The 144179-nt window shown below is 35.4% G+C and overlaps 1 protein-coding gene across 7 annotated transcripts; it reads right to left on the reverse strand.

Annotated features, from left to right (window-relative positions):
- Window positions 1–17764: 17764 nt before the first annotated feature.
- On the reverse strand, window positions 17765–86284 carry TMEM161B (transmembrane protein 161B). 7 transcript variants are annotated; one of them, XM_068533711.1, is made up of 12 exons: window positions 86153–86284; window positions 65587–65690; window positions 54228–54311; window positions 52012–52109; window positions 48391–48547; window positions 29182–29333; window positions 28658–28718; window positions 28014–28154; window positions 25166–25279; window positions 21141–21315; window positions 20041–20137; window positions 17765–18863 (listed from the first exon to the last, which is right to left on the reverse strand). In XM_068533711.1, exons 1-12 carry the CDS (start codon window positions 86153–86155, stop codon window positions 18586–18588), a joined length of 1464 nt encoding a protein of 487 aa, XP_068389812.1. In that variant the 5' UTR covers window positions 86156–86284; the 3' UTR covers window positions 17765–18585. The 7 variants fall into 7 exon arrangements, with proteins under 7 accessions (XP_068389812.1, XP_068389838.1, XP_068389829.1 ...); XM_068533737.1 differs by lacking the exon at window positions 52012–52109 and adding an exon at window positions 57046–57111 and having other exon boundaries at window positions 29182–29292; XM_068533728.1 differs by lacking the exon at window positions 52012–52109 and adding an exon at window positions 57046–57111 and having other exon boundaries at window positions 29182–29295.
- Between the last annotated feature and the right edge of the window lie 57895 nt (window positions 86285–144179).

The following is a 144179-nucleotide window of genomic DNA, read 5'->3' on the forward strand; positions in this document are numbered from 1 at the left end:
CAAATTCATAAGGTCAAAACACAAGCAAGTTTTTATTCTTTTGAGTCCCAGTATGCAATGGACTAAATATGTCCTTCCCCAATTTTATGTAGAAATCCTAACCCCCAATGTGATAGGAGGTGGGGCTTTCGGGAGGTGGTGATTCGGTCCTGAGAGTGGAACCCTCATGAATGGGATTAGTGCCCTTATAAAAAAGATCCCAGAGAGCTCTCTTGTCCCTTCCCCCCGCCCCCCCCCCCCCAGTGTGTGCTAGTACACAACTCGAAGATAGCTGTTTGCAACACAATATGGGCATTCTGATCTCAGACTACCAGCCTCCAGAACCATGAGAAAGAAATTTCTGTTGTTTATATATGGCCACCCAGTCTACGGCATTCTGTTATAGCAGCCCAAACAAAGACACAGTGGGAAAGAAACAGATCTCTAGCTGAAGGGTCTGGCTTCTTCCCACTGCAGGTTGGCTGGTGTTCACACCAGTGGTAAGAAAGGGGGATGAACTTGTTCCACAGCCTATGGAGCCTGAGAGAACATGACCCTTCCTTATCTAATCAGGGAAAGAGTACTGCCTTCAGCATATCAGCAGGTATGACAGGCTTGGGCCACCAAGGAAAGAGGGCCCTCAAATCTTCTCTATTTACAAGCCTGCTGAGTGTAGCTCTGGCTCTTAATTAGAAGTTGATTTGCCCAAACCCAAGTAATCTACCACTGCTAAGAAAATATATAGCTAACAAGCCAGTAACACACATTATATAGACGGTATTGGGGCCTTAATTTAAACTAATAACCCAGTTGCTTCAGACAGCTTTGTATTTGTGACTTGACATATTTCAATTAATTTAAGAGACATTTCAACAACAGAAGAAAACCTCTTTTCAAAGCAGCATTTGGATTTGGGCCTCCGAACCCCCCAAAAAATCAACAGCGGACATTTACCAACCCAAAAGTATGGAATTTTTGATCAAAAAATAACATTGATTTGGCAAGGCTAACACACTTGAGTAGAACAGACTGATGTAGTAAAACTGTTCCATGTAAGTGAGTTTTCATGTGAATTAGTGTGAACCTAAGAATGTAGTGGGAAACAGCTATTATACAAGTTGCAAAGAGCTCCAGGGGTTCTCAACTACAGGAAGGGTGCCTTCCTAGGAGGCAGCTAGAAATGTATAGGAGTTCTTTGTTTTTGCTCTTCAGTTATCCCAAGTTTTTTTTTAGCAGGGGACCTTCAGTGGCAATAGTGAGTGGGGAGTCAGGGATACCAAATATCTTGCAGTGTGTGGACAGTCCTACAATAAATCATTTCCTGCCAAAAATACTGAGCTAAACAAATGCAAAAACTTAGGATAAAAGAAATCAAGCATGGACTCTTTTATATTCTTCTTCCAATGAAGCAGAACTCTCCCTATCACATACCCAGAGAAATGCAGATTAGTCTCGAAAAAGATAAAACGCATCAAGAGATTGGAGAAATTTGAGACAAAAGTTAATAACATCTTAAGTTAGTTTTTATTCAGACATTTAAAAAGTAATCTTTGATCCCTTCCTCTTCTCGAATGCAAGGCATTAGGTGGGCTGAGCAAGATAGACATCCATGCTGGAAGAGGGGGTTCTGCCATTGTCAGTATATATCAAAAATAAATGAAAATAAATATAATTGCATTTGTGTATATGTATGTTTTCGTGTCTGTGTGTGCACACTCATACTCCTATATTCCACAGCTCTATCCATTGTCCAATGAGAGGGCTTGGGGACGATGACAATCCAAAAGCAATAAACACAACTAAATGCTCATCTCATGGTTTCTAAATACCATTCTCCACTAAAAGAAACCAGGATTTCTTAGAGAAATGATTGATACCAGAGTAGGGAAAGTATGAGTCTGGTATATCTTGCTGTGCCAGAGTGTAAGGGAGCTCAAAGAATGATGGGGACGTGTCAAAGGTCAGAGAAGCCAGCTTGAAGAAACTTTCACTGGCAACATCTGGGACAATGAGTATCAAAATACGTAACAGATAATGAGTGGCCCACTTAATAAACATGAGTCCATATGATTTAAATAATTAATGAATTATAAGTTTGGTGAGGACCAGGATATTTACAATGTTTCAAGGTACCTCTCCACAAAATACTTATTAATTACAAAAGGATAAAAACATCTTTACAGTGGCAGACACCACCTTAAGGGATTACAGTGAAGATCATCAGGAACTGTGTGTCAGCTGACTCTACTTTTCTAATAATCCTGCCAAAGTTGAATAACCTGAATTTACTCATAAGGAAACATTAGACAAATCCAAACGGAAGGTCCTTATATAACCTAACTGGCGAATAATCTTCAAAATGGTTAAGGCCATGAAAGCTAAGAAAAGATTAAGGAGCTATTTCAGACTAAAGAGCATGACAACTAAACTCAGTGGATGATTCTGCACTGGGTTACATACAGGACATCATTGGGACAAGGGGCAAAACTGACTGTGGTCTAAAGTTTAGATGGAAGTCACATATCAATATCAAATTCCTGATTTTGATGGTTGCATTGTTATTATATAGGAGAATGTCTTTGGCAAAGAAACACACTAAAGTATTAGTGAGTGAAGGGGCATTTTGTGAGCAATTTACTATGAAATAGTTCAGCAAATTAAAAAAAAACAAAACAAAACATGCCCTTTGTTCTGTACTTAAAACTGTGATGTAAATTTAAGAGTCTCAAAATAACTAACAGTAATAATAACCTTTTTTTTTTTAAAGGGTTTGTTATAAATCAGGCTATTTGCTAAGTCCTAGGAATAAAGGAGCAGGAAAAAAACCCTCAGTTCCCGCCACTTAATGCTTATAGTCTGGCAGGGAAAGCAAGAGTTGAACAAGTAATTGTAAGTGCAAGAGAGGAAGCTGTTCAACTGTAGAGACTGAAGGAAGGTCCCCGCTAAGAAGGTGATCTTCATGCTAAGAATATAATGATGTACAGGATTAGCTGGGTGATGGATGAATGTGTACCGTGGGGCATGGAAATTTTGGACTGTGGCAATAGGTATCACTGGTATGATATAGCTGTGTAAAAATCACCAGATGTGCAGTGAAACTGATTATTTACAATGTTCACCATCAATACCAAAGGACTTTAAAGTGTGGATACCAATAATTTAAGCTCTTCAATAAATGATTAAAATGAATTTGAGATATGATTATTGTTTAACAATAATGTAACAATAATGTGTAAAGGGTAGATTAAATTTTAAAAGAAAAATATGCTATCACATCTTGATTTTAAATACCTCCTGCCCTCAAAGGAATTCAACATATTTTTACTTATTAGTCAAATTTTAAGCATTATTGTTAGGGAGTGGTTTATCTATACTATTTTACACTTGGGGAAACTGAGGCAAATGACTTTCTCAAATTCATATCATTTATCAGTTGTAGGGCCAGGACTATGTCCTTAATTTTTAAACTCCCACTCTAATGCTGTTTTAAATTACTTGCATTGAAAATATATCAGCCATGTTATCATGGCATGAAAAAGAAGAAAATATTTTATACTCTTTTCATCATAGAACCAAATATATTTACAAACTAAGAAGAGTGCTGAGTACTCAGTACAAATATAGAATTACTTTAATCAATGTCAATTTGATTATTTTCTCCACTATAAGCCTCACTCTCTTCTGTCCCAGATCTTTTCTTTTTGATGACTATTCTAGAGAATTTCAGACTTTTCCCTTTGCAACTCATTCTCAAACAGAAATGAGCTCCTTCTTCAATGATTCTTAACCTATTTTTAGCCACAGATCTCTTTGAGAGTTTGACAAAAGTTATTCTCCTGAAAATGTTCACATACAGAAACATTTGCATGAAATTTTAAGGAGTTTGCTGAGCACTCTCCCTTCTCAAGGTCATTCATGTACCTCAGATCATGTGTCAGTCACTGATTATTTCAACTTTATTTTCGTGACAACCCTGCATGGAAGGTATTGTTATCCTCATAATACAGAAGAGGAAACTGGGCCATATGAAGTGGTATAGCTGGGACTGGAATCAATGTGTCTTTCCTTCCCTAGGTCCTTTCACCTACATATTCTTACCACAAAATAGGCCTCAAAACTCACCCAACTAAACCTAAAGTCTTACATTCAGCCTTCATCCATCCAATGAGCTTCCTCCGCATGCCAAATCTTTTAACTATTTTGCCAGTCATCTGAGAAAAATCAAGTCTAGGAAAGCTGCCAAACCTCTCAAGAGGTTTACAGAATTATTATTTTAATAGTTATCCTCATGCTACGTGGTCTCTGGAGGCTGCTTCCTAAAAACCAGTCTAACTTCTAGGGTCCCAGGAAGCTAGTTTTAAAAGCTGCCCAGTGAGGAATGGTTCCTTTGTCCACAGCTTCCGTTTATAACTACCACACTGATGATAACTAGGGATGTGGCTTGGCTTGGCTTTCTAAGTACTCATCCTCCTTCTTCTGACCTGTTAATCTCCTTGGTGACAAAGTGCCCTCATCTCTAGAACCATTCCTGCACCTTTCATCCTCTCTCAGTATTAAACAAAGAAGGAACTACATGGCAGTCAGGCAGCATTTTGGAATAACTGGCTACACATAACTGAAACTCAAGTAGGTGAAAACACTACTTCAACCAGGCAGTTACTTTTTAAAGATTTGTATGTCTAAATGTGAAATTAAAATGTTACCTTCTTGTACTTCTGTGCTTTAACAGGCAGAGAGACAAATTATTGTTGTTTGATTGATTGACTACTAGAGCAGAAGAGTGAATGAGCTGAAGTCCCATAGATGAATTTAACATAGGTAGATTCATGTTTTGTGGATCCTGAAGCATAAACAATTTGGGGGACTCTCTCTAAGAAAAATACATAATTATGTATAAAAAATTAGGTTAAAAAGTGAAGTTACTGGGAATGAAAAATCACATCAAATCACAATTATTACAACCTTGAAAATAACACAAATGTCAAAAAATCCAGAAAAATAACATAATATTTTTATTAGGTGACATACCTCTGGCCCATCTCATGACATGATGCTGGATGAGTCAGCATAGTGGGAGTTAGGCATATTCTAGAAGTCAGCCCTATACTTCGATGGCCAGCAATAATTATACATGGAAGTGACAGAAAGCCACATAAACATACCCCACTAAACCTGAAGGACACATATCTGTAATTCAGCTCCCCCTTAAATGGATGTCCCAGACACTCCAACACCATCCAACCTCAGGAACAGTGTAACAAGGGGAAGTCTGAGTTTGAGCCAGCCATCTTAAACAACTGCACATTTGGCAGAGAATGTTAACATTGGAAGAAATCCAGGAAAACAAACTGCTACAACTTTCATTTTGTCTATTAGAAAATAATTGTCTTCATCTCAGACCATCACATGACCTTTGCCTTGGCAATGAATGTAGAAAGACACTCTGCTGTTAGATTGCCCCTCTCTCCTCTGCAGGAGAGGACTCATCCCTTTCCCCACGGTCCCTAATCTGAATCCCACCTCTAGGCTCCATTATCTTTGTCTCTGGACAAATGTATGCCCTATACATTTAGTGTTTTCTGCTTTTTCATTAGCAACTACAAAGATAAAGAGATTTATTGACTTTTTTCATGGAAATAGAACAAAAAATCCTAAAATTTATATGGAACCACAAAAGACTCCTTTTCTTTCCTTTTTTTTCTTTTTGGCTACATGGCACAGCATGCGGGGGAATCTTACTTCCCCGACCTGGGATGGAACCTGCGACCCCTGCAGTGGAAGCATGGAGTCTTAACCACTGGACCACTAGGGAAGTCCCTGAGAGACCCCTTTTCTGAGAAGAAAAAAGAACAAAGCTGGAGGTATCATACTCCCTGATTTCAAATTATATTACAAAGTTGTATTATTCAAAACAGCATGGTACTGGCAGAAAGATGGACACACAGATCAATGGAACAAAATCGAGAGCCTAGAAATAAACCCACACACATACAGTCAATTAATTTAGGACAAAGGAGCAAAGAAGATACAATGGAGAAAGGACAGTCTCTTCAATAAATGGTAATGGAAAAACTGGACAGCCACATAAAAAAGAATGAAACTACACCACTACCTTACACCACACACTAAAATTAACTCAAAATGGTCTAAGACCTGAAACCATAAAAATACTAGAATAAAACACAGGCAGTATGCTCTTCGATATCGGTCTCAGCAATACCTATTTGGATATCGGTCTTTGATATCGGTCTCAGCAATATCTACTTGGATATGTCTCCTCAGGCAAGGGAAACAAAAGCAAAAATAAACATATGGGACTACATCAAATTAAAAAGGTTCGGCACAGCAAAGGAAACCATGAACAAAGTGAAAAACAACCTACTGAATGAGAAGATACTTGCAAATCATGTATCTGATAAGAGCTTAATATCCAAAATATATAAAGAACTGATATAACTCAACAACAACAAAAAACAAACAACCCGATTAAAAAATGGCCAGAGGATCTGAAGAGACATTTTTCCAGAGAAGACATACAGATGGCCAAACACATACATGAAAAGATGTTCAACATCATCAGAGAAATGAAAATCAAAACTACAATGAGATATCACCTCACACCTGTTAGAATGACTATTATCAAAACGGCAAGAAATAACAAGTGTTGGAGAGGATGTGGAGAAGAGGAAACCAACATACACTGTTGGTGGGAATGTAAACTGGTGCAGCTACTATGGAAAACAGTATGGAGATTCCTCAAGAAATTAAGAATATAACTACCGCATGATCCAGCTATTCCACCTCTGGGTTTTTAACCAAATAATACGAAAACACTAATTTGAAAGATATATACACCCCTATGTTCATCACAGTGTTATTTACAACAGCCAAGATATGGACAAGCCTAAGTGCCCATTGATGGGTGAATAAAGAAGATGTGGTATATAAATATGGGGTACTACTTAGCCATAAGAAAAGATGAAATCTTGCCATTTGTGACATGGCTGAAACTTGAGGGTATTGTGCTAAGTAAAACAAGTCAGACAGAGTAAGACAAACATTGTATTAATTCACTCATATGTGGACTAATAATAAAAAATAAACAAACCAAATAAAACGAAAACAAACACAGATACAGAGAACAGAGTAGTGATTACCAGCAGGGAAAGGGTGTCAGGGGAGAGTGAAATGTTTAAAGGGGGTCCACTGTATGGTGACAGATGGAAACTAAACTTTCAGTGATGAGCATGCTGTAGTATATACAGAAGTTGAAATAAAATGTTGTACAAATGAAACTTACATAATGTTATAAACCAATGTTACCTCAATTTAAAAATAAATAAAAACAAAATAAAATAAATAAAATTGATCGGGCTTCCCTGGTGGCGCAGTGGCTAAGAATCTGCCTGCCAATGCAGGGAACACGGGTTCAAACCCTGGTCTGGGAAGATCCCACATGCCGCGGGGCAACTAGGCCCGTGAACCACAACTACTGAGCCTGTGCGTCTGGAGCCTGTGCTCTGCAACGGGAGAGGCCGCGACAGTGAGAGGCCCACGCACTGCAATGAAGTGGTCCCCGCTCGCAGCAACTGGAGAAAGCCCTCGCACAGAAACGAAGACCCAACACAGCCAAAAATAAATTAAAAAAAAAAAAAAAAGCCTCATTGTTTAAATAAATAAATAAATAAAATTGATACATTAGGGGAAAAAAGGAGTTTTAGGAGAGGGATTCTGAGATGGACCATCTCTTTTTTCCCCTTCATTTATAAGCATTTTTGCTCAAAGCAAATTGATAATTCAGATTCCCAGACTTCTAAAATAGTGGTTTAAATAGTATTTCATATTGTTATCCCCATCTGTGATTCTAGAATATATCTTTTCCTTTCAATATCATGCCAACTGCTAAGTTTGAGGTTTCTGCCTTGATTGTTCTTAACATTAAGAGTACTGATGATTCTTAACATCTTGATTTTCTTCACATTTAGCAATTCAGCCACACAAACTCCAACTTTCAAAGCAGCTTTTGTCCTTCATGTTTTCCCTAAAAATCACTTACATTAATCCTTAACAAAACACTTACCATCCTATATGGCAATCATGTCTCTCAACTAGATTAGGAGCCACTTCAAGGCAACGAATGTCTTGTTCACATTTACCTGCACATCACACATTGCAGTGGCAAACAGTAACCACTAAATGTTTGCTGGGTAAACTAATGCACATCTGACTGAAGGATACACATCACTAAAACATACACTTAGTTTATAGAGGTATGACTATTAATGAGAACACCTGAAACCTTGCCTTGCTTTTTTAATTTGCTATTGCCACACAAGGCAATAGCAGTTGTAGTAGTTGATGGAGGTTTCAATTATTTTCAGATAACCTCAAAAGATTAGTCAGTGGAACTTCCAACTCTTGTAATCTAAGAAGAAAAAAACCCCAGCTCATTCCACCCTAAAACCCAGACTAAAAACCCATGATTAACATTTTTGCGGTTTCATTATGGAGAGTTGTCTACCACTCACCTTCTGAATCCATTGTCCCGAGATGCCATACTCTCTAGGGCCTTCATTTCCTACCTCACTGATAAGGAGTTGATAAAAGCTCTTTTCTTGGATTCTGAACTTTGGACGATCCTGGCATTTCCTTTCACCGCCGGATGCCAGATGAGGTTGCAGGAACTCTTTGCGTTTATTTGGTTCTTCTGCTTTTATTTCCTTTGCTCAAGAGCACCAGAAAGTATCAGAAACCTATGTAGACTCTTAAAAATATGTAGGAGTAGATGTAAGAGAAACACCATAAAGCAATAGTATTTTGGCTGGCTCTACTCAGGAGGAGGAGCAAACTTCTGTAAGAGTTTTCAGGAACTGAATTGGTAAAGTCCATGGCTCTCAGACTCTTATTTCAGGGACTAATAAACTTTTTATTGTGGTAGTATAATAGTAGACCAAATCTACTATCAGCATCATTTCAAAGCAAAAGATATTTTAACGTCTCAAACTCTAGAAACAATCTTAAAATAAATAATAGTCCTTTAAATTGTATCATCTTAGCTTCATGAAAAACATATTACATCGTCTATTACATTCAGAAACCCAACTATGAGCTCTGTGCATTACTGGAGTCTAATATTTACATATTTTAAAACATTTAAATTTTAGAGCAATTTTAGATTTACAGAAACATTTCAAAGATAGTACAGAGAGCTCTACATACCCTATAACGAGTTGCTCCTATTATTAACATCTTACATTAGTATGGTACATTTCTCACAATTAATGAACCAATACCATACATTGTTATTACCTAAAGTCTAGACTTTGTTCAGATTTTCTTAGTTTTTACCTAACGTCCTTTTTCTTTTCCAGGATACCAAGTACGACACCACATTTCATTTATTCGTTATGTCTCTTTAGTCTTCTCTTGGATCTAACAGTTTCTCAAAATTTCCCTGGTTTTGATATTCTTGAAAGTTCTGAGACATAATGGTTAGGTATTTTGTAGAATAATCCTCATTTGGGATGTTCTTCTCATGATTAGACTAATGTTAGGGATTTTAGGGAGGAATACCAAGAGGTATACATGCCATTCTCATCACATTAAGGATACATACTATTAACTTATTGTTGATGCTAACCTTGATCACTAGGCTAAGGTGATGTTTATCTGGTTTCTCCACTGAAAAGTTAGCTTTTTTCCCCTTTCCATACAGTAGTCTTTGTAAGGAAATCACTATGCATGTATTACTACTCATTACTCTGCTGAGTAGTATTGCATTGTACAAATATACCAATGTGTTTATCTATTCTACTATTGATGGATACCTGGGCTGTTTCTAGTTGGGGCTATTATGATTAAAGCTGCTATGAATTTTCTTATCAAGTCTTTTTGTGAATGTGTTTTTATTTCTCTTGGGTAAACACTTAAGTGCAGAATTGCTGGGTTGCTGGGTAGCTGTTGTTTTTAGTTTTATAAAACACTGCCAGAACTTTTTATAAAGTGGTTGTATCATTTCCAATGTGGCTACACCACAAAGTATCAATATGAAAGTTCCAGTTGCTTCATATTCTTGTCACCATTTAGTGGTGTCAGAGTTTTAAATTTTAATCATTTCAGTGGATACACTCTGGTATCTCGTGGTTTTAATTAGCATTTCCCTAATGACAAGTGATGTTGAGTGACACATCTTTTAAAATAATATATGAATGGAAGGCTGTCTCTGAACAGACTCTTGGTGGGGTAGAAAAAGTCCCCAGGAAAAAAACTAAAACTTAGAAGCTGGGGCCTTTCACTTCCAGCCAAGGTGAAGTTAATAGAGAGCAGATGTACTTCTTAATTTTACAGAACTAAAAAACTGAACAAAATACATGAAACAACAGTTTTCAGATACTGAACAGGGAGCACAGGACAGTGATTCCTGAGGGAAAAAAAAATTACGAGGTGAATTCTGCTCCAGCTTACTGACTGAAGCATTCAAGCCACAGCTCTGGGGGGAAAAAAACAAAAAACAAAACCCTAAACTGAGCCCAGTTGTCTCCCTGAGTTGTGAGAAGCCGGTGAGGCAACTAGAAATCATAGAAGAGTATCAGAAAGGAGAGCTGCGAAGAGAGTGAGCTCTAGAGATCGGCAGAGTTCCTTTACATCTTCAGCTGAGTTCTGATCAATAGATGCATTTGAGGAAATCACACAATGTTGGGGGAAGAATCACCAGAAAGGAACAGGCGCAAAAATCCTTAGGACTTCAAAGAGGGGTAGGGATAGCTCCTGTTCCCACCAGCCAAAGTGAGAAAACTTTGTAACACATGGGGCATTGGTAGAATACTCAGAAGAGTATTTCCTCAGTAATGGGTAAAAATTAGCACTAAATTAAAAGCTGCTCTCATTTTATTTTTTTTTTATTTTTTTTTCAAAGGAAAGTGGCTTTTAATTTAGCACCAAAGATTTATTAGATTGAAATTTTCCAAGGTATACCAGGCACATATACAACTGTAGAAAACACACCTGCTTCAGTATCTATGCCTAAAAAGATGAGCTTGAATCCTCACTCTGCCACTATTTGGTAGATATATTCTCTCTGAGCCTCAATTTCACTGCCTATAAAATGGTAAACATACAGTCTGTTTTTTTAGGATTATTCTAAGGATGGCCTGGGTTAGCCAACAAAAAATGTTTAGCATAGCACAAAGTTAATAACAGATGCTCAGTAAATGATGACTGCTTTTTTTTTTTTTTTTCTCACACACACACACTGTATCTGCTCTCATTTTAAAAGCAAGCCTCAAAGAGTCAAAACTGTCTCCTAGGTTTCCAAGTAACTTAGCCACATTCCAGAACAAAGCTCAGAAATATTTAAAGAAATACAAAAATATCCAGTACCCAACAAGGCAAATTTCAGTGTCTGGCTTCTAGTCCAAGATTTTCAGGAATGCAAACAAGCAAGAAAATACGAACCACAATAAGAAGAAAAATCAATCAATAGGTACAAGTTCCAAAGTGACACAGAAGATAACATTAGTAGACACAGACACTGAATTAACTGTTATAAATATATTCTATATGTTCAAGAAAGTACAGTATAAACACGTTAAGGAGAGACATGGAGAAAATAAAAATGACCCAAATTGAACCTCTAGAGATAAAAAATACACTGGATGAGTTAAATACCAGATTAGACACTGGGGAAAAAAAAAAAAAAAGTAGTGAACTTCAAGACGTAGCAATAAAAACTATCCAAAATGAAACAGGGGGGGAAAAAAACTAGAAAAAAATGAACAGGGTATCAGTGAGTTGTGGGACAAATTCAACTTTTTTTTAATAATAGACAAAAAAATTTTTATTGTTCTGCAAGCCAGTTAAGTAAGTACAAACACCATACTTCCAAATTCTCAAGTAAAGTGACAAGACCAGAGAGTGGTCTTCCATTAAAATGCTAAAACTGAAATCTATTACTTCTGCCAAGAACTTTAATATTCTCAAGCAGAATCAATACTTTTTTAAAAAGGCAAAGAAAACTATTATCAAATTTACTGCAAATGTCTGATCATATAATTGAAAAGCCTTTTGTGGCTGACCCAGGTAGTACTATTAATATTTTATGTAACCATCCTAACTTTTAAAGATCTAACACTCTTTTCTTTCAACACCTTCTTCTGCAGAAAGCACTATCAAAAAAATTACTGTAAAATCCAACAATGCATTGCAACTGTGTTTCTACTTCTTTCCTCAGGATGGAAAAATTGGTCAGTCTTTAACTTGACCTGAGATAAAAACCTAGTGATCTAAGAACCTCAATGAACTCAGTGCAATAAATATAAGAAACTGTAATAAGGACTATCATATTAAAATTGCTAGAGATTAAGCACTTGTCCATGTGCTTTTTCGTTAACTGTTAAGTATCTATATTTCTTGCCCATTCTTTGTTTTGTTTTTTTTAGCCATTCTTCATTTATCTTGAACATTAGTCCACTGTCTCACATTTTGCAAATATTTTATCAAACTATGACATGTCTATTTTCTTAACAGGTTTTTTGATGAGCAAAAACTTTTAATTTCTTTGAAATTTTATTCGGGCTGGCCAAAAAGTTTGTTTCGGTTTTTCCATTAACATCTTACAGAAAAGCCGAACAAACTTTTTGGCCAGCCACAATAGCATTAAAATAAACTTTCTGGTTAAAATTGTTTGTGTCCCAAGAAACTTCTGCCTACCCCTAAAATTATCAAACTATTCTCTTATGACTTCCTCTAAAAACTTTATGGTTTTAGCTTTTACAATGAAAAATATGGTCCCTCTTGAATTAATTTTTGTGTGTAGTATGAGATAGGGATTGAGGTTCATTTTTTTAAATGTGGATACCCAATTACTCTAGTGCCAATAGTTGAAATGACTGTTTTCCCCATTGTTGCAATGTTGTTCAAGATTTTACTATTAAATTTAAAAAATTGTTATTAAAATTTTTTTAATAAAATTTTGTTTTTTTTCTATAATTCAATTCTTTCTATGATGTAGATATTCAGTTTCAACAGACTATTAAGTTGACAGACTATCAACTTTAGACATCAGCCACTTATCCAAAACAGGTACACAAACCATCTACTATAGTGATGGAAATTTAAATACGTGGAAAAAAATTACATTTCATGCTCTAAGGAATTGTTAAAAATAGAAAACACAGAATGAGCTTACACATATAGGGTATAAACAAAACACAATTACAATAATTCCTATATCTTATCATTGCTACTTATTCAAAGTAGCCCTACTAACATAGTTTCATTTGTTTAGTCTTTTGGAATTTCCTATTCATAAGTACAAATTGTTTCACTGTAGAATTACAGGAAGAAAATACATTCCAAACAAACTAAATAGATTTTAAAGCTAATTTTTGTATAGAGCACTATTTTAGAAATATATATCTCCCTCATATTTAATACTTCAGCAATGGGTACTTAATATATTCAAACTGTGCTATATATATATTTAAATTTTTGATAAGATGTTATTAATCCAAATTCGTCCTCAGCTATGTTACCCTTTGCGTAATTACATTTGTGTAACAGATTATCTGACAGATAAAGAACTATGGGTAAAATCTGTCTGCCATATACACATCATATTGTCTGCCAAATGGACATATCTTCAACTCTTTTGCAACCCTTTGAGTCTTTAAAAGTTCTACTGAAATAAAATGTAAAAATGTCCAAGTTAAGTTAAAAAGCACTCGACAGAAAAACTATAAAAAGTAGACTCCAGAGATTATACTTATTGCATATTTTAGTTCATTAGTAAACAAGCAGCATTTAATTCAATGGCTATAATCCTTCCTATACAATGCACCAACTGAAAAGGGGAATGTACAATATTGTCCATTTCTTTTCTTTTTTTTTTTTTTTTTAAGAAATTCACGTTCTTTTTATTTATTTATTTATTTATTTATGACTGTGTTGAGTCTTCGTTTCTGTGCGAGGGCTCTCTCCAGTTGCGGCAAGTGGGGACCACTCCTCATCGCGGTGCGCGGGCCTCTCACCATCGCGGCCTCTCTTGTTGCGGAGCACAGGCTCCAGACGCGCAGGCTCAGTAATTGTGGCTCACGGGCCCAGTTGCTCCGTGGCATGTGGGATCTTCCCAGACCAGGGCTCGAACCCGTGTCCCCTGCATTGGCAGGCAGATTCTCAACCACTGCGCCACCAGGGAAGCCCCAATTGTCCATTTCTTAAAACATTTCTTTAGTGACCTCACACTTAGCAAAGTCCAAGTAATCAGGGTGTTTTGCTGACCAATGAACCACAGTGATATAAGAAGAAACCCTATGATGGTACTCATTTCCTTCAAAGCATTATTCAGAAATCATCTTCTCAGTGAGGCTTTCCCTCAATGCTCCATTTAAAATTTTATCCCTACCCTCCAACTTCATTTCCCCCTTCCCTGATGCCCGCCCCACCTCCTGCTTATTAGATCTTATCACTATCTAACCTACCCCACATGCGATTCATACTTATCGTTGTTTAGTGCCTGCACTCGCCCACTAGACTCTAAGCTCCTGGAGGGCAGGGATTTTGATACGTTGTTTACTGCTGTATGTAGGGCAGTTTCTGGAATATTATAGGCACTCAATACATACTTATTAAACAAATAATTGAGTACAAACCAAAATACTCCCGGAGAAAATGTTCTTTGTAAAGTCATTCTCAACTAACGATAAATAAATGTCCTCTAACTAACATGATCTGTAATCATTCCTGAAGCCAAAAATAGCTATTCATTTTTCTGATGCTAACATAAACAGAAATAAATATCAGATTTGGAAATGTATAGCCGTACATTTAATGTAAACTATTTATTTTATTTTACATATGATAAACCTGAGGTCAACAGTGATGGTAATTCAGTTTTAATTAGTATCGGTTAACGCCTAATAAGTGCAAAAAACAGCTAATTGCAGGAAGAAATGGGATGAGAAGAAATGCTTCCTGATTCTTAGATCAACATTCTTGCCAGAAAATTGTGCTGCTACTTCACTTATAAAATGGGTAGCCTTTTGCCAAATGGGAGAAAGGACGGGAGTAGCTACGTACGGGGAGTTATAAGGAAAAAGAAAAAAGAAACAAACAAACAAACAAACAAAAAAACAACAATAGGATAGAAAAATACAAACTCTCTGAATCATTAAAGATAGGCCCTTCCAATGTAATCTTCTGTAGCTAAAAAGGAGTTCAATGGTAACAAAAGAAGATCATATGAACAGGCTATATCTGGTTTTCTTTTTTCTTAGGTATGAAATTAGTAAAGTGTTTACCATTTTAAAGAAGGGAAAGGTTACTAACACAACATTGTAAATCAACTATACTCCAATGAAAATTTAAAAAAAGAAGGGAAATGTTGACATTAGCTCTTTGATCATCCTTAATGCCCATGTCAGAGTTTTCAGGGCGTATAACCAGCTCAGCTATAAACTCAGGGTATAGACGTAACGGGACAAATGGGAATTAAAAGATGAGATCGTATGACTATTTGAGACACTGAGTTCAAGCTCTAGGATCATAATCTGATTCTTTAAGCCACCAAAAGCTCTGTGAAGACAAAGGATGATCCACATTCAAAAATCACTTAGTTTTATTTTGCTGAATAGAGCCATATACCACGACAGACCATTTTCAATTATGCGATGGCTCAGAAAGTGTGTATGAATTCAGAGAATGTTGAGACCCCATGCTTTACAATAGTGAGAAGTTAATCTTTCATTTGAAAGAATAAATCTATCCAGTGAAGTTCCAATTACAGATTTCATAATGAATTCTACTTATTGCTTCCTGGACCTATCAATTCCATTAATAGATGAATATCTCTTCTGAATCAAAACTCAAGAAGAAATGTCTCTATTTTACCAATGATATTTATATTAGAAACAGTAAGACAATGAGCCCACACTGCATGAATGCACTGGTCATTTATGCATAACAACTGAAATTCTGGGGAAAATACCAAAGATAATCAAAATGCATACGATATTAAGATAAAATTGTATGCTTTTCATTTCAGACAAATCAATGGGAGTAGGAAAGAGAATAAGTTCTAATCTTCATAGTGCAATGGGCGGTGGCGGGAGGGGGGACTGGAACAAACAAGTTGTCAAGCAACATTCTACAGATCATAGTAAAAGCAAGATTTTACGGGTTCCTAGTTGACTTGGCAAAAATATAAAATAAAAATAACTGACTTCTGAAGCATTTATACTGACTAAAGTCCAATATAAAAAATAAAAGAATGCTACTGGCCTAATTTGGGGTATTAAAAAATATTATTTGCAATCATTTTGCAACATATACATGTATCAAAAATCATTATGTTGTACACCTAAAACTAATACAACATTATATATCAATTATATCTCAATTTAAAAAATATTACTTGGTTTACATAAAGTACAAACCCTTTTGCACTTAACATAATTCTTGGTACAAAGACAACATGCTTAAATAAACCAGTTAGTAGTTGCAACTATCGTTCTCTCAAAATTTGCTTTAAAAGGCTAAAAAAACCTAAACCAACTCATCACTTCAGTTAACAAGCAGTTTGTGTAAGTTCATAATATACTTAGGGAGAATTCAAGTTTAAAAAGAGTCAATCAATAGTATTTAAAAAATACGTTATTCCATCCAATAATGAATTCTATTCCTTTCCCTCCATATTACTCCACTATACAATCCTTGAAAATCAAAATAATAACTTTAATTATAACTTTCACAGTATAGCTTTTTAATAAGAATGGTTATAAATACCAGGTGAGATTTTTTTCAAGTCCAACATGTAAGAACTTTCATAAACAAAATAAATGTCATACTTCACTGTAATCTTGTTATAACATACTTATTTTAGTGATGTTGATATCTCAAGATATATTTGGAATGCTGCTTTTGGAAATACACATGAACTAACATTAGACTATATTCACAATTAATTTCAACCAAACAGTTTTATCCAACTTAAGCATTTACTTTATCACTCAGTCTTATTTAAAATATCATCTATTTTCAAAATATTTAACCTACACCAAAAGACAGGAACTTGCTGTCCTGAGATTATTCAAATGAATATGAACCACAAGCCTTCAAAGTACTTCCAAAAGAAGAGTTTCAAAATTGCTTTCAATAGTGACAACAGCACTGAAACATAATACATAGCCTCTCAAGACAGTTATATGAAAGAATATTTACCATTAAATTCTATTCATTTGGGAAAAAAACCAACAAAACAAAACTGTTTATCTCTTATATTCATTCCCTATGGAAAAAAGCATCCCAAAAAATTTACTTTTTTTCCCCATTTCATTTGAATTTTTCATTCGAATTACTTCAATTTCTGCCTTATAAAGTAAAAACACTACTAATAAGAAATAAAATACAAACACTACAAATTTAAAACAAGTCCTATTTAACATAGGTTTAAATAATACTGGTAAATCTGTCAAAAGGTTCTAATTATTTTTAAATGACAGAAAAAGAATTTTAATTTGGCAGCAACCACCTAAGTATTTATAAAATCAGAAGTACTCTCACACATAGGCAATACAAATAAATCGCTTGCTCAGATGAATTTTCAAAATGTATTTTAATCTCGTTCCAGAAAGAAAGAAAATTTCTAGATACAAATACATCTCATTCAATCACATTTTAAAATACATTCAGCAACTTAAAATATTATAAGAACCCAATATTTTCATCTTTTATAATCTCAATATATTATATATTTAATATATAATATATATGTACAATACATACAGGTAGTCAGCAGGATTACAAAGTAATTTTTTAAAAGTTTGATGAATATTGATAAATATCTTTAGACTATTAAAAAGAACTATATTTAGGATCATAGAATAAAATAAAATATGGGCAGTCCAAACCTAATAGCAAGACTGCAAATGTTCATGTAGCCAATTATTGTAAAAGATCCCTCAAGTTGGCTAGAATGCATTTTAAAACAATATTCTTGCTACTCTCAAGCAGCAGTACTTGTAGATATTAAGCATGTACAACTCCATTAAATTTAAAATTACTATGCAGCTTTCTTTACTGTAATATACAGTAGCTATTCCTTTCTGTTGGGTTTTGCTGTTGTTGCTGTTTGAAGAGTGACTCGCATATTACCAACAGAAGTGACTTTAGCTCCTTTCCGTCCCCTAAAGCACGGCTCAGTTTGAAGATTGTTCTATAGGCAGCCATTATGAATATTAACAGTACCTTAATACCATTAAGAGCAACCAATCAATAACTGGAGTCATCTGAGAAGTTTCAAAGACTGATGGAGGTTTCTGTAAACCAAGGTCATCAGAAGTATTACACTTGTAGATAGCTCTCTCACATCCATTAATACAAGGAGTTAAAATTCCAATGCCACAGTATAGCAGTTAACAATCTATTCTATAAATTTAAATATTAATACCATTAATCCACCCTGAGAATACAGAGGAAGTATTTAAAACAAGATATTCTGATATGGTTTTCCTTCCTTTGTATTTGCTTTCTTCTGGTTTTTGTCAGACCTTCAAGGGTACGAGTATCTGAATTCAGAGTGTGACTTCGATATTCTTTTTTGTTAACTGAGATTCACGCCACAGTGAGATACTGGTGATAGAAAAGCCCAAAAAGGCTTGTAGAAAAGAGACAAGCAGCAATCCACCAGGTCAGAAAAGACAGAAGTCCTCGAAAAAGCAGAGGAGTGAAAATGTTTTTTAAGCTGCTCAGTGCCACTGTTATTTGTGTAACAGTTACCTTCATCTTCCCATCAGCAGATGGTAATTCAGAGTAAACAGAATTGGAGGGTGGACTATTATCCACTGGCAAGATAGAGACAGATTCTGGATAAATCCCCCAGGAATGATTACCTAGAAAATTCAAGACACAAATAAAACATGAAGAGTAATTCCAAAGCTCCTTATTTAGAAAAAATAAATAAATTCTTTAACTTATATTTGAAATTAAGAACAAAAAGTTTAGTGGCACAACAAATTATTCAATGTTGAAAATAAAGTAAAATAATAATCTTTCTACACACCTGGGGAAAATTCACTTAACTTGACCAGACTATAATCTAACCTTATCAGTAGAGGTGCATATAAAAGCTAAAATCTAATTTACTTTTAATTAACTGCACTAAAACCTGGTAAAATAACAAAAACATTTTTTTTTCTTGTATAATCCATGAATCAACTACCCCTAATGGAGTGACAGGGACAGACTCTATAACTTCTTAGAATCTTTTCTACCTCTAGAATATCAGAATAAATTCTTTCTCAGAAACTCTCTCTGATGTCAATGTGAGAGATTATTAATAGCTTCCAGAAATATTTTTATCATATACTTTCCTATTTTGGATAGAATATGAGTCACATAATTTACAACTGAGCTACTCTTTTATGTTCCATAGATTCCTGAAGGACATTTACATCTATCACAGCTCTAAAGCATCTATAAGCCCACCCAATAATGCTTTTAGTTCCTTTGGCTTCTAAAACCCCAACACTGGCAGACTGCCTGACCTAAGCAAAGAAATGATCAATACAACAAAAGATTCTTGAGTAACACCACAGATGGGCTGGATTGCTTAGTGAACAGACTTACAGGAGAACTTTGTTCTGCCACTGAGAAATCTTTACTCTATCAATGTAAGTTATCTGAAGCAGAACTCACCAAAGGGTTCTGTAATTCATAAGTTTACAAGTACCTTGTAATAATTTAAATGTTATGCACTAACAAAATCTTAAATCACTCTCTTACAACACAAAATATTAAGACGAAAAGTGTTCACTCTAGTTACTCAGAATTAACCTTTAGCAAACAATTCTTTTAACATTATAAAACGATATGGGCCTGAATTTTCAAAATCAAGATGATAAATCAATGAATCAACTTCCACGGCTTAAAGTTTCGTATGTTTCCTCTTAAAACTTTTAAAGAGAAAAACAATTTTAAGAGGATTATTCTTTGTAGGTAACAAAAAGCATTATTAACTATAGGTAGAAAGTAAAGCAACATGTTTCCCAGTTGTCAGGGTATGCCTACCTAGAGTTTTCAAAAGCAGGGTTGTGTGAAGCAGCATGACCAGAGGAGCCACATACTGCAGTGCAATGACACAAAGGTAATAAAAGACTCGAGCGACCTGCAACCAACAACATTCTTAAGTTTCTAACACGGTTGACATGTTATGAATGAATTAAACTTTCATATAATTGTCAAACTGAATTGCTTAAGAGATGAATAATCCTTTCATGGGAAGACAGCTAAATGGTAACAAATTTGTACTTCATTATAAATGCCACCAGACTGACTTCAGAAAGGCTCAGTTCGAAGGTTCTTTAAAATGTGAAAATATTAAAATAAATTCCTTAAAAATAGTTCTTAAGTGATTAATACAAATTGGAGAAACAAAACCACTAAAATTCAAATGGCCTATATTCACTTACTATTTCACATATAAAACAAAATGCTAAAATCTCTAAAGACAGACACCTAAAATATCAAACTAAATAACAGTAACAGTCATATATGAGCATAAATAAAAACATCAATCCCCATTTATATTCGACTGAGGTAAAATTACAAAGTATGAAAATACATGAAAGGTAAAACATAAAAAAAGTTGTTTGAATCTCGATAGACACTTCTTACAATGAAATTTCGAGAGTAAAAAACAGAGGACCCAACACCACATTTCTTCAAAAAGACTCGATCAGGTTATAGGTCCAGTCCATTATAATGGTGGATGGATTCCTAGCACCTTCCTTCTCTGGAATCTCCATTAAGTTAAATTTTATGTTTCATGTTCAAGTACTTGGAATAATGTTAAAAGGAATACATTGAGTCACTAAAACTAATATTTCCTACTCTTTAACTCACAAAGGCTATATAATATATTGTGATGTCTTTCAAATCAATTAGGGGAGTCCCATTTAGCAAAAGTAGATATACCACAGCTTTGCGACCCAAACTGTATGATACTTAATGTACTTAAGGCAAGAAGGGGAATTGAGACCCTTTCTTCACCTAGCACCAAAATCAAATCAAAGTCTCTGACATGTCAGTTTAAGATTATCCCATCTATTTATAGTCATTTACAACTCAGTATTTGCTATTTTCCATTTTGACTGCAGTATAAAACTTACCATTTTCTGAAGCTCAACCGTGCTTATTCGCCCTGCTTCTTTCTTCATCTGATCCACACATTTCTGGGCTAAGTTTAAGTAAGCTTGCAGGTGACTACGCATCATGGCCAACCGCAAAGCACACAGCAGGATTATTAACCAGAGTCGCAGAGTATCGAATGTAGCTTCTGTCATTCTACAGATCAAAAAGTTGATATGGTGCTCTCAAAGACCAAAATATGCTAGCATGCTAGTTATATGTGTTAATGTTCATCATTTAAGATATAGGGAAATCTAGACTTAGCTACAGATGGAGATATAAAAAGTATCCCACTCCACCGCAGACTTACCTACATGATACTTTAACTTGCTTAACAGATAAATGTATCATGAGATAAAACAGTATGAGATAAATCTAGAAGAAAAAAGTAGAGCAACACTTGGGATTCTTTTCTCTATCTACCCTCCTCCATGGGGGGAAAAACGGCTATAAAACGAAAAGGGAAGTTGGGTGCTCTTAAACTGGAGACTATGAGAAAGAAGGAAGGAAACCAGAGGAGCTTGCCTGTGGAACTATCAAGTTATCAACCCATCTATTTCTGGCCACAGTTTTGTTTGATTATGTAAATACCTGAGTAGGATCTTTCACTCTGCTGAATTCCTGATTGGGATCAAGAATTCTGATATATTGACAAAATCAGATGTTCCCTAAAGGACTTTAGAAAGAAGAGGTAAATTCTGATGTCCTTTTGGGGTCCACGGTTTCTGCTTTGATAAAAGATAACACTGTAATTTGAAAATAATGCCTACACCATGCCTGACTCTATTCAAAGCTCTAGCACACATCAGGTGCTTAATATGTGACTGTTGAAATGTGTGGAGTGATCTGCCAGACAGGATCTGGAACTTATAGGGGTCTCCCCCAAAATCTTAAGACCATGAGGGTAGAATGGATGGCTATAAAGAAGGCCGAGTGGGAAAAGATAAAAAACCTTACAACACTTTGCTCCAAAACAGGCTCCATTATCACCCCTTCCTTCTGTCCAGTGTAAGCACCTAGGAAAGGGACTAAAACTACAATATAGAAGTTGCCTGTGGAAATAAAGTTGAAGAAGAGTACAGGAAACAGAAAAGGCAGAGAAGATGTGAAAGTGTACAGTTTGGTCTGAACTATTTATGAAGTGGAGGGAAAATAGGGATGGAACAAAGGCTTTATTATGTATATTCTCTTTTGGTTTCCTTTTTACAAGGTCGTGAGTGAACATGGACATAAAACTCCAATAGAAACGTACTGTTGGTTAGGAAGCATAAAGGCATAACTTTTTATCAATACGTTCACACTGTAATGAACAATGAGATTAAGGTATCAGTCATGTGAGACTGACAGTACACAAAAATCAAGACCATCCACAGCCTTGAACCTTTCCAGGGGCTTACAGACAATACTGTGCTCCCTGGTGTGGTACAACCAGGAGGCTTGACTGGTAGTATTCTGAAGACAGCTATTACGCATGCTTTGAGGGAGACAGGTAATAGAAATGAAGTGAATGGTATAAGGCAGTGAATCAAAAAAGATCTGCTCTGTTTATGAGGAGTTCAGGATTTAGATAACAGTCCCTAATTAAATAGTACTGCTAACTCAGATTATTTAACCAACTTCGTAAGGATTTGGTAAGTTGATATGATGGGGTATCTCAAGAAGGAGTCTGAGCTGGGACAAAATATATAGGTAAAGAACAGGCAGAAGAAACTTCTCCAAATTCCTGAAGCCATTCTAGGGTTCACCGCATATGTTCTCTTCTGGTTTTCTTCTCACAAGGTTACACACATATGGGCTCTGCTTGCTCACATTTTATTTTTTTGATGCCCAAGCAGAACACATGGGTGGATGAGTTTAAATACATTTCCAGGTTGAAACTGCATTCTATCCATTTTTGCTTCTGACTACAAATAAAGGCCTTTGACAAACCATTTAATCTACGTGACAGACGAAGAACCTGGGTTGATGGGCAGCCATTTTTTCTCAATCTACAACATGGACTTCGGAGTTTAAACAAAAATTAAAAATCACCTGTCTAATCACTTAATGTAATGATCTGACAAATAAAAAAAGAATAAAATGGAGCAGAGATATGACTGTAATTCTGTTTTGTTTATGAAGGTCAGGAAAGGGAATGGGACAAAGGAAATAAAGCTATAGGAAGAGGACTCTAGGTCTTCATGTGCAACAAAATTTTTCCTATAATTTAATATACCAAGGAGAAAATTCCTTCTTCCTACTTCCTTTAAGAATAGTATTTGGGACTTCCCTGGCAGTCCAGTGGTTAAGACTCTGCCCTTCCAATGCATGGGGCGCAGGTTCGATCCCTGGTCAGGGAACTAAAATCCCACATGCGGCACAGCCCACAAAAAAAAAAAAAAAAAAAAGAATAGTATTCACTACTAATCTGTACATAGTTTTGTAGGCTACAAGTGGGGAAATGAATGTTGCTATAACTACTAAATGCTTTACATACACCAGATCTGGCTGAATAACCTTAGCCAAATTATTTAACCTCTGAATCTGTTATTTCATCTATAAAATGGAATGAGAACAGCAATCATAAATAGAGAATTACTATAAGAATGAATGAGATAAAATATGTAAAATATCAATACCCAGCATAATAACTGGTGTATGTCACAAATGCTAGTTTCCTTGTTTTCTTAGTTAAACTAAGGCAAATATAAAATCAGAAAACATAATTACAGAAGTATAAAATCCAACTTCCATGATCAAACTTCAAGGAAGGACTAGGAATGCTTTCAGCATCAAAGCTGTGGGTTAAAAGTTTATCTGAGATTTGGTCTGGAACCCTACGATCCTTAGGATTACTTTTAAATACTCAGTGAACCTGTCAAGTTAAAATTACCATTAAAGCTTACTTGTGTGGGGGAAAAAATGTTATGACTTCAATGTATACTTTCTTAGTTCAATAAGATTAGGTGTTAAAAAAAAAAAAATCATGGTCATCACCGATTCTACACTTCAAGACAAATGTGTACCAGGATCTAAAAGAAATACATAATAAAAAATGCATACTGTGGAATCAATGACTAGTCAAGATTTTCTATTTTAATTTTGATGAGGCAAAGCAGTGAAAGGAACATTTATTAAGCACTTACTTCCAGCCGGTTGCATTACATGTGTTCTTTTAATTCCAATGATAACCTTGTGAGGTGGATACTATTATCTTCGCTTTCCAGATGGGGAAACAGAGGTTCAGTGAAGTTAAATAATCTCCCTCAAGTGACAGTTTTAGTGAGGATCAGAACTGGGGTTTGAACCAGCTCTGCCTGAATCTTTTTATTACTCTAACATAGTTCCATAAGGCTGAGTTAACATATCAAGTACAGTTATTAATGTCTTTTAATAAATTGTTTCTATGTTACCTTCTTCTGTTAAAATACAGTTGTCTAATTGGGGAAATACGACCTAATATTAGATAACAACGTTAAGGCTTTATTTTTAATTTTGAAAGCTATGATGATAATATTGTCATGTAGAAAAATATCCTTATTTTTTAGAGATGCATACTAAAGTTCTTAGGGGTAAAAATGTTGTCTCTAATTTACTTGAAAAACTACTTCATCAAAAAACAAAACAAAAAACAGTGAAGCAAATATGGAAAATGTTAACAACTCTTAAGGGGCTAAATATATGAATTTCCATTTATACTACTCATTTTTTCCTCCATAATTTTCACAATTAAGAAAAAAATAAGAGAAATGTAGTGTCTTTAAAAAAGCAGAAAAACTTACAACTGTACAAGATAATATTAGTGCAGAGTAATAATCATCCAAAACCATTAATGGAGATCACAAAAAGGTAAAATGATGACCTATAGTTTCTATTTTATAATACATTTTTAAACATTTCTATTAATGTTTTAAAAATACAGTGTCCTAATGTTATCATTAAAAAACGTGAACACAGTAAATAACATTTTAGAAAAGTTTTGATTATATAATGAAATAAAAATTAGCCCCCAAATACCCATACTTACAAAGGGACACTTTCTTTACCCAATGGTGGGTTCATAATGTAGTCTTTGGTGATTGGTTTTACCCAGAGCAGAACCATAAATAAAGGAGCCAAGAAGTTGATATGAAGTAATGTTCTGAAAGTATGTAAGAAATAAACATAAAAATCCAGGAGCAAAATACACTAATAAACTACAGAACTTTGGGACTTCAAAAATGAAGGTAGGAACTTATTTTCAGTATTCTATACTAAGGTATTATTGTCACCATTATTTTATATTTATCATTGCTACTTAACACTGATTTGAGCCCTTGCAAAAATACCTCATTATTTTAATTGTTCAGATGAGAACATTTAGATTGAGGAAAGTTAAATGACTTGCTTGTGGCAATATTACAGGTTAGGAGATCTAGCACTAAAATCTAAATCTGTTCACTCCTATTCTAGTGTTCTTTAACAATCTCCTACTGTATCCCTGATTTAATACACTGGTACTTAAATGATTCTCTAACGTTGCACAATCAATGAATCCAATGGATTTTCAGTATAGGAGTCATCATTTGATACTTTTCAGCCCAGCTAAAACAAAGTGCCTTCTCATTATTTCCAAGTAAGAGACAGTGATTAGCAAGGTCCATAATACTAGTAGGCATATGGCAGACGGAAGCTACTGCAGCAACTTACTTATAAATGAGGAAACTTTCAATATGTAATGAACATGTATAATGTTTTAATTACATTGTTAAAATCATAAATGACTCACATTTTTATTTCTTCTTGAAGCATTAAGAACATACCTGAAATTAATTTCCCTATCCTATAAAAACCAAGGAAATTTACATTACTCCTACAAGGCGAAATACCCAATACAGCAAAAGGTTTCAGGTGTGAGACGTAATGTCATTGTTAATTGTTGTCCCAAGTTTGTATCCTACAGAGATAGATGACTGGTAAAGACTGTCCTTATTTCAGAAAGACAAAATTCTTCAGACTATTTTATTACCATGTACTGCTTTTATTACCAACCATGCTGGGGGAGCTAAACTGGAGGTTTTAAAATACACACACACACACACACACACACACACACACACGCACACACTTTAAAATACCACTACAGTGCAAGTGATAGTGACTTATGTGAGCAAATGGCCAGATCAGGAAACCATGAACACCTGACAGGGAGAGGTGGAACTCTGGATCTAAGCTCTGGCTCTAAAACAAGTCCTACTGCCTGGCCATGGGGGTAAGGAGAATGCTGCTTTGTGCCAGTCATGCTGCTCTCACAACAAAACTAGCTTCCCACACCCTGTATCCGGGCAGAGTGCTACAACACAATGTGTGTGTGTGTGGCGCGGGGGTGGGGGGGGGCGTGGGGTTGGGGAGTTTGCAATACACTGAAAATAAAACTCCAAATTCCCAAAGGGAAAAATCTTAAGAAGCCACATTTTACTGAGAAGGAAACTAAAATGTGCCCCCATCCCCAACCCCAAACCACCACTAAATGCTTTCAATGTTTTTATAAAGTGATTCTTTCATCCCACAGCCTGGGTAAACCATCGGGTGCAGGGGAAGAAAGCAGCAGTATTAGGTATGCAGTGTTGCTAGGGAACACTCTAGTATCAAGGAGCAGCCCACAGCGGTTTCAGTAGCTGGTGAAGGGCTCCCCTCCACCCACTCTTTCAGCTTATTTAAATCATAACACTGGGGTTAGTGGACTGAAGTGTGTGTGTAGAGAGGAGGGGGAGGATCAGGTTTTGTTTTAAAAGAAGCCATTAGAGAGACGGATGGTGGGAGAAAGGCAGGATGTAGCCAACAGCATGCTGAGTAAAAGGAGCGGAAAAAAGAGGGATGAAGGAGAGTGTACTGGGAGGTGAGAATGAGTAAATACACACACAAAGCATATACAGAAAAATGGAGGTAAGGAAAAACACAAAAACACTTTCAAAATTAAAATAATGGAAAATGACATAGGTAAGAGATAAGAATGTAAAAAGACTAGAGAATCAGCATCATTAAATATAGGCTTTTAAAGAGCAGAAATGTTAGGAATTATGATTACTCAGAGAAACTTAATGACTATAAATACATATATCAAAATGGAATATTCTCAACTTAGGCTTCTACTGCAAAACAAAAAGAGGACTTGGAAATTTGGATCTGGATATGAAATGAAGATAAAAATCTGTTACTCTGCCAAGGTGTCCACACCACCAACAACAAAAAATCTGTGACAACCACAAATAATATAGTAAATGGGCTCTGAACAATACGCAGAGATTCGAATACGATTTCTCCATTTGAAAACTAAAATAGTAATCTATGATATTTAACACTGTACAGTATTAGCAATCCCAAACTAAAATAATCTTGCAAACAGATCAATAATATAAGGAAAACAAACATTTCTTATGTATACAGATTTACTTTCAAAACATTTTTAAATAAAATACTTTAAATAAAAAATATTAAATTATTTAAATAAAATTATGTATATGAAATTTAAATATGTATTTTTGACTTAAAAATTCTGATTTAAAGAAATTTCCATAGATCCTTAGATCAGTGGCAGAGATTACAATATCATAAACATTCATCTCTGAGTTCAAAATAACTAACATAAATATTGATATTTCCATTTTAACAGATAAAAGAGAAATTTAATAATTTAGTGGGTTTTTTTTACATAGGACTTAAAATTTAGAAGTGAATGAAAGAAGCTTGCTTATAGTAGAAAGAGGAAGAAGTGTGACATCAAATGATTATTAATTTTAAATACAATAATTTATGATTTCATTACAATAATATACCTTCATTAAGATGGAAAACATATATTTATCTGCATGTGCTTATGTACATTTTCCGCTTACTGTGTAATTTTTTCTGTTGCCAAATTCAGGGCATCCAGATGCATTTGAGCCAGCCGTAATCCAGGAAATGTCAAAAAAGCCCCAATGAGTGAACAGAAAATAGCCAGGAAAAATTTGAAAGTAAGTTTTGAAACAGGACCCCTAAAAATAAAATTTTTTAAAAAGCTGATAAACTTTAGAAGTTAACTTTCTAGAAATTTCCATTCTTCTAATCAATTACTTTACAAACCACAATAATAACAGTAATACAAACAAAATAAACTCCTACAAAAAGACTGCTCTTATTCAATCATCCATAAAGGATTTTGGTGAAGTATAAAGTAAATCAGACATCTCTTAAGCCACAGTTTTAACAATCTAACCTACATGTTCAACATAGAAAATAACATGTGATTCATAAATTTCGTTTAGTCTCTAGTAGAAGAGGAATTAAGTTAAATAAGAGCAAATTCAAATGAGAATTCTATAAAAGATACTTTATACAAATGTAAAAAACATGAGTAAGAATATTGTTAAAAAAGAGACAGTTCTACTTAAAAAAGAACTTTCACTGATTAAAAACAAAGAACCACTTATAGTAAATGCTATTTTACCAAATATGGAAAAAATTAAATCCGAATAATAATTAATTTTAAAAAACTTACTGAGATTCTAAACCTTGCTTTTCGAGAAACTGCATCGCACTGTCTGAAAAATTTGTAAACCCTGTAGGGGGAAAAAATTTACTCTTATCATAGGGGTAAAATACAGAATCTTTGGAAATAAAATGCTAGAAAACAGAACACCTTAAATTTTGAAGTGATGAGCATAGCTCTTTCATGTGCTAATTAGTATGTCATAATGCAATAAAATTTAGTTATTAGGAGAAATAGTCTTTGAAAACATCCCTTTGATATTTGTACATTCCATGAGTATGCATAAAATTTGCATTAAAATTTGCATCTTTATCTATGTGAGTCAACTTTAGCATTGGTGAAACTTATTTAACTTTAAGGAAAAAATGGGGAGGGAAGAGCATTTTTGGAAAAAGGTAGCAAAAACTTAGCTAAAAAAAAAACCAAAAAAAAGAAGATCTTAAGAATAATAAAGGTTAATTATTTAGAACATTACAGAACACATGCCTCAAACCTAATTTTAAAAACTTAACAGATACGAAATTATTAATTACCTGTTTCGAGTCCAAATTCCAGATAGTTTTCTGTTACAATCAAGACTGCCATTGCTTTCACAAAGAAAAAAAATCCAAAGGTAACACAGACTGATCTTTCACCACCATCTTCTACTTTAAAATAGTGTGTAGTTAATGAAAATAGAACTTTGCTGCAGAAGGAAAAGTTCAGGAAAAACCACAAATAACTTTGTGGAAGTTAAACACAACCATCTTTACAGGGCCTGAACTCCCAATAAAATTTGACTACAACATTCATTTTGATGCTACAACATGCTTATCTACAAATGCCGTTTGGAAGTAAGTGAAAAACTTATGAAAATCTGAACAGTCTTCCAGAAAATAGGACATAAAAACAAAGCAAATCTAAGTGAAGTTTATAACATTTTTAAATTAATAAAAAGTGTACATACACATACTAAGCTGTAATTAGGGAAAGAATGTATTTCTACTTTATCTAACTCAAATTTACTAGGAGGTTATTACAATAATTTTATGAGATAGGTTCTCAGTGACACTATTATGAAATAGTTCTCAGAAAAGCCAAGGCACCAGTTATCTTAGAGAACTACCTTTTATTGGGCATGTTTGTCAAGTAGTTTATATTTAGAGTTAAACACACATCATAGGAATCATCTGTAAATCATCCACTAATTCAAAATTTGAGAATTACTAATAGCCAATGTGTAAGCTGTGGCACAAAAACTAAATCAGCATCTGGGATCACCATTTCACAGTATGACAAAACAAAATACTTTAAACAAGTTCCTGTTGAGTACTCAAAAACAACCAAAGGCTCAACATGCTCACCTATTTTTAAATATTTAAATTTTATATGAAAATACTAAAGAGACTATTTTATCTGGGCCCTCCCCCCCCCTTAGTAATTAATCAAATCAAGAGCAAATCAGTGGATGATCCATAGCTAGAATCCAGATTTCCATCCAGATTTCCATTATACCAAATTGTTCTCCTTGAAAGCATAAACCCACCAAACAAAATAAGGTGCTTGGCCAAAAAAATCTAGAGAAGCAACTTTTACATAAATTATATGTCAAGCATAGGAAATAACAGCAGCTGTCATTTAGTACTTGCCAAGTGCTAAATAAGCATTACCAATTAACTCATTTCATCCTTACATTAGCCAACTATTATCATTACTTTTCCAGATTTTAAAAAACTATGGCACAGATAGGTTAAATAGCTTCCCCAAGATCACACAGCTAGATCAGAGGCAGTTGGGATTTAAATCTAGGCAGTCTGGATCCAGAGTATGTTCAGCTAACAACTTAGTATACTGCCTCTAAGATACTGTATACAGCACCTAAGCTATGTGGTAGTTAGCAGCAACACATGAAATCATTTTAAAAATAGAGCTGCCTTGACAGAAGTAAATAGTTCATTCAAACATCCTCACAATCAGAAGTATTCTTATTAAGGAATGGATGGGCAAGGATAAGGACGCTCGTCCTTGCTCTTTAAAAGGAAGATGTCCTTTGTTGCCTATTTAAAATATGCTAATATAGTTATTACCCAGTCTCTATTAAGATCCTACCTAGGATACTGGATATAAATGTGGAGTCCCAGCTGCTCTAAAGCTTACGGGCACCTACCCTAAGTAAGCCAACAAGAAGGTAATAAAGACAGATGACTTTCTTGCATCTTTCAAATGCAACTTGAAATAAATCTCTACTAGAATGTAAACTCCATTATCAAGGATTCTTGTCTCTTGCGCACTGCTTAGTTAGAGCACCAAAAGAAGTGCCTGGCACATAGTAGGTACTCAAACAATCAGTGAACAAATTTTGCCATAGAAATAATGTTTTACATGGTAGTTTAGGTAAGCTGAAACTATTAATTCTATGCTTTAACGGTAAACAGACCTTTTGAAGAATGAGATAAAAACAATTCTTTCTCTGGGATAATATACTCAAAGTAAAAAAAATAATATAGAAAAAGTTTTAATCTAAGATCTGCTTTTATCAGTGGTAATAACAAAAATACAAATTATTTACCACTCAGGGTTATAAATTTGAAGGATGTTCTAAGTTTTATAAAGGCTTAGGCTTTGTTTTCTTAAGGCTTATTTAGAAGATAGTTCCCTCTTTTAAATGTAAAAACAAAACAAAACAAAAAAATGAAGTATAAGAATAGCTCACTTTTATCCACCTATTCCTGGGGCAAACGAGGCCCTCCGAAGTGTGTGATGGGAAGTGTCTTTATTAACCTCCTTTAGTCAAGCACCTCATTTTTCCGTGAGTATCATCCCCCTTCCTGACTTCCACTGTTCTCACCTCAGTTAATCCCACTCTAGCTAATCTCCCTTTCACACAAACCTCTCTGCTCTTTCTCAAATTCCATGATTCAAGATAAATACTTGCTAAAATTTATTTTCCTAATTACTTACTAGCAATAGAATTATTTTCTTTGGAAAAAAAATGTGGCCTTGTGTGCTAATTATAGATCAAATGAACTTTCATGGGCTAATCTGAAAGGAAATGCCATTTATCGCATTATTTCTCTAAAAAGAAGATTATTTTATTTCCAAGCATTTCAAAATACAATCTACATGCAAGGTGGAGGTACAATCTAAAAATTGCTGTACCAGGAATTTATTTCAACTTTTTAATATATTTCTTTACAGACTATTATAATATTACTTATAATTCTACATTCTATATAAATTAAGTATCTGATTTCCTTTTAAGACAAACAAAACCAGATCATGAAAAGCTAGATAATACCCTATTAACTTTTTGACTACAAAGACCTCTGCATGTTTTCATATTTGCTATAACAAATACATGCTTTAGGATCCATATAACCAGAAATACTATAGAATTTAGGCATACACCTTCTGAAGACATTTACCAGGTATGCTGCTTTCATTCTAAATGTCTTCTTAAATCAACTATACTCCAATGAAAATTTTTTAAAAATTAATACCTTTGTTATTATGTTTAGAGAGAACTATCTTTTTAAAGAGATTTGGAAATTAAAAATCCATATAGTTGGGGCTTCCCTGGTGACGCAGTGGTTAAGAATCCGCCTGCCAATGCAGGGGACACGGGTTCGAGCCCTGGCCCGGGAAGATCCCACATGCCACGGAGCAACTAAGCCCGTGCGCCACAACTACTGAGCCTGTGCTCTAGAGCCTGCAAGCCACAACCACTGAAGCCCGTGAGCTCTAGGGCCGGTGCTCCACAAGAGAAGCCACCGCAATGAGAAGCCTGCGCACCACAACAAAGAGTAGCCCCCGCTTGCTACAACCAGAGAAAGCCCGCGCACAGCAACAAAGACCCAACACAGCCAAAAATAAAAAAATTTTTTTTAAATCCATATAGTTAAAAAAATAAAAATGTCTTCTTATATTCACCATAACTCAGGTTACATATATATATACGTATACATATTTTATATATATATATATATATAAAATAGTCAAGTATTTGAACAAATTACTTCTTTTTTAAATTTTTTTATTGGAGTATAGTTGATTTACAATGTTGTGTGACTTTCTGTTGTACAGCAAAGTGAGTCAGTTATACATATACACATATCCACTCTTTTTTAGATTCTATTCCCATATAGGTCATTACAGAGTACTGAATAGAGTTCCCTGTGCTATACAGTAGGTTCTTATTAACAAATTACTGCTCTAATGTAAAAATTAAAACTAATAAACATGGAAATGCCACTGGTTTACATTATTTCCTCCATCAAATATTCAGCACCCTGACACAAGGTTATCTTGCTCAATTTAACTCTGCAGTACTCTGGTTACAGAGTACTGCAATACACAGATACCTGAAACTCTACTGAAGTAAAAGAGCTAATCCACATAATAATAGATGTCAGGTTTTCTATGATATTGAACATCAGGGGAAAAGGGAAGCTAAATTATTTTACAACAAGGGAAATAAATCCTCAAGTCTTATATATCTGTAAAACCAACAATCTTTGCAAATTATAGTAAGAATTTAAAGAGTGATATTTACACTCTAGTTCTTACTTTGTAATGAAGAATTTTGTGGTATTTCCATGTCTTATTCCTTCGAAATTCTTTCTAAAATCACCTAACATTATTGTTCAAGTTTCCCCTAAACATAGTTGTCAATCCTCTTCCTATTTTGGCTAACAACTACTAAATCATTTATAAGCAATAAGACTATACTACATCACTGCAGAAGTTGGCATGATTTTGTTATATTAAGCTTAAGTAGGGCTGTCAAATTGATAGGATGTCAATTTCAATTAAAATGATTGATGGGGGTTTAACAAAGCACATTTAGTTTCCATGTCATTTTAAGATGTGATGTGAATTTTTTAAACTTTTCTATAACTTAATCATTGCATATATCCTACCACTATTTTCTCCTCCTTTTCTGTAAGAATATCATTCATTTCAGACTTTTTGCATTTATACTCTCACATCAAAGACACTGGTAGTCTACAGTTGCTTAAAGTAAAAAGACTTTACAGGGAAAAAAAATTAGGAAGACTATGTATCCAGGTCAGAACTCTGACAGTAATCACCAGTCTCCAGCTAGGGGAGATAAAGGCAGGACCTGCCCCACCATCAGGGCACACCCATCCCATTAACCTAGGTGAAGATATATTGTTTGTAATGAAAGATGCCTCTGAGAGGAGTCAGCTGTGTGTGCAGGCAGAAAAAAAAAAAAGGTTACAAAGCATAACTCTAAACCATCTTGCATAAACTAAGCTCTTGGAAGAGTTTTCTAATTAACCAAAGTAATAAACACATTGTAGTTTTTCTTTATTAATTGAACTACTAAAAAAATCATTCGTAATGTAAATTTAAACTACAAAGTTAAGACTTCCCTGGTTAATCTTCTGAACTTCTCCTTATAGGAGAGAACAGCACTATAAGAGTCTATAATACAATTATTTTTAAAATTATGTAATTTTAAAAGCATAACCTAATCATATTTATGATTAATAAGTGATATTAATCACTTCAATAAGAGTTAAGCCAGATTAAGTGTAAACAATACAAAAGCAAGTAACAAAGAAAAAATCTGATTTTTAATTAAAGGGGACTACTGGAGCTTTTCCCCATGCAAATAGTAGCTTTTCTTACAATGAAGTAGAGTACCAAGTTTTCTAAGACAGCAAGTTAAGAACAATTTTACAAGTCTTAAAAGAAACTTCATCTAACTTTCAACATTCAAGATGCAGTATTATGAAACACAAAACACTGTTTAAGAGTGGTGATGAGATTCTAGAATACAGATGCTCAAACTTTTCTCTCCAGGATATTCTGAATCCCATGCTCCTTACTCATCTATCTCTTCTCTGAAACTTAAAAATAAAAGAAACAAAGCTAGTGGTTCATTTTACTACTATCAAACACTACAGGTCCATCTCTTTCTTGGCATTCTAACGAAGAGCTTACATATTAGGAGATAACAAGGAAAAAGGAAAAAGATTTAAAAACAAAACATAAAAACTCCAAAACCACAAATGAAATGCTTTTGAGATTTAGCTATGATCTCTCTCATTGCCTGAGGGCCCCAAGCCCAGGTTGGAAAAACATTGCTTCATTTTTACTGAAAATGGATACTAGAGTCTATAAAGGTACAATTTCCAACTCCTTCACTTACACTACAAAGCAAAATAACATCTTTAGCCAGAAGTGATATCAAATGACCAAAATGAAATTTCTCAAAGATTATACCTACTGCCAAATTTTGTTACCACAGATTTATTAAATAAATTACGAAATATGTCAACACTAAAGGGAAAAAAAAAACAAAATTAGATGCAACCAAATCCAGGTTAGAATGCCTACATCTTGAATTCATACTGAAGAGTAGATAAAGCTTAAAACCAACTGCTTATTGAGCTCCATGTTGGAACAAAACCTTCCCATAACCCACAGTGTAAACACACAAACAATATTCTGATATGTACACTATGATCTAGCTACGCCCATATGTTCAAGCTTTCATTCAATAGTCCCCAAACCTCCACTTAAATCAGAACAGTGTATTTACCGTTGCCTAAATGTAACAGTTATACCGTCTTGGATCATAACTTATTACCTGAACTACCCTCTTCCCTTCCCTCTACCTAATCAAAGGCTCAGCTCAAGCTCCACATCCTTCATGAAGCTTACAATTTACCTCTTCCGCCCAGACCATTCCCTTCCTCTTTTGAACTCATAGCACTTACTACTATAACTCATTTGCCAAGTATACAAGCTACCTTGAGCTGTAGTGTGGCACAGATATAAGAAAGCAGAAAGGGTGATAAAATGAGATGATCAATCCAGGAGGCACAATATCCGACTAACAAAAGTGAGAGGGAGAAAGAGAACAGGGGATGGGAGGATTACAGAAGGGAAAAAACTATCAGAGACATAGTACAAGATAATTTCCAAACTTGAAGTTTCCAAATTAAAAGAGCCTACCAAAAGCCCAGCACAAAGCATGAAAAAAGATTCTCAACAAGGCACATGATCATAAACCTTCAAAAACCAGACAAATAAAGAGAAGACTGTGAAAACCTTCTGAAAAGAAAAATAAAGCAAAACAAGTCATATGCAAAAGATTAAACATCATGACATTGTACTTCTTAACAGCAACTTTCGACACTGAGGACAATGGAGCAATGTCTGCAAAATTATGAAGAAAAATACTGACAACCCAGAATTCACTATTCAACCAAAATATCAATTAAATAAATGAGAGCAGAGAATTAAGACACTTTCAAAACTGCAAAGTCTAAAACTCGTTACCTCACATGCGTAAAATGCTCCACCAAAACATTTGAACAAACCAAGAAAGAGAAAAACACTGATTCCTGGAAATGGGAAATTAAACTTGGGAGAAAGGCAAAGGGAATTCCTAGGATGACAACAAAAATAAGTCCCAGGATGATAGTTGTGTAGCAAGCCAAAAGGTCAACCAGTCCAGATAAAAGCCAGAGAACAGAGGTCTCTGGGAAGGGTATCTCTATGGGGGTGGGGGTGGGATGGAAGAGGAACTAATACAAATTATAAGTGACGTTGTGAAATAACTATTTTGAAAAGCTAGTGGAATTAATAATAAACACAAAGAAAAATAAGTAAATTTAAAAAAATGATTAATTAATGAAAAAACTGCAAAAGAAGATATAATATCTTATAATGCTCACATATGAACAATATTTATATAGGTGTAATAATCAGAAGGCTTCCCTGGTGGTGCAGTGGTTAAGAATCCGCCTGGCAATGCAGGGGACACGGGTTCGAGCCCTGGCCCGGGAAGATCCCACATGGCGCGGAGCAACTAAGCCCGTGCGCCACAACTACTGAGCCTGTGCTCTAGAGCCCGCAAACCACAACTACTGAAGCCCGAGCGCCTAGAGCCCATGCTCCGCAATAAGAGAAGCCACCGCAATGAGAAGCCCGCGCACCACAATGAAGAGTAGCCCCGTTTGCCGCAACTAGAGAAAGCTCACGCGCAGCAACACACACCCAATGCAGCCAAAATAAATAAAATAAATAAATTTTTAAAAATCACTGAACTGATTTCAACAAAAATTGTAAAGTAACTATATTAAGAGCATAAAAAAGAGAAAACAGAGGATGACAGTTTAAGAAAAGTCCTCAACTATTACAAGTGATGAATTAAGTGTCAGTAGTATAAGCATTATACTTAGAAATATGAAAAAAATTTTAAAGCCAGAATAAACAGCTAAAACAGGACCAGAAGAAGTGGCAAGAATGTAAGGGACTCTTGGTTTTTAATACAACACTTTTAGTACTTTTTGTCTATATAAACAATGTATATATAGTATTTAATAAAAGTTAACATTTTGGAAAATTCAATCTAGATTTTAATAAAATCTTGATCTACAATGTACCCCCACTCTGGAAAAAAGTACATTATGTCCTAGAGTTTAACAGAACCTAAACTACACACAAATTCACAGTGTAAAACACATATGCACTGAGATTATTTCCATGTCCTATGAATTAAAATAGTAAAATGTTAATGATGATTAACATTAACCAACTGTTAGAAAAGCTTCCCATGCTTGTTAAACACTATGATCATAAAAACCTTAAGATTTCAATACAGTCTAAGTCTTTCACTGGCAAAGATGTGACATACATACACCCAGGACAGAACACAACAAGTATTTCACCTATTTTATAGAGAAGTAAATAGGCAGCTTTTCTAACAGCTATACATTCCCTATAAAATAAGAAAAAAATCTGAGTATTTTCCAGCAACAACCCTTAACAGTACATTCCTGGTCAAGAAGAAACTGGCCAAGAGTTACATAAAGATTTGCTGAACCAACTGAAGTCTATTCTCGGATTTTATTTTGTAGATGCTTCATTATGTTTCAACTCAAAACTCAACTGCTTATCCTACCAAATTTTTAGAGCAATGTGTATTTTATTCAATTAATACATAACAGACCCAAACAGTATGGACTAAACAAAAATCTCCTAAAAAGAAGACTTTTGTTAGCATTAGACATATCAGAATATAAATCTGGCTTTTTTTTTAAAGAGACAGGAGAAATAACTACATTATGGTACCACATTTAGTTCCTCACTAACAACTGTGGTAACTTTCTTTTGAGATCACTTATAGAGACTTTCTGTACTAGCTAAGAGATTAACAAAGTTTCTGGTTGAGATACTTACCAAATTTCTCTAATACTTATATAACGGATTGTTTCTAAATAAGGAAGAAACATCCTTTTATTCTCTAATTCCATGAATATGCTTATTAACCATAAGTTATTCATATAGAAAAATAAATAATAAACTACACATGAAATACTATAGAAATGGCTTTCAAAATAAAATTTCTCTAAGAGCTATTTCCTTTGATCTGATCTTTCTTTACTAATTGTCCACAATTTCCAAGTAAATTAGATATAGTTATTTTTAACCCTTTGGTACACAAATACAACTCAATAATGTAAATAACATTATGATAATACCAAAATTAGGCTTCTATCAGTACATGTATAACAAAAAACACTTACTAGGTAAAAATATAACATTTATTTATTTATGACTTAATGGAAATAATGGCCAAGTACCTTCACTTGAGTAAATGCTTCTCCCTACCTTTATCTTGCTATTATTACTTTCATAGATCATCCTGTACATTAGACTTTCATAAAGAATATTATATTAGTAAATATTCAAAACTATAAATGCAAAACCATTGATGCAAATAGTCATTTTCTTTTTAATAATTTTCCCCCTTGTTAATTAACCCCTCAGTCCTAGCTAAACGGGCCACCTACTTTGGGTGCTAGCTTATTTTGTTTTATATTATAAAATCTCAACCCCTGAAATAAAGAGAATGTTAGGGATGGAATATATTTTTTTCTGCCATGTGGCTGACATTTTTAAAGTTCTAATTTAATGTCAATGTATTTCACAACTGGAATTAGGTCATAATTTATAGATACAAAAATTACAACAGAAAAGAAAAATCAAGGACAGGTAGGAAGATTTACACAGTAGGAAGTATTTTAAATATATTTATCTTTGAGCTGGAGATAAGAGCTTTGACATAGTGAACAGGCTTAATTTTTAGTTCTAAAAATGGCAAATTTCCCTCATCTAGGATAACAACTTCAATAACATATACATGTCAAAGCACTACGATGTTTTAACATAATTTATACTTACTTTGCTTTAAAGCCCCAATTCTCGTATTAAGAAAATGTCTACTACACTGTAACATCTTGAAATTATTCAAATATATTTTATAAATGCTCTTTTGAGAAGGAAAGAAATACGAAGAAATCATATTCTGATAAGAAATGCTGCCAATTTTTTTGCCAATATATAAATCTAGTGTATAGTAACCTAAGGAATAAACACAGAGGTTTCACAGACATTTCTCAAAAATTTTTCACAAAATATATAATTACCTTTTTAAAATAGATCACGTTTCCACTCAACTAAGCAATTTCCATGTAAACTGCAAGTTTTCTAATACGTGAAAAATTATATTGTTTTTGTGACCACTAACAAAAAAAAAAAAACCCTAACTTTTTTCCTATTCAAATGATTAAACCTAACACATCTAGTTTTCCATAAGAAAAGGCAAATGAAATACTCAAAACATTATACTTTGCATTCTTGCTGAAGAGAAACCTAGAAACTATACCAAGAATCTGCTATAGAATGGACATTAAAAACTAACAATAAAGTAATTCTTATGAGGTACCAAATAAAATCCTTGTCAAAATAATCTGATCCTGTCTTCAAATGTTAAAAAAACAAAACAAAATTTGGGTAATTTTTAACTAAAACATTTTTTCATGTTTTCTTGGAGGTGAAGGTTCGATTACTTTTAGTTAAAATTCTCTTAGATACAAGCCAAAAACTACTATGCAATTTTAAAACCCGTGCCACAAAACAGCTTACAGCCAGCCTCAACCTAACCAGATTATGGAAAGAAATGATGGCCAAAGATTTTTGAAAGCATAAAAGCAAAGCCTTTATTAAAAAATAAAAGCAAACAAACAAAAACTATTAATTAATCTTCTGATTAAAATAGAGCAAAACAATCAAAGTTACACTTACATTTTTAGATTCAGAAGGAAAATTATCATATCCTAGCTAAAAGAAAAAAAAAAGTCATACCTAACTATATATTAATAAACAGAAAAAGTCCTATCTCCCATGTAAGTTCTCTATGTAACACTAGGTTTCTGACCTGAAAGGTGAATAATCTGACAACACTAATGTCACAGAAGATCTCCAAAAGTTTGTTAAAGAATCAAGTTTTGACACAACACGCTATGTACAAATTTTCAAGACAAAAAAAGTACCTTGGCTCAAATTCAATAGCTTTGACTCTGTTCCTTTCTCACTAGGAAACATGGTATCTTATGCAGTTCACTTCAGGGTTTAGTGTTTCGTTTTTCTTATTAATCTAAAGCAGAACATTTTTGTAAAGAATACAGTAATTTAGAATCGTTTAAGGAATTCATAAGAGGTGACTAAGTTGCACTACTTTGCTGTAGTTGTCTATTTCTTACAGCAAACAAATACAGCATTTAATCTGTAGACCTTTAATTTACAAATCTACATATAGAACTGAATATTTAACACAGAAAACCTTAGTATTTCAATTTAAACCATTCACAACTTTTTGCTTTGTATAAAATTTGCATGTCTGGCAACCAAGACAAATTAAAATTTTAAAACATAGCCTTAAAAACATACATAATAGGGTTTTGTACCTTAAACCATCCACACTGTAAAATACAAGCACTGTGGAAATGTGACTAATGATCCAGTCCTTTAACCAAATATAATAGGACTACTGAGAAGCTTTATCATTCTTTGTAGAATAGCTTTCTTCTCACTCAAATTCACGTAATTGACTCAATATTACTCTGTGATACAGCTTATTCATAAGAAAAGGTTCTTTTTTAAAAGAAATCCATCAATTGTAGAATATTTTAATTTTTAAAAGTTTTACTTCCACCAAAGGATCTCTGGATTTTTTGCAAGCACTGTTTTTACCTTTTTACTTTTCTTTATTCATAAATGAAAATTACATGCTTCATATTATGAAATCAGTAGACATTTCTCCAGTGACTCTAAGACGTTATGGGCCATCATACAGGAAAGACAATTACTACAACTGCTCCACCCTCATTATAAGGCTTTCTTTACCCCTTACCTTCTACATACCATGTAACTTGGTATAAGTGGAACCGGAACACACAGACTTGGACAAATAGGTGGTTAGAATTACAAATGGGCAAGAGAGTAGAGCTGAGAATTTGTATGGGTTTAGGAGTAAGACTGGAAGCAGGTGTCATAGCTTAGATGCATGTACAACTCAGTTGAAGCAGAAAGCAGAGCTGATGACAAGGGATGGGTCAGTTTTAGGTTCCAGGGTTCAAGATTTTAGTGTCACATGTTTTAAAAAATCATTCTTGTGCTTTTAAAACTTTCAAGATTATGTAAAAATTATAACTGTTGTCCGACACAAGAATGTCAAATAAAACTGATGGGGGGGAAATGACCACAAAAATAAAACCATTTTCTTCCTCACTTTGAAGTGAACCAATTATTTACGTTATATGTGTCTAATTTGGGGACCACTTTAACAAAGGACATTTCATCAGTAACAACTGCAGAGAATTTCTGAATCAACTGATGTATGTGTGACTCTGGAATTAAGTGGAGCCATTGTCCTATGTAATCAATGGAGACATGTGTTTGACTAATAAGTAGGCACATACAATAAGAAAATAAAGAGAAGCCAGACAGAGGTCACTGCAGCTAGACTGTTCATAGGGTGTGAAAGGCATACCAGATATGTTATAACTAAGATAAAAGATAGGCTATTAACAGACTCTTCCTTGGTGTTAATCTGGATATCTGGCATTTAATTCTGGTTTCCTGCATGCCACTGAAGGCAGCAGGTCATTTTCTCACATGCTACAAGTTCGAAGGAAAATCTACACAATTCTACTTTCCTTCTTCTCCTCTACCCCCTTTGTGGAGGGTCAAAGTTGGCAGAAAATAGCTTGGATTATAAAGCCCTTCACCAGTTTCTGTCTTCTCTGGGATAGAGAGACAGCCAGCTACTAGATTCCCGCAGGGATGCTATTGTTTGGTGCCTTTCACGAGTGTGCTACTTAAAACTAAGCAGAGCCAGTTCAGTGCTGAAGACTGTTTGGGACCTTTGCTCTCATATTATTAGGCATTACTGAGTGAAATGAAAGATAAAAATTTATTCACATAAACAATAATTTGAGTAGTTACTAAGAAGTACGTTTTTCTAATTTCTCTGGTAAGTAGGTATTAAGGGCTGTATCACATTAAATAAAACTGGGTATCAAGATACGCGTTTCTACACAAATACATCATAGCTACAAACCATGAAGAGAATGAAGCAAAAACGAGAATATTCCATAATAAACAATATTTCAGAGAACATAAAAACTCAAAGTATGAAAAAAGTAGCAAGACATACATTCAGCTAGTGCTAATTATCAAGTTAAAATATTTTTAGTGTGTTTCATATGACGATGTCTAGGGATGGTCTTTATTCTGACTAAATGATATTTTCATATATTTAATACTATAGAACTAAATAGTAATATTTTAAATCCTTGAATTTAATCTGTTCTTTAATCTGCTCTTGAATAAGTATAACACTGAATATCTGGGGATATTTCTCAACTGACATGCATGATCAGTATTTCTACCCAGTACAATATAAACTTTGTGAAGACATCAACTCTTAAGGCTTTGTTCTGGCTCTTCTACTCTAAATTATACCTAAATCAATCCAAAAAAGTCAATAGAGAGATAGCACAGTGGTGTCGAATGTCAAATCATATCATGTATTTTAAATGGTATCCACGAACAGCTTTAAAAGACGGTTCAGCAGTCTCTGGTTGAAAATAAAAGATATAAGTATTAATTCTGCTTACTCCCAAAATCTGACTAAATAAACTACACAGGAAGGAAAGTAAAACTCCTCAAAACAAAGAATAGGAAAAGAGATGACAGTAGAAAAAAATTTTCAACAAATTTTGGAAGACATGAAATAGATGGACAAGCAGTAACTGATTTAGGTTTCAGTTTTCTCTACTGTTGGATCTACAAGGTGAGGAAGCCAGTGAGAAGAAAGCCAATTAATTCATAACACATGATATAAAAGTCAGGAATTGGAGACAGCAGGGACCTCTGAAGGTAGGGTTGCAAAATGTATGAAAACAAGATGATTGGCTGAATGTCTGTATTAGTGTGATTAGACTTCCCAGATCTTCTTCTTGCCTAATTATAGAGATTTGATGATAGCTTTTCCCCAATTCTGGCAAAACCCAGAAGAATTAATTTTTAAAGATATTATACCAGAGGGCTTCCCTGGTGGCGCAGTGGTTGAGAAAACGCCTGCCAATGCAGGGGACACGGGTTCGAGCCCTGGTCTGGGAAGACCCCACATGCCGCAGAGCAACTAGGCCCGTGAGCCACAATTACTGAGCCTGCGCGTCTGGAGCCTGTGCTCCGCAACAAGAGAGGCCGCGATAATGAGAGGCCCGCGCACCGCGATGAAGAGTGGTCCCCACTTGCCGCAACTAGAGAAAGCCCTCGCACAGAAACAGACCCAACACAGCCATAAATAAATAAATAAATTAATTAATTTAAAAAAAAAAAAAAAGATATTATACCAGAGAAGATTGGGCTTGGGGGTATTATGTAAAACTTAGGGTGACAATGAAGAGCTGAAAACAAAGGGTAGGGGGAGGACTCAGACATGCAGTTAAGTTAACGCCTGCACACTGAATGTTGAGTCTCTGAGCCTTCTTCTCCAATCAGCTCTCTTAACACTGGTTGTCAGACTTAGATCCCACAGATGGGAGAATGGACAATTCTTCTCTGGAGAAAACGACAGGCCCAACAACCAGCAGACACTGATATTTAGAGGTTCCCGAAGAATACTTCCAGGTCTCTATTCAATCATCCACTAAAAAGTCTACCAATCAACAAGCTCCAGCCACGTGCACAAAACTTCCAGTTTTTAACCCCTCCTTCTTGAATATAAACAGATACTCAAAGACCACAAGACATTCAAGAACAATCTTTAACACAGTAGAGATTGAAACAAAAAAGGGGGAGGAGGGAGACTCAGAAAATAAACAATGCAAGGTGCAAATTTAAACTTAAAAGCCATTAATATTCTTAAAAATAAAAAGATATTACACATCCATGACACAAGAGTGCTATGAAAATGGAACTTTAAAAGAAAAGTCTTTTAAAAAATGACATAAAAATTCAACAGAAGGCTTAAAAGAGAAAACTGAGAAAAATCAAGAAAATAGTGCAAAATAAATGGAAAGGGGGAGATAAAAATTAAAGAATCATTCAAAGATATCCAACATCTCACTAACCAGAGTTCCTAAAAACGAAGATAAAAAACAGAGAATCTTACCAAAGAGATAATATAATACTTCTGGATAGAAATAGCATATTGAGCATATCCACTTACTTTTTGCCTCTCCCTAATTCCCACCAAAATGACAATAAAGGAATTTGTTTTTAAGTACAGAAATACAGTGAATAGGAAGAGAAAAAGCAGTAAAAATTTGAAGCAAAAAGCAGGCAGATAAGTGGTAAATGACTAAACAGAATTAGGAAGCTCAATCAGAAAGTCAAGATGCAACCTGCAGAACTCTCAGAAAGGATAAGGAACTGGTCAGATACCACGTAATTATCTACATTGGGGTGAAAGTGCGAATGTGTGTGTTGGAACAGAAGATAGTAAAACTAAGTATTTACTAAAAGGAAGTACTTTTAAAAAGTAACCAGTTCAAACTGTCCCTTCCTAAAAGAAGTCTGAAGATTTATGCTTTAGAGAGGTTAAAAAAGATGATCTCTGGCCTATCAAGATGATTCAACAACTTGCCTCACCATATGCTCACAGCTTCCATTCAGCCTTTTAGTGCCTCACACTTAAATATAAACAGGCAAATATCGATCACCAGATCTCTGTAAGTCTTTAACATGAAAGACAGCGACCAAACCAAAGAAACTGAATCAACTCAGAGTAAAAAGATACTTGGTGGAAAGAAAACTTTTACAAAATGTATCAATATCTCAAATATACATGAGAAGATAATGTAATCTTAAAACAAGTATGGGACTTCCCTGATGGTGCAGTGGTTAAGAATCCGCCTGCCAATGCAGGGGACACGGGTTTGAGCCCTGGTCCAGGAAGATCCCACATGCCGCGGAGCAACGAAGCCCGTGTGCCATAACTACTGAGCCTGCACTCTAGAGCCCGCGAGCCACAACTACTGAGCCCACATGCCACAACTACTGAAGCCTGCGCGCCTAGAGCCTGTGCTCCACAACAAGAGAAGCCACTGCAGTGAGAAGTCTGCGCACCACAATGAAGAGTAGACCCTGCTTGCCGCAACTAGAGAAAGCCCACACGCAGCAATGAAGACCCAACGCAACCAAAAATAAATAAATAAATAAATTTATTTAAAAAAAAAAAAAAACAAGTATGATCCTGTGAGGGGTGGGGGATAGAAACAGAAGAAAAAGAAGACTTGAAAATTAAAAATTATAGCAGAAATTAAAAACAAAAATTCAATTAAAGGGTTGGAAAGGTTGGAAAAAACTCCTAGAAAATTAAAATATAAAAATATAAACATTTTTTGAGAGACAGAAGATAAGCACCTTAGAGAACCAGTCTAGGAAATCTAATATCTGAAAAATAAGCATTCAGAAACAGAGAAAATGAAGAAAAGGAAATCACAAATAAAATAATCCAAGAAAAATTTCTAGAAGTCAAGAATATGAGTTTCTAGATTGATGAAGTCCCAGCACAATGGATGAAAACAGATCCTCAACAGAAGGCATATCTTCATAAAATTTCAACATACCAGGTAGCCAAAGAAAAAACAGTAAAGATTCCATAGAGGGGGAAAATACTGGACATATGAAAAATCAGAAATCAGAAAGGCAACTGGAATCCTTGAAGAGCAAGAATGGAACTTCAAAGACAGAAAAATAATGCCTTCAAAACTATAAAGAGAATGATGTAAAACCTGGAATTCCATTCTCAATCAAAGGATCAATTAATTTTCATGCAGGGTAAAAATATTTTTAGGTGCATGAAGTCACAAAAAATGCATTTCCCACACAACCTTCCTGAAGATAATACTGAAGGATATGCTCCACCAAAATGAGAAAGTAAACCAAGTAAGAGGCAGACATGGAATATAAGAAAAAGAGTCCCAGTCTGAGAGATGTAAAGAGAATCCCCAAGAAGATAATAACTGGTGCTTCCAGGGGAATAGCTGTGCATCAGTTGGGAAGCTTAACCAATTCAGAACAGGGCCTATCTGAGGTCTCCCGAAGAACTCTCTCCAGGAAGATGAAACTGACATACCACCTGATGCTTCTGAACATACTGAGTTTGCAGTTGAATTAACAATATGTACAAAGAAAACAATGCAAATGAAAAGGCAAGTATTTATCTGTGAATAGCATTTACATGATAACATAAATAATGAATACTTCCTTAAAATATGACATTACTATAGTCAGAAGATAAGGTGAATGGGAAATGATCAATGGCAGGTGACAACCCAGGCAGATGTGCTAAGTCCTCATTTCCAGAGTGAAATGACAATAGTTAAAGCCTAAAATTAAAATCAGGCAGTGGCCTTGTATGCATATGGAAATATGGATATAAACATCAAACAGAAAGGAGCTAGAAAAAGTTGCCTCCAGACAGGTGGAAATTTAAGAGAGAATGTTTAATTTCAATAAAAAATTTTTAAAAATATAACAAAAATATTGCCCAGTATTAAAGGAAATGAGTTTCCAGTTTAAAAGCTAAACCTAGAACTTAACACAGTTAATGATGAAGTTTCAGGATACCGTAAGGATTCTGGTGAAAGAGAAAAAGCTTCTGGAGGGTGAATGTGAGTGGGGGGAGGGGAGGCATATGCCAAGAGCAAGAGGGCATCCAATTGCTCAAGAGCCTTCAAAACTCTGAGGAAAAACTATTTCTTTCTTAGAATTTGTACTGAGCCAAAATATAAACTGAATATGGGAAAAAAAAATAAAGATAACTCAGGCATGCAAGATTTCAAAAAAAAAAAAAAAAATGTACCACACTTTCTAAAGACACTATAGGAGAATGCATTCTGCCAAAACCAGAGAGTAAACCAAAGAAGAGGAGATGATGTTAATCCAAAGAGGGGCACAGGGAATTCTTGGGAAGATAGTGAAGGAAATCCCAGGATAATAGATACACAGGAAGTTGAGAGAACTGAGGGCTCTAGGAGGATATTTCCATGGAAAAACAGAATAGAAATGATGTTATCTGGCAGCCACTATGGAAAGCAGTATGGAGGTTCCTCAAAAAACTAAAACTAGATTCCACTCCTGGATATACATCCAGAAAGAAACAAAAACACTAATTCAAAAAGATAAGTACATCCCACTGTTCATATCTACAGTAGCCGAGATATGGAAGCAATCCAAATGCCTATCAACAGACAAATGGATAAAGATGTAGTATGTATATATACATACATATACATACACACACACAAAATGGAGTATTACTTGGCCAAAAAAAGAATGAAACTCTGACATTTGCAGCACTGTGGATGGACCTAAAGAATATTATGCTTAGTGAAATAAGTTAGACAGAGAAAGACAAATATTGTATGACATCACTTATATGTGGAATCTAAAAAATAATACAAAAAGGGAATTCCCTGGCGGTCCAGTGGTTAGGACTCCGAGTTTCCACTGCAGGGGGTGTGGGTTCAATCCCTGGTCAGGGAACTAAGATCCTGCCTGTCAAGCGGCGTGACCAAAAAAAACAAAAACAAAAAAAAACCAATGAATGTATTACGTAAAACAGAAACAGACTCACACATATAGAAAACTAGTGGTTACCAAAGGGGAGAAGGAAGGGAGGAGGAGCAAATTAGAGGCATGGGATTAAGAAATACAAACTACTATGTATAAAATAGATAAGCAATAAGGATATATTGTATAGCACAGGAATGGAGTATAACCTGTAAAAAATGCTGTACATCTGAAACTAATAGAATATTGTAGATCTACTATACCTCAATTTAAAAAAAAGAAAGAAATGATGTATCTGAACTATTGAGGTTTATAATTCTGTAGGAGAGTTTAGCTTCGATACAACGAGAACAGAAAACTGTTCAAGGAGGGTAACGATACTACAATGCTTAACTATCAATAATATTTTCATAGGTGTAACTAAAACCAACTACTGACTTAAGTAAAAAGCTGTCTCCTTAGTATTTGGAAAGAAAAGAAGGGAAGGAAAAGGAAGGGGGAGAAAGATGCAATAATATCTAAAATTAAAGAAATACCACTATCACATAAGATTTAAACATATGGAAGGAAATCTCAAAAGAAATACCTAAAAGAGGTAAAAGTGGCTCCTCTGTGACATGAGTCAGACAGGAAAGGGAAGGCAGGGAACTGGTATCTTTCTTTGTATTTCACTTTGTAAACTATTTACCTCTATTTTGAAAATTTTTTTCAACTAAATAAAGAGGATTTCAACAAAGAAAAATTCTCTAACGATCTAAAATCCTTTTTAAATCAGAGACGAGATCTAATGGTGTTAGCTGTAAAAGGAAAACGAATTCATAAATTAATATTAATGATGTTTTGAAGGATACATTGCAAAAGACAAAACAAGCAGGCACCAGACTAAGCTGATATTCATTTCCTGTGTGGGCTTCGTAAAATTGTAGTAGACTTCAGTTACTAGATACACAACTGTAGCAGCCACTGTGAAATCCACCAGCCACTGATATTCTGGAAAGTAATGCAATGCTGAAAAATAAAGGTGTAAGAAAGAAAGCTTTACTTAACCTTTCATAAACAGCTTAGGAGGACTTATCTATAATTAACTTCAAACATGCTAGATTTTATTGTTTGATGATTTGCAATGTAAGGTTTGCAAATACGAGAATCTAAAAATGCAGGAAATAGATCAAGAATGTTGGCATCCAAAACTAAATTTTAATACCTCATAAATTAAATAATTAAAATAAACCTGAAATGATTACCAAAAATTATTTAAATTGTTGTTAAAAATATATGATTGAAAAATGAGTTGGTATTTTTTAGCTAATCAGCTTCTACAGAAATTATAAATCACGATTTTTTTAAAAGAATCTGAGCTATAATATTTTAGCTTTAGAATACAACTTGATGTAGAGTACTACAGGTTTATTTATATTCATTTCTGTGAAGCAAGAGAGTTGAGCATTATGTCCCATTTATTAACCATACAAATGGAGGATTAGTAATTTTGTGAGTTACTGCAGATTAAAATAATAAATTAAATAAATGTACTTTTTATTCTCTCTTCTACTCCTGCAAGAAAAGCTGATGAAATGCCTGTCAATTTTCCATATAGCCATACTACTTCAACAAACTATTCACTGACATTAAAATTAGCATTGTCTGAAACTAAGTATGATTCTATCCCCTTTTCTTCTCAGATATGCTGGTTTACTTCTGCCAGGGAGCAGTCTAAAATATCAACATCATTTTGTAGCAGGCCTCCTAAAAATGTGGAAATATATCACGTACTAAAACAGCATTTCCTACATTCTCACTGGCACATAATAAAATGATCTACATTGCTTTGGGAAGATTTTAGTTGTAAAATGTAACACCTGAGGATATTGTGAAATCAGAGTTTACAGAAAAATTGTTTTAAAAATAAAATACCACTCAAAATAAGACTTATTTAAAATATCAAAACAAACTAACCAAACTTACATTTCTATGAGGTGACAGCAAAAATTCCAAATCCTTTTATAATTGGGTAAATTATTTATTTGCTTCAACTTAATTTAACACACTAAATTTGCCTTCAAGTTATTTTAACTGCTTTAGCTTTTTTGCTGTATTAGACCTAATAGCTTCTGAACATCACTCTGAAAGATTTACCCTAAAGTGGTTGCAGAATTCCTACTCTGTAGACCTCCCTCCTCCCCTCTAAAGTCACTCAGTGGAGCTTTTTAAATAACTTTCTGGAAGGATAGCAGAGAAATGGATGGAACAGACAGACAAATATCTGTTTATCTAAAAGTTTTCAGTTTTTATTAACAAAAGTTAAAGTAAATGTTCTAATTCTCCATGCCTGCCCACACTCACACAGGCTTCCCTCAGGGAACTCATTCACAGCAAACAGCCAAGTGACATTCAAATGTTCTTACATTCTTTAAGAGGTTCTTGTAATAGAGAGCTAATACAGATTGAGAGACTTTAAGATAGCTATTGGGATATCAATAATATATACATTCAACAAAAGAACAAATTATAAATATTCTTGGCTATACATTTAACTCAAGTATTATATTCTTCTTTCTGTATTCAATAATGTAATTATATACATGCCTCTCAATAGAATATTGAAATAAAAAGAAAACTGAGAGTTCATCAATCCCAGTGGTTTGCATTAACCTCCTGAGAGTACCTAAAGTTCAGGCAGAAAACCTTCTACTTTTACCTAAACACAGACACAGAGCATGCAATCATGGATGATTACATAAATATAAATAAAATATCTCTCTGTTATTCTGATTAACTACAATGATCTTAATGTTATGTGACCAGTTGTTTAACTAGTACCATTTGCAATTAGTTGTCCAAATTGTAAAAGTAAAACAAAATATTGAATAAGCTGAAGCCACATTATCCTTAACTTCAATTTTTAAAGTTTTTTAAATAGCCTAATTCTCACTAAATGGCTCTACCACATTCAGTGTGTAACCCTGGTCAAGTTATTTAACTCCTCTATCTAACGAGCTAAAAAAAAAAGTCAATAACAGTTACATACCTCACAGAACTGTGAGGGCAAGTTAATACAAATAAAGTACTTAATAACAATGTCTGCTAAGTACTCAATTTAAACTATTAAGGTTAATTAGCTGATCACTATTCAATAAACATTAGTTATTAGTAAAAATAACAAAAAATTCTCTTAGAAATCAGGAAACGTGTATAAGTATTCTTGTACAAGTAAGCACACATACAGGATTAATAAAACAAATGGGACAACTAATCAGAAAGTTCAAGTGCTTTTACGTTTTAAATTTTGCATGAAAAATAGTTAAAAAGAAAAAAGAGGATGACATAACCAGTCTCAACAGTCTGAATGACACCAGACAACTGATTTATATTGTTCCTCACTGACATTTTCTAGGACACCCTTTCCATATATATACATAAAATCTTTGTAAATATAGAATCGACTTTCAAATGTATTGAAGCCACCTTGTATCACAAAATAATTCTTCATGAGATGCTTAAATGAATCTATTATGGTTTTTCTGAGGTGGTATGAGTTAACCCAAGAAGGACCAAATTACATAATGATACATTACACAGCATTACCAAAACTACTTTTTTAAATGTGTTATTTTAATTCCTCACTTATCATGTAAACCATTAGTTCTCAAACCTGGTCAAAAAAAATCAGAACCACGTGGAACATTTTAAAAAGTACAAATTCCCAGAACCCAGTCTAGATTTACTGACTCTCCAAGGCTAGGTATGGGGGTATCTTTATTTTTAAAGAACTGCTTAGGTGATTCTGGCATTCAGCCAGGTTTGAAAAGTAGTGTTCTAAACAATATCACCTTAGATGCCTTTCTCTTTCAGGATCTGGATAATTTCATATAAATTTCATTTTAAATTTAAAGTCATCATAGTTATTATACAATTATAAACACCAATATACAGGGAAAAAATTGAATGACTTATTCAGAGATATCCAATGGGTAAAAATAAATCTTGAATAAAGTTTTCTATTCCTAATCTAATTCATCATACTAAAACCACTTTCCTTTCCACTAAATGCAGCATAAAGTTTAACTGTTGTAAATACAGGTAGTTTAATACAAACATACAAATGCATTTCTGCAAGCAACACTATAAAACGAGTAAACTGGTATAGATGACAATTTAGAATAGAATTTGAGATAATGATAACTGACTGTAATCTCAACATAAACAAAAACTGTGTAACAAACCTGTGTAAGACAGCCTCTTCTAAAAAATGGGGAAAATAAGGCTTACTACAAGTTAGGTGGATAGAAAGACAAATTCAATTCAGATGAAGTCATTTTGAGCTTCTAAGCTCTGAGAAAGATTTCAGTCTATATAATGGACTTAATGATTAGGAAAACAAACAAAAAAATCTAACAACAATAGATAAAGTACTTTCACTAGCATAATATAAAACTGAGATTTACAGAACACTTTACCCAGATTTCCCTTACCTAAAGTATCCACTTCTGTAACTGACTTTGTTTCTAGATGGAGATCAATATCCTTTGGAATGGTTAGTGGCTTACTTTCAATGTGACCATTATATTTCCTATAAAAATCAGACAAGTGACACAGAAAACAAGTTACCCTCACTGTTATTCAAGTGTTTGTATCAAACTAACTACAAATGAGGTTATAAATTTCACAGTGAAAAAGAAGAACTTCTAGTATTTCATCAAAAAGGACGTAAGGCACTCAAAAGTAGTTTTTAAAAGGGGAACTACAAAATATGGATGTAAATTATTATGAGAATATACAGATTACCAAGGAAAGAGTTACCTAAACTAGTGACAGAAACAAAACCTTGATTGCTAGCTTAGCACTGCACCCCATTTTTTCTGCTCTCTCCTGTAGATTTAAAGACAGCCCTAACATCTCTTTCCTTAGGCACAAGAGCAAAAGGAAATGAAGACAAAATGCATTTCACTTTGAAATTATACACGTACACACACACATACATATAAACAGACCTGTAGCTATAAGCAAGTCAGAGCTGAAAAAATACATTAAGATTTATGTGCATGAGAAATTCTGAAATGTGAAAGGCTAGCTCAGAGTTGCTTTTACTAAGAATCATGGATGGAGGAAAGCAACAGAATTCTGCAGGTGCATGTGTATTATTTCCAAATTTAATTTTTAAACACAAACATAAATCAAAAGCAATAAACTTTCAGTAACAATAATTATAATAACAAGAAACAATTTCGCATTTGTTCTTGAGTAAGTATAAACTGGGAAAACCTCAGTAAAAATTTTAATTCACGTCAATAAATCAAATAATAATTATTGCTACTAAAACAGAATAGTGTTGTTAGTGCATCTTTCTGTAAACGTAAAGCATTTTCAACATATAAAAATTATTGTAAAAATAACAAAATTATTGACAAGGCATACAATAAGAATTCAAATGTTTATAAAATAAATACTGTACTACATAACTAAGTTTTACAAATGTTGACTATGGTAGCTGTGAAAAGGCAAATGTGGAATAGTTAAAAAGAAACACAGAAACTAAAAACTGACCTGGATTAAAATCCTGACTCCTAATAGTTATGTGAACTTGAACAACTCATTTAACTTCTTTGATCAACAGCTTCCTCATTAGTAAAACATAAATTAAATTACAGTGACTATTTAGGGTTACTGTGTGGATTAAATAAGACTGTGTAAAAGTGTTTTGAAAATTATAATATTAGGCAGAAATATTTTATTAAAGAACATAACCACTGGAATACAGAGAAGGAGGATTTGCACTTAATATTCCAATGAGCTTCAAGGTATATTTGTAATGATAAGTGAAAAAGAAAATGGTAGCAAGATCAGAAAAGACAGTCTTTTCAAACTTCCAATTTCATGTCAAATAATCAATAATCAATAATCTTCAAAGGATATTTTTTTAGCACCCATATATCCATTAGCCCACGTTAACAGAATTTTTATGATATACATGAGGAATTTGGTGACAATATGTTGTCACTGACATTTTATAATATATTAGAATCACAGAATCAGAGCCTAAGAAGTCCTCCCCAGCTCAGGAAACTAAGGCCCATTTAGAGAGGCTAACTAACATGCACTTTCCTTGAAAATTCAATATAAATAGGGGTACAAAATTTTAAAGCTGGAAGAATCTTTCACAATTACTATGTTTGGTCCTTCTACTTCACAGATGAGGCTGCTGTGGTCTATTCAGTGAGGTTTATTAGCAGGCAGTTTTCTTCAAAAACTTTAAGTATAATATTCAAGAGCCTGACAGGACCTAAGAAGTTAATACTGTCCACCCCTTTTATTTAAAAAATGAGAAAACAGGTAAAAAGCAAATGAATTTGCCCAGTATCTGAGTGGTAGCAAAATCTGGAAAAGAACCCAGACCAACTGGTATCTTTAAATGAGTTGTAAAGACACGGGTTACGGGTCTCCCCTATTCAATCCCCCACTAACAATTCTTAAGTAAAATAATCACTTTTGTGCTTATATATTAGATTACTACACATTGGGTGCTCTTAAAGGGTGATTCAATATTATTTTAGATCATGGATTTTGATCTCAGATTTACCAACTGTTTATAGCATAATCGGTAAATGTTCCTTTAACCAAAGTACCAAAATATATTTACATAAATTCTATTAAATATTTGACACCTTACAAGCTTGGCAATATAACTTACCTATCTTTTCTGCTCTTCCCTTTTTGCTGCTTTCCTGCAAGAATTCTTAATTCTTCTTCTGTAGGATGTTGATACCAACGCAAACTAAGAGAAAAGTAATTCTTTTAAATAAAGAATTAAGATCACCAGAATTATTCACTTATTCTACAAATATTTGAGTTTCCTAATTGTGAAGACACTGCAGGGAAATATCAGGTGAAAAACTCTAATATGAAACAGATAACTACTGCTTAAGTCTTAAAAGGTTTAGATTCAAATCCAGCAACCACTTACCAGCACTTACTAGATGCCAGACCCTGCAATGTTGTTTGTAGGTATTTTTCTCACAACTGACAGTGTATTAATATATATATTCAGATCATATTGGCTTACTTTAACAAACTCTGCAGGCAAGCTGACAGAAGCACATTAGAATTCTCCACCCATTACACGGAAGGAATTGTTACTTGTCTTAAAAAGAGAGTCCTTTGAATGCCCTCAAAACTACAAGTAGTCTTTGCTTGCCTTTTCTTTCTTTCCTCCCTTTAATTTAGTTGGAGAATTCGCGAACTTTATGTGTATAAGGATTCAAGTGAATTGCTGTATTTACAAAACCCTTATAAGGATTCAAGTGAATTGCTGTATTTACAAAACCCTTATACTCTTGGCTATAGCTAACCCTCTTCAGTTAGGGCTCCAAAAACAACTGACTGTATTTATTACCCCCACCAGCCAGTCAAAACAGCCAAACAAGTCATTGTTATTCCTTCCCAAGCCCCCACCTGCTCATTCTCAATTTCCTGTCTCACCTGAACTTTCTATCTGCCGGCCACCTAAATTTGGTATTTGGGTTTTACCTTCAACATGCCCTTTCCACATATTATCATTAATTTGGTTCTTTAACTCTTAAAATTCTAAACTTGCCTACTTCCCTGAAAGGACCTTAGTTCAGCGTATCTTCCTCTCTAGCTCTGACTATGGCAAACCTCCCCTTCCTTTCCCCTGGGCTAAATGCATTCTGATCCCACCTTTATTTATTTTTCCGTAATGCAAATCGTATCAAGCTATATATGCCTGCGTAAATCCTTTCCAAGACTCCTCACAGAGTAAAGCAGTGAGTAAGGAAGGCAGTTAGGCAAGGACTCTGACCAAGGTCCTGCTGTTATAAAAAAGAAACAAGACACCTAGTATTGATAGATCTTTCAAGTTTTCAACCACAAAAATCTAGATTTTTAAAGTGAAATACCCCAATTTTTAAAAAATGCAACCGCTGATTTGCTGTTTTAAAAATACTGGCAATTTGAGTAATAACTGGATATTTAATGATGTAAAGAAATTATTGTTAAAATTTTTTCACTGTAATAATGGGATTATAGTAATTTTTTAAAAGCTCATATATTTTAGAGATATACACTGAAATATCTACGAATGAAATAATAATAATATTTGCTACAAAATAATGTTGGGGGGAAGGAGAGATGAAGGGGAGCATAGATGAAACAAACTGGCTACCAGCTATTGTGATGAATACACAGGAGCTATTACATTTGTTATATATTCACGATATTATTCTGTCTATATTCGTTGTATACGTTTAAACGTTTGCATTAAAACTAAAACACACATTACAAGGCCAAATAGAGTTTGTGACCTCCTATTTTCACAGCCTTTCACAATCTGACTACTGTCTGCTTCACCAGACTCACTTTCAAGAATTCTCCTTTTGTACATGACATTCTACCTAGACTAAATGACCTTTATTCCACAAATTCTTTCATCCCTTGGCATTTCTGCATATATTCTTCTCTCTGCTTGTAAACACCTATGCTACTACTGGCAAACTCCTAATTTACCTTTGATGGTTTATAAGGCAGTCTCTCTGTGGTATAATAAAGAATATACCTGGTCATTGTCCCCATTTCTTGGCACAGAGTTTCAAAAGCCCTTGAAATTTTCTGAGTGATAAGGGAGTCTTTGTTATGCTAATGTGGGGACTCAGGGGGGACCTCTAGATAGCTTTGGGAAGGGAGGCAGGTCACCAGAAATACCAACCACATGATTAGAATTGGAACTTTCAGCCAGGTCACCTCCAAGAAGAGGAAGGGGGTTGAAGATTAAGTTCAATCACATGGCCATTGATTAAAAATCATGCCTATGTAATGAAACTCCATAAAATCTCTGGACACCGAAGCTCAGAGGAGCTTCCTAGCTGTTAAACACACTAAAGTGCCTGAAGGGTGACATGCCCTGATTCCACAGGGACAGGACATGGAAACTGCTCCTTCCCAAACGCCATCCGATGTGTAATCTTTATAATAAAACTGTAATCACTGCACTTTCCTGAGTTTTAGTTGTTATACAGAATTATTGAACCTGAGGGGGTCATGGGAACGCCCTAATTGGTAGCCAGTAGCTGGTTGTCAGAAGTATGGCCCAGGGATCCAAAGAACTTGCAGCTGGCATCTGAAGCCTAGGCATTCTTGTGGAGGACTTTGCCTTTAACCTGTGGGATCTGTGCTAACTCCAGGTAGTCAGTGTCAAAATTGATTTGCAGTTGGTATCAGACCGGTTAGGTTAAAATGGAATATTCCGCTAGCTGACAGATGCTTGGAGTGAAGATTTTATGACTTACTTGTTTTTGTATACTTCAAAACTAGTACAGTGACTGGCATATAGTAAGTGCTCAAAAAGGATCAATGAATGAATTCAGTTCTCCTCTTAGTTTAAGGGTTTTACAATAAAATATATCTATCCCAACCCAAAATTCCCTAAACTATACTTAACACGGGTAGGGAGGCACTTCCTGAAATTTCGATTGAAGTCCAGAATTTTAACTTACAGTCGATTCTTGTTATTCGCGGTAGTTATGTTCTATAAAGTCGCCGCGAACACTGAACCATTGTTCCTAGGGGAAATACAGGGTTAGGTTCCCACGAGCCTCTGGTCACAACATCTTCATCAATCAATCAATACATATCCTTGTTTTATGTGTGTTTCTGTTTAAAGTAGTACCTTATTTAATATATACTGTTGATTCACTAATATTAAATTCATGGCCAACAGTAATAAAACTCATGTGTGAGCAAAGCTTTTCTAATAACTGTAATCATAAGTATAGTATTTTCCTGATTTCTGTGAATATTTCTAGTGAATTTTCTCTATAAGGCATATCATAGCCTTCTTGCGCTTAGGAACACTAGATATCAAGCACTTCAGCACTACATGTGGGGGCCATTTTAAATAGCGAAGTCACCAACAAAAAGCAAAAATATGAAAAACATGGCACTAAATAGACCACAAAAAGGATACTTGTTTACAATATGAGAGGTACAGCAAGAAGGCCTCAGTTAGGAACCTGGGCCTCAGCTGGGAACAGGCCACTCAAATTTTTTACCATTCTGCATATGTCTATAAATGACCTTGAAAGCACCACAAGTATGGGTTTTGGGGTTACAAATAAATTTTAGCAAGTAGGCAAATCACAAGTAGAGAATCTACAAATAATGAGAATTGACTGTATAACATTTAGGAGAACACATAAGCAATAACTCATTTATAAAGACTAAAATTAGTTGTTTATTTCTTTGAGAAATAATTATCAGTGAACGACTCTTAGTACTATAGGAAAACTTAAGTTACATTTAGAGTCCTGTAATAATAAAATATTATAAGATCCTTACATTTTCTAGGACCCACTTTCTTTTAAAATATTCTCAAACTTGTTTAATCTTATTTTGTGAATCCATTTTTCTAAAATGAATTGCATTTATTACGTTCAGGTCATCTTCATTAGTAACAATTACTGTTCAAAGCTAGAATCTAAAAGTACCGAGTGCTCTCAGGGACACTTCCAGTCTGTTACTCATCTATCCATCCATCTACCCATTCATCTATCCACCCGTTGATTTATCAGACATTTATGGAGCCCACTACGGTCAAGTACTCTGCCAGGCAACGGAGATATAATCACCCACAACAAAGCCAAAGTCCCTGATTTCTTGATGTTTATATTTCAGTTGGGGCAGAATTTAACCAATTTTTGAAAAGACAAACATCGTATATTGGATACTACACAAAAGAATCAAATATGTAGTGAGAATGAGAGACAAGCCTTAAGGTATTAGGTTACAAAACCTCTCTGAGATGACATTTGCCCAGCAAACTAAAGAATAAGAATGGAGTGCGAGAGCATTCCAGGCAGAGAAGAGTATGTCCAAAAGCACAAAAGCATGAAACAACTCAGAACAATGCAGTAACCAAAAGGGCAAGGAGGCAGTAGCACCATGTACAAGGAGAAACACATGAGGGAGGCTGAAGAGATAACAGGGAACAGGTCATGCAAAGCCTCTTGGGTCCATATGGAGTGTAGATTTTATGCTAAAATAATGGTTTCAAAGCAAGAGAAATAACTTGATTTACATTTTAAGATTTCTTTTACTGCTCTGTGAATTAGAACAAGGCAAGAATAGCACGGAAATATATTTCATTATCAACAGTTCTTGTAAGGTAAGAAATGGAAAGAAAGGATGGAATGAAGGATGATATTTACATTTCTGATTTGAGGAAGATGGTGGTACATTTTCTAACATAGAGTAGAGCAGGAAGAAATCAAGAATTTAAACATGCTGAGTTTTTAAGTACCTATGAGACATGAAGTGAAAATATCAAGAGGGCTACTGTATATTAGAATCTAGAGCTCACAGATAACCTGGGGCTATTACATAATTGTGGTATTTAAATCCATAGGCATGAATAAGATCACCTAAGGGGAAAATAAAACATGGTAGAAGGCTAAATAGTTAATAAGGAAGTGGGAAAATCGAGTTTATGAGGACAAGTATGTAACAAATTCAGCATTGATGGAAAACAGGGAAATAGGCCCAAAACTAAGGAATAGATATGGGAGGGGCTTTGTTTTTTAAGAAGGAAGGGAGGCAGAGTTGTGACTCTTGTTTATTTTTTGTTGCTATTATTTTTAATGGGAGACCTTAAAAAAAAAAAGTGTGCTAACAGGAATAATCCAACAGAAAGGAAGCAATTAATGGCAAAGAAGAGAGGAAATGGCCAAAGAAAAAAAGTCAGGGTGAAGGTTAGAGGGAATGGGATATAGATCACAAATGCTGGAGTTAGGTCTTGATAGCAGGATACCTCCTCCATAGGCCAAAATTAAAGTATATAAACATTTAAAAAAAACAAAGAAAGGCTGCACATGTAACTAGGGTTGTGGGTTTGATGGCATGAAGATGAGAGCGACAGGCTCTGGTTTCAAGAGCTTAGAGTGAGGCTGAGGCAGGCATGTATAAATGAAGAGAGGATTTGGGTTGAAAAAGCTGTCTGAGAAGTAGAACACACAAAGACTGCCAGGTAGCATGGAGTAGCCATCTAAGGACATGAATTCAAAGTAAAACCTAAAGGTACAGTTGCACAATTTTCTTCAACAGTCAGTGCTTCATACACAGTTTGATTTCATATCATATGATTCCCAGCTACTAAACTTTAAGTTCTGGTCTCAATTTTTGGTCTTTTCCTTTGCAAAATGACTTGCAATTTGCTTGCCTCTGATGCACTAGGCCTTTCAAATATGGGCTTAGAAGACAGATATAAAAGTTTATCAGCCTTAGATTCGATGTTAAATAATGGTTACAAAAACACAATTAGAGAAAAATGCTTTATGTTAAGCAAAAGAAGCATGATGTAAAAATTACACATGAAATAATCACATCCATGAGGGGAAAATATGAATAGAAAAAATTAGAAGGAAATACAACAAAATTTACACAGAGAGTGTCTTTAGTTGAGAGGAATATAGTTTGCTACCTCTTATTTTTCCTTTTTATCAATTTACCATCTTTTTTCTAAATCATAGGCATGTATTGTGTTAGTAATAGAAAAAAATTAAAAAAGAGTAAGTATTAATAGAATCTCACTACAAAACTGAACCTCTTGCATTTAAGTTAAATTGTACTTTATGACATTTACTTTGGCTATTTTCACTTATATTCAGACTGTCAGCAGTGTCTCAGATAACAAAGCCAACTTGGTGTTATACTCCACTAAATCACTGAAATAATTTTTCAATAATTTTCTTGCATAAACCTCTTACATAAAGTAATATCAGGCTACAACCTTTCTTACTAAGGCAGTTCAAGAGCACTGAAAAAACACATACCAGAAAATACAGAATGTACTGACCCAGATTCTTCAAAAAAAAATTTAAGCAGCAATGCCATTTAAGGCAAACTACTTAAAAATTTTTCAGAAGTAAAAATTTCAGAAATTTAAAATGAAAATCTGAACATGAACAAATATGGAAAAGCTTAGTATTGAGAGAAAGCTAAAAAAAAGCTTTAATACATAAATAATCATACAAAACTCTTTCACAACATAGGCCACAACATAGTTTTAGTCTCCATTCTAAATCTCTAAATAATAATTTAGAAGTGAAAAAAAAAAAAAAACTTAAGGGAAAACAAACACCACCTAAAACCTAGAAAACCTTTCAGTACAAGTAACTAAAATATCATTTATTATACATATACATTCTCTTGTTATTTATTGGAAAATTTACTAGAATATCATGACATTCTGGAACTGGAAGTTAAGACAGCTAAGGCAGGAGAGCAAGGACTCAGGCATTCCATAAGGGTAGTAGCTTAAGGTTTAAACCTTTCCCTTAGGTCATAGGTCCCACCTACTGTGCATTTGAATAGTAGGTTTCTCTCACCAAAGGGAATTTACAAATTCTTGGATCCAGCAACAGGCAAAAAGAGTTAAGAGCAATTGAATAGGGTGTTTTCACACCTTCTTTACCCAATATAGGATGAGACAAAATCAGAATAAATCCAACCGTAATATATTTTGAGTCAGGGACATATGAAGGGAAGTAGCTGACCAAAGTGAGAGCCTAGGGGAATAAAGGGGTAGAGAAAAATGCATAAGGTTTGAGCTGAACAATCAGGAAAATGGAAAGCAGGTTCAGCAAGGAAGCTATAAAGGAGAAAAAGCAAAATCCTACTCCTCATGCAAAACCCACTATTCAAATGTACAAAGAATGTAACCTATCACTTACCTCTCCATGAAAAGAGGGGCCAAGCAAACTTCAAAACAAAAAGGAACTTTAATTACATTAGAAAGTAGAGAATACTTTGGCTACAAATCAGTGGTATGCTGGACATGATAAAGAACTAATGTCTTTAGGCAACCTGAGCAATGGTTAGAACGAATGTTCCTTGCGTTAGGGAAAGCAATTCACAGTAAAGGTAAAGAGAAACCAACTTTCCACAATTTTTCTTTCCTTTGGGGAGGAAGGGAAGAGTAGAGCAACCTAAGAGCACTAGACTCTTCATACCTGAGTTTTTCAAGGTCAGTAATACTTGCTCACAGGTTATGGCAAGAAAAATTTTGCTGCTTAAATTCTTGTTAAAGCAGGAATGCCTCAACAGTCTGACAGTTATATAAAAAGGCATGTAAAAAAAGGAGAATAACATTTTCTAGAAGAAAAACATTTATCTATTAAAAAACTGGAAGAATGCAATACAAAATAATTATAATTTAGTAATGTGGAATAAATTTAATCTCAAATGGTGAGGAGAGGTATAGTTTTAACAGATGATATTTCTTAAACTCTTCTTCACACTTAGCATGCTTTTGGTAATCAGAAAAATGCTGATGTGCCTTTTAACTTAGAATAAAGGGTGACTGTAATCCTAGAGAAGCCAGAAAAATAAGTAAAGAGTAAGTAAGTAAAGAGAAACCATATACTGCTTATAACCTGAGGATATCTTCTAGAAGGCTAAGCACAGCTAGGGAAAAAAGGTAGAAAAAAGAAAACCTTCAATAAATTACTCTATAAACTGCCAGCAGAAGTCACAGTGGTTGTGGAAAAGTTCACCTCCACCAAATTCAAACCTTGGTTCAAGTATGTCTGCTCCAGGACAAGGGTCTGGAATTTGATGAGCAGTCATAAATCAAATAATTACTAGACTATGAATCAGACCTCCAGCATAAAAGGCCTGGATCTGTTTCATTTTTCAGGATGTGAACAGGAGTAAAGTTAAAATTTTCTCATCTGTAAAAATGGAGACAATATCACCTACAGCAAAGGACTAGGCACTTACCCATCCTGCTTTTACTTCCTAGGTACAATGAAAAGTGTATTTCCCAGCCTGTTGTGCACTTTGGCCTGAACCAGTCATAGGGCTCCAGGCTATGTAATGTGGGAAAAATGATATATCTACTTCTAAGCTTGGCCCCTAGAATCTCCTGAAAAATCCACAGCCCACTCTCTCTCTACTTGCCAACCGGCATAGCATCTAATAGGACTCCAAAGCAGCAGAAGGAACAGAGTAGCCACAAGACAGAAGAAGCCTAGAATCCCTAAGTAACCACCTGAAGGATAGCTGAATCCTTGAATCATCATTTTGTGAAGGATCTACACAGAGAGCTGCCTGACCCCTCTCAGGTACCCCCATTTGACCCTGATTCCTGTCTGAGGAACTGAGTGAGAAACTTTTATTAAGTTCAGACACCAAGATTTATGAGGTCATATCATATCCCAATACATCTCTTCTTCCAAGTTCAGAGTGTAGAGATCCAAATGAGATAACAGAAATAAAAATTTTATCAGTACAAAGTTCTATAACATTGTAAAGGTAATATTAATGGAACTAAACCAGGCTAAAGACTATGCATTATTTTTTTGAAAACTAGATATCTACAATACTAATTACAATATATAAATGTTATTTAACAAGAGCTAGAAAACCAGTCAATTTTTAATATAAAAAATCAGCAGGTTAATTTATAAGCAAAAACTGCTAATTTCTTCAAGGTACTGACTTCTTCAGGAAATAGGCAGGCTTACTCATTAAGTCAACATAATACAAACAGGTGCCACTTCACACCTTCCATTCTAAAAGAGACAGAAGCTGATGAGAGATATGGACAGAAACTAATTTACATGATAAAAAGAGGAGCCATAACTTTTAAGAAAAATATGAATACTTACAATTTGAAGATATGATACTAGTGGAATAAATATTAAGTCGACAGATACCGAAACTAAAAAGAAGTTTCTTCTGTCATACCCATGATTAACCTATCGTGGTATCTACACATCTATTCACTTGAATAGTTCTATTAAATAGCTATTCAATATAGTCACTCCCAAACCATCCTACACTATTCATAAATTTAAAAGTCCTCATAAGCCTCTCCCTTTAAATTTCTTCAAGTATTTTAGAGCTGATAATCTAAGAAGGCCCTCAGATCTTTCTCCTTCAACTCAGCAACATCCTATGGTTTAAAATGCAAACTGTCATTTCTGATCAATAATATTTTTACATGAGCAATTTAGAAGAGATTTTAGATTTTCTTAATATTAAAACAGTATCATTTCATATCACAAAAGGTTGGCAAAACAATAATGATCCCAAAATGATAAAATCAATATTCTTATTCAACAGAGTTAGGCAACATTGAGCAATATAGCTTCATGACCTAAAAATTTCAGAATTAATATTAAAGAAAAATAGATGATCTTAAGAACACAGAGCAAAACAAACAAAAACAGAAAGGAAATGAAACTAACTACAGCAGAAGAGTAACTATTACTAGAAAATCCTGATTGGTATCCTTGGAACCTGATTTGGAATTAGAGACAGCATTAATTACCACTAAAGTTAATCTATTTATAAAAGCAAATCAAGATCACAAAAAACATCAACTTCACGTTTATTTTTGAAGGTTGAGCTCCTCTTCAAATTAGCAATATATATACTTATGACACATACTTGTCAAATGAGTAAAGATTTTAAATATATTGTTCCAATATTAACAAAGATAATCAGTTTTCAAGCTCTGAAATTTTAGTTTTATAGAAACAAATGCGTTGCAGATTACGTAAGAAAGTAGAAGTTGCCTATAGACTAAAAAGGGACATGACTGCAAAGATCTTTAAAGCCAAAAGAGACCTGGAAGTCTCCCTGGAGACTCATCATAAACAAAAATCTAGAAATGTGCAATTCTTAGTAGAAAACAAGCTACCTTAATATGTATTTTACCTAGTTTATTAATTCAGATTCCTTTTATTTAGAATTAATGGTATTTGCCCAGCAGATGTTCACCCTTTCATGATCTACAAAAAAGGGTTTTTGCTAAGCAAAAAAAGGAAGCAAGGTTGCACAGGGCATAAACGTACATAGTTAAAAACTAGTCACAGATGATTTACTTTTTTCACTTATAAATAGCTTTGATGAAGCTTTTATTTAACTTCACTAAAACTTCAGTCATTGTTTACTTTGCTAATAAAATATACATTTTTAAACTGCTGTTCTCTCACACATTCCACACACATGTGTGTGCCTATCAGTGTTCAAAAAAACTTTTTAAGCAGTCTAAATAATATTTTCCTATATTTAAACACTGATAAGGAAAAAGTATAAAGCATTAGAGAAGAAGAATATACTTAAAACTAGAAAATAAATTTAAGCTTTATGGATAGAATTGCTTATTATTGGTCTTGCAGTATATGAAATCATTACGAGGATAATAGCTATCCATTGCTTTCTAATTTCCAACGGTCTAAACAGAAGAAAATTGATATACAAATCAATAATAGAATTTGGTTATTTATTAGAGACAAATAATTGGAGCAAAACTATAGTCATGGTACCAAATCTATAATTTACCTTTCATAATTATACAAGATTGTGGCATGTATTTCTGTATGCAGAGTTTTACTGCTTTTGCCTCACTACACCTCCTATATTTACCTTCTTTACTTTTGATTTTATACTTCTATTGTACAAATTTCAGCAAGGTAACTTACCTCCTCTGCAGAAGGAGGCGACAGTAGTAAGCTTAAACTGCAGTAAACAAAATTAAAATCCTACAAAACAACTTCATCTCCCCCTCACTAAATTAAAGTTTAAAATTATTTGCAGTAAAACAAAGAGCCCCTAATTCTCATAATAAACTCTCAAGTAAGTCACCAATAATAGGATATGTGCTTTGAGTCACTTTTTCCAACAATGGTAAAAATATTTAAGCACTTCCATTTACAGTCTCTTCCTCTTGTTGACCAACTTTTATTAAAGGTAACTAGAAAAGTCATGTGATAGTTCCAGTGGCCATGGACAGAAAGGGATAGAGAAGGAAGGGACTAAATTCTTGACCATGACCCTATTACCTTTGTACTAAACAGATAAACTACTAATATCTCAAGCAAGAGAAATAAGGAAGCTAGATTTTCCTCATTATTTTCCTTTTTCATGTTTTTAGAAAATTGGAATTAGCACTTCACTTCTAGGAAGTTAATCAGCCTGGTAAACTAAACAAAGATTTGAAAGTGCCAGTCAGAATCAGCCTATCCTTGCCTTACCTGCCATTACAGAGTAGCCATCGAGCAAGAGAATAGTGAGGTATAATCTTCTGCATGACACTGGCCATCACCATGGTAACAACCAGCTGTATACCTATCACACCCTGTGTAAAGAAACAAACAAACAAGTTTAACAATGAACGAATTTAGATGTGAGGACATTGCTGAAAAGCTTTCTATACATTTTGAAAATTATACTTTAAGAAAGATGGATTTACTACCAAAATACATATTATTCTGCCATTTAGGTATTCAAGACCACATATGTTTAAACTTAAAATACGTGATCTCCTCTCATAATCCTCTACAAGTTAAAGTAGCATACACATTCAAAATCTATTCCCAAGAAATGTCCTCCATTACTTAAGTGTACCAAAATGAAGTGAAAAATGGTGATTTTGTTTTTTTCATCCTTCTCCAAAGTTACTCTATTCAACACACTTAAAACACTACCTTGGCTAGGTCTAAAAGCAGTATGCGTTTTTTTAAATTCTAGGGTGGTAGTGAATGACTAAAGAGCATTAACTATAGTAAGTGTGATAGCAGAACTGGCCTGAAAGTCACTAGAAAAAAAATTTTAATTCATGCTGTCATCACCAACTTCCAGTGGGTGGGCCTTCAACAAGGTCCAAAAATGCCCGTAGTTTGCTCTCATTAATCCCTCTCTTGTTCTCCGTAATACCTAATTCAAACCTTCTCCCATCTCCTCACACCTCCAACTTCCCTCAAACTATTTTTTAAAATTCTTTTTATTGAAGTATAGTTGATCTACAATCACAGCAAAGTGATTCAGTTATACATAAATACATATATACACACATATATATTTTCTCATATTCTTTTCCATTATAGGTTATTTCAAGATATTGAATATAGTTCCCTGTGCTATACAATAGGACCTTGTTATTTACCTATTTTATATATAGTAATTTGTATCTGCTAATCCCTAACTCCTAATTTATCCCCCCCACCAAACTTCTAACTCTCTACTCAGTAAAGAACATCTTCCAGTTCACAGAGAGAAAAACAACAGCATCAAATGAGAACTCTCACTTGCCACCGACAAGCTCACAATCACTTGTATCTGCACCCTTCTTCTTCCACACCCTCTAGAAATAACAGAGAATCTTCAGTATAAAGCAAATCCCTCTATCTATGGTTCAGAGCAAATCCTCTCATTGATTTTCAGGAACCTTAACCAATGAATAGCTTCCCTCCTGTATCTTCCTTAATCTCTTCTCTATTTAAATCCTTCCTATCAGCATTTTAACACCTTTCACCTTTCTAAAAAATACCAATAATTTTCCCTTATTCTACAGCCCTCCCCTTCTTCAAATACGTAGCCACTTTGCAGAAGACTTGTTTTCACTGTTTCTATGTTCTCATATGCCCACACAGTTCCCATCTGACTTCTGCTTCGGCCCATTCCATTATAAAACACCTACAATCACAATCACTTCATCTTGCCAAATTACCCTTCCTTATCTTAAATCTCAGCAGAATCCCAACAAGGTCTACCAAATCCCTTGCTTTACTCCCACCTAGATGGCCATTTCTTTATACTCCTCTTTGTTGGCTCTTCCTCTATCTAAGCAGTCCAAAAATAAAGTTGAATTCCTACCTCAAACCTAATATGCCAAACAAGTGCATTAAAAAAATGTTAAAATTTTTTTAAAAAGTAGTATAGTTTATCTGGTTTAAGAGCATGGACTCTGGACCCAAACTGCCTGGGATAGAATCTGCCATCTACTAGCTGCATGCCTTCTGGACAGGTTATTCAAACATTCTTTACCTCTATTTCCTCTTCTATAAAATGAAGCTAATAATTCAACCTACCTACTAATCAAGCTGTGGTTATTAATTGTCCCTGTTACAGAGTAAGCAGTCAATATGAATTAGTACTATTTGTTGTTATGGTCATTATTATCACTATTATGGGATAACTTGTTTTTAATTTCAAGAATAGAGGAGACTTTGCAAAAAAATAACCAATGTTACTTCTATAAAAGATAAATTTAAAAAACAAAATAAATGGAATCATACCATAACAAATGACATGTCTCCTAAGTGATAAAAGAACACAAAAAAATTTTGAAAAAGTCAGGTTTAATCGACTGTAACAAACTGTTCAATCGACTGTACACCACTGTAACAAATGCACTATCATGATGTGGGATGTCGATAGTGGAGGAGGTTGCGCACATGCCAGGACAGGGGATACGGAACCCTCTATACCTTCTGATCAGTTCTGCTACGAACCTAAAACTGCTCCAACAATATGAGATTTTAAGAAAAATCAAATCCAATTTATTCACAGAGAAACAATATAAACAATGTCAAAAGACTAACTGGGAAAAAGTATATGTAACTCATATCACAAAGGGATAATTCGCTTGTTAGATATTATATAGAGTTCTTATAAATCAATTAGTAAAAGAACAAATACCTAATTTAAAAAGAGGAACAAAAATGTACTTACTGTTCTTTAAAAAAAAGTAAAATGGCTCTTAAACAGGACTGTTTTTAAAATGCCTTTGAAACCTGCCTCAACTCTGGTTTCACTGTGGATATTTTAATGCCTTAAATTCTACCAATTGGGTTAAGATTCAGACCACTTTTATATTCACCTAACATCAAAGGTTACATTTTTACCTTTTTTCTTTCACATTTCCTATCACCTGAATTTACTATCCTATTTTCTATGTAGATTGTGATAGAAGTTCTGCAATCTCCATACAATGAATGCCGCTACAAAGAACTCTTTCAGGCAGAACAAGGCCAAGAAATATATTAGCAAGTAGGTCAGAAGGTTAGTCTATTTGAGATTATAGACTTAAAAGCAAAAGATAATTTTTTTAGTCAGGGAAAGTTTTGTGGACAAAGTGAACCTCAATCTAGCCTTGAAAGAAATGTGATAGTATCACAGTATCTTCAAGGTCATTTAGTACAATCTCTCATAAACATATATAACAATTTATTAAAGTGTAAGTTCCTTAATAGCAGAAATCATATCTTAGTCACACCTAATAAATGTTACAGGTATTAAATGGCATTTCAGAAAGACTGATCTGGAAGATATATATATGATGGACTGTGATGAACTGGGGAAAAGAGGCATTTTGCCAAACTCTCTCCTCTTACTCCAAATCACTAAGCATAAACTGCTGATAAACCCACTACTGAAGAATGTAAACCATGTGAAGGCAAAAACAAACAAAAATCAGCAAATTGGACTGACTAGAATTAAGAATAGCAACTAGGCTTCTGCAATGATCCAGACCAGAAATGATGATGCTTTAAATTACTGTGGTTATCTCTGGTACTCAGAAGAAAAATGCATTCTAAGGATATTGTTGAAGAATTCAGAGACTGATGGTATATTGAGGCAAAGGAGGAACTAAAGAGATCAACCCCAAGAAAGGCAAACATCATTCTCAATGTTGTAGTTAATGTTTGACTAAAAAACATTCAATGGAAAAGTGTAACTTCACTCCATTCATTTACCTTACTATGCCATTTCCATCCTTTTAAATGCAGTTGAAAATACTCTCTCAAAACCTCATCTATATACTGGGTTAAATATATTATATAATAGAAGTTTTCTTCCAACTTTCTAATAGAAGTCAATAAATCTTTCTGAGAATGAATCAGCTGTTAGGTGACTATATATGTGGTACTGAAAGAAAATATGTTGCTTTTTTCCCAGTACTAGAATCTACCTAATTTTTTTGAGAAGTAATTTTTAAATTATATGGAATATATGTCCCCAAAGTTATTCCTTTTCATACATATTTAGAAAAGAGTCCTTGGAATATATTTTCAAAATGGCAACCATTTTATAGAATTATATGTTATCAATTTAATATATTATTAATACTAAACTTAGATCAACTTTTGAGACATTACTATACAATTGACAATTACAGTGTTCATGCCAGGGATTAACATATTGAAATATAAAGTTTTCAATTCATTAACTAAGAGACACAATCATTTGAAATTTAAAAACAAGCCATTTAAATAACCTGCCTTCACCGACCAACTTAAATGTCTATGTATGTCTAAGTTTATACAAAACAGAATTTTTGAAATGTTTAAAAACCAAATTTCCTGAATATTTTTAATTAAAAGATAATGCTTAAGTAAATTTAAGCATAAACAAACATAAATTTCACAAGAAAAAACTATTAAACTGGGTAGATATGCGCTGAAACAATAAAGTCCATCATGGCTGAACTCTCAAACACACAACCATATAGGTCATTGACCCAAGTGGCCTTAATGGTTTTATTAGGGCCTCAAAACAATAACTTGACCAAAGAGATGGTTTCTGTCTGGATTCATTGCCCCTAGGCCACAATTCTCTTGATAACTGGAACTGGGGAAAGTCAATTATGAAATAGCTCATAAGCACCCAAGAAGGGTGAAACACTGGGGCAACTTAGGTTTCAGCCTTTCCACATCTATTAACCTGAGGCCATGAAGAGCAAGAAAAAGTTATTTGCCTTTAGTCTACAGAAGAATGATCATTTCAATTTTTGTTAGTAATCGTTTCTGGGTAGGTTAAAAAAATTCTTACCAAGGAAAATTAAACAATTCTCCAAGAAATAAAATATATCAAACAGCAGTATTTTACCTTGCTTGACAATACTGACAATAAAACTCCCCAAACTTAAAAACAAACATGTTGCAATTTTTTTTTTTAAGATTTTTTTTGATGTGGACCATTTTTAAAGTCTTTATTGAATTTGTTACAATATTGCTTCTGTTTTATGTTTTGGATTTTTGGCCGCAAGGCATGTGGGATCTTAGCTCCCCGACCAGGGATCAAACACAGAAGTCCCAGCAATTTTAAAATTCAAACTTGGAACAATATTATGTCAACCTCAGCGGAGTTGACATTTTGTTTTGTTTCATTAAACTAGCTCTGCTGCTGACAACAGACTGAAAACAAAGTATACATTGTTTAGCATCAGAAGGCAAGTCAGCATACATACTTGGGACTCACACCACCCAAAGGGTTTTAATTATCACCCCCCTTGAATAAGTAAGAAGGGAAATAAAAGAAAGAGGCTGTTACCCAATGACGTTGCTATTTTTGGTTTCTTAACTTTTTACATATTTTAGTGATAGCTAGACATGTTGAAACAGACTTCTTCGAGATGCTCAAATGATTTATACTACAAAAGAAGGGGTGAACTTTATTTCAATCTAGATTCACATAAAACTTAGAATTCACACACTGAGCATTTAAGCAAACCATCTCTGAACAATTTACAAATGAAGAAATCAGGGTCCAAACAGCAAAGACCACAGAACTACTCAGTCACAGACTTATCCAGAACCCAGACCCCTAATTTCCAAGCGAATGCACTAAGTCGTTTCAGTGCATTCAATGAACATTTATCAAGTAACAAACTACAGGCACTGAACCACCTGCACACAATAGGGAGAAACAGCACAGTCCCTGCCATCAATGAGCAACCAGTCCACTAACAGAGTAAATGGACCCTCACAATACAAAGTTATGAGAGGATAGGCACAGGATTCTATGAGAACACAGCAAGAGAGAAGAGAGAGAGAATACTAAGGGCAAAAAGCTGTGAAAGGGGATGATGGAAAGTAAAGCATGAGTCAAGACTCGGTGGAATCAGCTTGATGAACCATCAGTGATATCTGCTTCACATAGGATGAGAGTAGTCCAAAACCAGATACTAAAGGGCAACACTTACAGGTTTAGAATTTAGCCTGAAAACAATAAGGAAACCCATGAAAAGTAATATGACCAGATCAGTATTTAAGAAAAGTTGCTCTGGATACCATGTAAAGACTGGATGAGGGCTAACCCAGCAGCACTAAGACAACTGCCCAGGTATGAAAGGAGGAACTGCACTAAAGGTAGTAGCAGTACTGCAGGAAGGAGAGGTGCAGCCTCTCTTACGTTGGTGATAAGAACTATATAGAATCACTATATATTATAGTGACAAATGAGTTAGGGTCTTGGCCAAACAATGTTAAAAATCTATAAATTCAAATTATGTCACTACAGAAATTATTTATATCCATAAATGAGAAAAGCAAACAAAAATTTAATTAACAAATATAGGCTGTCTGCCTAACATACATCCAATATCTTACTGGCTATTATTAGAAACTTGGCAAAGGACTTCTGTGTTTCACTATTATAACCCAAATACTCAGAGCAATGACATTTAGAATAATTCAAGGCACATAGTAGGGTTGAAAGAACGAATGACACTACTACAAAACCATCTGTCTTAACAGAACTTAAAATCCAAGATTATCATATTAGGTAACAACAAATATATTAAGACAATGTTGGAGCACAAAACTGCATAGTACTATGAACAACAGTTAACAGAAATTCAAAAAATTGAATACAAAAGTTTCATAGAGTGGATGAGTAAACTGAAATCAAGGAAGGGACTTCCAGGCTAAATGACAAATGTGAACAGAGTAACCATGGGACAGCAAAAAGCTTAACTCAACCACAGCAGACTTTAATATATGACAAAGAATTGTGAGAAATCAGATGAAGACGGAATTTCAGATTGTTAAAGAGTCTTTAAAACCAAGAGGAGGCATCGAGCTGAGGTGTCTATAAAGATCACCTTGGAAGGCTTTTTAAACAGTCAGGGGTAGCAGAATAAAATAATGCAAGTAACATATAAGGAAAGTTAGACATAGCAATATATTGAGCAATTAAAGAGAAAACCTAAGACTAAGATAGAAACAGTTGAAACTAGGAAGGAAAGAACAAAACTAAAACTTGGTCAGTAGAAAACCAATCAGACTTTGAGTGTGACTGACCATGAAGGAAAACAACTATAGAATAAAACAGGATTGTCTCAAAGGTTATTTCAGGATGCTTTAGTTTCAGTGACTGGCAGAATCCTAGAGCCACTGACAAAAAAGGTGTAGGCTGAAGGAAACTCAAGAAAGTGGACTAACAACCCTACCACAGGCCTCCCACCTTGGCTGTATCCTCAGCCATTCAGAACACACACAGAACATGTTTCTCTGATACAACCAATTCTACATCAGACAGACTGGCAATAATCAGATTTGTAAGAGTTCTATCAATTAATATACAGTGAAACATAAGCTATCAAGTGAATCAGATGCTCGAGTTCACTAAGTGCCCCACTCCATTACTGTCTTAATGATACACTGGAAGTCAAATTATAAACAGGCTGCTTGGTACGTAGTGATTCAGAGCAAAAGGCATCATCGAGGGATATTTCATTCACGTAGAGATGAAGTCTGAAGAAATACACAAAACAGCCCTCTAGAGTATAAAATACTCCAACACTAAATAGTTCTGGATAAGTATGTCCAATTCTGGCTATTTAAACTGTTTTTCTCGACTTTCAAACGACAAAACTACTTTCCAATCCTATTTCTTTAGACGAAAACCTATCTAAAATTTTCTCTATCTTTTGACACGTAAATACCATTTGATTTGGCTACAATCTAGTCTACCTTAGGTCTTGCAAACAATCCACATCTAAGTTCAAGGTAAGAGGACAACTTATTTCTTCCATCACGTGTTGATTTTATCAAACTATTAAAATGTTAACCACCCCTCATGCCACCTACAAATAATATGTGATAAGTGGTATGGTAGAGGTCAGTGCCCAGCGTTATGGGAGCATTCCAGGAAAGGCAGTGATTAAATCTACATTAGAGAACTGGGAAAGAGTTGTTCACAGAGGTGACATCTAAACCAATGTCACAAGGTTAAAGTAGTATCCCATTGTCAGACAGGAAAGGAATACAAGTTTAGACAGATACACCTATTTGTACCAAGAATGTAAATGGCATGAGCTAAAATAATGAGCAGTTCCACACAGCTAGATTTTGGTATGGGCTGCCCAAAATGGACTCTTCTGCAGGCACTTAGAAATAAGTCCAGGATCCTAAGCCTGGAAGTAACTAAACCAAATATATTTTGGAAGGATAACTCTGCCACTACAGTGGAAAAATAAAGTGGAGGGGGGTAAAAGTAATTGGAAGCAAAGAGCTAGATTAGATATCTGCTGAAATAGTCCAACCAACACCATAAAAGCCTAAACTAAAACAGCTTCAAACACAAGAGCAAAATTAAGAACATTTTTTTAGAGGAAAAAAAAGGAATTAGGCATGAGGTTAATAATTATCTCTGCAAGAAAAGTATCAGTAGGTGAAGATTAAACTTAAGTGATTATGTAAAGATAAAATGAGAATAATGGCCATAATTATTCCTTGGAAAAATTAAGCAGTAAGAGGAAAATCTGACAGTTACTAGAAAGGTTCACATATAAAAATATACATTTGTAAGGGGGAAAATATACATACTTAAGGCAAAAGGGAAGGAACCAATATAAGGGGGCTGCTAAATATTCTAAAAAGGAGTTAACTGTGGGTATTGCTTATGAATCAGAAATAGATGAGACCAAAGGCCTAAGTTGAAAGTAAAACTTTATGAGACCTTGTTCTACTGAACAGAAGCACAAAAGGTATAGAGACGTATTAAATTGAAAAACTGAGGTCTTCAAAGGTTACATAACTTGGCTGGGGTGGGATAAGGAAAAACTAGGTCAAGATTTTTGATGTCCTGCTTTCCACTGGGTATAGTCATTTTGGAAAACTCATTACATATCACTTCAAAGTCTTCAGATCATTCCCTAAAAACCATGATGGGGTAGGGAGTTGATCTGTAAAACAAAAGAGGGGAGGGGCAGCAAGTCGTGAGAATTTTGACATAAAAGTTAATGGAAGAACTGAATGAATAATTGCCAAGCAACTACAAGTCTGCATGACTCAGTAGCTCAGGTACAACATCAGAGAAATGAAAGACGTGGAGTTAAAGGTTAAATCTGCAGGATAATTAAGTAGCTGGTCAAAAGAGCCAAAGAAATGACCGAAGTGGACAAAGTTTGAGAGATCTTGAAAAATAACCGCATCAAGGTCAAGATCTTGGCAATGTGACTGAGAGGATGTCCAGAAACTTAAGAACGGTCTGATGAACTTATACATGTAGATGACTGACAAACCCAAGCTGCATTTTTATAAACAATTACTTCCAATAAGTTCTTTAATAGAATTGAAGGCTATCTAAATTTCACCCAGAAGAGAAATTCTTCCATATAATGCCAAAGCGGATAAAAGCATAAAATTAATCATGAATAGGCAGGGAGAATTCCTCCCCACAGACCATCCCTAGAATCCCAGGGTTGACTATACAGGCTATCATGGCCTTTATCTGGTTTTATATCATAGCTCCAGCCCTTACAGACACAGTAAACAGACCTGAAAATAAGGAGGTCTTTGCTAAACAAATGAAATGAAAATAAAAGGTTTTGGTAGGAAAGCTGTTAAAGAATATGAATAAAGTCACCTACTGATATCTAACAGACTTATTGATTGAATCATATGAAATCAGATATTTGTTTTGACCTACAAAACAGCAATTTCATATAGTTAAATTGTTACTACAAATAGAATTATATACACATAATATATAGAAGGTAAAATGACAGAAAGGGAATTGGAAAACACAATTATCAACAACTATGATTTGAACTCAAACGACATGGGCTTTCAAATTTAAATGTTTACAGAATTAGTCCGGTTTGCCAACATTGATGTTCTGCACCACAAAATTTAATTTCTTTAGAGTAAAAAGTACAAGCAGAAATTTTTATTGTTTCCGAATTCAGAATAAGAAATTTAATGTACTTTAAAACTAAGGTCCAAAACCACAAACCTTCAATAAAATGCCTCGGTTCACCCTAAATGTCTTAATTAGACCTACAACATAGTAGAATGCATGAATTTGACATAACTATATTCAGTAACAGCAGCTCCAGATTTTCTGCTGAAGATGATGATAGAAAGCCGTTTTTCAGAATTTGATTAAACTTAGAAAAAAAACTTAAGATATTTTTCTTATGATATAAATTGATAAGGCAAAGTGGAAGACCAACAACAAATAGAGTGCAAGGATCAAGATGCTTTTTCCCAAGGATACAGGACACTCTAATTAAATATAATTTATAAACCATTTTATTAATTTCAACACTATATGTGTTGAAATTAATAGTTGTTTATTTTATTTTTTTATAAATTTATTTATTTTATTTATTTATTTTGGGCTGCGTTGGGTCTTCATTGCTGCAAATGGCTTTCTCTAGTTGCGGCGAGCGGGGGCTACTCTTCGTTGCGGCATGCGGGCTTTTCATTGCGGTGGCTTCTCTTGTTGCGGAGCACAGGCTCTAGGTGCGCGGGCTTCAGTACTTGTGGCACGTGCGCTCAGTAGTTGTGGCTCACGCGCTCTAGAGCGTAGGCTCAGTAGTTGTGGCTCACGGGCTTAGTTGCTCCGCGGCATGTGGGATCTTCCTGGACCAGGGCGCAAACCTGTGTCCCCTGCAATGGCAGGTGGATTCTTAGCCACTGCGCCACCAGGGAAGTCCCTAGTTGTTTAAAAGATAATTTTCCAGTTATAGTAGGTTGAATAAATTATGCAATATCTCATGTAAAGCAATACCATACAGTCATTAAAATGTTGATGAAAACTTAAATATTTTTAAAGATGTTAACAAACTACTTTATCTCTAAGCAAAACAGGCATAAATGTTTTATTATAATACTGATAAATAACAAACAAAAGGTTTAATGTAAGACATCCCTAAATTCTGCCACTCTTCCTTAACTGTAAGAGTATTTTCTGACAATATAAAAAATTTCCCTACAGATCTATATTCAAAAAAGCTATTAGTCAAAACTAATAAATTTATATTTGACATTTACAAATCATCTTGCTTATTCTAACCAATTCCTCCTCATTCCTCAACATTCATTTCCTCTATAAAACCTTCCTGGCTACTAAAAAACATATGCATAACTCCAAAACAGACTTTACTATGCTGAGCTGTAATTTAAGGGTCTCTCCCCCACTAGAACTGTACTTAACTCATTTCTTCAGCCCCAACTCCATTCCCAGAAAAGCGCCTTGCAAGGCAGGCTTTCATTACAAGTCGAATATTTACTTTTAGATGAAATAAAAGGATAAAGCAAAAATTTGCCCACTGTTCTTCACTACATTCAGTTTCCTATACATGCCAAACACTGAATTTTATTTACAATAAAGAAGAAAATAATTCACTTTAAGACTGAAAGACAATACATCATGCACTCTGCATACCTCAGAGTTAAGAGTTGTAGTTATTTTTGGGGTGGGATAGGGAGGGTAGGAGGGAGGGAGACGCAAGAGTAAAGAGATATGGGGATATATGTATATGTATAGCTGATTCACTTTGTTATAAAGCAGAAACTAACACACCATTGTAAAGCAATTATACTCCAATAAAGATGTTAAAAATAAAAAACGCGAAGAGTTGTAGCTATTTTTACAAGATAATCCTCTCAATTTAATGCAGTAAGTATTGCAAATACTTTCAAACTTTGGTTAAGTGTGCTAATAAAGCTTTATTAAGCAATTCAAAATAAAAATTTCAGCTTATCTCTAAATTTTAAGCCAAATACAAAAACCAAGAAAACTTAATGTGCACCCCTAATATTAACTGTTAGAAAAATGCATTCATTGTTAATATTTTAATATGTTGAGTAATTAAACACTAGAATCGAGGTAGTTCTGTCACTAACTAGCATTAGTACAGCAACTAGACAAGCCCTCTCTAGGACTCATTCCTTATCTACAAAATGACAGGAGTTGGCAAATGATCTCCAAAATCTTAAAAAAGCTTACTGATGATGACTGCAATACTTTAATTAAATAAACAATAGATTGCTGGCATTCACATATTTACCATTTCTAAGCCACCATCAAAGCCTGTGATACGTGGTTATTACTAATGGGAATGAATAATTATCACTTCCTCATAAGAATTAAATGAGCTAATATTTATAGGAGACCTGCATAGTAATCAGAGCTCCAAGTTAATGTAAAGGAGTACACCTAGCCCACTGCCCAGCATCTTACCTCAAATAGTGGTGTGCAGGAATTTCTCTTAGGAGATTTGTGAATGCCAGAGGTTCTAGGGTCCTTTTTTTTTTTTTCTTTTTTTTAAACTTAGCTACTTGGCCAATTCTCTCTTATTAAATGATTTTCTTTATGATTTGAAAAAATTTTTAGTGACTATCAAGAGAAAGAACTATGATGACCATAACTACTTCTGACAGTAATGATTGAGAAACTCTCTATTAAAGTCAAGAATAAGTACTCAATAAATGTTAGTTAAAATCAAATTTAAAAATAGTTTTAAAGAACTAATGTCTCAGTTAAAGTTACTACTTACACTACTATGAATTTTACCAAAGCTTTCTTATCTGTCCCTCCTGACTGGAATATGTATTTCATTGGCAATTCTAATTGCAGCTATCCAGATTCTTTTCAAATTCCTTTATGGCTTAAAAATTGGACTAGGAAAAGATTAGTATAATCAACATGAAACATCTGACCTATCCAAACAACTAAACTGTCTAGGAATAAATGATACAGTAAGGCTTCATTGTCTTAACGTTAATTAAGACAATAGGGAACAGAGCGGGAAGTCAGTAAGCATAAACTTAAACAGAAGTGAAATTCTACTGATGAATTAGCTACTAATAAAAGCAAAACTTTCGAGGAAAAAAAAGGCATGGCTTCTCTTTTGAGCAAGACTGTATCCAGAAATAAATGATTCTAGTCATGGAACACTCAAATGCATATGCCCATAAACCATAAAGAACTGGAACTATTTTCTAATCAATTATTTATACTCACCATAAAAATAGCCAAAATCTTCAGAAATGATAAAAATACTTAATAAACACTCAAGTTAATAAAGTTTTAGTTGAGCAGAACCCTCCAGTATGACTTTTTCTTTCAGGAAAAGAAAACAGGCAACTATGGCACTGCTTTTTCTAAGTGGATCATTGCACATAGGCAAACAGTGGAAATCAACAGGTAGAAGATAACAAAAATCAGCTAAGCACTGTGTAAAGGGCAGACATTAAAACTATATATAAAAAACAAGCAATTCAAGATTACTGTTTCAAAAGGCTTTTATTACTTATCACAAAGATAAAAGTATTAAGTTTATTTAAAAAAAGAAAAATGGCCATAGCCTTAGCAGTGCCTTATCTGTGACATTAACTGATGGCAGCCTACTATCATATATTTATAATATGGAGCTTATTGAAGTTCCTACTTCCTAAGTAATTTCTACTGTTGGAGAAAAGTCTCCCTTTCTCTAACCAATGCCCCTTAGTATTTCCATCTCATCTCTTCTTCACAATCCAAACCTCTCTACTTCCAAGAATTTATTGCAAAGATTCATCATTATCATCTAGCACTTCAATTTTTTTCCCTAAAGGATCTTTATAATAAATACCTAGCTAGCTAGCTAGATAATTAGTTTATGGTCTCTCAGAAGTTTCATGGGGAGATAACTTTTACAAATTCTTCTAGCAGTAAAAACCTTTACTAGAGTGTGCTGAATGTCTGGGAGGGAAAGCAAGATACTCTACAAGACCACATTCTTTGCAACTCAGGGAGGGAACAAAGTTCTAGTTGCAAGCAATAGGCAATCCAAGTGAAAAGAAAAGGAGCAAGCCAATCCTGAGAGCCCTCAGGAAAAGAAATGGGCTGTGAGACAGGCTTGGAACAAATGTGACACACTACATGCTTACGCTGATAAGAAATTCCAATTCACCACAGGTCCTCATCCCCAGTTCTCTAATTGTTCCACACTTCATCAGTGTTACTAGTTCAACCCCAGGCCTAAGGGAAATTAATGCTTTGGCGTGAAGGAGTGCCAGTTAAGGTAAAAGGAATATGACAGAATCCTTATTGTGACTTACTGCAGCAGTGTCAGATGTATTTAGCATCTGAGTTAGAAATGCCAATCATTAGCACTACACATGACAGTAATAATTAATTTCTCTAATACCATGAGATGTGATACTAGGTAGTAACTAGGTTGGGAAGGATTTTCTAGAAATATAATCACTAATTATAATATTACTTCTATAGGAAAATGTTTTTGAAATTCAATCCTTTCATAAGTTAAAACTTATCAAAGATAAACAATAAGATTGGCACAACACTACAGTGGCCAAACAGCCTGATTTAGAAGTCAAATTCCACCACCACTAGATGTGATTTTGGATGAATTACTCTAATGTTGCTGTGCCTCCATTTCTACATCTGTAAAACAGAGGTTAAAAAAAAAAAGGAGGTAAAATACACAGATTAAAAAAAAAAAATAGTAGGAAGTTAAAAAAAAAAAACCCCAAGACTGAATAACTTTATAAGTATTTAGTTAATATAAGTAGAGTAGATAAATATTAACTTTAAATAAATGTAGCTATTATTGCTATTGAGGAAAAGTAACACTAAATTTCTTATCTACCTGACATATTTCCACTACTTACCCTTAAAGACCTAGTCCAATCAATCCTTTGTGAAATCCTTCTTAAACTCCATACAAATTGAATATTCCCTCCTTTGTTCCCTCAATGTACATTCAACTAAAAGTACATCAATAACATTCACAAAATCACACATTCAGAATCACAGAACCTTGAAACAAACTATGGAGGTCATCTAGTTCTGGTTCAAGCAGACTTTCAATGCCATATATTTATTGTATTCTTCCCAAAGTCATTTTTAAAGATACGCATGTTTGAGCAGTTGGTTTTTGTAACATCTTACAATTTTTAAAAAATAAATAAAACACTATAATCAGATATTAAAATCCTGAGCTTCAACATCAAAGTATCAAAAGGTGAAATTATTTCAGGTTTTTCTAAATCTTTGTTTATGGTCAAAACATAAAAGATATTTAATTTACTTTAACAAAAGAATTACTAAGTCTGTTTAATGTAAGTAAAGATACAATGTAAAATCAGAATATTTTGAGTGAATAAGTTATATTCTCCCAAGATCTGTAACAACTTAAAAGACTAAAAATATGTGGCATAAAAAATGTAATCTATTCAGTAAAATATAATATCACCTACTAATATACGATTTAAAAAAACACATTTCTATTATTTTTCTGTTCACTGTATGGAAAGATGATAATACATGGCTTTATTGAAAGATTCCCACTATAGTTAAAGAAACTATGAGCTTTGTGCCTGACACTATAACACTTTTCTAGGGTGCAGTTCATAAACACATATTCAAAGATACCAGGTATATAGGCTGAATATATATATGAACTCAAATCTATTTCAATGTCACCTCCTCATTGTGGCTTTCCCTGAATGCCCTATCTAAAATAACCACCTCAATCATTTCCTTAACTCTGTTCTATCTTTCCTTATTGTATTTACCACGACTAAAAAATATTATGTCTCATTTGATTATTGTCAGACTCTCTCAATAAAACATAAGGTCCATAAAGACAGGAATGTCTCTGTTTTATAAACAGTTATATCTCTGTTGCCAAGAACAGTACATGACATACAGATACTGCTTAACAGACAATGAATGAATGACTGAACAAATACTTTTGAAGTAAAAGCATGATTTTTAAGTGTTTGGTGAAACAAAAGACACAATCATTTCAGTTAAAAACAAGAGAATGTTCATCTCACCAGGACTTTAAAGATTTTTTTTTTTTTCTGTAACTCAAGGGTAGGTGGTACAGAAAGAGTAGGAGGGCAGTGTACAAAACGGGTTTATTTCTTCAAAGTTCCTTTGGGGCAAGTTGGTGTTCATTCTTGACTTAGTAACATGGGAAAACCATGGCACAATAGTAAGAAAATAATAAATTCTCTCTTAAAAAATGAACACTTTAGAATATGTTCTGATTTTCTAAAATCAACTATATTTGCTTTAAGCTTCTATCCCAGAGCAAACAAGCAAACTAATTATCTAAAAAGTGGACAGAGCCCAAAGTATAAACCAGTCATAAGAATCAACCTTGAATCAACCAAATGCTAACCAAGAGAACAGTCTCTACGATTATTTGAACTAAGCCTCTTTTGGAAAGAATTAGTAAAGAAGTGGAGGAAAAGTCAGAGAACTGAGAAGAGGCCCAAATCTCTGCCACTATGTGGCAAAGTGATGAAACCTGACCAGAATCCATCCTTCAAACTGCACATTCTGGGCCATAAAACATTTAACAAATTAAAAGGATAGAAAACATACATTGTCTGCCCTCAGATCACAATGGGATTAAACTAGAAATCAGTAACAGAAAATAACCGGAATATCCCAAAATACATGGAGACTAAACAACATGTTTCTAAATAACACAGGGGTCAGAGGAAATCTCAAGAGAAATTAAAAACATTAATTTCTATGAACTAAATGAAAATGAAAACACAGCTAATCAAATTTTATGGGATACAGCAAAAGCAGTGATTAGAGGGAAATTTACAGCATTGAATGCATATATTAGAAGAGATCTCAAATCAATCACCTAAGGTTCCACCTAACAAAACAAGAAAAAGAGCAAACTAAAGCCAAAGTAAGCAAAAGCAAAGAAATAATGTGAATTATTTTCAATGAAATTGAAAAGAGGAAACCAACAGAGAAAAATCAATAAAACCAAAAGCTAGTTCTTTGAAAAGATCAATAAAATCAATAAGCCTCTAGACAAGCCAAGCAAGAAAAAAAGAGAGGACACAAATTACTAATATCAGAAATGACAAAGGGGATATCACTACAGATCCATGGACATTAAAAGGATAATAAAGAAGCACTATGAACAAGTTTATGCCCACAAATTTTATAACCTGGATGAAATTAACCAATTTCTGAAAAATACAATTTGCCGAAACTGACACAAGAAATAGACAATATGAATAGGCCTATACCTACTAAAGAAATTGAGCCAATAATTAATAACCTTCCAAAACAAAAAGCACCAGGCCCAGTAGGGTGCACTGGTGAATTCTACCAAACATTTAAGGAAGAAATTATACCAAGTCTCTACAATCTCTTTCAGAGGACAGAAGCAGAGGGAATACTTCCTAACTCATTCTATGAGGACAGCATTACCCTACTACCAAAACCAGGCAAAGGCATTACAAGAAAAACAAACAAAAACTACAGACCAGTATCTGTCATGAACATAGATGCAAAAAGCCTAAACAAAATACCAGCAAATCAAATTCAACAGTGTATAAGAAGAATTATACACCACAACAAAGCAGAATTTATTCCAGGTATTTGAGGCTAGTTCAACACTCAAAAATCAATTAAAGTAATCCACCACATCAACAAACCACACATCTGATTATCACTCAGCACAAAAACCTCAATATCTCCATCAAAGTTTCTAATGTCTGCATTATAGTTCCTTCAAAGTGCTTTAAGGACCACGACTTTCAGACTTAACTGTAAAACTCATTAAAAATTAAATTCTCAGACTCCACCCCCCAATAATGGAGACCAGATAAGCATTTTTATCAAGCATCACAGGTGAATCCTATGGGAACTTAAGTTGAGAATTGGTGTCCTAATCCACTTTTCAAAACTCAGCTGAAGTCACCTATTACATGACTCCCACCCCCCCCATTAGAATTAATTTCTTTCCTCTGTACTATTCTTTGAACACATTACATGTATTTCTCTTATAACTTATACCACATTATCTCTTCCCAACAGCCCTCTCCATTCCCCAAAAAGAAAACTTTCTCATTAACTCTGATTAAGGCAGAGGTTCACAACCTTTTTTTCACAACCAACACACCACAGCACAATCCCACAGTAAAAGTTACTAGAGGATGTTACATAGATAAAATAAGCCATGCGATTCCTGCAATTCCAGGAGTTAGCTCTAATCTACTTTTCTCCCACAAAGCAGCCTAAATGGTGTAAAGATCTATTTGATTAAAGTTTGTCTATAATTTTCAAAAAGTATAATAAAATAGCTTTATTCCTTTAGTAAATTTTCTATGGACTATCCATTCTCACATCATGAAAGCAAAAAAATTAAGAGTGAATACTCAGTATTTTTGGTCTTGATCATGAGTTTATATCGACTAAAACAAAAATAAAATCAAGGTGTAAAATAAAAAAGGCTTTGCTTTCCATTCTATGGTTGTATTTAAAACATTAGTAAAATACTTGACCAAACATATTGACAAAGATTCCAAGTATTACCAACCTGATATATTAAAAAATGAAAAGGTGAATGATTAAAAAAAAAAAAAATCCAACTTGAGAAACCAAAGGAGGGATGGGGGGACAGGACAGTGGAAATCAGACTAAATTTTACTTAATCAGAAACTTTCTGAAAATTCTGAAAAAAGTCCTGGGTGAAGTCACAGAATCATAAATATTAGAGTTAAAAGGTGTTTTAATTCCTATCAAGTTCCACTTATCTAGAAGGAAATTGGCATTCTTATCTATGTTGAGTGATTTTGCCAAATTCATATAATAATGGGCAGAATCTGGGTTTTCTGACTTCTGTGCCCTTTTCATTATATCATTAGGACCAAGCAGTGCACAAGACCTCAATTCAACTAAGCGGAATCCTAAACAAATTCAACCCTTGTTCACTTCATATAATAGCTAAACCCTTTCCTTGCGTATACAGACATCATCAATTTCATAGTTGGGGAAGGTAAAGCTGCAAGCTTAGTAATTAACTCAGAACTATAAGCAATAACAAAATGGAGAGTAAACTATCTGGCTCCTGGTGACATTCTCCAGGTGACATTCTCCAGGTGACATTCTCTTAAGTGGTATTTTGATAAACATCATGAGTTCACCTTAGCTTAAAACAAAACTACCTTTTTTTGAGCTGGCAGGGGGAGAGGGGTTCTACTTCTATAACTACAGAATACTGAGAACAAGTTCACATTCAGCTTCTTTGTGACAATTATAAATTTAAAGTTTTTAATTACACCCTATCTTCAACTTTTCAGACCAAGATATCAAAAACTGAGCTGAAATTTAAGAACTGGAGATTTGGGTTATAGTCCAGACTGTGCCAAACTATCGCTACTTTAGGTAAATCACTGCCTATTTCTAGACGTCAGATCCTTCCCTCTATAAAATTGGGGTTGGGGGGAGGGAGGAAGGTGGTTACGCTAGTTATTATCTTTGGTTCCTTCCAGTTCTACTGTTCCTTATCTTTGTCTAATTTCACTGATACAAAAGGAGGGAAAAAAAACTGTTAATGATTACAAATTGTTACTATTCACTGAGGTTTAAAGAAACACACACACACACACACACCAGTGCCCAAAAGAGTCAGAGGTTAGCTGGTAGACAGCACCAGGAACCACATTATTTTGAAGTTCTTTTGTTTCACAGTCAGTTAAGTTTCTATAAATCATTCAAAAGTCAATCATCATACACAGCAGCTGAACAATGTCAACATTTGATCCTGAAAAAATATGGCAAACTCCAAATTCCAAGACAGAATGTCTTCCAGATGAGGATTTGAAATCTTTTATATAGTCAAGTAACTGACAATTTTGAACATTACCAAACCCCTGTGATATTGGGAAACAGCAAAGGTTAAGAAATCCTCCCACTGCCACCCTTCTGTGATCTGGAAATGGCTTACTGCAAAGAACCAACAGTCCCCATAGGACTTAGGTAAGCAAGACTCAGGAATTACCCACCCACCTCGTTTACCTATAACAAGGGCAGACATAGCGCCTGCAAATTCCCATTCTTTGCTTCAAAAATGACTAGTTGAACTGCTTGTCCCCATAGAGCAACTGGAACAAAACATTACCCAAATTCCAAGATCTCTTCCCCTAGGTTCCTGAACTTTGGCCCACCCTCAGTCTGAAACAGGATACAACCCCCCAACAGTTTCTCCTCAGAACAGGTTTGCGTGGGGGTAAAACTTTCTCTGATTTACAGTCCAATCCCTTTCATCTCACTTCCCCACACCCAGTTCTTTCTAGCCTTGTTTCCTCCTGCCCATAAAAGAAAAGCTCTTTTGCCTAACATTTGAGACTCTTGCAGATCTTATGGTCAGGGCACTCTCCCTACTCCAATAGTTCCCTCGCGCACGCCCTTGCTATTCCTTTCGAATATAGACCCTGCTTATTAAGTCCAGATTTTTTATTTGACACCTTTTCCAACTCCACAAGGGCCGAGTTTGAAAGATAAACTGACTTTGCCGTTTCTTTACTTTGCTCTTTCTTTAAGTGACAGGTGTTGATCCTTTACAAGAAGGGAATGTACTGTGTCCACCTGGAAAGGCTATAGGCATTTCTAAGATCTGAACTTCTTGGTCACTGCCCTACAGCTGAGAGTAAAGGGAGGAGATCATCAACCGGCAAGGTCAACTCTGGGACCACCTGGCCCACGGCCATACACAGTAAATGGGCCATGAACATTCTGACTACCTATTCCGTACTCCTGAACAGATCTCGCGGTTGAGCAGGACAGATGCTGCTTCCTCTGGGGCCCCGGCGCCCCGGGACAGGTGGTAGGTCCTGTCCTACCGCTCACCCCACTGCTCCCGCCCGCTCCATCCTCCCTCAGCTGGGCACCCGACCGGCTCCCTTCACAGGACTGACCTCCCGGCCCCTTCCTCCCGACTGTTGTTATTCCAGCCCTCACAGGAGGACTCACCATGGCGCCAAGGACAGGTCGTGGACCAGACGCCCAGGAGTCGCCGGGGCCGTCCGGGACCTCCCCTCACCACTCTACAGCTGGGATCCACTCGACACCGCGAGGGAGAAGATCTTCCGGCTCTGCCGGAAGTTCAGCCTGAGCGGGACAGGAAGTCCCTCCCCTCTGCTGAACGCCGGCGACCCCACGCCACGCAGAGGTGAGGCTACGCAGGACGTCCTTCATTGCCACTTCCGTGGGCGCTAGGTTAGAGACTGGGGGAGGCGCTGACCTTGAGAGCGCACGCGGGAGGCGCAGGCGCAGCTCAGGTAGGTAGGTGGGCGGGCGGCGCGCCACTGTCGCGCCTGCGAGGATCCAGAGGTAGGTTGGGTGGTGTTGGCAAGAGCGCAGCCTTTCTCTACAAGGTGATGGAGATAAAGGTTGGTGAATGAGGTGGGAGCCGACTCCAGATCCAGCGGATTTCTTGCGGGAGAAAACCACAGTTAAGCCCCGCTCTTGCTGAGACAACACTGAAATTGCCTCAGCTCAGCCACGCCCTTTCTCTTTTTACCTTCTCGTTTTTCTAGCTGCCCTTTCTTGGAGACTTTCCTTACAGACCTGTCCCTCTGTCGTCTCTGCGCCCTGCTTTAGTGGCTCTTCCAGCTCTATCCTTCCTCAGGGCAGTGGAATTTGTTCGTGAGAAATTTCTTCGTTACAGGTACCAGCTGAAGCCAGAAGGACATCTACCAAGAGCAGAGAAACCGGCAAGAGAATTCTGCCTATTTAATACATTCCAGTATGGACGGTTTCCATTTAGATTAAAAAGTATATGTCATCAGATGGAAAAAAGTCAAACTCCCGTATAACTTCTAATGTTGTGCTGGGGTTTTTTTTCCAAAAGACAACTCACATATACTCTCAAAATGTTGTGTTGTTTTCTGTACCTATCAACTCTCTCTGTCTTTTTATTTGGTTATACATAGTACTAATGGCAGGCTTGAAGTGAATATACAGAGGACCTTTAACCCAGAAATTCATCTCACAACTTAGGGATACTTGCTTAAGTCCCAGCTGTATCTGCAATTTCATCCATGGGATCTCTTTGCCATAGGGTCTAGTTTTGTCGTAAAGCTGGAATTGAGACGGGAAACTAGGAAGCTTCAGAAGAACTTAAGAAAATTGGGTTGGCAGGGGTGGTTAGAGATGTTAAGTTTCACCTTCCTTACCAAAGTACCTGAAGAGCATAGATAACCAGGCTATAAATGGTCGAAAGATCCTGAGAATCAGAGTTCCCAGCCATCTAAAAGGAGCATGCACAGGGCAGTTACTCTATATTAGTTTTCACTTTAAATTTTATTGGGAGATGAATAGTGTGACAGTTAAAAAAGATGTAAGAATCATAAGTACTAACATTGGAAACAGCTGCAGGTGGAGTGGGGCTGGGAAATATTTTGTGAAACAGATCCTGTTGAGGTTGAATCCAGAACTTCGCTGAGGGTTCGTTCCACTTCTGCTGTATGGAACAGGGTTGTAAATTGACAAGCCCCAGGGCATTGCAGATGGTAACTGGGAGAGAGGAATTGGAGTCTGTTGGCAGGTGTGTCTGTGGAAAGCAGCTGCGATCCTTGAGGAAGAAAATGTGGAGAAGGAAAGTGGCTATAAGTCTGTCAGTGACAACACATCCTGCTAAGTCTTACTCTCCTTTCTGACACTGTGGGTCTTACATCTGCCCTAGACCTGGCAGCCTCATTGAGGTTCACAAAGCATCTCCTATGTGGCAGTAAGACTGAAATGATTAGTTTGGAATCCATTCCTGCCGGAGTAAATGAAAGGAAATCACAGTATTCGTTATCTGCTGATCATTTTAAATAGATCATGGGATTCTATGTTCCTTATTTGGTATATGGCAAGTTGATAAATAACTCTTGGTTAATATCCTTTAATGTTTCTGTTACAGTGTGAAAAAATCTGTTATAAGTAATGGGTTTTTTAAGATTAAAATGCTTGCATGTTTTAAAGCTGCAACCTCCCAGTCTTTTTTTTAATCCCACAGAGTATGTTGTGTAAGGTTACATGCCTTGAAGTAGAGGAATTTACCTATTTCCATTACTTAAAATAGATGAGAGTCTTTGACAAAGGTACAGAAAAGGGGGAAAATAATGAAAGGGGGGAAAAGATGTGGATGATGGAGATTAAGAAGAAGTTTGGTTGTTTTTGTCAAGGGAGTTAGGAGTCCAATCTTTGATTTTAAAAAATCTTGGTTGCTCACTATTCGGGCTTTGTGATGAGTTATCCTGAGTGAGAACTGTTCTCCAGTACTTAAGAACACCAACAAATTGTTACCTCGTCCTTCAGGACCTCCACCTATATGGAATGTTTTCAACCATTAAGACCTATCACTTTTTTGAAGTCTAGCTCCATATTCTTTGCAAAATGTTTTCCAGATTAGCTCCTCTAAGAAATTTCCACTGCTTTTTCTTACTTTAGTAATATAATAACTTACGCTTTCTTGTGCAGTGCCTTTGTAATCCCCCCACCTCCGCACAATGTATATTGTTTTCCTAATTAGACATAAATGCCTGGGACCTTCTTGTGTTGCCCACCCTCTTCCCCTTGAGAAATACCATTTAAAGGAATGTTGTGGACAAAAATCACTTCAGTTAAACTGCCCTTAAAATGATTTATGGACAAAAATGTTAGCCGTAGGAATACTTATCATCATAAAAAATTAGGAAAAATCTTTAACAATTAGAGATTGGTCAAATTCTATCATGTATACTTAGTGGAATATTATCTAGCTATTTTTTAAAAGCCATTAAACTGGTCTTTCTAATGGAAAATGTGACCAGTATGATTGCTTTGACGTGAAAAAACTACGTATAGAACAAAGAGTAAAAAAGGAAGTAACAAAAATATATCAACCATCGTTACTGGAATTACCACTCTAAAACAACCTTTCTGTAAGGGGGTAATTTTTTTTTTTAATTTTTTTACTTAGGAGTAGACGAAAGGAGCTTTTTTCCCCCCCAAAAAAATTATGCTTTGTGACATCCACCTATATTACTCTCACCTTTCTAATTTGGGAAAAACATACAAACACACATGTTCTTCAGAAGTGTATTGCAACTTTTTGATAGTTCAGTAGCCTCCCTCTGAACCTTTTCTCTATTTACTGGTTATTATAGTTATATCTAGGACTGTACTACATATCTGACTGGTGGAAAAACTCCTGCAAATTTTACACAAATTATACAGTGCACATTTTCAAGGATTACTAACGTACATAAAAGGGATCTTGATATCATTTGATACCTTTTGGTATCAGGAAGGTCTTTAAACAGCCACCACCGAGAGCAATAAAACCGTTAGAAAAGTTTAAAACCTAAATAAGCTTTATTCATTCTTTAAGTATTTATTGAGTATCTACTCTGTCCTAGTCACTGTTCTATACTTGGGGAAACTGTGGTAAATAGAGCAGACATGGTCCCTACTACATTTTAGTGATAATAGACCATAAATAAATAAACAAGAAAAATATGATAGTAATAGTGCTAGGCAGGGAATTAACGTAGATGAATATTTTAGATTAGGTCACTAAGGAAGACTTCTAAAACAGTGATTTTATTTAAACTGCCTTTTGACAGGAGAATCCAGCTTTGCAGAAATTGGGGAAACCATTGCATGCGGAGGGGACAAAAATGCAAAACCCTGAGGCATGAACTATCTTGGAATATTTTGGGAACGAAAAAAAGGCCTGCCTTGTTGGAGCATAGTGACTACAAGAAGAGTAAGTTTAGGGGTAGGAAAGAGCTAAATTGTGGTTGCATTGAAAGCCAGGAAAGGGCATAGATTTTATTCTAAGTGTGGTGGAAAAAGCATTTTAACCTGAGGAGTTATATGCAAGAATATATTTTTAAAATCTACTTTAATGATATTTTTGTAATTGAAATGTTTAGTTGACTCACATGTAACACAATTACTAATATACATGGACGTAAATCTATCATATTACAGTAAGTCCCCTACATACAAACCTTCAAGTTGTGAACTTTCAAAGATACGAACATGCATTCACATGTCCAATCACATAAGTTAGTTCACGTGTCTGGCTTACATTGTCATGTGCGTGCATCCTCTACAAGCGGTTGTGCTTTTGTGTACTTTATTGTACAGTACTATATAGCTACCCAGACATCACTGGATTGTTTTTTCAAGAGAAAAAAATGATAGAATTGAATCTAGCAAGGAACCAGAACTGTGCCATCAACGTCAGGCATGAGTGAAATTGCAGCTTGCCCTCTGTCTCCTATTGCCAATGATCCTTTAGCTCTACCATTTCCCACCTCCTCTCCCTCCTCCAGTCAGTAACTCTTCTTGCCTGTTCACTCGATGCCAGCCCCTGTATGCCAGCTGTTATACTGTACTACTGTACTTTTCAAGGTACTATACTGTAAGATTAAAAATGTTTTCTTTATTTTTTGTGTTTGTTTTTTATGTATTATTTGTGTGAAAAGTATTATAAATCTATTACAGTACAGTACTGTATAGACGATTGTGTTCGTTGGGCACCTAGGCTAACTTTGTTGGACTTACTTAGGAACGTGCTCTCGGAACGGAACTCATTCATATGTAGGGGACTTACTGTATTTGCTGTTTGTCTCATCTCTCCTATGTTCAGTTTCTCCTTTTCTGCCTTCTTTTAGATTGATTATTTTTAATCCATTTCTTCTACCCCATAAGCTTGACAGTTATGTATTATTTAGTAATTTATATTATACTCTTCCTGGACAATGTAAGGACCTGAGAACACATCAACTTAATTTACTGCCCCACTGCATGTTAATACATATTTCCTAATTTCTTAAGACATTATTATTTTTATACAATTAATGTGTGTTTATATTTACTCAAACATTTACTTTGTTGTACTTTATGATTCCTTGAGTTTCTAAGCTGCTATCTGGGATCTTATATGTTCTTCCTGAAGAACATGCTCTAGTATTTCCTTTGTAGATGGCTGCTGGTGACAAATTCAGTTTTTGTATCCTGAAACTACTTATTTTACCTTCATTTTCAAAGAACATTTTTGCTAAATTAGCAGCTATTGTATTTTATCATTCTGAAGATACATTCCATTGCTTTTGGCTTCCAATTTTTTTTTGAGAAAAAATGTTGGTTTTATTTTTGCCCCCTTAATCTGTTTCTTCCTTTGGCTGTTTATAAGATGTCCATAGTAAAATTGAAGCAGTTTTATTATGATGTAACTAAATGTTGTTTTCTTTTTTTTCTTTTTTTAATTTGTTTTCTTTTTGAGGTTTGTAATGCTTCTTGCATCTGGGATCTCATGTCTTATTCTGTTTTGGAAAGTTCTCAGCTCTTATCAGTTATTGTTTCTGCCCCACTCTCTGCCCTCTCTTCTCCTGGTACGCCACTTAAATGAATATTCAGTCATTTCAATTTATCCCTTATGTTCCATTTATTTGTCTCTGTATGGTTCATTCTGGATAATTCTTACCTTTCAGTTCACTCTTTTCTCTTTAATAGTCTCTAATCTCCTGTGAAACTTATCTGTTGAAGCATTTATTTCAGTTATGGTTTTGGTTGTTATCAGTTCAAGCATTTCTGTTTGGTTCTGTTTTATAGTTTCCAGTTAGCTATCCAGTTATCTATCTCATTCTGATCTTTTATCTTCTCAGACATATTAAGCATAACTACTTTAAAACTCGTGTGTAGTAGCTGTGGGGTCTGCTGTTGTCTGAAGCTTCCTTGTTTCTTTGTTGTGTTTGTTGTTTATCGTATTATCTTATTTACTTTTATGAATTTTTGTTTATATTGTTTTATTTATAAAACTTTTGTTAATTTATGTTATGTTATTTTTTATTGAACGCCAGAACTGGTATATGAAATTATACTTTGAGGTCTAAAATGATGATAGAAAGAATTTATGTCTCCTGGCAGGGGCTCTGGGCACTAGTAATCCAAAATCACTTTAATCTGGTTAGTGGCTGAGATGATTGGAAGGTCTACTTCTAGTTCAAACTTTTTCCTAGGGTATAGACCTTTGAGATCTCAACTTGAAGCCTGTAGAGTTAACAAAGGCAGGCTCTGAACCCCAGTTTTTGTCTTTTTAACTCACTGAGTTAGTCAGATGCTCTGTTCAGCTTCTCAGCTATCTTCTTCTCAGGAATAAGCAGATGACCCCAGAAAAAAGGTATAGTAAATACTGGGTTCAACAACTCTGGGTTTTTCTTCTTCTGGATTTTCTACTGCCTCATTAGCTCTCTCTGATGCCTTCAGATGTTTGTTTTATATTTTGTCTAGCTTTTCTAATTCTCAGAAGAAGGAGTACAGGCATACCTTGGAGATATTGTGGGTTCAGTTCCAGACCACTGCAAGAAAGCAAATATCACAATGCTTCACATAAATTTTTTTGTTTCCTAGTGACTTAAAAGTTATGTTTACACTGTACTGTATTCTATTAAAAGTGTGAAATAGCATTGTCTTAAAAAAATGTACACTCCTTAATTTAAAAATACTCTATTGCTAAAAAATGCTAACCTTCATCTGAGCCTTCAGTGAGTTGTAATCTTTTATCTGGTGGAGGGTTTGAAATATTTTGAGAATTACCAAATGTGACACAGAGACATGAAGTGAGCAAATGCTTTTGGAAAAATGGTGCCGATAGACTTGCTCAATGCAGCATTGCCACAAACTTTCAATTTGTAAAAAACACAATATCTGTGAAGCACAATAAAGTGAAGCACAATAAAATGAAGTATGTCTGTACTGAAATACAGATTTAGAAATAGATGCACTCTTATAAGGGATATTGATTTAAGACAGATGACATTTTAGGCCAATGGGAAAAGCAAGAGCATTTCAATAAATGGTACTGGATATCCATATGGAAGAAAATTAAATTGGACCTCCCTAGTTAACACCATTCAGAAAAGTCAGTTCCAGGTGAATTAAAGATTTAAATGTGAAAGGAAAACCTTTCACTTTTTAAAACTTCAGAAGACAAGATAGTGAGATATCTTTATGCTCTTATAGTAGGTAAATGCAAAACCTATAAAAGAATTACATTCAAATACATTTTTTAAATCTCTGTTCAAAAGACATCATAAGCCCTTGGAGTAATAGTTGATTTCATTTAGGTACAGGAAATGTACACAATGAGCCTGGAACATTTTGTTGTGCAGTTTAGCAAGGAAGCTGTCATAGGCTACTAGGATCATGTCAAATGGAGTCAGGAGCCAACTGAAAAGCATCCCTCTGGCCAAAGATGGAACACTTTGAGTATCAGTAAGGACACACAGGTTCATAGAAATTCTGAAATCCCCTTGAGCACAAACTGGGGCATACCAAATGCAATGGATTGGAACATCTGAAATTATCAAATGTCCTTATATTCATGAGTTCTTAATGATAATAAAACTAACAAAAAGCATCTAATTGATCAACATTGAAGGATGTTCTGGAATCATTATTTTGAAAACCAGTTTTTAAAAAGGTAATTATTTGTCCTGCCTTTCCTATATGAACTGTACCACAGGTAAGTAAATGAGGGGAAGTTTTTTATATAAATGTATTAATAAATGAAGAATGAATGATAAAATTAGAAAATTTTAAGATTCCTAATGAATAAATAGGTTTATTCATTGTATATCAACAGCTGCTAACGTGACAAATAAGGAAACTTTATATGCCTCTTAATGGAAAAACACACCATCACCTATTAAAAACTTTTGCCAAAAAAATTGAACCTGATATTAGGAAATACAGAGAATGTGTTAAACACAGTGGCTGTGCAATCAGAAAATTTTCATCTATGGAAATCATGGGACAAATTAACTTCAACAAGTATATTGCAGGAGGGAGAGAAGATGGAAACAAATGTAGATTAAAAAGAGACTCACCTAAAAGACATATGAAGCAATGTGTGAACTTGTATTAGTTATTTATTGCTGTATAACAAATTGCCCCAAGACTTAACAGCTTAAAACTAAAAATACTTACCTCTTACAGTTCCTGAGGGTCAGAATCCAGGAGTGGTTTAGCTAGGTCTCATGGCCCAGTGTCTCATGAGTTTGCAGTCAAGCTATTGGCTGGACTGCAGTCTTCTGAACACTTGACCTGGTCAGAGAGGATTCACCTCCAAGATGGTTCATTCACAGGGCTACCTGCGTGTCCTCACAACATGGCACCTGGCCTTCCCCAGAGCAAGTGATCCAAGAAAGAGACAAGCTAAAATCACTCAAAGTGATGCATTACTTGTCCTGTATTCTCTTAATCCCACAGATCATCCCTGATAAGAGTGTGGGAGGAAATTATGCAAAAGCATGAATATCAGGAAGCTGGCTACCACAATTTGACCTCCAAAGAGTCACACTCTTCCAGTATGCCAAATATACTCATCCTCCACCTGAGCTCCCCCAAACTTTCATCCCATTACAGCATTAACTCAAAGTCTAGAAATGTAAATCAATTCTAGGTGTAGATGAGGACTTGTGTGTGTACTTCCTTAAGCACAGTTCTTTAAATAGAGTTCCTCTTGATCTGAACAGCTGTATACTAAAGACACACGGTATCTGCCTCCACACACTTAATATAAAATAGGGCATCCACTATCGATGTGTGTTTAAAAGGAGGGAAATGAGGTACACAGGTTCACAGAAATTCTGAAATCCACCTGGGAACAGGTTGGCAGTTTCTTCATTAAGATTCAAGGCCTGAGAGTAAATCTCCAGGTCTCCTAACTCTACTTTGGTCACTTGGATCCACCCACTGAGTCATCCTTCGTTTTCCACATTCACAGCTAGGTACTTGTCTCTGCCTGTAGAAGCTTGGATATCCAAAAGCCTCTTTTGATTTGGTGCTCTGTCCCTTTCAGTTCAGGCAGGCAAACAATGTACTAATATAATCCTCTTTTAAAACATTATATTCTGTTCATATAATTCTTTTATAAACTTTGTGGATCTCCTCTGAATTTTATTTGAGTTCACGCCATTAGACAAAGCAACACCCATAAATATCTTCCATATAAACCCTTCTCTGCCTTGGGCTTTTGATGCACCACACCCTTAAAATTCTTAGAACCTGTAACTTGAGAAGTTTCATCAGGCACATCCTCTATGTCTGAATAAATATACTCTGAAGCACCATGCTAGATGTTTCTGAGGTCTTAAAGGGCTTTAAAACTACATCCTCGGGGCTTCCCTGGTGGCACAGTGGTTGAGAGTCTGCCTGCTAATGCAGGAGACGCAGGTTCGAGCCCTGGTCTGGGAAGATCCCACATGCCGCGGAGCAACTGGGCCCGTGAGCCACAACTACTGAGCCTGTGCGTCTGGAGCCTGTGCTCCGCAACAAGGGAGGCCACGATAGTGAGAGGCCCGCGCACCGCGATGAAGAGTGGCCCCCACTTGCCGCAACTAGAGAAAGCCCTAGCGCAGAAATGAAGACCCAACATAGCAATCAATCAATCAAGAAATCTTTAAAAAAAAAACAAACGAAACTACATCCTCAACTTCATATTTTCCTGTTAGTGCTTTGCATTTGTTCTTTCTTTTTTTTTTTAATAAATTTATTTATTTATTTTTGGCTGCATTGTGTCTGTTGCTGCGCATGGGCTTTCTCTAGTTGCAGCGAGTGGGGGCTACTCTTTGTTGTGGTGCACGGGCTTCTCATTGCAGTGGCTTCTCTTGTTGCGGAGCACGGGCTCTAGGTGTGCAGGCTTCAGTAGTTGTGGGTCGTGGGCTCTAGAGCACAGGCTCAGTAGTTATGGCGCACAGGCTTAGTTGCTCCGCGGCATGTGGGATCTTCCCAGACCAGGGCTTGAACCTCTGTCCCCTGCATTGGCAGGCGGATTCTTAAGGACTGCACCACCAGTGAAGTCCCTGTATTTGTTCTTGTTCTGAGCCATTTACTAATTTTTAACAACATCTGTCACCTAGAGAGACTGGGAATCTTCAAATCCCAAAAGTTCTGCCTTCTTTTTGTTTAACAATTCTTCCTTTAACTCATCTCTTCCCTCTCACATTTTACTATAAGCAACAATGAGAAACCAGGTGACATCTTTAACATTATTCTGGCTGGACATTGCCTTAACTAGATCACCCAGTTCATTAGGCATATTTTCTACTTTGCACATAACTGCAGGTGACAAATTTGCTAAACTATCTGCCACGTTCCTCTAATTTCCAATAAGACTTTAAATCTGTCAGACCTCATCTGCAGCCTCCTCAAAGTTATCATGCATCTACAAACACTCTCCTCCAAGTCATTCCAGCTTCTACCCACTGCACTTTTTTTTTTTTTTGGCGGCACCGTGCAGCATGCAGGATCTTCGCTCCCCCAACCAGGGATTGAAACCACACCCCTTACAGTAGAAGCACAGAGTCTTAACTGCTGGACCACCAGGGAAGTCGCAGCCACTCTTACATTTTAGCTTTTTGTTATGTCAGCACCCCACTTCCAGGTGCCAAAATCTTTATTAGTTTTATATTGCTTTATAACTACCCCCAAAACATAATTTTTAAAACAACAAACATTTCTAACTCATGCAGTGTCTGAGGGTCAGAAATCCAGGAGTAGCTTAGCTGAGTAGTTCTGGCTCACAGTCTCTTGTGAAGTAACAGTCAAAGCTGTCAGCTGGGGCAACAATAATTTAATGGCTTAACTAGTGCTAGAGGATCCACTTCCAAGATGGCTTACTCACATTGGCAGGATGCCTCAGTTCTTCATTAGCTATCTGGCACAATACCTCAGTTTCTCACCATATGCCTCTCCAGAGAGCTGTCTGCCTCCCCCTTAAGCAAGTAATCCAAGAGAAAGAGACAGAAGCTACCATGCCTTTTATGTCTTTTTTTGATCTACCCTCAAAAATGACATGCCAGGCTTCCCTGGTGGTGCAGTGGTTAAGAATCCCCCTGCCAATGCAGGGGACACAGGTTCGATCCCTGCTCCAAGAATATTCCACATGCCACGGAGCAACTAAGCCCATGGGCCACAACTACTAGAGCCCACGCAACTAGAGCCCATGCTCCGCAACAAGAGAAGCCACTGCAATGAGAAGCCTGCGTGCCACAACGAAGAGTAACCCCCGCTGTCTGCAACTAGAGAAAGACCGCAAGCAGCAAAGAAGACCCAATGCAGCCAAAAATAATAAAATAAATAAATAATTTAAAAATTTAAAAAAAAAAATGACATACCATTACACAGATATGTGACCCACAGGTTGATCACAGGTATATCTGGAGAAAAGCGTGGTCCGAGAGGACACATACACCCCAGTGTTCATTGCAGCACTGTTTACAATAGCCAAGACATGGAAGCAACCTAAATGTCCATTGACAGAGGAATGGATAAAGAAGATGTGGTACATATATACAATGGAATATTATTCAGCCATAAAAAAGAATGAAATAATGCCATCTTCAGCAACATGGGTGGATCTAGAGATTGTCATACTGAGTGAATTAAGTCAGACAGATAAAGAGAAATATCGCATGATATCACTTCTGTGCAGAATCTGAAAAGAAATACAAATGAACTTATTTACAAAACAGAAACACACTCACAGACTTAGAGAATGAACTTTTGGTTACCTGGGGGTGAAGGGTAGAGGGAAGGGACAGTTAGGAAGTTTGGGATTGACATGTACACACTGCTAATATTTAAAAAGGATAACCAGAGATAGCCTCATCCACCAGAGGGCAGACAGCAGAAGCAAGAAGAACTACAGTCCTGCAGCCTGTGGAACAAAAACCACATTCACAGAAAGATATACAAGATGAAAGGCAGAGGGCTATGTACCAGATGAAGGAACAAGATAAAACCCCAGAAAAAACAACTAAATGAAGTGGAGATAGGCAACCTTCCAGAAAAAGGATTCAGAATAATGATAGTGAAGATGATCCAGGACGTCGGAAAAAGAATGGAGGCAAAGATGGAGAAGATGCAAGAAATATTTAACAAAGACCTAGAAGAATTAAAGAAAAAACAAACAGGGATGAACAATAAAATAACTGAAATGAAAAATACACTAGAGGGAATCAATAGCAGAATAACTGAGGCAGAAGAAAGGATAAGTGACCTGGAAGGCAGAATGGTGGAATTCACTGCTGCGGAACAGAATAAAGAAAAAAGAATGAAAAGAAATGAAGACAGCCTACAAGACCTCTGGGACAACATTAAATGCAACAACATTCGCATTATAGGGGTCCCAGAAGGAGAAGAGAGAGAGAAAGGACCAGAGAAAATACTTGAAGAGATTATAGTCGAAAACTTCCCTAACATGGGAAAGGAAATAGCCACCCAAGTCCAGGAAGCACAAAGAGTCCCATACAGGATAAACCCAAGGAGAAACACGCCAAGACATATAGTAATCAAATTGGGAAAAATTAAAGACAAAGAAAAAATTATTGAAAGCAGCAAGGGAAAAATGACAAATAACATACAAGGGAACTCCCATAAGGTTAACAGCTGATTTCCCAGCAAAAACGCTACAAGCCAGAAAGGAGTGGCATAACATATATAAAGTGATGAAAGGGAAGAATCTACAACCAAGATTATGCTACCCAGCAAGGATCTCATTCAGATTTGATGGAGAAATCAAAAGCTTTACAGACAAGCAAAAGTTAAAAGAATTCAGCACCACCAAACCAGCTCTACAACAAATGCTAAAGGAACTTCTCTAAGTGGGAAACACGAGAGAAGAAAAGGACCTACAAAAACAAACCCAAAACAATTAAGAAAATGGTAATAAGAACATACATATCGATAATTACCTTAAATGTGAATGGATTAAATGCTCCAACCAAAAGACACAGGCTCGCTGAATGGATACAGAAACAAGACCCATATATATGCTGTCTACAAGAGACCCACTTCAGACCTAGGGACACATACCAACGGAAAGTGAGGGGATGGAAAAAGATATACCATGAAAATGGAAATCAAAAGAAAGCTGGAGTAGCAATACTCATATCAGATAAAATAGACTTTGAAATAAAAACTGTTACAAGAGACAAGGAAGGACACTACATAATGATCAAGGGATCAATCCAAGAATAAGATATAACAATTATAAATATATATGCACCCAACATAGGAGCACCTCAATACATAAGGCAACTGCTAACAGCTCTAAAAGAGGAAATCGACAGTAACACAATAATAGTGGGGGACTGTAACACCTCACTTACACCAATGGACAGATCATCCAAACAGAAAATTAATAAGGAAACACAAGCTTTAAATGACACAATAGACCAGATAGATTTAATTGATATTTATAGGACATTCCATGCAAAAACAGGAAATTACACTTTCTTCTCAAGTGCGCAGGGAACATTCTCCAGGATAGATCACATCTTGGGTCACAAATCAAGCCTCAGTAAACTTAAGAAAATTGAAATCATATCAAGCATCTTTTCTGACCACAACGCTATGAGATTAGAAATCAGTTACAGGGGAAAAAACGTAAAAAACACACACATGGAGGCTAAACAATACGTTACTAAATAACCAAGAGATCACTGAGGAAATCAAAGAGGAAATCAAAAAATACCTAGAGACAAATGACAATGAAAACACGACGATCCAAAACCTATGGGATGCAGCAAAAGCAGTTCTAAGAGGGAAGTTTATAGCAATACAATCTTACCTCAAGAAACAAGAAAAATCTCAAATAAACAATCTAACCTTACAACTAAAGTTACCAGAGAAAGAAGAACAAACAAAACCCAAAGTTAGTAGAAGGAAAGAAATCATAAAGATCAGAGCAGAAGTAAATGAAATATAAACAAAGAAAATAATTGCAAAGATCAATAAAACTAAAAGCTGGTTCTTTGAGAAGATAAACAATATTGATAAACCATTAGCCAGACTCATCAAGAAAAAGAGGGAGAGGACTCATATCAATAAGATTAAAAGTGAAAAAGGAGTAGTTACAACAGACACCACAGAAATACAAAGCATCCTAAGAGACTACTACAAGCAACTCTATGCCAATAAAATGGACAATGTGGAAGAAATTGACAAATTCTTACCAAGACTGAACCAGGAAGAAATAGAAAATATGAACAGACCAATCACAAGTAATGAAATTGAAACTGTGATTTTAAATCTTCTAACAAACAAAAGTCCAGGACCAGAAGGCTTCACAGATGAATTCTGTCAAACATTTAGAGAAGAGCTAACACCCATCTTTCTCAAACTCTTCCAAAAAATTGCAGAGGAAGGAACACTCCCAAACTCATTCTATGAGGCCACCATCACCCTTATACCAAAACCAGACAAAATTATCACAAAAAATGAAAATTACAGACCAATATCACTCATGAATATAGTTGCAAAAATCCTCAACAAAATACTAGCAAACAGAATCCAACAGCACATTAAAAGGATCATATACCATGATCAAGTGGGATTTATCCCAGGCATGCAAGGATTCTTCAATATATGCACATCAATAAATGTGATACACCATATTAACAAATTGAAGAAGAAAAACCATTTGATCATCTCAATAGAGGCAGAAAAAGCTTTTGACAAAATTCAACACCCATTTATGATAAAAACTCTCCAGAAAGTGGGCATAGAGGGAAACTACCTCAACATAATAAAGGCCATATATGACAAACCCACAGCAAACATCATTCTCAACGGTGAAAAACTGAAAGCATTTCCTCTAAGATCAGGAACAAGACAAGGTTGCCCACTCTCACCACTATCATTCAACATAGTGTTGGAAGTCCTAGCCATGGCAATCCGAGAAGAAAAAGAAATAAAAGGAATACAAATTGGAAAAGAAGAAGTAAAACTGTCACTGTTTGCAGATGACATGATACTATACATAGAGAATCCTAAAGATGCCACCAGAAAACTACTAGAGCTAATCAATGAATGGGGTAAAGTTGCAGGATACAAAATTAATGCACAGAAATGTCTTGCATTCCTATACACTAATGATGAAAAAATCTGAAAGAGAAATTAAGGAAACACTCCCATTTACCACTGCAACAAAAAGAATAAAATACCTAGGAATAAACCTACCTAGGGATACAAAACACCTGTATGCAGAAAACTCTAAAACACTGATGAAAGAAATTAAAGATGATACAAACAGATGGAGAGATATACTATGTTCTTGGGTTGGAAGAATCAATATTGTGAAAATGACTATACTACCCGAAGCAATCTACAGATTCAATGCAATCCCTATCAAATTACCAATGGCATTTTTTACAGAACTAGAACAAAAAATCTTAAAATTTGGATGGAGACACAAAAGACCCCGAATAGCCAAAGCAGTCTTGAGGGAAAAAAACGGAGCTGGAGGAATCAGGCTCCCAGACTTCAGACTATACTACAAAGCTACAGTAATCAAGACAATATTGTACTGGCACAAAAACAGAAATATAGATCAATGGAACAGGATAGAAAGCCCAGAGATAAACCCACACACCTATGGTCAACTAATCTATGACAAAGGAGGCAAGGATATACAATGGAGAAAAGACAGTCTCTTCAATAAGTGGTGCTGGGAAAACTGGACAGCTACATGTAAAAGAATGAAATTAGAACACTCCCTAACACCATACACAAAAATAAACTCAAAATGGATTCAAGACCTAAATGTAAGACCGGACGCTATAAAACTCTTAGAGAAAAACACAGGAAGAAGACTCTTTGACATAAATCACAGCAAGATCTTTTTTGATCCACCTCCTAGAGTAATGGAAATAAAAACAAAAATAAACAAATGGGACCTAATGAAACTTAAAAGCTTTTGCACAGCAAAGGAAACTACAAACAAGACGAAAATACAACCCTCAGAATGGGAGAAAATATTTGCAAAAGAATCAATGGACAAAGGATTGATCTCCAAAATATGTAAACAGCTCATGAAGCTCAATACTAAAAAAACAAACAATCCAATCCAAAAATGGGCAGAAGACCTAATAGACATTTCTCCAAAGAAGATATACAGATGGGCAAGAAGCACATGAAAAGCTGCTCAACATCACTAATTAGTAGAGAAATGCAAATCAGAACTGCAATGAGATATCACCTCACACCAGTTAGAATGGATATCATCAGAAAGTCTACAAACAACAAATGCTGGAGAGGGTGTGGAGAAAAGGGAACCCTCTTACACTGTTGGTGGGAATGTAAATTGATAGAGCCACTATGGAGAACAGTATGGAGGTTCCTTAAAAAGCTAAAAATAGAATTACCATATGACCCAGCAATCCCACTACTGGGCATATACCCAGAGAAAACCATAATTCAAAAAAACACATGCACCCCAATGTTCATTGCAGCACTATTTACAACAGCCAGGACATGGAAGCAACCTAAATGCCCATCAACAGATGAATGGATAAAGAAGATGTGGTACATATATACAATGGAATATTACTCAGCCATAAAAAGGAATGAAATTGGGTCATTTGTAGAGACGTGGATGGATCTAGAGACTGTCATACAGAGTGAAGTACGTCAGAAAGAGAAAAACAAATATCGTATATTAACACATATATGTGGAACCTAGAAAAATGGTACGGATGAACCAGTTTGCAGGGCAGAAATAGAGACACAGATGTAGAGAACAAATGTATGGACACCAAGGGGGGAAAGTGGCGGGGGTGGGGGGTTGGGATGAATTGGGAGATTGGGATTGACATGTACACAGTAATATGTATAAAATGGATAACTAATAAGAACCTGCTGTATAAAAAAATAAAATTCAAAAATTCAAAAAAAATATAAAGAAAAATAATAAAAAGTATAACCAACAAGGATCTACTGTATAGCACAGGGAACTCTGCTCAATGTTATGTGGCAGCCTGGATGGGAGGGGATTCTGGGGGAGAATGGGTGCATGTATATTTATGGTTGAGTCGCTTTGCTGTGCACCTGAAACTATCACAACATTTTTAATCAGCTATACTCCAATATAAAGTAAAAAGTTTAAAAAAATGCTTGATATGATTTGTTATCAACGATGTGAAAATCAAAACCATTAAAAAAAAAGGTGACATACCATTACACAGATATGTGACCCACAGGTTGATCATACATAGGAGATTACACAAGGGTGTAAATACCAGGGAGTAGGAATCATTGGGTACCATTTTAGAGGCTTGCTACCACAAGACTTCATCTGGATCATGCTTCAAACAAACTTTAAAACACACACACACACTTAAGATAATTGGAAATTTGGATGCTTATTGAATATTTGATGATATTGGGGAAGTATTGTAAATTTTTTTGTGTGTTTATAATAGTAGTTTTTAAAGATCCCTATTTTTTAGAGATGCATATTGAAATATTTAGACATGTAATGATATAATGTCTGGGATATACTTTAAAATACTAAGAGATGGAGAAAGTGAGTGGTAGTATAAATGAAGCTGAATTGGTTATGAGTTGATAATTGCTGAAGCTGGGTGATAGGTAAATCGGAGCTCATAATTTTATTCTGCATATTTTTATACATTAATGTATGTTTAAAATTTTCCATAATAAAAAGTAAAAAAAAAAAAAGACATCATAAGGAGAGTAGAAGACAAGATACAAACTGGGAGATCTTTACAACCCATATTATTGGCAAAGGGATTAATACTTGTAATAATAATTGTGTAAAGAATTACTACAATTTAAATATTTTTAAAAATAGATAATGCTCTTAACTACCACACTATAAATAGGTAATTCATAAAGGAGGAAACCCAAAGAGATGCTCAACCACATGCTGAATATCATTTCACACCCACCACATAAGCAAAAATTTTAAAGTCTGACTATATCACCAGAACACTTCTACGTTACTTGTTGGAGTATAAACTGATATATCCATTTGGAAAACAATTTGGCATTATCTAGTAAACTTGAAGTTGCATGTCTCTTATGGCCCAGGAGAAATGTGTATCAGGATATATGAGCAAGAAAATTCCTAATAGTATTATTTATAACAGTAAAAATCGGAAACAACCCAACTGCCTATCAACAGTAGAGTGGTTAAATATATTACGTATACTCATACAGTAGAATACAACAGTGGGAAAAATGAATCACAAATCCATGGACATGGATGAATCTCTAACAACACTGAGCAGAAAAGCAATTCACAAAAGCATAGTACAGTAGGATTTCACTTCTATAAATTAAAGAACCAGTAAAAGTAAACAATATTTTGTTTAAGAGACCAAACATAAGAAGTAAATCTATAAAGCAACAGGATGGTAACCACAAAATCAAGATAGTGATCTTCTCTAGCTGCAGAAAGAAGAGAATGGACTAAGGCAGGGGAACACAAGGAACATAAAAGTAGTGTGATTATACATGTTAATTTAGTCAGAACAGTCCTGGTTTGCCTATATTCCAGGTGTAATAACTAATAGCACTCTCTTTCACTCTCAAAAGTGTCCTAGTTTGGATAGTAAATTATATATTCACTCTTTTTAAAGTATCTTTTTTCCCTTTAACTGGATGGGAGGCCTATGGATCTTCACTGTATAATTCTTCCTTATATCACACATGTATTTTACAAATATCCACTTGAAAATAGCCAATATTTTATAATGTAATTTTAAATTTTAGACAGTGACAACATGGTAAAAAAAAGAAAATCTGTACATAGAATAAATGTAAATAGGATTTGAATGAAACCCTTGTCATCTGGGTATATGTGGAGATAAATAACGTACTATATGCCTGGCATTGTGTTAAGCCATTTACAGATATTACTTCATCTTCATAGCAAGATTTTTGGGTAGGTATTATAATATTATCTCCATTTTACACATGAAGAATCTGAGGCACAAAATGTATGTGTAACTTAGCCAAAGTCATACCATGACAGAGCAGAATTTGAACCTAAGCAATGTGACACCAGACTACATGCTCTTAACGCAATGCCAGAATCCATAATAGATATTCTTAATCATTTTTTGTGCTACGGATCCCTTTGGCAGTCTGGTGAAGCCTATAAAGCCCTTTTTAGAATCTTGTTTTTAAATGCATAAAATATGCATAGGATCATGAATGAAACCAATTATACTAAAATACAGTAATCAAGTTATTTAACAAAAGTGTTCTGTACATGTGCTTCTTTATTAATGCGTTGAAAAACAAAATCTAGTAGAGGGTCGAATAATATCTATAATTTTAAAGTAGTGAACACTAATTATATCTTGAGATTTCTACAACTATAGTAATGTGATGGGAAAATATTTGTGATTTTTATTGGTGAAAAAGTCAGTGGTACTTCTAGTAACACTGGTTTGTTGCCTATGTTCACAATTGAAAGAAATGCTAAATTTCACTTAGAGGTTAGCAAAAATTAGGTTATAATATTTTTTTCATAGAAATTCACAGCCCTCTGTTTTGTGACCTTAATTCATAGACTTCCTAACATATGCTTTACTTCAGAGAGGTCATATTCCCCAGCCTATCTTCCACTTTCTGGTTTGGGATTATGCTCAAAATGAGATACACAAACTAGTTTACTAGAAATAAAAAATATTTCTCCATGTAATAAACTTGAGTGGGGAATGAGAAACAGGAATGTGTTAGAATGACTAGGTGTACACATAGACAATGGGAAGCTTGGAACTGCTTTAGAGTGTTTTATTTAAGAGGTTTAAAACTGGTTCCAAACATGTACTGTCACATGCAATTATTCATAAAAGAATTTATTATTGATACCATAATACCCTACAGTATACTATTTGTCAATACATGTAGCAATGCAACAATCAAAAAAGAAAACTCAAATAGCTGGACACCTCCTAAAAGTTTCATTGGGCTAAAAGCAAAACATCTGACAAGTTTTTGATTTGCCTTTCTCATGATTTGATGTCCCAGCAGAGCAACTGGGGAACCTAATTCTGACCAACAAGGAGAAATTGCTTGGCTAATTGGAAGTGACAGAAACCTTGGGAGAAAACAACCACATACCAAGGATAATTATAAGAAGGTAACATGGGCCTTAAAGCGTAGTCAAGAAATCTGAAGCTCCCAAATGAGGTGAGACTTGTAAAAAATGCTAAGAGAGGACAAAGAACGGGCTTTTTAAAATTCTCTTCAAAGGCAGAAGATGATCAAGGAAGGGAAAAGCCCACTTGCACCTGCTGGTATAAGGTTAGATCTGAGAGAGAAAACAGAGTCCCTAAATATTATTTTCTTCATTCTCTACAAAGGAAACTTGAGAAGCAGCTTGACATAGTAGAAAGAACTATGTGTATTTGTGGGGTCAGGCAAACTTGGATTTAATTCTCTGTTTCAACACTTAATAGTTATATTACCTGGGGTCTCCTTTTCCCCATCTGTAAAATGGAGATAAGTATCTCTTTCTCATAGGATTGTTCTGAGTAATGGAAGTAACACATTCAAAACACTGAGCCAGGCTCATAGTAGTGACTCAGTAAATAGGAACTTATTAATATTACTCAAAAGAGTAGTATAAATAGTGACAAGAAGCAATACTCTTCCCAAATAGAAGAAGGAATTCTAAGAAGTACCTAACAGTTCCAATTTAGAATCCATCATCTGATATGAATGGCTTATATTGCAGGCTTTTGGGGGTGGAGGGGCAGGGAGTACAAATGAGACCTGAGAACAACTGTTCCCATCTTTGAGGAATTATGGTAAACAGAATAGGTGCTAGAACACTAAACATGGGCAAATGTCTGCCTTCAAGGTGAAAAGTGGAAATCTAAAACCTGGAATTATTTGGGATGTTTCCTCCCACTGGTGTAATATTCATTTGCCCAGGGAAGGGGAAATTCCAGAATAAAAAAGCAACTGAAACAAAGGAGTAGATTGAATTTTCCAAAGTGCTCAATGTGAAGATGCAGTCTTGAAGGATAAGGTGATGAAGAAATAAGAGGTTTCTTGAATTTCCTCAAAGCTTCAAGAGGTAAAGCTTAAAAGAAGAAGGAAAAAAAAAATGGTATCCTTAAGCAAGATGTAGATATGTCTATGTCTCAATCCCTGGAATGTGTGAATGTTACCTTATTTGGAAAAAGGGTCTTTGCAGATGTAATTAAGTTAAGGATCTGGAGATGAAGAGATCAATCACCCTGGATTGTCTGCTCGGCCATAAATCCAATGAAAAGTATCTTTATGTGACAGACTGAAGAGAAGACAGAGAAGAGGAGGCAGTGTGACAACGAGGCTAAGACTGGAGTAATACAGCCACAAGTGAAGGAATACTGACCAGCTCTACCAGATGCTGGGGGAAACAAAAATCAGATTCTCCCCTAGGTCCTCCAAAACTGCGGCCCTGCTGATGCCTTAATTTCAGACTTCTGGCCTCAGAACTGTAAGAGAATACATTTCTGTTGTTTTAAGCCACCTGTTTGTGGTAATTTGTTACAGCAACCCTATGAAGTTAATACACAGATTTTAAAGAGAATCTCAAGATTAGACTTCCCTGGGTTGGAGGGAATGGGGGATTGTGAAATGGATGGTGGAGGGTGAAGAAGGTCTGAGGGACTCCTTGGAGGAAATATATGAACAAGGGTGGAGTTAGCAAATTACAGACCCCACAGTCTTTGCTTTGACAGAGATTGTTAGAGTTTAGAAGAGACCTGACAGGGTTACCATGCATTGCCAGAACCAGAAAGCCATGTGGCAGGCAATCTAATATTCAGAGTTCCCCCAAAGAGTATTTTATATCATCAAAAAGAGTTTCTGTTTGATTGACAAATGCTTTTCACTCCCCACTCCCTTGATCTGTAGCAGGAGTAACAGCTGTCTGTATGCCAATACTTTTTGCAATCCTATCCAAACTACCCATAGGAAAAGGTACTTTTTCATTAGTCCCTGGCAGTCTCAAACACTCAGAAAAAGAGAAAAGATCATGGACAACTAAAGGGGTTCCAGTGACATAGAATGGAAATCCATATCATTTGGAAACCCTCCCTTCAATCCTTACTTGATTGGGACTTTAGTCATTCACTTGAGAGTCCCTAACACCTCTAACCCTCCACCAGGACTACTTTGATCTTAGGCAAGAATGTAAAAGGAATTATTAAAAGGATGCTCTGGGAGCATCTATAAGAGAAAGCAGTAATCAGTCAAATACAGTATGGGTTTACCAACCAGAATTTGTCTAATTTTATTTTCTTCCTGACGGGGATACTAGACCAGTACACCAATAAAATGCAGTAGACAATATTTATCTGTGCCCAAAAGGCATTATTGACATTTTTCATCATTTACTTACAAGTAAATTGGGGAGGCAAAAAGGCTAGATGATAGTACCTTCAGGCAATGACTTAATACCCAATGGGTACTGACTCCTGGAGGGCAGTCAGCCTCTCCAGAGGTTTTTAGGGTAGAACAACGGTCCCTATATCGGTCAACACTGTATTTCACTGACTTGAGAAAACCCATATTTTCCAAATTTTTACCTGATTCAAAGTTGGAAAGGGTAGGGGGTTTAACAAACCTTAGAACAGCTTAATGTTGACTCTGGGCTAAGTTCTAGATAGCCATAATTAGAATTCAAAAAATTGGGGGAATCTGTAACCATACAAGCAGAATCCAACAAACTAATAGGGATTTTTAAGTTTATTCACTCATTTAGATATCATAAATTTAGGGAACATCTATTCTCTGTAAATGTCTATGTTAAGCTTTAGAAAGATGATTAAGGTATTGTCCTTGACTTGCACTAGCTTAAAATATGGTAGGTGAAACAGATGTGTAAAGAGATAAGATATATTACAGTATGTTCATTGTAAGGCCTTATATTTAGCAAAAAAAATTTTTAATTAACTACATTTAATTGTTTCGGATGGACTGGCATTAGCATATGTAAAACGCCTTTAAGAGTTTAATAAGCTGAACAAAATAATGTTTGTTAAGAATGTGAGAGTGGGCTGATATTCTAGCTCATACAAATCGATCTTCTAAAAATTAACAAGGACTTAAACACCCTAAGGAGGAAATACAAATAGCCAATAGAGATATAAAAACATATTTAAAAATTCATTCTCAGTTATAAGCAAATCAGGAGAACAAATTTGAAAAAAAAAATCAATAAATAATAGTATTCCATGCTTGCAGAGGTGTGGTGAAATGGATGCATAAACTGCCAGTGTATATTAATAAACATTTTATGTGTATAAAATGGTAACTGTGGAAAGTTATAGTAAGACAAGTCATACTGTGCAATGCAGCTATTTTCTTCTAGGAGTCTACTCTAAGAAATAATCTAAAATATATACATAAAATATACATAAGGCAGTCCATAACAGCATTTTTAATAATACTAATAAAAAATTAAGATGAATAATTTTTTAAAATGTTCAACCCTATGATGGAATGTATAATCAGAATTACGTGCTTAAAAGGAGGGTATCTGCAATATTATATTGCATTATATATATTATATTATATTATTATTAAACTAGAAGTCTAGGGATCACGACTTTTCACTGTAAACCTTCTTAAATGTTTTGAGTTTTGTGCCATTTGCATGCAATACATCCAAAAAAGAAACGCAAATTGAAAATAAAAGTATTCAGCATAAAATTTTTAAAATACACTTACGAATATTGTTTAATGATGTAAGGAAATACACTGAGGGAAAAGAAAATTTTATTATTTCCTGTAGTGAATTCATATACCTGGAAAATATATATAATTCTGGTTGTGTTACAAAAAATATTTTGTTCGGTATTTTTCACCATAAGAAACCTAGGACCAGTTTACATACAAGCAAGAAGGATGGTAAACAAGCTCATCTAAGAATGATTGGAGGAAAATGTGAATGTTTGGCCTGGAGTATATGTGTGAGAGCATGATGGCTGTCTTCAAGTATCTAAAGTACTGTCGTATGGAAAAGGGTCCATACTTCCTCAGGAAAGCCTCAGAGCATGAAACTAGACCCACTGGCAAGAGCTACAGTAAGCCATTTCAGTTCAATGTCAAAACATTTACAGACTTGTTTATTTGTTTATAGGCCATTTCAGCTCAATGTCAGGAAACACTTTCTAATGGAATGGGGCAAAGAATGAGTGCATTTCCAGTCACTTGAAGAATTCAAGCATAAATTGTCACCTACTTGACTGGACATTATAGAAGAGATTCAAACATCAGAAGTATGACTTTTGGTATGATTCCAGCTGTGTGAGAAGTCATTTAACCTTTCTGGGACACAGTTCTCTGTAAAATGGGGAAGTTTGACTAAATTACCTCCATGTTCCTTTTGAGTTTTAAATTGTTTTGATTCTGCATTGGTGTAATTACGTTTGGCTGATTTTTCCAGATTTACTTGATATCAGCCTCTTATCACTTGAAATACATCACACTATAGTTGTGAGAATTAACTTAGATGTTTAAAAAAGTATTTGTAAAAATGCAAAACTCTATGTAAGACTTTGTTATAGTTCAACGTCATTGGCCATTAGGAAAATGCAAATTAACACCACAATGAAATACCACTACACACCTATTAGAATGGCTAAAATAAAAAAATACTGATAATACCAAGTGCTGACAAGATACGGAGCAACTGTATCTCTCATACTTTGCTGAGGAGAATGTAAAATGGGACAGCCACTCTAGAAAACAGTTGGTAGTTTTTTATAAAGTTAAATATATACTTATTGTAAAACCCAGATATCCATCTACTGGATACTTACTCTAGAGAAATGAAAACTTATATTCACTCAAAAATCTGTACATAAATGTTCAAATCAGCTTTATCTGTGATAGCCAAAAACTGGAAACAACCCAATACCCTCCAATGGGTGAATGAATAAACTGTAGTACACCCATAACATGGAATACTACTCAGCAATAAAAAGGAATGAATTTGATACATGTAACAATTTGCATGGATCTCAAGGCCACTGTGTTGATGAGAAACCAATCTCAAAAAGTTACATATGCTATGATTCCATTTACATAACATTCTCAAAATGGCAAAATTATAGTGATAGAGAAAAAATAAGTGGTGCAAGGAGTTAGGGTTGGGGGGAGGGTATGACTATAAAGGGGTAACATGAGGAAGTTACTTTAGGGTAGTGGAATAATTAATAATTTCATATCCTAATTGTGGTGATCACTAATTTATTACATGCAATACAATTTTATACAACTATACACCAAAAAAAATTACATTTATCTTCAAGGTTCTGGAAAGCAATAAAATTTGTATCATTATTCACTTTTTTGTTTACATTGACTTTTTATGTTTAGCTTTGGACTGTCTTGTAATCAATAATATAGAATGTTTTTCATATGAAACTTTTTTATTGAAGAGTGCTGTAGAAATAGGGTGTGGGGTGTATTTACTTAACAGTAATTTTATTCTTTTTCTTTAAAGGAATAAATGGTCAAATGTGAAAGTAAATTCAGGTAAAGCTCACTTTTATTGATATTTTATTCTTATTTTTAAATTTTACTATCCCATTTTTAAGGAAGCCTCTGGGAAAATATTTTTATATAAATTTTCACAGCTCACTCAAATGTGATCTATATTTTAACTATTTATCATATGACTTAAGAGATTGTCCACACCTTGCCAGGTTCTACTTTAGCTGCTGATTCTCTCTATTTATACTGAACTAAATTTACCTCCAATCAAATTGCATAATAAACATAGAAGCTTAAAATTAATTCCTATCCTAGGATAAGATCTACACAGAGAGTTTGTCCCAAAAGTGAATTTCTCTTATAAGATGATCCTTACAAATACTAAAATATTAGTGTCTCTCAGACGGTATAAGGCTGTTCTTGTGGCTAACATTACCAATGCTCAATATTTTCAATTCTCTTTTTTTCTCTGGATATGCAAAAGCTTACATTTCTTAGTTCTACAAGTTAAGCAGCACTGTGTGACTAGTTCCACTAATGAACAGTGACCCGAGGTGATATGTTACTTCCAGACCAAAGCATTTACAAGTCTGTGTGTGATTCACCGTGCTGTCTTTCCTGGCACAAAGAACCCTGAGGTATCATTCAGATGGAGTTACCAGAAGAAGGAAGCAATCTGGAATGTTGAGCCACTACATGAAGGGCTGCCCTGGAGAAACTTCTGGACTCTTAGCAGATTTGCCTGAGTAAGAAACTTCTATGTGATAAGCCTCTGAAATTTTGGCATAGTTTATTACTGCAGCATTCCCTAGCCTAACCTGACAAATAGAATCTGTATACTAACTTTGCCTGTGTTAAAGGTTTTCATGGCCTTTTGTGTTTTCCATAGTCAGATGATAGTTATATGTTACAGTTTTTCCAATAATATTTAATATAATTAGCATTTTAATTAATAACCTATTCTATTAGTCTCTACCACCAACTTAAGATCTCAAATTTTGAATCTAAATGAACAATATTTTAAATTATATATACCTATATCTCAAACTTACACCCTGTGCTAATCACTACCAACCAATAAAAAAGGATGCATTTGTTTATACAGTATTTTAATTCATTAAATAACCCCTGATGTTTCTAGTCATGTTCCCTGGGAAGCAGACCCTGAGATAGAGATTTGCATGCAGGAAAATTTATTAGGGCGTTCTCTTGGAATTAATACTTGTGGTGAAATGCAGGATTGGATAGAGGAGAAGCTGGGCTGTGAAATAGTTATAACAAAGCCTAAACCAACCCTACCCTGAGGGTGGCTCTGAAGCTAGGGTGGCTCTTCAGAAGTGTTCCAAGTTGAGACAAGGGTACTGGGCCCTTGTATACCCATCAATGATCAGTCATTGGATAAAGACTGCTCCCAGGAAGTAGGTGTGACCTTGGGTAAGGCAATTTCTGGATGGAGCTGACATCTTGACAGCTGTGAGCCACAGCATTCCCAGCAGCTGGACAAACAAGTCCTTCAGTCCTGAAGAGGAATATGGTGTCAGTGGAATCTATCCCAGTGTCCAGTACACCTGATAATCATGAAGAGGCATTTATCTATCTGTTAGATGATCACCACCACCATCATCACTATCATATTTACTGACAATTTTACTATGCACCAGGCACATCTTAAGTGCTTTGAAATTATTAACTCATGTAATTCCCAAAATAACCCTATAATGTAATCTTAAATGCTTTGCCTTCAAAAATGAAAATCATTATAGGTCTTTTCTGCAACATACCCCAATCCCAGAAATGCTTTGCTAATGACCATTCAGTAATTTCAATTGTAAGTTACTCTATCTAATATGAGCAGTCCCATTCAGTAACTGTCATTGGCCAAGATAGTTACTCTTTTCATGGGCTGCATCTTCTAAATCATGGATGGCATTATGATGTCTGTAATTTACTTTTAAAATAATTGAGCATGGATAATGTGATATTATGTGTGAATATATATGTGTGTTAATTTAGGCTACATCATAAGTGCTGTTGCTTGCCCTAATTAGGAACTCACACTCCCAGGTATGGTCAGCTGATATTTAGCCATAAGGCCACACTCCAGAGGAAGCTATGACAAGTGCTTTAGTCATACTTATCTTGACCAACACCAGAATTTTGCTAATTAGCATAATAAATATTAGCAATCAGTTTTCATTGGTGAAATTAGTGTTGTTCAAGTTATATGGATTGGCTAATATATTTTAGACATTCCACTTTTGCTGAATAGGGTATAAAAATCTAGCAAGCACCATAATCTGTATCTTTAGGAAAGGTACCAACATTTGATCCCTAAAATGTCCTGTATCCAGCTATTGTTTCATTGGACTCTGGTTGCCTGAATCCTGTCTCTAAATATTACTGCATCTACCTTAAGTGAACCTTTCATGCATGTTGTAGTCATATGTGATAGCCAGTCTTCAAACTGATCCTTAATGCCCTTAATACCAATGATTCTTAGTATTTATCCCTTTCTGTAGTTCCCCCACACTGAATAGAGATGACCTGTGTGAATAAGATATTCTGGAAATGAAGACAGTGCCTTCCAAGGATAAGTCTTAAAAGATATTGCAGACCCTGCATTTTTCTCTCTTGGATTATCTATTCTGGAGGAAGTCAGCCACCATGCTGTGAAGCTGTTACGGAGAGATCCATGTGGGGAGGAACTCAGGTTTCCTGCTGGTAGTCAACACTAACTTGCCAGCTGTGTGAGCGACTCGTCTTGGAAGTAGATTCTCCAGGCCTAGTCAAGCCTTTGGGTAACAACAGCCCCAGCCAACATCTTGACTCATGAGAGACCCCGAACCAAAACTACCCAGCCAACTTGATTTATCCCTAATCAACAGAAACTGTGAGATAATAAATATTTATTGTTACTTTAAGTCACTAGGTTTTGAGGTAATTTGTTATGTAGCAATAGATAACTAATACATCATAGTACATAAAAGGACAGAGAGCTGGAACTTAATTGAACTTATAGAAGAGATTGTATGAACTGTTGTGTGTAAGCCTCCTTGTTAATAACTTTATTTTTTAAAATGTCTGTTTATGTGACAGAATTTGGTCTAATACTTGCTTGCACTGTGACTTAGTAAAAAAGCTATGTCAAAGTAACCACCCCCTTCACTTACATCAAAAATTGGTGGTTACTTATATCTGTCAAAAAGAACAAAATAGTTGTGCGTGACCAAATTGACTTAGCTAATTTTGCAAGACAGGCCTATTGATTTTTCTGCCTACTACAGCTTGGCTCTATCCATTTCTCTTTATCACCACCATCAGTCCAGTCCAGACTACCTTCATCTCTCACTCTGGACCGCTATAACAATCTTCTCACTCATCTAGTTATACCCATTGATCCTCTTCCATCCCACTGTCAATATTAAAGTTAGAGTGATCCTTTTAAAACACAAATCTACTCAAGTAATTCCACCACCACCCCTGCCCTTATTTAAAACCTTTTAGGACTCAGAGAAGATCATAAGGCAAAGACATAGCCTAACATAGCCTACCAAACTCCTGCCCGATCTGGTCCTGCCAACCCTTTGAGCGTTGTCTTGAACTCTTCTCACTCTTGTTCTCTTTGATTGCCCGTCACTGGCCTTCCTTCAATTACTAGTACTTTTCCTGTTCCTACTCACAACAGAGAATTTGTATGTGGTGTTTCCTCTACCTTGAAATCTCTTCCTTTTCCTCTTTGTCCAGTTCAAGTCTGCCTATCCTTCATATCTAGTGCATATGTCAGTTCTTCAGCAAAACTTCCCCTAGTCTCCCTGATTGACTCTCAGCATCATACATTCCCTCCTTTGTGTACCTGTCACATTGCAATTTTACATTTGTTTGTGTAATTATTTGATTAATGTTTGTGTTTACTGCTATACATGCTATAAGAGCAGGTACCATATATAGTTTAACTCATTTATGTATGCCCTGGAGCCCAAGAACATACTGCATATTTGATAAATATTTGATTAAAGACTTAATAACTGATTAACTAATTGAATGAACTCAGGTGGATATAAATGTTGCTTCAGAGCCAGAGTGCCTAGGTTCAAATTCTGGCAGTTCCTAACTACGTAATGTTAAAAATGATTTTACCTCACTGTTCTTTAGATTCGTCCTCTGTAAATTGGGAATAATAATTACCTTATAGGGTATTGCGAGGAATAAATGAGTTAATATACATTAAGGGCTTAAAGCCATTCCCAACACATTAAGTGCTATGTATGGCAAGTGCAATTATTATTATTATTGTTATTAACATGCTTAGTCATTTTGTCATGCTAGTTCCTTAGGCCATGGCTACCAGTTCCTTGGATAAGTTCATTCTTTTCTTACAGATAACAAATTCCAAGTGTCTATGTAAAAGCAAGAAGCTATGTCAAAGACACAAATTGAGGGCAGAGCTTATAAATCTTTTTGAGCTGTCCAGTTTTGACTTAGGTATAAGGATACTAATATTAACCCTCTTATCACTGGTGTTTCTTTGGTAATTTACTATTTATACAAAAAGACAAAGCAGTGTTTGAATTAAATGAGAACTTCAAAGAGTTCTATATCTGTCTTTTACTAGGGCACAGTTCACGCACCAAAAAGAATTGAGCCCACCATCTCTCTGAGTTTTTTGCATTGGTTACCTACTTGTAGTTCAAATAATGGCAAGATATTATCATAATATGTAATACTATTGATCTCTTTGTATTATAGACCTTCTATACTTTGGGGCACTGACTTTAAAATGTTAAAGCTGCAGGTTTGTAACTTTTGAACACCATATGTTATAAACTGTTGAAATGATGTCTCCCTACTTGACAGTGGAAATGTTCATGCTCAGTGCAAAGGCAGCAATGGTTGGATCTTGTTTAGCTGCTAATGCTTCTTATAGAAGTTGTGAATGCTTGCACTTTATTATATTCAGGGTCCCCACCTACAGATAGGTCTCTTGTAAGCTGCCATTAATTTGGGCAATAGGTCATAAACTGAAGGGTTGTTTTAGGTAAGTATTGCAAATGATGTGTTCTGTTCTTTGTTTACTACCAACCATGAAAAACAACACTGTACTTTCCAGAGAAACTGAGATCACCCAGTCCTTGCAACTGAGGTCATTTTAGTTTGGGAGGGAAAAAGAAAAGAATTCTTTTCAACTCCTTGCCAGTTCCTCCTCGCTTTTTGAGAAGGCGATACCTCTGAAAGAAAATAGATCAAAGATACATGGGGCTAAGGGCAGATCAGATAGCTATACTTTGTAGTCTGTTGAAAACAGAGCTAGCTTTACTGGAAAAGAGATTATGTGTTATAGTTATAAGGAACAGAGGAAAGGTTAGAGGGGTTACTAGCCTAAAAAACCAACCCCCAGTCCTCTACCACCTTGTCAGAACTTAAAATTCCACCATTAGAAATTCATTTGTTTGCATTTTAAACAGTAATTCCTTAAAGCAGTTACCTGTGGAAAAAACTGAATTCTCTATCAATTCTTTTTCCTGAAAGTGAATTTTGAAAGCACTGAGACCAAGAGGTAACACTAACTCCTGAAAACTCTGACTTGACTGTAGGACTGCTATGTAGAAAAAAGGTTGGAAGAGTACAGGTTATGTTTGAAGAGAGGCTAGAGGGAAATCTGTGGCCGTAGAAAACAGTGATTATAATGTGTGATGACTGTGAGGAGAAAGAGAAAAAAGAAGTGGGTTTCTTTTTTGATTTGTTGCTCTGGGCATCTACAATAGAAGAAAGAACATATATTTCTATATGATGAGATACAATGAAAATGACACAGACAAAATAGGAGAGTCATGCCTAGAATGTGAGAGCAACTCAACTTTCTTAAATATCCTGATTAGCTTTTTTATGACCATAATCATGCTAAATTCATTCCCTACTTGTAGAGTGATTAGTATATATTGAGCATCTTGAGGGTAAGACAAAATTTTTAAGTTTTCTGTTTCTGAGAAGCTCTCCATATGTCCTCTCCCCAGTAATTCACTCATCAATGCATAAACTGTTTACCTATTAAACTGAATGTGATAGATTGAGACCCCATCCACTAAAAAGTGAGGAAACACAGGTCCCTTTGTCTTGCAACAAGGAACCAAGGAACATACAAAGAGTAAAGGTAAGATGAATAGATAAGGAAGGAGGCTGGTACAGATTTATACAATTAACTATTATTATGTGCTTAATATTTGCCAGTTGAGCTGGAAAGGAAAAACTATGTGTGAGAAAAATCTATGACCTTGTGATGAGCAAAGAAGTTTCTGGCAGGATGAGAATTTGCTGGTGGGTATAGGGAAGATGGAAACAGTAGGAGCAAAGGAGTTGTCCCAATTTACACTCCACCAGCAATGTACAAGAGTAGTAGTATCTGATTCTGAAAATTTTAGTGTGTAGTGGTATCTGATTATGGTTTTAATTTACATTTCCCTCATAAATAATGATACTGAATCTTTTTTCATATGCTTGTTGATCATTTAGATATCTAGATTTATGAAATACATATTCAAATCTTTTGCCCGTTTTTCAAAAAATTGAGTTCTTTGTCTTTCTCTTATTGATTTATAATGGTGCCTTATATATCTTGGATGTAAGTTTTTTGTCAATAGTCGTTTTATATTTTTCTTTTCCTACTCTGTGTATCATTTTCTCATTCTCTTAAAAATGTCTTTTGATAAATGAAAGTTCTTAATTTAATGGAGTCTATTTTATCAGTATCTTTTTTCATGGTTTGTGCTTTTGTATTTAAGAAAACATTGCCTATCTTAAGGTCATGAAGGTATTTCCCTATGTTTTCTTCTAGAAGTTTCATTGTTTTACCCTTCACATTAGATCTTTGATCCATTTTGAGTTAATATTATGTATAACGTGAGGAAGGGGTCAGGTTAAAATTTTTCCATATAAATATTCAATTGATCCAGAACAGTTTATTCAAAAGATTATCCTTTCCTCCACTGACTTGCACCTTTGTCATAAATCACATAATTCTTAATGTGTGATGATTTCCCCTAACTATTCTATTAAATGTATTATTTGAGTGAACAGTACATTCAACTGGTAAGAAAATCAAAACAAATTAATGAAGAAACTAAATTCAAAAAGGTACAAAAATGCAAATGGTGAAGAGCAGAAATAAATGTACCTTCTATTCTGTTCGTCTGTACTCTATTTCTTTCTCCAGAAGCAATGACAAGTGTCAGTGCCCAGATATGCCAACAACTCTGCTTAACTTTTTAGGGTCCTGAATAGAGAAAGCCCTTTATCCCAAAGTCCACCCCCTGATTCTAATGTAATGACTTCTCTAGGTGATTCTGATATTAAGTTTCTAGGTGGTTCTGATACGAGTTTGTTCCAACATAATTTAAAAGTCTATTTTCCTTTACTCTTTTAAAAAGCATATGACTGGATTTTTTTTAAAGCCGAATTAGATTAAGGCTTTATTTTATTAGGGGGATTCAAGTTACTTATATTTATTGTGACTGTATTTATTCCTGCCATTTTATTTATATTATTTACTACTTTTTTTTTTCTTTTCTGCCTTTTGTGGAACTAATCAAGCTTGCTTTTTTTCTTATTTTAGTAGTTTAGAAAGTATACGTCTTATTTTGTATTCTGCTCCTATATATTTAAATTTTAACCTCCATTTTATATATATTTGCTCTTAAAGTGTAGAATTAAGCAGCATCTGTATCCTGCCCTGATCCTGCCCTTCTCCCCCACTTTCTCCTACAACTCAAATAGGGGCAGATCCAATTTTTTTACAGCCCAAAGCTTATACAATTTGGGGTATACTCTTTAAAATAATTTGAAATTCTAAATTTGAAAATTGGGTAAGAAAATGAATGTTTATTTAGAATGAGAAAAGAAATCAGAACAAAATATAATTTTTTAAATTTTACAAATTTACAAATCTTTAAAAAATGATAGTTCCACAAACATAACAGAATCCAGAAAATAACATATATTTTTATTAACTGCCTGGGACACTTCTATAGTACTTTTTCCCTATATTTTCTCTTATAATTTTGCATTTCTGATTATTGGAAGCTAATAGAAGCAAATTGTATTCTAGCTGTGTATATTTCATGCTTGGTCCCTCTGTCCCCCTCACTGTCTACATAACTTCCAGTGCTGGGTACCATGGGACACACTTACATCATGATACATCCCTAGGCTCTGTAGCTTTGCCAGGTGAGTCAGCACAGTTGGAAGCAGGATTCCTAAGATCTTTCCTACATTGGGGGCACTATGGAAGAAAAGTTAACGGTTCACAAATTGACAGTGAACCACCTAAATATATTCCCCTAAATCCAAATTAAATGATTTTTTCAACTCAACCTCCCCCTGTCCAAATCCCCCCAAATACCCATAGCTATGCAATACCATCTGTCTTAAAAAGTATAACAGAGAGGAATTGAGAGAAGAAACAAGAAGTGATCAAATGATTATTTTAGCAAATAAAATACTTTAATATTTTCAACTATTTTATATTTTAAGGATTTTAAAAGGATAGGCATAAAAATCATATGATCATCTCAACAGATGCAGAAAAAACTTTTGACAAAGTCCAACATCGATTAAGGATAAAAACTCTCAACAAAGTGGGTATAGAGGGAGCATACTTCAACATAATAAAGGTCATATATGATAAGCCCACAACTAACATCATACTCAACAGTGAAAAGCTGAAAGTATTTTCTCTAAGAGAAGGAACAAGACAAGGATGCCCACTCTCATCATATTATTCAATATAGTATTGGAAGTCATAGTCACAGCAATCAGACAAGAAAAAGAAATAAAAGGAATCCAAATTGGAAAAGAGGAAGTAAAACTGTCATTGTTTGCAGATGACATGATGTGATGCTATATATGGAAAATCCTAAAGACACCACCAAAAAACTATTAGAACTAATAAATGAATTCAGTAAAGTTGCAGGATACAAAATTAATATACAGAAATCTGTTGCATTTCTATACACTAATAATGAATTATCAGAAAGAGAGATTAAGAAAACAATCCAATTTACAACTGCATCAGAAAGAATAAAATACCTAGGCTAAATCTAAGCAAGGACGTAAAAGACTTGTACTTGGAAACTATAAGACATTGATGAAAGAAACTGAAGATGACACAAATAAATGGAAAGATGTATCATACTCATAGACTGGAAGAATTAATATTGTTAAAATGACCATACTCCCCAGCAATCTACAGATTCAATACAATCCCTATCAAAATACCAATGGCATTTTTCACAGAACTAGAACAAAAAATTCTAAAATTTGTATGGAAACACAAAAGACCTGAGTAGCCAAAACAATCTTGAGAAAGAAGAAAGCTGGAGATATCATGCTTCCTGAGTTCAAGCTATACTACAAAGCTACAGTAACCAAAGCAGTATGGTACTAGCATAAAAACAGACCCATCAATCAATGGAACAGAATAGAGAGCCTAGAAATAAACCCACACTTTTATTATCAGTTAATCTTTGACAAAGGAGGCACAAATACACAATGGGAAAAGACAGCCTCTTCAATAAATGGTGTCAGGAAAACAGGACAGCTACATGCAATAGAATCAAACAGGACTACTTTCTCATACCATATACAAAAATAAACTCAAATAGATTAAAGACTTAAATTTAAGACCTGAAACCATAAAACTTCTAGAAGAAAACATTGGCAGAGTGCTCTTTGACATCAGGCTTAGCAATATTTTTTTTTTAATCTGTCTTCTCAGGCAAGAGAAATAAAAGCAAAAAACAAATTGGACTACATCAAACTAAAAAGCATTTGCACAGAGAAGGAAACTATCAACAAAACAAAAAGGCAGCCTACTGAATGGGAAAAGATATTTGCAAATAATACATCTGATAAGGGGTTAATATCCAAAATGTACAAAGAATTAATGCAACTCAACATCAAAAAAACAAGCAACCCAATTCAAAAATGGGCAGAGGACCTGAGTAGACATTTTTCCAAAGAAGACATGCAGATGGACAACAGACACATGAAAAGATGCTCAACACCACTAACCATAAGGGAAATGCAAATCAAAGCCACAATGAATTATCACATCACACATGTGAGAATGGCTATTATCAAAAAGACAACAAATAACAAATGTTGGCAAGGATGTGGAGAAAAGGGAACCATCGTGCACTATTGGTGGGAATGTATATTGGTATGACCACTATGGAAAACACTATGGCAATTCCTCAAAAAATTAAAAATGGAACTACCATACGATCTAGCGATTCCACTTCTGGGTATTTTTCTGAAGAAAACAAAAACACTAATTAGAAAAGATTCATGCACTCCAATGTTCTTTGAAGCATTATTTACAATAGCCAAGATATTGTAGCAACCTAAGTGCCCATGAATAGATGAATGGATAAAGAAGATGTAGTATATTTGTACAATGGAATATTATTCAACCATATAAAAACTGAAATCTTGTCATTTACAACAATGTGGATGGACCAAGAGCATAAAGCATTAAGCCATGCAGCTAACTCTCCTTATACCTTTTCCTGCTGTTTACCTGTAAACTGAAAAAGATACTGCTATGGTTTGAATGTTCGGGTCCTCCCGAAATCTGTATGTTGAAATCCTAACGCTGAGAGATGATGGTATTAGGAGATGGGGTTTTGGAGGGGTTGCTTAGGCCATGAGGGTGGAATCCTTATGAATGGGATTAGTGTTTTTATAAAAGAGACCCCACACAGCTGCTTACCCCCTTCCGTGAGGACACAAAGAGAAGTCACCAGCTATGAGCCAAAAAAGGCCTTCATCAGAACGTGACCATCCTGGCACTTTGATCTTGGATTTCCCAGCCCCCAGAACGGTGAGAAATAAATTTGTGTTGTTTATAAGCTCCCCAGTCTGTGATATTTTGTTGTAGCAGCTCAAACGGACTAAGATGGATATTTTCTTTCTTTGTTTTAGGCTCAAATGTTTAATGCTTTCTCAGTTTAGAATTACATTGCTCTACTTTAAAAATCGCTACCATTTATTTTATTTATTTAGGAAGTGTTCCCTCCTGGTACATTTCCTAAAAGAGTTTGTATCTGACAAGGGTTATTTCTTTAAGTATTTGATAGCATTCACCAATAAAATCATCTGGGCCTAGAGCTTTCTCTGCCAGAACGTTTTTCAGTGAAAAATTCAATTTCTTCAAGTAAAGCGCTATTCAGATTTTCTGTTTCATTTTTTGTCAGTAGAGTAAGTTATATTTTTCAGAGAATTTGTCTATGTCATATAAATTGTTGAATTCATTGGCATAAAGATATTAATAATATTTCCTTATTACCCATTTAATTCTTTAAGATCTGTACTGATACACCCTCTTTTATTCTTCACACTGATAACTTGTGTTCTCTTTTTTTTTTTTGTCTTCATCAGTCTAGCTAGGAATTTATCACTTTTATTAATCTTTTCAAAGAGATGTTTTTTTGGCTTTGTTAATTTTTTCTGTTGTATCCTGTTTCATTACTTCCTGTTCTTATTTTTATTATTTCTCTTTTCCCATTTATTTTGAGTTTACTTTCCTTTTCTTTGTCTAACTTTTTAACTTGGAAACTTAAGTTACCACTTTTATAATTTCTTTTCTAACATATGCATTTAGAACTGTAACTTTTTCTCCCAGCACTGTTTTAGCTGCATCTCATAAATTTTGATATGTTATATTTTCATTATCATTCAGTTTGAAATATTTTCTAATTTCCATTGTGATTTCCATTTTTAACCCACTGGCCTAATTAAACATGTAATGTGAATTTCAAATATTTGCATTTTTGGAAATATATCTTATTATTATTGATTTTTAATTTAATTTCATTGTGATTACAGAAGATACTTTTCAAGACTTCAGTCTTTTAAAATTTATTAAGACTTGTTTTATCATATGCTCAGCATATGATCTATTTCAGTGAGCATACCATGTGTACATGAAAAGAATGGATATTCTATCAGTCGTTGTGTATAGTATTCTATAAATGTCAGTTAGGTCAAGGAAATTGGTAGTATTCAGACCTACATCTTTACTGGTTTTTTTCTGGCTGTTCTGTGAATTGCTGGGAGAGGGGTGTTAAATATTCCAGATTAGATTTGTCTATTTCTTCACTTAATTGTCAATTTTTACTTCATGTGCTTTAAAGATCTTTTATTATGTCTTCTTAATGAACTGATCCTTTTGTTATTATGAATTATCCCTATCTTTGTTAATTTCCTTTGCCTTGAAGTCTGTTTCATCTGATATTAACATAGCCCCTTCAGCCTTCTTTGATTGTTTGCATGGTTTATAAAATGTTCCATCTTTTTACTTTCAACCTAGCCATGTATTTAAAGTAAATTATTTTTTTTACAGAACATGTAGTTGGGTCTTGCTTTTTTAGTATCCATTGTGAAATTTTCTACCTTTTAGCTGGAGTTTTTAACCAATTTATATTTAATGTAACTATTATTCTGTCTCTATTCTTACCACTTACGGTTTGCTTTCTGTTTGTCCCATTAGCTTTTTGCTCCTCTTTGTCTATTTATCCACAATTTTTAGGCTAATTGAACATTAGTGCTTTAGGCCTGTAAGATTGCAAGTTTTTATCTGGTTTTTAGTCACCCAGCATGGCAACAGATAGCCAAAAAACCCATAAAAACAGGAAGTTCACTTAGTGTCATTCACTTTATCAATTAATTTTTCTGATTCCCTCCTGTTTTTTACAACTTTTGGTCATATTCCCATGCCTTTAGATAGTTGTTTTTGATATACTGTCCATATTTTATCACTGTTACCTGTGGAACAGTTTGCTCAATAGTAGCTACTCTCCTTTTGCCAGAAATGGAGGCTAATTTTTAAAGCTTATAACAACTCTGTTACAATGCCCCTCACTTATACAGTGTCTGATGAATCTAGGTGTTTAAGTGACATCCACCAGTTTGTAGCTATGGCTTTCTGAAATAATTAACTAGTAGAGGCATATGAATGGATCACTGCTAGCTCTGAAATCTACTGTTGGTGGAGTCATAAAGAAAAGATTGCTAGGTGATTTTTGTGTTTGTGAAGTATTTAGAATGTTGGTAAGAAAATGAATAAGCAATATTTTAAGTGTTCACCTTTCAATAGTGGAATTATAAGATGATTTGTTTTCTCCTTCACGTTTCTTTAGAATTTTCCAAATCTCTGTAATTGAACTGCTTTATAATTGAAATGAAGATATTAGTTCTTTTTTACTAAAGGGAATGAAAGAGCACTAACATCTGCTGAGCACCTACCATGAGCTGGGTAGCATACTAGGCACTGTCTCATTTAAAACTTTTTAGATATTTTTTAAACCAAAGGAAAATATTTTTTTAGTTAACTGTTAAAGTGTGGTTTAAAAGTATATTTATTTTTCATCATAATGATGTCTCTTGGTTGGTTGTTTGTTTGTTTTTCAATAGGAGCCTTTCTGTGTCCTGCACAGGTTAACACTAGTCAACGAGTTCTAGATACACATCAATATTTGATATGCAGTATGGGTGAGAAAAACCAATGCTCCTTCAATAACCCCAGGCATTAAATTTAACCTCTGATAATCTTGGAAAGGGACAATTTCCTTGTGTCTTCCTGATATTCTTGAGTTACCTGAACTGTGTGGGATCTTGTCTTTTCTTCTAAGGAGCAATAAAAATGTTTCATTTAATTCAGGAGCAATAACACCTTTCATCCAGCCTCATTCAATTTACCAGTTTAATTTTTTCTTCTCATTCTTTCAGAATGCTTAAGGAAGAAGAGTATAGTCATAATAGAGCAAGGCTGAACAATGTATTGCACATTGTACATGTAGTACATGTAGCAATGTACTACATGTGCAGAATTAGAGACCAAGCAAACTTCAGCCCTCATTTCCTGAGGACCAAAAGCAGCTCCTATGTTCGTGCCCTAGGACTTACCCTCAGTGCTTTCTAGGTAAAACTGCCTTGGATTCCCTCTCCTAATCAGAAGAAGGTGATTGGATTAAGTCATGTTTCACATGAAGTATTTTGGCCCCTTATTTGAACCAGTCACTACACTTGAGGCAGTTGTAACTAGGACTGCTGTAATGATCTGACAAAAGACCTATTCCTTCAACATTACCAGTCATTAACTCTCCAAGACAAGATGTGACATGCCACAGCCCTCAGACAGTTCATCCAGTAGGAGCCTCTTCTTGACAAATACAATCCCTTTTCACCTTTGTTCATGACAATTTTATTTCTTTCACAGTGTCTAACTACCAATTTTTCCAAGTCAGCACTTCCTAGTTGGACCAAGGGAATTTTTTTCACTTCAAAGAGAGGTGCTACTATCTTTTCACTTTTGATTGTATTTTACTTTAATTGGTCTTTCTTAGAATAGTAATTTTAAGTAGATACATATCTAAAATAGCAAAGCTTGATACTACTGCCTGTCATTGTTTTGTTTATCATTATTTTTGCTGCAAATTTTACAGTTTGAAGTATAAAAAGCCTCTTTTAAGCATATGCCCTACTTCATGTTCAGTGTATGCAATACTTATTCCACAGATGTGATGCCAAAATGAATCCAGCAACTGGGATACTTGCCTTAAAGTAAAAGAGAAGCAGAACACTTGGTGTCTAGTCTTCAATTCTTAACTTTATTTAAGTAACTTTGCCTACCTAGGAAATTATAAAATAAATTCTCTTGTAAAAATGGGATTACTGGTTCAAAATATCTCTTTTTCCTCCAGTGGTTAACCCTATACAAAACTATAAAACTGATACCAAAATTAAGAAGCACTTTCCTTTAAAGGCGTGATTCCCCCAGGAGCATCTCATTAGCTAGAATCCAGGTTCAACTATCTGAAAACCAATGCAGGATTATGAACAGAAGTAAAGTGGAACATGGTTCTTTTTCAGTTGATTTAAAATGTAACCAGGCAAACAGTACAGGAGTGCACAGGAAAACTAAACTGAGAGACTCAGGGGAAAAACAGATCACAGAGAATATAATGGCCAGTCTGAGATGAGTACCTGCAGATGGTCAAGGAAAAGGCATTCCAAGTCAAGTTCAGGAACTGGATGAATGGAAATAAGGAAAGTGGACTATGCAGTTGCCAGATGATATCCAAAGGCATAAGAGTATGGACTCTTGTACTGAGCCTAGATTTTCTCTCCAGATAAGCCTTCTCTGGAGTGTAGAATAGCAAAGGTCTATGAGATAGATTTTACCAGGGGTCAGCTTAAGATAAAAAGAATGAGAAAGAAGAAAAAAACTAAGGAAGGAGTAGTAACTTCAACTCTTGTTCTGTCTTGAAGACTGTCACATTGAATCTAACAGAGGATCATCTGCTGAGTAATTAAAGTTGAATGGATGGGATCTCTAACGAACTGAAGGAGATTGAGTGCTAAAGTCTGAATGATGGGTGGTACCTAAAGCAGTGAGACTAGGAGGAGAAAGGCAATTCCCTGGGGAGATAGAGAATAAGGTTCAGTGGATATAGGAGAGCAAACTCATGGTAGCATTTAAAATTAATTATTGGGACTTCCCTGGTGGTCCAGTGGTTAAGAATCCACCTTCCAATGCAGGGGATGCAGGTACAATCCCTGGTCGGGGAACTAAAATCCCACATGCCACGCGGCAAGTAAGCCCGCATGCTGCAACTACTGAGCCTGTGCGTTCTGGAGCCCGCACGCCACAACTAGAGAGAAGCCCACGCACTGCAAAGGAGAGCCCACGCACCACAACGAAAGACCCCGCATGCCACAACAAAGATCCCGTGTGCTGCAACTAAGACCCGATGCAGCCAAATAAATAAATAAAATACAAATTTAAAATAAAATAAAATAAATTGTTAATTAACTGACATCAAGGTAACTTTCAGCTATTCAGTTACAGAGGAAACCCACATTTAGAGGTTACAGTTACTTTTCTTCTCTTAAAATATAGTTAGATGTGCTCTACTTCCCCAGTGTATATAATTTTTTTAAATAATAGCCCAGATTATGAACTAGAAAAGCTAGTTATTACCACGTAAGAGTTTTATGCTATGGGGTATAATTGTTTACTAACTTGTTCCAAATTCTCTCATTTTTTGTTTCTTTCTCTCTTAATTAGATTTTTCAGTACCTCCAGGGCTGGATAAATATTATGCATTGCTTAAAAGCCTGACCTCTGAAGGTTGATAGAGCAGGTGTGATTCCTAGCTTCTCTTATTCATGTGGCCTTCAGCAAATTATTAACCTCTCTAAGCTTCAGTTTCTTCATATGTAAAATGGAAATAATAAGAATACCTTCTTCATAGGGTTGTACTGAGGAATAAGTAAAGTGAATAAAATGATGTAACATAAATAAAACATTTCCATTTTGTGACAAATAGCACAGCATTTAAGAACTGATTTTCGCAACTTTCCTGGTGGGACAGTGGTCAAGAATCTGCCTGTCAATGCAGGGGACATGGGTTCGAGCCCTGGTCCGGGAAGATCCCACATGGTGCAGAGCAACTAAGCCCATGCGCCACTACTACTAAGCCTGCGTGCCACAACTACTGAGCCCACGTTCCACAACTACTGAGCCCGCATGCCACAACTACTGAAGCCCGTGCACCTAGAGCCCATGCTCCACAACATGAGAAGCCCGCGCACCACAACGAAGAGTAGCCCCCGCAGCTAGAGAAAGCACGTGTGCAGCAATGAAGACCCAATGCAGCCAAAAATAAATAAATAAATTTATTTTTAAAAAAAAACAGAACTGATTTTTGACAGATTTGAGATTATGTTTGGGATGATTTGAGTGAAACTAAAGATTTGAAAATGTGATAATCCCTCAGGGCAGCTGAAACTGAAGCACAATAAGGGGCCCATGTGACTACTCAATGGGAGAGACAAGCCACAGGCAACGGGATGCAAATGGAAGGGAGTAAATAAGCAATGGTTTCTAAGAGACAGGGATTCCAAGCAGTGGATGATTTGCAATTGGCTGCTTCCCACATGGGCAACTCTAGGTATGGTACTCCGGAGAAAGCAGCAATAGCAAATTATTTCTTTTTATATATTTCTTTTTTATGATAATACATTCATAGGAGGACATGAACATGGGAAAAACAAGTTACTATGTTAAACAAAAGACAATATTTACTAACCTCCAATAATTGCAAATTCAAAGCCTAGGAGAACTGGATTGGATTATGGTTTCTAAAGAAACTATTGGACCCAGCCACTGAGATTCCTCACCATTCTCTATGCTTCCAGAACCTGCAACCTCCCTCCCTTCTGCCACTTCCCCCATACGCACAAGCAATGTGAAAGCAATGCTAGTTTTTAGCTGTGATTAGTAGCTGATTCATACAATAAACTGAAAAAAGCCATTCAAGGAAAAAGAAAAATATATACTGTAATAGAAGACACATAACATTCACTCATTCTATAATATAGTTTCTAAAATATATATGTATTTATATATGACATATATAAATATAGATATATTATTCATAAATATAGTCACTAGGCAATCACCACACATACTGAAGGTAAATTGTATATATTATCAAAATCTGGTATACCACATATTTCTATTTAATGCATCCGAATGCTCTAATGATTACTAAATAGAAGCAAGCTGATAAACTGCAAGCTATGTCTAGAAAATTGGTCACTAAGACTGTATTAGAAGTATTCTAGGAATAGAAGTAAACAGAAAACAGGTAAGTCTAATTGTTTGCATAATTGTAGTTAATATTAAGTTAAAATGTACCACATGGTTTTTAAACTTTTGATTTAAAATTTCCTGGTTGTAAATGTGAAAAATGCCTCCTTTAAATTATTCCCAAAATAAAACATAACGGCATAAATAGTTAATAGCTTAAATAACTATGATAGAGTTCTGTGTTTTATTCCTTTATTTTATTTATCTGGGTCATAAATGAAGGATTTCAATCCTTCATTTGGCATCTTTCAGAAGTTCTACATTTATACACATAAAAAAGGAATTATATTTTTATTTTCTTATGTGATTTCAGAAAGTAAACAAACTGGTGATTTTATTAAGCATTTATTAACCTTATAACGATGCATCAGACTTAATGTTAAATATATTGCTTGTATATCCTGAAATTTTTTTTTAAATGGGGAGGAAATAGGCTATTTCTTCAAAGACAGAAGAAATACAGAACTAAGAAATAGGTTAGTCATAAACTTAAGAAGCATTTTTTTGGGGGGTGGGGGGAGAAGAAAAATAAAACATTTTTCTTCTCCCTCAATTAGAGTTTTTAAAAAGATTAGTTACTTGGGGCTAATAATGGGAAGCATTAACAGAGGCAATAGCAGAGATATGGTTGCTTGATATTACTGCTATGAGATTTCATTCAACCCTGCATGCGTGAGACCTTGCCCTGGACCTTTAACTCTGCTGCACTCCAAGGTGTGTGGTGGTGTGCATTGGTAGATAGCTCAGGTGCCATGTGGTTGAGGACTTTAAATGTCAGAATACAGAGATTGCCCATAATTTGTCAAGCAGTGAAGAACAACTGAAGATTAAGAGGCAAATAGGGGGAGGGTTATAATTAAAAACTAAATTCTTAGGAAAGGAACTCAATAATTTACCTAGTGTAAAGAACTGGTAACTAAAAGAATTCAGAATGAAGATTTTGAAAGACAGTATCTAACTCAGGCATGTACTAATAATCTGTACTAATAATCATACAATCTATAATCGGACTTCAAAATGGGATCCTAACTGATAGGTCAGAGAGTCTTTTAAGTTCAAGTGAAATCTTAGAGGCGAGTGGGGGTGGTGGTGATAAGTAGTTTTCAAATATTTTTAGTAGTGAGCATTTAAATTTAAAAATAAAAAAGAAGCAACCAGTACAACGTTTCACTAAGACCAATGAAAGCAGAACTGCTTTGGTTGACATGGGGATGGGGCACCCAACATGTCTCAGTATGGCCCCCAAGCTTCCCTGAACAATTTTAGGGCATTACCCAACACAAGTAAAGAGGATTAGATGACTTCTCCATGTCCTCCATATTCCCTCATCAATGATAAAGCACCCTGGCCTTTATAAAGGTGTGTCCTTAGATTGTTGCAAATCTCCAGATTAACCAATACCACCGAAATATGTAATTATTCCCACTAACTCCCTGTTGGGCTGCACTCCAAGCAGGCCTGCAAGCCCTGTACTTGCCCAGCTTCAAGACTGAAGAAAGGGGCTTCCCTGGTGGCTCCGTGGTTGAGAATCTGCCTGCTAATGTGGGGGACACGGGTTCGAGCCCTGGTGTGGGAAGATCCCACATGCCGCGGAGCAACTGGGCCCGTGAGCCACAATTACTGAGCCTGCGTGTCTGGAGCCTGTGCTCCGCAACAAGAGAGGCCTCGATAGTGAGAGGCCCGCGCACCGCGCACCGCGATGAAGAGTGGCCCCCACTTGCCGCAACTAGAGAAAGCCCTCGCACAGAAACGAAGACCCAACACAGCCAAAAATAAATAAATAAATAAATAAAGATAGCATCATGTAATGGCAATTCTATAAATCTGGGTTTTTGGAAGTGATTTCAATGGACGACCTGTCTCAAAAGAAATTAAAAAAAAGAAAAAGAAAGTCTGGAATAAATCTCTTCAAAAAAAAAAAGACTGAAGAAAGAGCCTGGAATCAGTGACAGAGACATCAGTGGTTTAATGGATGGCGGGGTGTATCTTACATGTCTGAAGCAAGGTCCTGAGCGACACCCCAGTGCGTGTGGCACAAGGGCCACAGTCTCTGCAGGAGGGGGAGGTTACCAGTAATAGGGGGAAATGACGTTAGTTTGGCTCATCTGTTACCAGGGAAACTAGCAGAAGGGCGCTCCCCTCACCGCCCCTTTGATAAGCTCTCAAGGTGGGGATGCTCTGATCTAAAGATTAGAACAATCACCAGCTGGGGCCTGGGGCAAGTATGTAGGAAGGTCAGTCCTGTGAGGAGGGTGTAGGTGAAGCAGGCACTGGTCTAACAGGGGATGTACGGAGGGCAAGAGAACAGCCATCTTGGGTGGCCTGATCATACACTCCCTCTCACCCAGTATAGCATAATTTTATCAGAGTTACTGCACATAAAATAAGCAGAAAACTACAGAAACATCCTGAAATGACAATGCTGGATAATTCCCTAGGCTCATTGTTACCTACGTAACTTGTTCCCTCACATCAACTTAGCATAATATAACTGTTCAGGAAGAGTTTTTTGCATAATTTTTTATATAATCCCAATTTTGACTTAATGTTGGATTTAGTATTTCATTTCAAAGTGTGCATAAGCATAATAGAAACTAAATACAACCCACAATTTCATTCTCAGCATTAGAAATTATGGAAACAGTGAATGATTTTGTGAAGTTCATGTTCCAATTCTATATGTACTTTTAAGGTATGATGAAATTTTTGTATTAGTGAAATATCAAAATGGAAAACTTAAGGATGTCCATGATAAAAATACACATACACTCAGATGCAAAAAAAAAAAAAAAAACAAACATAAAGACTTTCTCTAAGGAATTCAAAATGCTTCACAGATGATTCTTTATCATTCATGTTAATGAAGGGCAGATGATCTTCATTTTAGTTAATGGCTGTAATTTTCCACCCTAACAAATTTTTAACTGACCCCACTGCTAAATAATTTAAGCTTAATATGCCATTTCTCCCTTTGCATCATCCTTTGAGGGGAGAGCTAGTGAATAATAAAAACACAAAATTGGACGACAGATCTAAAAAGGGCAAAAAAATTCTGAATGGTTGGTTCATAACTTGTATAATCAATAGGTGACTACCCTATTTAATCTCATAATTCTCTTGTGAGCTAGAATGGGAAGATGCAATTTGCTAATAAAGAAACAGGCAAAGAGAATATATTCACTATGCTAATTCCACATGATTTATCCAATGTCACCCTGAGCTGAGGCTCAGCATAGAATTGAGTGATTATTGAGATAATCCAAACAGGGCATTGGATTACTAAAGAAGCACATGGATCTCCTTCTCAGAAAATTTAAAAATAGGATTGGTGCTCATGTTGGCTTTGTATAGAGATAATTTTGTCAAAAGATACAATTATTAACTCTGGCAGAAATAATTTCTTTTAAAATAGCATTAGATATTTCAAGTCAAATTAAAATTTTTGTTGTTGTTCCTTTTAGACTCAGGGTACTATGTTGTGCTGGATAGGTGCTGAAGGGCAGCAACATGCAGACCTTACTTTCAACAGACTTTAAATCTAGGAGAGAGTATAAAATGTATGTCAATAGTTATTAAATGCTCACGTGCAACATTAGTGCTACAAGAGAGAAACAAAGAGGATGGAGTGATTATGTTCAGCTTGGGATCTGATAAGAGGTTGGGTAGGGGTAGAGATGAAAAAAGACTGGGCATGAATTGATAATTATTGAGCTATTCTAATGGGTACATGGGGCTTCATTACATTATTTTTGTCCATTTTTCGTCCATCTATTTTTTTCATAATAAAAAGTGCTTCTTAAAAAGGCTTCATGAATGAAGTGGTATTTGAGGATAGACTTTGACAAAAGAGTTTATTTGACAAAAAGGTTTATTCCATAAACCAAGAAGTGTGGGTAGAAATAGCAAGATCCTGACATGTAGTTGGAAAAACCCTAGGCTGATTAGATTCATGTTATACTGCTTAGCTAAAGCATAAGGTATATACTGGGATATAGGAGAATGATATAAAGCTAAAAATTATTTTTATTATTGTCTCAATGACTTTGAATATTAAATTGTGACATTTAAAATTATTAATAATTATTTAAAATTATTACAGCAGTTAATATCCGTTGGTGACTTCGCTATGATTTGATTAAAAGTTTTGATTATGTGGGAAATAAAGAGGCTGGAGTGAAGCAGATATGAATCCAAATTCCAGTTAGAAGGATATTACAAAGTTCAGGAGAAGGCTATGCAATCCAGAAAAGAATAGTGACAGTAGACATGGAATAGAAAGTCCAGGAAAGAGAGGAGCTCTAGAGGGAGAATATTAGGACAATTGATTGAATCGTGAGGAGAGAGACAGAGAACAGAGATAGTCAAAGATAACTTTTAAATTTTGTTTCCAGTCTGGGCGCAGAGAAGTCAGGTTGGTAGTGTTACCAAACCAAACTTGGATCTGCTTGCCTGCATGCAGTAAAGCCAATCTAGTGACAGCAGGTTGTGGTGGAGGAATGCAGCGTTTATTGCAGGGCAACAAGCAAGGAATCCAGGTATCCAGTGCTTAAAAGGTCCAAACTCCCTGAAGGATTTCAGGGAAAGATTTTTAAAGACAGGGTGAGAGAGGGGGGTTGTGGGATGTGTGATCAGCTTGCGGACATTCCTCTGACTGGTTGGTGGTGAGGTAACTGGGAGTCAACATCATCGACCTTCTGGTTTCAATCCGTCTGGGGTCTAGTGCTTGTGGGCAGCATATAGTTAACTCCTTCCACCTGCTGGGGGTTTCAGTAGCTGCAAGATATGGCTCAGAATATTATCTAAAGCCCTTGAGGAGGAACTAAAGGTCCTTGACTTTGTTTAATGGCTAAACTATTATTATTTTATCTTGCTTGACTGTTTTCCTTTCTTTCTGCATTTTCTCACTTCTCTGATTAAATTTATTCTTTGGAACTTGGGGAAGGCCTAGGAGGCTAAAGTTGTTCTACAGACAAGAGGCAGGCAGAAGACATGGTGGGAGGATCTGTTCTGGGATGGCCCTATAGCGTCCTGCTCGGTTACAGTAGTATCCAAATTAGTGAAGAAGACAAGGTAGGTTTTAGGCATCACAAATCTGAAGGGCTAGGAGGAGGACATCTAGAGAGAGGTAACCAAAAGATACCCTCTATGTGAGACGAATGGGAGAAGAGAGAAACTTGGGATTCATATGAATTAACCATTGAAGCATGAAATTACTGAGCAGGTGAGTGAGTAAAGAGACCAACGACAAGAGGGCTGAGAACAAAATCTTGGGGAATTAAGGGTTTGGTTTGATACAAAAGAAAAAAAAAAAAGAGCTAAAGACAGAAGAGAACTCAGTAATACTACCAATAACATCTTATATTTCTTCAAGATTGGCTAACAAGAAACAATGCCAAATTTAAATGGTTAAAACAATAAATTATTTCTCACTCAAGCAAGAGTTCAGCATGGATATTTCTGTGTAGCAGTTATTTCATCAGCAGCAATGTAAGGATTCAGGCTCTTTTCACCTTGTGGCTTTGCCCTCCTCTAGGTCCTTGAACTCCCTACCCTTCAGCCAAAAGATGAGGAAAGCACATGGAAAAATCATGGTCAGAAGGTTTTATGGTCAGTCCTGGAAATGATGTGTATCACTTCTGCCCACATACCATTAACAAAATTCAGTCACCCAGCTACACCAAAATGCAAGATACAACTAGTCAGGAGCTGTCACATCTTATGTTTGTATCATACAGTTATTAGAGGACTGTCATACTTCACTATGTAGCATAGTTTCACAGAAGGCAATAAAGCACAGTGGTTAAATGTATGAACTCTAGAGTTAAAATCACTTGGATTTGTTTCCTGGCTTCACTATTTGTAGCACCAGTGTTACTTAGGATAAATTAATTCACCTCTCTCTACCTCACCTGTAAAATGGTGATAATAACAAAATCTAACCCATAGGATTGTTAGGAAGATTAAATGAGTTTAATAAATGTAAAGTATTTAAATAGTGCCTGGCATATGTCTGACATGTAGTAAGTTCTCAGTAAAGATTAGCCATTATCATCATATTAGAACTATCACATTAGGGCTGTAGCAATTTAATGGTGAAGTGGATATTATATAACACGAAATGTAGAAAAGTGGTAGCAGAGGCCAGAGAAGAAAAAGCCATCAATTTCTCCGTTAAGCTATATGAATAATTGCAGAAAATTCTGCTTTTTTACAGTTGTTTAGCACCAGCTAAAGACGAGGTGAAAAACACAGAATTCCCAACTCACAGCAATTTTCAGTTAATATGCTTAGAACTGCAAAATAAATAACCTCTAAGCAAATCAGATGGCATTTCAGTCAAGTTAAATCCTAGAAGGTTCAGATGGGGTCTTTTTCCAAAGGTCTCATACTGAGGTAAGTAAACCATGCCCTGGAGAAAGAGTGCTTATCAATCTGAGATTCACTTTCTATCCTTCCTTCTCTCAGGACAAAATCTTTTAGTAGGTCACAACCGGAGGATCTGAGTCAGTTCATTTTGCCTGAGCAAGTACTTGACTGTACTTTATATGTACATTAGTGTAAGCATGAATATTGCCTATGAGCATTTCTTTATTTTTGGAAGGCTCTCTTCCCTCGCCAGCTTCTATGCTCCCTCCCCACCTCCATTTAAAAATCTTTCCATTTTGCCACTCTTGTGGTTTCTTGGTAAATGTTCAAATATCCTATTTATAAAACATTTTATTTTAAAATTAAAGCTTTTGCTATGATGTAATTGTAGATACACATGCAGTTGTAAGTAATAATACAGACATCCAGTAACCCCTTACCCACCCAGTTTCCCCCAATAGTAACATGATACTAGTACAATGTGGTATAGTATATAGCACAATATCACAACCAGAATATTGACATAGATACAGTCAAGATACAAAACATTTCCATCAACACAAGGAGCCCTCTTTTGCCCATTTATAACCACACCCACTTCCCATCTATCCCCAGCCCTTCCTCAATTCCTAGGAATCACTAATCTGTTCTCTATTTTTATAATTTCATCATTTCAAGAATGTCATGTAAATGAAATCATATATATGCAAACTTTTGTCATTGGCTTTTTTTCACTCAGCATAATTCTCTGGTGATATTATTCCAGGTTATTGAGTGATTCAATAGTTTGCTCCTTTTTATTGCTGAGCAGTGTTCCATGGTATGGGTGTACCAGTTTGTCTTGTCATAGACCTGCTAAAGGACGTCTGTTGTTGTTTTTTTTCTAGTTTTTGGCTATTACAAATAAAGCTACTATAAATATTCATATACAGGCTTTTGTGTGAATTTATGTCTTCAGTCCTCTAGGATAAATGCCCAAGAGTACATTTGTTAGGCTGGAAAATATCTGCATGTTTAGATTTTTAAGACCACTATTAAATTAATTTATTATTTTTAAACTATTTAACTATTTTCCAAAATGGCTGTACCACTAATGTATATTTTACATTTCTACCAGCAGTGTATGAGTTATCTAGATTCTCCTCATTCTCACCAACATTCGGTGGTGTCACTGTTTTTTTAAGCCATGCTGGTAGGTGTTTAGTGATACTTAATTATGTTTTTTTTACATTTCCCTAATGGCTAATGACGCTGAGCACCTTTCCATGTGTTTATCTACCATCTGTATATCTTCTCTGATGAACTGTTTCTTCATGTCTTTTACAATTCCCATGCTCTGACTGGATTCTTGCCTTTTTAGTGTTGGTCTTGAGAGGTCTTTATATATCCTAGATGCAGAATATCTTTTTGTCGAAGATACACCTATTTTTTGTCAGATACATGGTTTCAAATATTTTCTCCCACTCTGTAGCTTCTCTTATCATCCTCTTAACAGAGTCTTTTACTGACCAAAAGTTTAAAATTTTTATCAAATCAAGTTATCAGTCTTCTTTTATGAAACACGTTTTTGGTATCAAGCCTAAGAATTCTTTGCCTGGTCCTTGTGTCCCAGAGCTTTTCTCCTGTATATTTTTTTGTAAAAGCTTTATAGTTTTACATTTTACATTTGGTTTTGTGATCCATTTTGAATTAATTTTTGTGTAATGTGTGACATGATTGTCTATCCAAAAGAACTGACAAAAATATTCCTAGAACTAATATTGTAGCAAGTTGTCCAGATACAAGGTTAAGAAACAAAAGTCAATTACTTTTTTATAGACCCACAATGAACAAGTGGAATTTGAAATTAAAAGCACAATACAATTTACATTAGCATCCTCCAAAATGAAATACTTAAGTATAAATCTAACAAGATATGCACAAGAGCTGTGTGAGAAAAACTACAAAACTCTGATGAATGAATTCAAAGAACTAAATAAATGGTGAGGTATTTCATGTTCATGGAAAGGGAGACTCAATACTGTCAAGATATCAGTTCTTCCCAGCTTGATCAATAGAGTCAATGCTATCCCAATCAAAATCCCAGCAAGTTGTTTTATGGATATCGAAAAACTGATTCTAAAGTTTATATGGAGAGGCAAAAGACCCAGGATAGCTAATATAATATTGAAGAAGAACAAAGTTGGAAGACTGACACTACCCAATTTCAAGATTTTATATAAAGCTACAGTTATCAAATCAGTGTGGTATTAGCCAAATAACAGGTAAATAGATCAATGGAAAAGAATAGAGAGCCCAGAAATAGACCTCATAAATGTAGTCAACTTATCTTTGACAAATGAGCAAAGGCAATACAGTGGAGCAAGAATAATGGAAATTTTCATTTTCTAAAATGTGGGCACAGGATGCTATAGTGCCAGGTCAGGCTCTGGGTGAAAAATAGTGGGAGATTTCCATATATCCACCTATGGTGTGTTTCCCTACCTTAAAGACAAGAGGTCCACATCAACCATCAAAAAGCAAACCATCTTCACACTGGGCAGAAGGTGCTTTCTAGGGAGGACAGTTCTATTTGCAATCTCCTCACGCTCCACTTCTCCCCACACCCATTCCTGAAGCTTCACCTCTCTATTTAACTTGATAGGAACTCCAAAAGAAGAGCTGGGAGGGCTCAGAAGTTTAAAGTGGGTGTCAATTTATATCTGGATATGTTAAAGAGGAGGTCTACCAGGAAGAGCCATGGCAAGAGAATGACTCATAGTTGCCTCATATTATCCAAGCATAAACCACATTTGTCATAGTAAGATACTCAGGCAGCAGGATCAAGGTATTTCTTTGACCAGCAGATCCACATTAGTAAAGAGACTTTAAATATCCAGAAAGTTGGATAAAAATTATACACATCAGCCAGCCCTCCAACTTAATATTTAAGACAATGGATCCAAGAACAACCAGATAGACAATGAGGAGAAGACTGGACTAGATAGATTTTTCCTAATTTGTAAATGCATAGAAAAAAAAAATGAGGCCTATGAAAATTTTCTGCAGTGTCAAATTCAAACATCACTTTTATGATACAAATGGACAGCACAGTTTTGAAGAACATTTACTACAGGAAATTTTTTAAAGCTTTTCCCTGTATTTCCCTAAATCCAGGAAAATTCAGATTCTATGAATCAGGAAGTAAAAGATGAGACAACAGACTGGGATGAAAGGGGAGTTGGCTGGGAACAAAGTGAAAGATCAGAAAGAAATAAAAAAATGCATCTGCAGAATTGAAGACATTGTCATAAGTAATAAATTGCAGATGTAGAAAAATGTTCTGGCAATAAGGAAGCTACCCTAGGGTAACTACTATAATAAAAAAAGGAAAAATTAAACTACGAAAGAGAAGATCATAGAAATAGAATGCAGAGGACAAATGAAAGAGAGAGAACAAATGAAAGAGAAGTGACACTTCAGACCTAATAGAAGAAAATTCCTGGTCTGAAGAAAGACTGATATATATAGATTGAGCAGTCTCACCTTAATGAAAAGACATCACTATAAAAAGAGACTGCTCTTTACATATACTCCCATGACATTGGGTAGGGAATTCCAAGCAAGAGGAAAGATCCTAAAGGCTTTAGGAAAAATAAAACAGATTTCCTATCCTAGAATAAGAATTGAGCTTGTCTTAGACACCTTATAATAAACAAAATAAACATCTCATAATAAACTAGAGGAAAACAGAACACCATCCACAGTTTTCAGGAAAAAAAAAAAAAGACTGAGGCTCAAGGATTTCATACAAAAACAAATTTGTGTGTGAAGGCAGTAGAAATACATCTCAGTTATGAAAGGCCTTAGGACATATGCCACTCATCTGTTCTCCTTAAATAAACTGAGATAAAATAAACAAACTGATAAAAAATAAAAGACATATTTCAGCTAAATGAGAGACAAGGCAAATATAAAACTTAATAATGGCATTGAAGGATTAGTTGTAAACATCAGAGACAATGAAATATAGAATTAATGAAAAGTTTTTTAAATGATTTCGAAACAAGAAGCAAAGATCACTTTAAAAAAAGGACGTATAGTATGAAAACATTTAAGAATAACCCGGACGTTGGGTGGATAGGGGTATTAATTTCTTTGTATTACATATTATACTTTCTTTGATACAGTAATCAATAAGGAAACATGAATTTATTTATTTAATATGATGGTAATCATTAGTAGAATGATAAAAATGCATATTATCAAAATTGCTAGAATAATTAGGTATATTTTAGTTTTCATAAGATAAAACTAAGAATCAATAGAAATATCAAAGAATCATAAAAACAAAATCAAAATGACATGTTAACATGTACAAAGATGTCAGCTATGATGGTAACAATCAATGGGTTAAATTTTTCAACTAAAATACATAAATATTCTCAGATTGAGTCAAAATACAAAGTCAATTATGTGCTCTTTACAAGGAGTCACACTGTCAAACAAAATAAGAATGTTTTAAGGTAAAATAATACTACGTCAGACAAAGTAAAAAAAAAAAAAAAGGACAAAAGAAAATCAAAAGCAGATATTATTAATGCTAGTCAGAGTAGAACCCAAGGTAAGGAAAGAGCACTAAAGAGGGTAAAGATTGATTATTTTGTTTTTATAAAGGATAACTCTATAACAGACATAAGTGGTTGTGTATATAACCTATCATCAAAATGTATAAACAACTATAAAATAGACAATAAAAATTCTATTAGTATTTGATATGTTGAGTTGGTAAAACATTAATAAGTTTATATGGTAACTGAACAGCATAGTTTTTAAAGTTTAACTGTTACATGTATACGTATATTTTTAACTCTGTAACCCATCAACAGAGGATAAATATTTTTCAAGAATTCATGGGGAGACGGCTTCAAGATGGCAGAAGAGTAAGATGTGGAGATCACCTTCCTCCCCACAAATACATCAGAAATACATCTACATGTGGAACAACTCCTACAGAACACCTACTAAACGCTGGCCTCAGACCTCCCAAAAGCAAGAAACTCCCCACATACCTGGGTAGCGCAAAAGAAAAAGAAAAAACAGAGACAAAAGAATAGGGACGGGGGCTTCCCTGGTGGCGCAGTGGTTGAGAGTCTGCCTGCCAATGCAGGGGACACGGGTTCGAGCCCTGGTCTGGGAAGATCCCGCATGCCGCGGAGCGACTGGGCCCGTGAGCCACGATTACTGAGCCTGCGCGTCTGGAGCCTGTGCTCTGCAACGGGAGAGGCTGCGATAATGAGAGGCCCACGCACCGTGATGAAGAGCGGCCCCCACTTGCCGCAACTAGAGAAGGCCCTCGCACAGAAACAAAGACCCAACACAGCCATAAATAAATAAATAAATAAATAAACCCAAAGTTTAAAAAAAAAAAAAAAAAAAGAATAGGGACGGGACCTGCACCAGTGGGAGGGAGCTGTGAAGGAGGAAAGGTTTCCACACACTAGGAAGCCCCTTTGCGGGCGGAGACTGCGGGTGGCGGAGGGGGAACTTCAGAGCCATGGAGGAGAGAGCAGCAACAGGGGTGCAGAGGACAAAGCGGAGAGATTCCCACACAGAGGATCGGTGCCGACCAGCACTCACCAGCCCGAGAGGCTTGTCTGCTCAGCCGGTGGGGCACACGGAGGCTGGGAGCTGAGGCTCGGGCTTCGGAGGTCGGATCCCAGGGAGAGGACTGGGGTTGGCTGCATGAACACAGCCTGAAGGGGGCTAGTGTGCCATGGCTATCTGGGAGGGAGGCCGGGAAAAAGTCTGGAGCTGCTGAATAGGCAAGAGACTTTTTCTTGCCTCTATGTTTCCTGGTGCACAAGGAGAGGGGATTAAGAGCGCCACTTAAAGGAGCTCCAGAGACGGGCGCGAGCCGTGGCGATCAGCGTGGACCCCAGAGACGGGCATGAGATACTAAGGCTGCTGCTGCAGCCACCAAGAAGCCTGTGTGCAAGCACAGGTCATTATCCACCCCTGCCCTCCTGGGAGCCTGTGCAGCCCACCATCGCCAAGGTCCCATGATCCAGGGACAACTTCCCTGAGAGAACACATGGTGTGTCTCAAGCTGTTGCAACATCACGCTGGCCTCTGCCACCGCAGGCTCACCCCGCATCTGTACCCCTCCCTCTCCCGGCCTGAGTGAGCCAGAGCCCCCCGAATCAGCTGCTCCTTTAACCCCATCCTGTCTGGGCAAGAACAGATGCCCTCAGGCGAGGGCGTCTACACGCAGAGGCAGGGCCAAATCCAAAGCTGAATCCCAGGAGTTGTTCGAACAAAGAAGAGAAAGGGAAGTCTCTCCCAGCAGCCTCAGGAGCAGCGAATTAAATCTCCACAATCACCTTGATGTACCCTGCATATGTGGAATACTGAATAGGCAACGAATCATCCCAAATTGAGGAAGTGGACTTTGGGAGGAATGATATATATATATATATATATATATATATATATATATATATATATATATATATATATATATATATTTCCCTTTTTCTCTTTTTGTGACTGTGTATGTATATGATTCTGTGTGTGATTTTGTCTGTATAGCTTTGCTTTTACCATTTGTCCTAGGGTTTGGTCTGTCTGGTTTTTTTCTGTTTTTTTGTTTTTTAATATAGTTTTTAGTGCTTGTTATCATTGGAGGATTTGTTTTTTGGTTTGGTTGCTCTCTTCTTTTTTTCTTTCTTTCTTTTTTTTAATTACTTTTCAAAAAAAATTTTTTTATTATTTTTTATTTTAATAACTTTTATTTTATTTTATTTTATCTTCTTCTTTCTTTCTTTCTTTCTTTCTTTTCTCCCTTTTATTCTGAGCCGTGTGGATGACAGACTTGGTGCTCCAGCCAGGCATCAGGGCTGTGCCTCTGAGGTGGGAGAGCCAACTTCAGGACACTGGTCCACAAGAGACCTCCCAGTCACATGTAATATCAAACGGCGAAAATCTCCCAGAGATCTCCATCTCAATGCCAAGACCCAGCTCCACTCAATGACCAGCAAGCTACAGTGCTGCACACCCTATGCCAAACAACTAGCAAGACAGGAACACAACCCCACCCATTAGCAGAGAGGCTGTGAAAAATCAAAATAAGGTCACAGACACCCCAAAACACACCACTGGACATGGTCCTGCCCACCAGAAAGACAAGATCCAGGCTCATCCACCAGAGCACAGGCACCAGTCCCCTCTACCAGGAAGCCTACACAACCCACTGAACCAACCTTAGCCACTGGGGGCAGACACCAAAAACAACGGGAACTACGAACCTGCAGCCTGCAAAAAGGAGACACCAAACACAGTAAGTTAAGCAAAATGAGAAGACAGAGAAACACACAGCAGATGAAGGAGCAAGGTAAAAACCCACCAGACCAAACAAATGAAGAGGAAATAGGCAGTCTACCTGAAAAAGAATTCAGAGTAATGATAGTAAAGATGATCCAAAATCTTGGAAATAAAATGGAGAATATACAAGAAACATTTAAAAAGGACCTAGAAGAACTAAAGAGCAAACAAACAATGATGAACAACACAATAAATGAAATTTAAAATTCTCTAAAAGGAATCAGTAGTAGAATAACTGAGGCAGAAAAAAGGATAAGTGACCTGGAAGATAAAATAGTGGAAAAAAACTACTGCAGAGCAGAATAAAGAAAAAAGAATGAAAAGAATTGAGGACAGTCTTAGAGACCTCTGGGACAACATTAAACGCACCAATATTTGAATTATAGGGGTCGCAGAAGAAGGAGAGAGAAAGAAAGGAACTGAGAAAATATTTGAAGAGATTATAGTTGAAAACTTTCCTAATATGGGAAAGGAAATAGTTAATCAAGTCCAGGAAGCACAGAGAGTCCCATACAGGATAAATCCAAGGAGAAACACACCAAGACACATATTAATCAAACTATCAAAAATTAAATACAAAGAAAAAATATTAAAAGAAGCAAGGGAAAAACAACAAATAACACACAAGGGAATCCCCATAAGGTTAACAGCTGATCTTTCAGCAGAAACTCTGCAAGCCAGAAGGGAGTGGCAGCACATATTTAAAGGGATGAAGGAGAAAAACCTACAACCAAGATTAATGTACCCAGCAAGGATCTCATTGAGATTTGACGGAGAAACTAAAACCTCTACAGACAAGCAAAAGCTAAGAGAATTCTACACCACCAAACCAGCTTTACAACAAATGCTAAAGGAACTTCTCTAGGCAGGAAACACAACAGAAGGAAAAGACCTACAATAACAAACCGAAAACAATTAAGAAAATGGGAATAGGAACACACATATCGATAATTACCTTAAATGTAAATGTATTAAATGCTCCAACCAAAAGACATAGACTGGCTGAATGGATACAAAAACAAGACCCATATATATGCTGTCTACAAGAGACCCACTTCAGACCTAGGGACACATACAGACTGAAAGTGAGGGGATGGAAAAAGATATTCCATGCAAATGGAAATCAAAAGAAAGCTGGAGTAGCAATACTCATATCAGACAAAATAGACTTTAAAACAGACTATTACAAGAGACAAAGAAGGACACTACATAATGATCAAGGGATCAATCCAAGAAAAAGATATAACAATTATAAACATTTATGCACTC

This window comes from Eschrichtius robustus, chromosome 2, assembly GCF_028021215.1.
Source record: "Eschrichtius robustus isolate mEscRob2 chromosome 2, mEscRob2.pri, whole genome shotgun sequence".
In the NCBI taxonomy this organism is placed as follows: Eukaryota; Metazoa; Chordata; class Mammalia; order Artiodactyla; family Eschrichtiidae; genus Eschrichtius; species Eschrichtius robustus.

Bases quoted from the DNA above. Each gene is read 5' to 3' on its own strand.
- TMEM161B (XM_068533711.1), bottom strand. The intron at 28,719-29,181 runs GTAATTAATAAT...TTCCCCCTACAG, and splicing joins GGAATTTGGACTCGAAACAG to GGTTTACAAATTTTTCAGAC. The intron at 18,864-20,040 runs GTAGGCATACCC...TGAATTTTCTAG, and splicing joins CCTGCTTTTGAAAACTCTAG to GTAATCATTCCTGGGGGATT.